This window comes from Lutra lutra, chromosome 9, assembly GCF_902655055.1.
Source record: "Lutra lutra chromosome 9, mLutLut1.2, whole genome shotgun sequence".
NCBI classification, from domain to species: Eukaryota; Metazoa; Chordata; class Mammalia; order Carnivora; family Mustelidae; genus Lutra; species Lutra lutra.
Window position 1 is genome coordinate 132,190,798 of NC_062286.1, and position 118,154 is coordinate 132,308,951.

The 118,154-nt window shown below is 45.5% G+C and overlaps 2 protein-coding genes, 3 long non-coding RNA genes and 3 other non-coding genes across 9 annotated transcripts; 5 read left to right on the forward strand and 3 right to left on the reverse strand.

Annotated features, from left to right (window-relative positions):
* Positions 1 to 1,214: 1,214 nt before the first annotated feature.
* Positions 1,215 to 3,294, reverse strand: LOC125109237 (uncharacterized). The gene is made up of 2 exons (XR_007130160.1): positions 3,247 to 3,294; positions 1,215 to 1,924 (listed from the first exon to the last, which is right to left on the reverse strand). It is a non-coding gene; the product is annotated as an uncharacterized LOC125109237 (long non-coding RNA).
* Positions 3,295 to 3,321: 27 nt separating this feature from the next.
* LOC125109236 (uncharacterized) lies at positions 3,322 to 35,529 on the reverse strand. 2 transcript variants are annotated; one of them, XR_007130158.1, is made up of 4 exons: positions 35,372 to 35,529; positions 30,067 to 30,174; positions 11,753 to 11,935; positions 3,322 to 3,365 (listed from the first exon to the last, which is right to left on the reverse strand). It is a non-coding gene; the product is annotated as an uncharacterized LOC125109236 (long non-coding RNA). The 2 variants fall into 2 exon arrangements; XR_007130159.1 differs by lacking the exon at positions 3,322 to 3,365 and adding an exon at positions 4,403 to 4,413 and having other exon boundaries at positions 35,372 to 35,528.
* Positions 35,530 to 35,620: 91 nt separating this feature from the next.
* On the forward strand, positions 35,621 to 54,794 carry DDX27 (DEAD-box helicase 27). Its single transcript, XM_047746023.1, has 21 exons — positions 35,621 to 35,791; positions 37,918 to 38,064; positions 40,111 to 40,170; positions 40,423 to 40,588; positions 41,119 to 41,162; positions 41,288 to 41,374; positions 42,274 to 42,379; positions 43,811 to 43,984; positions 44,646 to 44,796; positions 46,997 to 47,096; positions 47,252 to 47,393; positions 48,275 to 48,428; positions 49,253 to 49,334; positions 49,447 to 49,624; positions 50,752 to 50,858; positions 51,040 to 51,142; positions 52,658 to 52,752; positions 52,834 to 52,957; positions 53,498 to 53,585; positions 54,150 to 54,224; positions 54,355 to 54,794. The coding sequence occupies exons 1-21, from the start codon at positions 35,699 to 35,701 to the stop codon at positions 54,371 to 54,373; spliced, it is 2,295 nt and encodes a 764-aa protein (XP_047601979.1). The 5' UTR covers positions 35,621 to 35,698; the 3' UTR covers positions 54,374 to 54,794.
* Positions 54,795 to 55,916: 1,122 nt separating this feature from the next.
* ZNFX1 (zinc finger NFX1-type containing 1) lies at positions 55,917 to 80,076 on the reverse strand. The gene is made up of 14 exons (XM_047746017.1): positions 79,579 to 80,076; positions 77,432 to 77,555; positions 72,727 to 74,535; positions 70,870 to 71,001; positions 69,423 to 69,571; positions 68,633 to 68,782; positions 67,478 to 67,592; positions 65,498 to 65,748; positions 63,871 to 64,010; positions 62,685 to 62,839; positions 62,189 to 62,334; positions 61,050 to 61,160; positions 60,515 to 60,610; positions 55,917 to 59,431 (listed from the first exon to the last, which is right to left on the reverse strand). Exons 2-14 carry the CDS (start codon positions 77,499 to 77,501, stop codon positions 56,990 to 56,992), a joined length of 5,766 nt encoding a protein of 1,921 aa, XP_047601973.1. The 5' UTR covers positions 77,502 to 77,555; positions 79,579 to 80,076; the 3' UTR covers positions 55,917 to 56,989.
* Positions 80,077 to 80,199: 123 nt separating this feature from the next.
* On the forward strand, positions 80,200 to 83,202 carry LOC125109235 (uncharacterized). The gene is made up of 5 exons (XR_007130157.1): positions 80,200 to 80,325; positions 80,636 to 80,855; positions 82,137 to 82,187; positions 82,652 to 82,726; positions 82,967 to 83,202. It is a non-coding gene; the product is annotated as an uncharacterized LOC125109235 (long non-coding RNA).
* Positions 80,469 to 80,560, forward strand: LOC125110192 (small nucleolar SNORD12/SNORD106). Its single transcript, XR_007130514.1, has one exon. It is a non-coding gene; the product is annotated as a small nucleolar SNORD12/SNORD106 (small nucleolar RNA).
* On the forward strand, positions 81,971 to 82,061 carry LOC125110193 (small nucleolar SNORD12/SNORD106). Its single transcript, XR_007130515.1, has one exon. It is a non-coding gene; the product is annotated as a small nucleolar SNORD12/SNORD106 (small nucleolar RNA).
* LOC125110194 (small nucleolar SNORD12/SNORD106) lies at positions 82,407 to 82,500 on the forward strand. The gene has a single exon (XR_007130516.1). It is a non-coding gene; the product is annotated as a small nucleolar SNORD12/SNORD106 (small nucleolar RNA).
* Positions 83,203 to 118,154: the final 34,952 nt, after the last annotated feature.

Genomic DNA, 118,154 nt, shown 5'->3' on the forward strand with positions numbered 1-118,154 from the left:
TATTTGAGAGAGAGAGAGAGCATGAAAGGGGAGAGGTCAGGGAGAAGCAGGTTTCCTGCTGAGCAGGGAGACTGATAGGGACTCAATCCCGGGACTTCAGATCATGACCTGAGCTGAAAGCAGTTGCTTAACCAACTGAGCCACCCAGGTGCCCTTCTGTGCTTTTAGTTTTAATTAGTTACTACGATTCTAACATTTACATAATAATCTGGGTTTGGGGGGGCGCCTCGGTGGCTCAGCTGGTTAAGAGTCTGCCTTTGGCTCAGGCCATGATCTCAGGGTCATGGAATCCAGGCCCGCTTCAGGCTCCCTGCTCAGTAGGGAGTCTGCTTCTCCCTCTGCCCTCCCCCCTGCACATGTGTGCACGTGTGCACTCAAAAGCTCTCTCTCTCTCAACCCCAATAAATAAATAAATAAAATCTCTAAAAAATAATAGGGGGTGCCTGGGTGGCTCAGTGGGTTAAGCCTCTGCCTTCGGTTCAGGTCATGATTCCAGGGTCCTGGGATCGGGCCCCGCATCGGGCTCTCTGCTCAGTGGGGAGCCTGCTTCCCCTCTCTCTCTCTGCCTGGCTCTCTGCCTATCTGTGATCTCTGTCAAATAAATAAATAAAATCTTTAAAAAAAATAATAGTAATAATAACATGGCTTTGTAGCTCGCTTTAAAAATTGGGCAGATCTAGCTGCACAGAGCCTGTGGAGTGGCAGCTACACCCTTTAGGTGGGCACATACTTCTCATGTCACTGCAGTCCCCACCATACTCAGGTCTCTCGTTTATGTTATGTCCCCGTTCCTGGTGACGTTCAAGTTTGCCATGCCTGGCCTGCTGCGTAACTGCATGCTTTTCTGTGAAGCTGAAGACTTGTCAGGAAGACAGACCCTGGTCAAAGAATCTCCAGATGCTCCTGTGACGAGTACAGGAAGAAAAGGTACATGGTATTATGAGGGCACTATGAACCCAGGTTTGAAGGTTTAAGGATGGTGCGTGCTAAAGCACTGTAGTAGCTTCGGCAAAGATCTGAAGGGTATGTCCAGGGTAACCAGGCAAAACGGGTGCTGGAAGGGTTCCCAGTAGGAGGAAAAGATGCACAAAACCACATGGCCCAGATGTTAGTTACTATCGCTACAAAACCAATCACTTCCAAATGTAGTGGCTTATTTTATCATCTCTTGTAGATCTATGGGTCAGGAATTTGGAAAGGATTCGGGCAGGCTCTTCTAACTTGGGTTTCTAATGTAGAGCTGGACTACTGGTGAGAGAACACCTGTGGGCTGGCTGGGCCTCTCCCTCTTCACGGAGCCTCAGAGGCTGTCCTCGGGGTCTCTGCATGGCCTGCGATGGGCTTCCTCACAGCATGGCAGCCTCCGGCCTATCGGACTGTTCACACGACAGCTGAAGTCCTCAAGAGGGAGCATCCCAGAGAGCAAGGCAGAGCTGCGTTTGCCTCATGTGACCTAGCCTCAGACAGCATACAGAGTCACATCTGCTGTAGTGTCCTGGCTACAAGTAAGATGTAAGCCTGTCCAAATCCAAAGGGAGCGGGATTAGACTCTACCTCCTGTTGGGCAAGTGCAAATGGCAGGTCTGGAGCTCAGAGGAGAGTCAGAACTGGAGACATAATGTGAGAGTGGGCAGCATGTGAGCAAACTGAAGCCTCAGGGTGAGTGTTAGTGGATGTTAACACCTGACCAATTACCTCTGCTCCACTCTTATGGCTCCTTAGCAGAACTCTGCACTCTTATAAGTATTCGATTATCTGCTGAGTTTGCTCTATTCAGCTGGGACTATGTGATCACCTTCTATGAGGGCAGGGACTCAAGTTGTCTTGATCATGATGGTGTCCCTGGCCCCTAAGACAGTGCCTGGTACACATCCATTTCCATCAGCTACTGAAGAACCACAGCCTCTCATCTCTGCTGGAGTCCCTAAAAAAACAAGGAACACCTGTTGGGTTGATTGGTGTATGTCAAAATCACCCATAGTATATGTTGCAAGGACAAATATGGTTGAGAACTACTTGCTCGTCCAGATGAGTAATTATCAAGATTATTTGAGGTAGACTGCTCCCCTGGGGCTCTTTCAGCATCTTAGAGGGACAGCATTGCATCTTAGAAGATGGAATGACATCATTATATCTTGACATCATGATGACATCTTGGTATCACGACATTTTTGGTCCAAAAAAGATATCATTTACAAATCAACAAGAAAAGAAAATTCCTAGGAATAAATTTTACAAAAACGACACACAATCTATATGAAGAGAAGCCTTAAATTCTACAGAAGGATGCAGAAAAAGATTTGAACACATAGAAATATATGTTCTTGACTAGCAAGACTCTGTATCATTAAGATATCAGACATCTAATGAGATCTTTTTTTTTTAGATTTTATTTATTTATTTGACAGAGAGAGAGAAAGCTAGAGTGAGCACAAGCAGGGGGAGCTACGGGCTCTCTGCTCAGCAGGGAATCGGCTTATCCCCCTCTCTCTGTCTGCCTCTCTGCTTACTTGTGATCTCTCTCTCTGTCAAATAAATAAATAAAATAAAATAAAAAAGAAAGAAAGAAATAACACCATGAGGGGCACTTAGTTGGCTCAATCAGTTGTTCTTTGACCCTTGGTTTTTAGCTCATGCCACGTTTGTGAGATCGAGCCCCTCATCAGGCTCTTCGCTGGGCTCCCTCCCCCTCTACTCCCTACCCAACTCTCTCCCTCTCTTAAAAAAAAGAAGAAAGAAAGACCATAAACTCAAAGATATTAATGGAAATACAGTTTGTAATAGCAAAAGTTTGGAAATAGCATCAACATCTATGGACCTAAGACTAGCTAAATATTATGACAAATTCTTACAATGGAATAATAATCAGCAGTTTAAAAAAAATGAGATGAGACGTTGCCAAGAGAATGAGAAACAAGCTACAGACTTGGGATATAGTATTTGCAAATCATATATCTGAAAAAGGATTTGTATCCAGAATACATAAAGAACCCGGAAGACTCGACAATAAGAAAACAAAAAACCCAAGGGAAAAACGGGCAAAAGAATTGAACAGACACTTCACTAAAGAAGTTTTAGGGATATATGGGTGTCAAATAAACATGTGAAAAGATATCATTCGGGAAATGCAAAGAAAACACACACACATATACACCACAAAGAGATATCATTACATAGCTATTAGAATAGCTAAAAATAATAAAAACAAACCAACAACACCAAATAGAAGAATGAAGAGTGGGACACCTGGGTGGCTCAGTCAGTTAAGTGGCTGCCTTCGGTTCGGGTCATGATCCCAGGGTCCCGGGATCTAGTCCTGCATTAGGCTCCTTGCTTGGCTGAGAGCCTGCTTCTGTCTCTGCCTGCTATAAAATTTAAAAAAAGAAAGAGAGAAAGAAAAAGAAGAATGAAGAGCATTAGGAATGCTTATTCATTGCTGAGAGGAGTGTAAAAGAGTACACCACTTGGGAAGGACTTGACAAGTTCTTATAAAGTTAAGCATGCATTTGCCATACAACCTGGCAACTTATGTTCACATGAAGCCCTCACACTAATATTTACAGTAGCTTTCCTCGTAACAGCCAAACCTGGGAACAACCAAGATGTCTTTCCACAGGGGAACAGATAAACAAACCGTGGTCCATCCATGTAATGGGACCCTACGGAGCGACAAGTATAGAAATATACATGAAACAACATAAATGAATCTTAATTGCATCATTGCAGGTGAGAGAAATGAAACCCAAAAAGCTACAAATTGTTTGCTTCCATTTATACAACATTCTGAAGAAGGCAAAATTAGAGGGATAGAAAACAAATCAGTGGTTGTCAGAGGGGTGGGGGTGGGGGTAGTCATCTAAAATCCTACACCTGATGTTTAGGTATTTAGGTGACTGAACTGTTCTTTATGCTCCCGAGGTAATGGATACATGACTGCATTTTCCCAAACCCTTACAGAGCAAACTTTACTGTATGCAAATGTTTAGGGATCAGTAAAGATGGCCAAGGTTCCCAAGATAGAGTTAAAGACCAGGACAAATGAATTCACTGGCAGGGATGGGAACAAAAGAAGTTGACCCTAATTAACTTTGGAAAAGTGCTTTGACTGGAAACGGTAAAAGCTAAAGGCAAAAAGAACTGCACATTGACACTGTCTTCTAGTTGGTAAGTGTGTTTCTCACAGGGATGATAAATATAAAATACCGTGAACTGAATGAAAATGAAATTACAACATCCAAAAACTTGGGGATGAGGGTATCTTTAGAGTAAAATTTGTATTGCTAAAATGTTTGTATTTGGGGCTCCTGGGTGACTCAGTGAGTTAAAGCCTCCGCCTTCAGCTCGGGTCATGATCCCAGGGTCCTGGGATCAAGCCCTGCATCGGGCTCTCTGTTCAGCAGGGAGCCTGCTTCCCTTCCTCTCTCTCTGCCTGCTTCTCTGCCTACCTGTGATCTCTGTCTGTCAAATAAATTAAAAAAAAAAAAAAAAAAAAGTTTGCATTAGGGGCACCGGGGTGACTCAGTTGGTTGGGTTACTGCCTTTGGCTCAGGTCAAGATGCCAGCATCCTGAGATGGAACCCCATGTCTGGTTCCCTGCTCGGTGGAGAGCCTGCTTCTCCTTTGCCCTCTGCCTACTACTCCACTGGCTTGTGCTCTCTCTCTCTCTCTCTCTCTGTCAAAAAAAATTAAAAAAAAAAAAATTTAAATGTTTGCATTGGAAAAGCAAAAAAAAAGTCTCAAACTAGTAGTAATCTACATCTCTTCCTTAAACTAGAAAAAGAAATTAAATCCCAAGCAAGCAGAATTACAGAAATAATAAAGATACCAATAAATGGAAAGCAGTAATAATAGAGAAAAACTTATGAAAACAGAAGCTCATTCTTCTGAAGAAAAAAAAATTAAACATAATTGATAAACCTCTATCCAGACTCATCAAGAAAAAAGAGCCAGAAAATTTGTGGCAGATACAGAAAACACGTGTGTTTGTTAATGAACAGATCACCTCTAGATTCCAGGGGTCTGAATGAAGATAAAAATATGATAACAGGGGTGCCTGGGTGGCTCAGTGGGTTAAAGCCTCTGCCTTCGGCTCAGGTCACGATCCCAGGGTCCTGGGATAGAGCCCCACATTGGACTCTCTGCTCGGCAGGGAGCCTGCTTCCTCCTCTCTCTCTGCCTGCCTCTCTGCCTACTTGTGATCTCTGTCTGTCCAATAAATAAATAAAATCTTAAAAAAAAAAACAACTTTAGAAAAATATATATGATAACAGTATTTCCTTTGAAGAGAAAGATTAACTGGGGATAAGGTGGGAAAACGACTTTTTGGTGAAATACCTTTCAGTTTCAGTTTTCTTTTGAATGTGTATATGTGCGTATGTAATCACCTATTCAAAAACAGGGGCGCCCTCCTGGCTGGCTTAGTCAGTAGGCCATTCTGCTCTTGTTCTCAGAGTTGTTTAAGTTTGAGCCCCATGCTGGGCCTAGAGATTACTTAAAAATACAAAATCTTTGTTTAAAAAAAAAAAGTAACAAAAATAAAGTGCTTTATATTTCAAAGAAAACATCTTCATTTGAGGGCTGGTAGTTTTTACTTATTGCTTTATAAAGTTCTTAATTTATTTAAGTAATCTCTGCACCCAATGTGGAGCTCAAACTCATAACCCTGAGGTCAAGAGTCACGTGCTCTTCCAACTGGGCCAGCTGGGTGTCCTGAGGGGTTTTTAAAAGCGTATTCATGGGGCGCCTGGGTGGCTCAGTGGGTTAGGCCGCTGCCTTCGGCTCAGGTCATGATCCCAGGTCCTGGGTTCGAGCCCCGCATCGGGCTTTCTGCTCAGCGGGGAGCCTGCTTCCTCCTCTCTCTCTGCCTGCCTCTCTGCCTACTTCTGATTTCTCTCTGTCAAATAAATAAATAAAATCTTTAAAAAAAATAAAAAAATAAAAGCGTATTCATTCATTCATTCATTCATTCATTCTCTTATTCAATATGTGGTGTTTATTATTTCCATGAATTTTTATACTTAACATTGCAATGAAGTCTTCCTAAAACAATATTCCTTTGTGAATTTTAAATTTTTTTTTAAATTTTTTAAAGATTTTATTTATTCATTTGAGAGAGCGTGCGAGTGCACGAGCAGGGAGAGTGGCAGGTGGAGAGGGAGAAGCAGACTCCCCAAGAAGCTAGGAGCCTGATGTGGGGCTCGATCCCCGGACCCCGGGATCATGACCTGAGCCGAAGGCAGCGGCTTAACCCAATGAGCCACCCAGGCGCCCCTCATTTTCACTTCTGTATATACCATCGCATGGGTGTATCCCCTTGTACTTACCCAGTCTTCTGCTGATGGCCATTTAGGGCAGAGGTATGTCCTGCTGTTGTAGGCACTGCCACTATCAGCATTCTTACGTATTTCCTCATGCAATTTGTAGATTTTACATTTCCTATATTTGTAATGGACTGTTTCCCAAAATACCCAGTGAGGCACCCTTTTCTTTCTTGTTTTTTTTTTTTTAAGATTTTTATTTATTTTTATTTGACAGAGAGAGATCACAAGCAGGCAGAGAGGTAGGCAGAGAGACAGGAAGGGAAACAGGCTCCCTGCTGAGCAGAGAGCCCGATGCGGGGCTCGATCCCTGGACCCCGGGATCATGACCTGAGCCGAAGGCAGAGGCTTAAACCACTGAGCCACCCAGGCGCCCCGAGGCACCCTTTTCTTTCTTTTTTTTTTTTTTTTAAAGATTTTATTTATTTATTTGACAGAGAGAGATCACAAGTAGACGGAGAGGCAGGCAGAGAGAGAGGGAAGCAGGCTCCCCGCTGAGCAGAGAGCCCGATGCGGGACTCGATCCCAGGACCCTGAGATCATGACCCGAGCCGAAGGCAGCGGCTTAACCCACTGAGCCACCCAGGCGCCCCCCGAGGCACCCTTTTCTAAGAGCTGTCTCACCTATTGATTTTTTAATATATCTATGAACTATAGATATAAGTAATGATAACTTTATTCTAATGCTCACAGATCTCAGGAAAGTGGGGAGTTACAGTCATTCGATTTATTTATTCAACAGACACTTAGATATCCACCAAGCATTAATTGTGTGTCATACACTGAGAATACTGAAATGAACAAGACAGGTCACATAGAGAACATATATCTGCTTTTCTCTACTGGCCTTTTTCTCTTACTGACTGTCCTACAAATTCTTGATAGGATTTAGTACAGGGATACTACGGGCTCCGGGATGAAGTGAGAAGTATGATTATGAGTTAGTTAGTTCTAGGTCCACAGGGTAGCTCCTATTGGCTTAGCTGACATGGTTCTCGCTCAAATTTAATACCAGCTAAGTTAGTGGGAAAAACAAATTCCTCACAATATGTTTAAATTGATCCTATAGGGGAATCCACTGCTTATCTCAAGGTTACTTGGAAATAGGAGGGTATGTTTTTGTATCATACTGTAGGCAGAAGGCTACAGGAAGTCATTTTCCCTAGAACGTTAGAAAGTTTCTCAGTCATTCAAAATAGCTTTTAGCTTCATGCAAATTATTTCTCATTAAGAGCAAAAGTGCTCTTGTTACCTTCAAGTGCTATCTACTCTCTAGATAATGTCTATGTTTTATTATATAGTTTTAAAAATTAAGTTTCTTGGGGCCCTTCAGTGGCACAGTCAAGTGTCAGGGTCACGGGATTGAGCCCCATGTTGGGGCTCCATGCTCACTGGGGAGTCTGCTTGAGAGTCTCTGTCCCCTCTTCCTCTGCCCAACCCCCCTGCACTCTCGCTCTCTCAAATAAATAAAGCTTTAAAAATATTAAGTTTTTTTTTTTAAGATTTTATTTATTTATTTGAGAGAGGGAGAGAGAGCATGAGAAGGGAGAAGCAGACTCCCCAAGGAGCTGGGAGCCTGATGTGGGACTCGATCCCAGAACTCTAGGATCATGACCTGATCTGAAGGCAGTGGCTTAACCAACTGAGCCACCCAGGCTTCCCAAAAATATTAAGTTTCTTAATGTAATTTGTGCCCATCGTTTAAAAAGACAAATAGTTTTAAGAAGCTTATCATGAAAAAGAACACTCTCATCCACTCACTTTTAACTGTTTTCCCCAGGTATCTTCCTTTATATTTCTCTTTTCTTTTAAAAGATTATATTTATCCATTTGAGAGAGGGAGAGAGGGAGAGCACAGAAGGAGAGAGAGAGAGGGAGAAACAGACTCCCCACTGAACAGAGAACCTGACATGGGGCTTGATCCCAGGACACCCAAGACCATGACCCTAGCCAAAGGCAGACGCTTAACTGACTCAGCCACCAGGTGCCCCTATATTTCTTTTTTTCAATAGTTTATTTATTATTTTTTAGTAATCTCTACACCCAACATGGGGCTCGAACTCACAACCCTGAGATCAAGAGTCTATGTTCTTCTTTTTTTTTTTTTTTTAAATTGTGGTCCCACAAATTTCATATGTGGACATCTTTTTTTTTTTTTTTTAAAGATTTTTATTTATTTTACAGAGATCACAAGTAGTCAGAAAGGCAGGCAGAGAGAGAGAGGGGGAAGCAGGCTCCCTACTGAACAGAGAGCCCGACGCGGGGCTCGATCCCAGGACCCTGAGATCATGACCTGAGCCGAAGTCAGAGGCCCAACCACTGAGCCACCCAGGTGCCCCAAGAGTCTATGTTCTTCTGACTGAGCCAGCCAGGCATTCCTCTTCCTTCATATTCTCTCTCTCTTTTTTTTTTAGGTTTATTTTATTTTATGTATTTGAGAGAGAGAGAGAGAGAGAGAGAGCATGAGAAGGGAGAGGTCAGAGGGTGAAGCAGACTCCCTGCTGAGCAGGGAGCCCGATGTGGGACTCGATCCCGGGACTCCAGGATCACGACCTGAGCCAAAGGCAGTCATTTTACCAACTGAGCCACCCAGGCGCCCCCTTCCTTCATATTCTTTTTTTTTTTTTTTTTTAAAGATTTTATTTATCTGACAGAGAGATCACAAGTGGGCAGACAGGCAAGCAGAGAGAGAGAGAAGAGGAAGCAGGCTCCCCGCAGAGCAGAGAGCCCGATGTGGGACTCGATCCCAGGACCCTGAGATCATGACCTGAGCTGAAGGCAGAGGCTTAACCACTGAGCCACCCAGGTGCCCCCCTTCCTTCATATTCTAAAGGACATGCCTATACTGACATTTCTTGATTTTTCCATTTAGATCTGTTGACTGCCTACCATGGAAGATAAGAATTAGTTCTCTTAATCCTGTTCCCACTCACTCCAACACAATAATTTCCCCTTCTTAGTTGTTCCAATATCTTCCTATCATAATTATTGATTCAACCAGTATTTAATATTTACATTAGTAAGCCTACAGAAGTAGTACTTACCATTAAGCCATGTAAAGTTTTATGATTACATTTCATTTCATCTATAACTTCCCCCGCCCAAAAGTTATTAGTCGCCTTGTTTTCTCATTTTCTTGTGTCACAGGATATAGATAGGGAACTATTTCAGTCTCAGTTTCAGATGATGCTTCCCCATTCCAAAGTAAGTCCCGCCTAGGCGAGACTCGTAAAAGAGGTGATTAAAAACTGGTTATAGCAGCTTTATTCATAATTGCCAAAACCTGCAAGCAACCAAGAGAGCCTTCAGTGGGTGAAGGGTTAAATAAACTGTACTACATCCAGATAGTGGAATATAATTCAGCACTAAAGAGAAATGAGCTATCAAGCCACGAAAACACACGGAGGAAACTAAAAGGCACGTTACTAAGTGACAAAAGCCAATCTGAAAGGCTATATACCATGCCATTCCAGCTCTATGACATTCTACAAAAGGCCAAACGATGGAGACAATTAAAGATCAGTGGTCCCCAGGGGTTTAGGTGGAGGGATGAATGAACAGAACACAGAGACTACTCTACATGATACTACAATGGTGGACACATGTCATTATGCCTTTGTCCAAACCCATAAAATGTACACCGCCCTTTGAGTGATAATGACATGTCTGTGTAGGTTCATGGATGGTAACATACATGCCCAGGTGGAGGATGTTGATAGTGGTATGCATGTGTGGGGGCAGGGGTTTTTGAGAATTCTCTGTACCTTCTGCTCTATTCTAATTTTGCTGTGAACTTAAAGCTGCCTGAAAAATAAAGTCTATTAAGTTAAAAAAAAAAAAACTAAAAATAAATTAAATAAAATGATAAATAAGTAAATAAAATATAAATTAAAAATATAAATAAATTTAAAAATAAATTAAATTTTTAAAAATTAAAAAAAAAAAACTGGTTTTGTTACTTTGGTCCCCTACCCATTCAAGAGCATGAAAGGACTGCTGAAATTTCCCAAGATCAAAGAAAATGTTTGGAGAGCATTGATGAGCTATGAGTAGACTTCCACCCATTTGTGGGAATGAGACAAGGAAGGCACTTCGGTCGGACATCCCAAAGAGCTTGATGTGTCTCCTGAAACTCAGGTGACACGCTAGGTGGTGTCTGACTCGTGCTTAAGAAGTATATGAAAGGGACCGTGGCTGGCTAGCTCCTCTGATAGGGCAGAAGGAAGCAGAGGCACTGTTTCAGGGTGCTAGACAGTATCCTGAGGACCAGACTGGGCCGTGCTAGGCAAACACTAGCTTGGATCTGGTCTAAGAGGTTTTTCCCAAGGAGAGAGGTGACCACAGTCTAAAGAGGCTGCTTGTCTGATGGCTGAGGCCAGAATTAAAAGTGATCATAAAATCAAGTGGTCTTCTGGTTGAACAAGGTCCCTCCCACAGAGCAGATCAGAGCTCAGGGATCAGAGCTGGAGGAATGTCCTGGAAGAATCATACAAGTCAAAAGCACCCCGGAAGAGGAAGAGTCCACTGTGAACTCCTGCCAAGTCAGAGAGTGCCATACTGCCTCTTCTCTCCTGTCTACACAAGGCCTTTCTATCCCAGGAGGAACCAGAGACAGTCTCCTGGTAGAGAATGATGCTGGAAGGGCTTGTGGGAAAGTAAAGAAGCCCACCAGGCCTCCCTTTCTTACCTCAAGTGACCAATCTAAAACAAGTCTATGTGGGTAGAGGGAGAGATTATTTTATTTTAAATAAATTTGGGAGTTTTGACTCTTATTAGAGTGAATCAGATAAAACTGCCAATATTCAACCTTTTTTGACTCACACAAATGGCAACTTCATACGGTTCAGCTTAATGCACGAGAGTGGACTTTTGAATTACTGAACTGAGGTTGTTTGGAGGTTTTATTTATTATTTATTTATTTTTTAAAATTAAAGATGTTTATTTATTTATTTGACAGACAGAGATCACAGGCAGAGAGGCAAGCAGAGAAAGCAGAGAGCCCGATGCAGGGCCCGACCCCAGGACCCTGGGATCATGACCCAAGCCGAAGGCAGAGGCTTTAACCCACTGAGCCAACCAGGAACCCCATGTTTGGAGGTTTTAAATGACAAGAGAATTTTATTACCTGAGAGTGACTAAAAAAGCCACGAGACTTGCCCTAGACTTCACTCAAGGGTATAGGGGAAGAACAATTTGAATATGCAAAGAATAAACTTTGCATCCAAGAATAAACTTCTTTTCTTCCTAGACCCCAGAGTTCCCACCTGTTCAACAAATTGGCTACACTTAGTTTTCTGTGTATTTACCACCAACTCATCCAGAAAGTCTCTGAAAGAAACTGAAGTTTCCTCTCAAGAGATTCAAACACATCAGGTAACCTTTCAATTGATTTTCAATTTTTGTTTCTTGGAGACATTCCACGCCCCTCCCCCACCTTGCAGCTCTCTGTTCTCCTCTTCCGTTTGGGACTGATTCCTCTCCAGGCCTGCTGGGCAGCTGTGGCGGCAACACTTTCTCTTGCATCTTTCCAGGGCTGCGTATCCTGTTTCTTGGATTCCCTGAGGTCCTGGTTCATGGTTTTCTCCTTCATGCTCCACTCACTTCCTGAGAAAGTGGCCTAGAAATTTTCAAGATCTTGCCTATCTGAAATTGTCTTTATTCTGTCTTCATGCTTCATGGATAATTTGGCTGGGTATAGAATTCTAGGTTAGAAATCATTGTCTTTTAGAACACAGTTTTTCTTTCAGATACCAGGGGGAAAATCTGTTTCTTAATACTTTACGCTTAGAGGGAAACCAACTTTTCTATTACTCCCTCACTTCCTCTGTGTCTCCTCCTCCTTTTTAAAAAAAAAATATTGTTTATTTATGGTAATTATTGTAAATATTATTTATTTATTGTTTTCTTTTTTATCTAAGTAATCTCTACATGTAACGTGGGGTTTGAACTCATGACCCCAAGATCAAGAGTCAAATGCTCTTCCAACTGAGCCAGCCAGGTGCTCCACCATCTTCAATCTTCTCTCTCTTCACTTTCTCTTTCTCCTTTTTTTTTTTTTAAAGATTTTATTTATTTATTTGACAGACAGAGATCACAAGTAGGCAGAGAAGCAGGCAGAGAGAGAGGAGGAAGCAGGCTTCCCGCTGAGCAGAGAGCCCGATGCGGGGCTTGATCCCAGGACCCTGAGATCATGACCTGAGCTGAAGGCAGAGGCTTTAACCCACTGAGCCACCCAGGTTCCCCTTCTCTTTCTTCTTGATGGTGGTTGAGAAAAACTCTTTATCATTGGGTTTTCAAACTCCACAACTGTCAAAAAGCACAAAACAGTTTTTCTAACACATGGATGTCTTTACATATAGCAGAAAAGAAATTTGGCAATTACACTTCATGCTGTGTTTGAATTACTATATATAGTGAGAACACACATAATCAGTTAAAAATTTGTTGTATCTTGATAAATGAGTTTTCTATCATTCCTAATACTAAAACTTGGCCACATAATTTTTTCTTTTTATTAAAATTGAGACGAAATTCACATAAAATTAACCATTTAACACTGAACAATTCAGTGGCATTTAGTACTTTCACAGAGTTGAGCTATCACTACCTACCTCTATCTAGTTCCAAAACATTTTCATTATTCCCAAAGGAAACTTTGTATTCATTAAGCAGTTGCTCCCCACTCCCCCTTCTCTCCCAAAACTCTGGCAGCCATCAATCTGCTTTCTGTTTCTATGGATTTCACATATTGTACGGAATCATACAACATGGGACCTTTGACTTCATCCACTTAACATAATTTTTTATGTTAAGGTTCACCCATATTTGGCATGTATTAGTACTTCATTCCTTTTTATAGCCAAATAATGTTCCATTGTATGGCTATGTCACAATTTGTTTATCCACTTATCTGTTTATGGCTGTCTGGGTTGTTTTCACCTTTGGTTATTGCGAACAGGGCTGCTATGAACATTCATGTACGAGGATTTGTTTTGGGGGGCACCGGGTGGCTTAGTCGGTTAAGCGTCTGCCTTTGGCTCAGGTCATGATCCCAGGGTCCTGGGATCGAGCCCCACATTGGGTTCTCTGCTTGGTGGGAAGCCTGCTTCTCCCTCTCCCACTCCCCAAGCTTGTGTTCCCTCTCTCGCTGTCTCTCTCTGTCAAATAAATAAAATCTTAAAAAGAAAAAGAATTTGTTTTTAAATTCTCTCAAAAAACCTATTTTCAGTTCTTTTGGGTATATATTTAGGGGTTGAATTACTCAGTCACATGGTTACTCTATGTTTATCTTTTTTAGGAACTGCCAAGCTATCTTCCACAGCTGAACCGTTTTACATTCCCACTGGTGATGTACAAGTGTTCTAATTTCTCTACATCTTTGCCAACATTGTTATTTTCCTTTTTTAAAATTACAACTACCCTAGTGAGTGTAAAATGGTATCTCATGATTTTTATTTGTATTTCCCTAATAACTATTGGTGTGAAGTGTCTATTCATACAATGACTTTTTGGTCATTTGTATATCTTCTTTGGAGAAATGTCTATTCAAGTCCTTTCCTCACTTTAAAATTGGGTTGTCTTTTAGTTTTGAATTGTAGGAGTTTCTGGATACTCCCCTTATCTTTTGAGGCTATCTGAATTTTCACTTTCATAAAAATCTGGTAATATGAGTGTTACACCATGTGGGAAAGACCATTTGTTGTCTCATGATATCCACTTTCTGATTTTTTTATTGCAATAGAACCCCAACTTTATTTTTAGGCTAATTACGTGACCATAAAAATGACTATTCTAGTCCCCCTGTTTCTCGGTATGACCACATTGTTAAATTGAAGATGTCTGTTACACATCTAAGTGGGGATATTAGTTAGACATCTGGAAAATCAAGAATAGAGCTCAGGAAAGAGGTCATTCAGTCATGACCCTATTGTTCCCTCCCCACTGCCTTTATCCACCACATTTGAGCACCTGGCTCACATATTCTCTTCCACTCATTATCCTCAACATTCATACACACAGCCAATCCAGGATCCTGATCATTCAGCTGTAGGACCTTCTCATTTCTAGCGATCTTCTCTTCTATCCTATTCCAGTCATGCCTCCTTATGACCATATACTAGGTCTCGACATCAAAAATAAATATATCCAAAATATAATTCTATATTCTGGTCACAACCCTTCCAACCTCCATATTTCATGACTCACTAAGACTATTCTTCTAGCTCATCAGGACTCCAGCCTATTTACTCATCTAGTTTCTCCCCTTCCATCAGTTGTCTCCATCTTTCATACCTTTCTATACTCAGCAAACATTATAGTCCATCATTTCAAGAACACTCTTTCCAATACCATAAACTCTGATGACCATTTGCATTTTGATTGTACTTATCGATCAAAATCCCAGCTATCAGGGGCACGTGGGTGGCTCATTGGGTTGAGGCCTCTGCCTTCGGCTCAGGTCATGATCCCAGGATCCTGGGATCCAGCCCCGCATTGGGCTCTCTGCTCAGCAGGGAGCCTGCTTCCTTTCCTCTCTCTCTCCGCCTGCCTCTCTGCCTACTTGTGATCTCTGTCAAGTGAATAAATAAAATCTTAAAAAAAAAAAATTCCAGCTATCTGCTTTGTCAGTGTCTATATTGAAAAACTCAGGCCATCTTCCCAAAACAGAAACAATAACCCACCTATATCTGAACCAATCTTCTTCCTGTTGCCATAGGAGTGGTTGGTGTCTCTCCTATTGAAACCAATCCTTATCTCCTCCTCTCCTTCATATAAACCTTATTCTACCAATGATTCATTTTTTCTTCTGGATATTTAGGTATTAGCTCTCGACTAGATGCCCCCAATCTTTATTTAAACATTCCTAAGTCAGGGTGCCTATGTGGATCAGTTGGTTAAAATGTCTGCCTTTGGCTTAGGTCATGATCCTACCATGCTGGAATCGAGTCCTGCACCAGGCTCCCTGCCTTGGGCTCCCTGCTTGGCAGGAAGTCTGCTTCTCTCTCTGCCCTGCCACCCCCACCACTCATGCTCTCTTTCTCACAAAAATAAATAAAATCTTTAAAAATAAATAAAATAAACAATAAATAGAAATTAAATATTTGTAAGTTTTTCTTATCTAAAAAAAAAACAAAAACAAAACAAACAAATCTCTTAGTCTCATTGTGTCTCCAGCTCCAGCACTGTATTTTCCTTTCCTTCTCATAGCCAAACTTATTGAAAGGTTTGCCAATACTTTATTAAAACATGTTGCTAAATCCAATAAGCATGTTCAGATCTCTTGTTGCTGGATCTTTCACTAGCATTTGACATGGCCCATCACTTCCTTCTAGAAATATTTTCCTTCCTGGGCATCTGGACACTACTCTCTTCTAGTTTCCATCCTGTTTCTCTGATCACTTCTTTCCTTCGTAAGGTCTCAAAATGACACAGAAGGAAGTGTTTTACAAACCTGAGCCCTGTAATTAGTGTAGATCATTAATATTTTCTTGTTAATCTTACAAAGCGGAAGGTATATGGAACAAAATTAGAAGGCAAGCTTGAAAAGGGAAGTGATGGTTTAACTGAAATGGTATGATATACGTGTTATATTTCGTTTTAAATTTTCGCCAGAGTCTAACAGGGTTCTGCATGATATGTTTTTATTTAGGTATAATTAACATGCATTAATAGTGTTTTACCAATAAATATAAATCAAGTGTATTTTTTATGAAAAACAATCATTTTATAATACTTGTTCCGAGAGTGTAAGTGTTGGAGATAGTATGGTTTTTTTTTTTTTAAGATTTTATTTATTTATTTGACAGACAGAGATCACAAGCAGGCAGAGAGGCAGGCAGAGAGAGAGGAGGAAGCAGGCTCCCTGCTGAGCAGAGAGCCCGATGCGGGGCTCGATCCCAGGACTCTGAGATCATGACCTGAGCCGAAGGCAGCGGCCCAACCCACTGAGCCACCCAGGCGCCCCTTGGAGATAGTATGGTAAAGTTGGTGTACCCACAGGAAGAAATGAGGATGAGGCTCTTCTTCAAGAGACTTTATTGTACTCACAGGTCTTACGGGGGGATAACCATGCCATACAAAGCCATAGAGGAAGCACCAAGTATTGATGTCACCTGGTGGCAGAAGAGAGGAGAGGGGAATGCCCGGATTTAGGACTAGCTAGTCTGAATAATGTCAATGGGCTCTGGGCTATAGGGGTGCTCTCTAGTCCCCTGGTGCCTGGCTCTGGGATGATTTTGGGCAGGGGAAGCACTGGCTTGGTGAGTTCCAGTTAGAGGACTATTGGAACTATAAACTAGGAATTGGTTGGCTTGTATATGAAAGATGTGCTCCCAGCTGAGCCCTCTGCTGTCTGTCTCTAAGAACAGAACAGCCCTGGGAGGAGCAGGCTCTCCCCTGACAAGCTTTTTAAGATGTCAAAACATTATAAAACATAGAAAATTTTTAAAAATGATTAATGCAACACCTTTCAGGGAACTGCATTACTCTTTCAGATATGGACCTAATATTTTCATATCAAACATGAGAAGGAAGGGTAATGCTTAGAAACAAGGCAGACAGATTGCATGAGGCAAGCTTGTCACCTCCCAGCTGCAGCTGCTGCATGCCTAGATCAAAGACCATGGACACTATTACTTAGATTAAATGTCCTCTATACTTAAAGGAACAGCATTCCCCAAAGCAAACAAAGTCTACCAGTGAGGCAAAAGCTTTTGCAGGGTGTGAGCCGAAATTGCTTCTCAGAGGGACCAGCCGGCTTGACAAGTTTTTGTTTATAAACCCCAGGAGGATGCGAAAGGAAGTAATTGCTAGTGGGATGGGAGAAGGAACATCCCTTGGGTTTCACCAGCATTTAGGAGAAAAGGGGGAGACTCGCGCTGAGTTAACACTGTGAAAAAGGGTTGTCATGGCAGGAGCTCAGGTTTTGGTTTCAAACGGACTTGGATTCAAATCCTGCACTGGCCACTCATCGGTTTCTTTGGACAAGTAAGTTAATGATAATAAATAACGTTTGCGAAGCACTTACAATGTGTTGCAAGTGTTTTATATGTTTTAATTAATTTAATCCCCACAACAATTTTATGCAGTAGGTACTATAATTTCCTCCATTTTATGGATGCATAAACTGAGGCACAGAGTGGTTGAGCCGGTTGCACAAGATGAACACATTTATTTTTATTTTTTTAAAGATTTTATTTATTTGTCAGAGAGAGAGGGAGAGAGAGCAAGCACAGGCGGACAGAATGGCAGGCAGAGGCAGAGGGAGAAGCAGGCTCCCCGCCAAGCAAGGAGCCCGATGTGGGACTCGATCCCAGGACGCTGGGATCATGACCTGAGCCGAAGGCAGCTGCTTAACCAACTGAGCCACCCAGGCGTCCCTGAACACACATTTATTAAGTGAAGGAGCTGTTTCCAATAGAACAAGCCACATATCTCATGTCCTTCTAGTCAATACTTTTTCCTGAGTTAAGCAGTACTGGTTTCTGAGCTCTAAGTCATACAAACCATGACAAGGTTTTTTATGCATGTTGTCACATGTGCATAAAGGATTTTTTTTGTGTCAAATAAGTGGTATATACCATTCATATTAAATAAATGTAAGGGAGATTGTGAGGTGAAGAAAGTATGGCTAATTGAGAAAGTATGAAACCTCACTGGAAATTGGTATATGAATTTTTTTTTTTAAGATTTTATTTTTAAGGGGCACCTGGGTGGCTCAGTCTTTGAGTGTTTGCCTTCAGCTCAGGTCATAATCCCGGGGTCCTGGGATTGAGCCCCACATCGGGCTCCCTGCTTGGCAGGAGGCCTGCTTCTCCCTCTCCCACCACCCCCACTCGCGTTCCCTCTTTCACTGTGTCTCTCTCTGTTAAACTAATAAAATCTTTAAAAAAGGGCACCGGGTTGCTCAGTTGGTTAAGCAACTGCTTTTGACTCAGACCATGATCCCGGAGTTCCAGGATCGAGTCCCACATCGGGCTCCCAGCTCCACGGGGAGTCTGCTTCTCCCTCTGACCTCCCCTCTCATGCTCTCTCACTCTGTCTCTCTCAAATAAATAAATAACATCTTTTAGAAAAATATAATAAAATCTTTAAAAAAAAAGATTTTATTTTTAAGTAATTTCTACATCCATCGTGGGGCTTGAACTCAAAATTCTGAGATCAAGAGTCACACACTCTACCGACTGAGCTGGGCACCCTTGGAATATGAATTTTTTTTCAGAAGATTTTATTTATTTATTTGACAGAGAGACAGTGAGAGGGAACACAAGCAGGGGGAGTGGGAGAGGGAGAGGGAGAAGGAGGCTCCCTGCTGAGCAGGGAGCTTGATATGGAATTTGATCCCAGGACCCTGAGATCATGACCTGAGCTGAAGGCAGATGCTTAACGACTGAGCCAGCGAGGCGCCCTGGAATATGAATTTTTTAAAACAATCTCAGACTTACATGGTTTGGACAGATTATTATTATTATTTTTTGTCCTGAACCATTTGAGAATAAGTACAACTTGTTACTTCATCATCTACAAATACTTCAGTACGTATTTCCTACAACAAGGCATTTCTTCATAATACAACCATCCAAATAAGAATATTAAAGTGAGGGGCGCCTGGGTGGCTCAGTGGGTTAAAGCCTCTGCCTTCAGCTCAGGTCAAGATCCCAGGATCCTGGGATCGAGCCTCACATCGGGCTCTGCTCAGCGGAGAGCCTGCTTCCTCCTCTCTCTCTCTGCCTGCCTCTCTGATGACTTGTAATCTCTGTCTGTCAAATAAATAAATAAAATCTTAAAAAAAAAGAATATTAATATGATAGAATGCTATCCTCAGACAACATGTCAAGTTTCGCCAACTTGTCCAATAACGTCCTCTGCGGTGAAAGGATCTTTGCATGTAGGGGCGCCTGACTGGCTCAGTCAGGGGAGCGTGTGACTCTTGATCTCAGGGTCGTGAGTTTGAGCCCCACGTGGAGCCTACTTGGGAAAAAAAAAGATCTTTGCATTTAGATCACTCTGTCTCTTTAGTCTCTCTCACGCTGGAACAATTCCTCAGTCTTGCCTCAACTTTCTTGTCCTTGACGTTTTTTTGAAGGTTGCGGGCCAATTATTTTGTGACATGTGCTTCCTTCCGTCTAGGTTTAACCAAAGTTTCCTCACGATTTCTTCAGGTGATGCGTGTGTTCTTCTTCCATCCAATCAGGTGGCACATGACTGTGATGTGTCCCATTCCTAATGGTGTTCACTGGGGTCATCTGATTGAGGTAGCATCTGCCAGTCTCCCCATCTGCATACTCTTTTTTCCTTTTACTTATTAGGTATTTTGTAAAAAGGTACTTTGAAACTAGGTAAATATCCAATTCCCCATCAGATTTTCAGTTATATATATATATATATATAGAGAGAGAGAGAGAGAGAGAGATATCTCTATCTCACATTTTGTTTATTCATTTACCAGGTGATAAACATTTGGGTTGTTTCTATTTTGGGCTGTCATGAATGAGGGTGCTATGAACATTCATGTGTAAGTTTTTGTGTCGATATATGTTTTTAATTCTCTTGGGCATATACCTAGAAGTGGAATTGTTGGGTTATCTGATAACAATGTTTTTTTTTTTTTTTAAGATTTATTTCTTTGACAGAGATCACAAGTAGGCAGAGAGGCAGGCAGAGAGAGAGAAGAAGAAGCAGGCTCCCTGCCAAGCAGAGAGCCTGATGCGGGACTCGATCCCAGGACCCTGAGATCATGACCTGAGCTGAAGGCAGAGGCTTAACCCACTGAGCCACCCAGGCGCCCAACAATGTTTAAAAAAAAAAAAAAAAAAAAAGATTTTATTTACTTATTTGAGAAAGACAAAGTGAGAGAGAATGAGCAAGCATGAGCAGGGTGGCGGGGTACGGGATGGGTGGGACTGAGGGAGAGGGATAAGCAGACTCCCCACTGAGCAGGGAGCCCGATGAGGGTCTTGATACGGGGCTGGATCCCAGGACCCTGGGATCATGATCTGAGCCGAAGACAGACACTTAACAATCTGAGACAACCAGGTGCCCCTGATAATTCTACGTTTTTAACTTTCCTGAGGAACTGCCAAACTGTTTCCAAAGTGGTTGTGCCATTTTACATTCCCACCAACAGCATATGAAGGTTTCAATTTCTCCACACTCTTGCCAAAAGTTGTTATTGTCTGTATCCTTCTTTTTTTTTCATTAGAGTTGACCCTTGAACGACTGAAGAGTTAGAGGCACTGACCCCCTATGCAGCTGAAAACCTGCATCTAGTTCCTGATTCCCCCAGAACTTAACTACTTAAAGCCTACTATTGACTGGAAGCCTGACCGATAACATAGTCAATTAACACATATTCTGTAGTTTATATGTATTATATACAGCATTCTCATAATACAGTAAGCTAGAGAAAATGTTATTAAGAAAATCATAAGAGGGGCACCTGGGTGGCTCAGTGGGTTAAAGCCTCTGCCTTTGGCTCAGGTCATGATCCCAGGGTCCTGGGATCGAGCCCCACATTGGGCTCTCTGCTCAGCAGGGAGCCTGCTTCCCCTCCTCTCTCTCTCTGCCTGCCTCTCTGCCTACTTGTGATCTCTGTCTGTCAGATAAATAAATAAAATCTTAAAAAAAAAAAAAAAGAAAGAAAGAAAGAAAGAAAGGAAGAAAGAAAATCATAAGAAAGAGAAAATAGGGGTGCCTGGCTGGCTCAGTCAGTAAAGTATGTGACTCTTGATAGCAAGGTCATGAATTCAACCCCTATGTTGGGCAATGAGCTAAGGAAGGTAGGAAGGAAGGGAGGGAGAGAGGAAAAGAAAGAAAGAAAGAGAAAAAGAAAAGGAAAGGAAAGAAAGAGAGAGGAAGGAAGGGTGGGAGGGAAGGAGGGAAAAAGAAAGAAGATGAAGGAAGGAAGGAAGAAAGAGAAAATACATTTATGGCACTCTCTCTACTGTATTTGTGGGGAAAAAATCCATATGGGACACCTGGGTGGCTCAGTTGGCTAAGCGTCTGCCTTCGGCTCAGGTCATGAACCCAGATTCCTGGGATCAAGTTCCTCCTCTGTCTCTCTGCTCAGCGGGGAGTCTGCTTCTCCCTGTCCCTCTAACTCCCGCTCATGCTCTCTTTCTCTCTCTTCCTCACATCCTCTCTCTCTACTTCAAGTAAATAATCTTTAAAATTTAAAAAAAAAAAGAAGAAGAAGAAGAAGAAACCCACTGTCCGTGGACTCATGCAGTTCAAACCTGTGTTATTCAAGGGGCGACCGCAGAGTTATCTTGGTGGGTGTGAAGTGATAGTTCCTCCTGGTTTTATTTACATTTCCTTAATGATTAGTGATGTTGAGTATCCCTCTTCCCTCAACATCATCTCAAACAGACTTTTTCTGATCTCCCAAGTCTCCAAGTAAACATCATCCCCTCATAGGGGCTTTTCTACCCAACACTCTCTGCACCGGCTATTAGCACCTTTCTGTAAAAGCTTCTAGTTATTTCCCCTTTCTGCATGTTAGGTAAGACTGTGCTTTCCTGCCCCCTTGACACTGGGTGTGGCTGTCTGACTTAACTTGACCAATAAAAGATGAGCAGAAGTGACATAGTGATATGCATCATTTCTGGGCAAACGATCTGAGAAGCTATTCCCTGTTGCTGTATCCTTTTCTCACTGCTACAGAGAGTAATTACAATAAGCCGACTTCCCAGTCTGATGATCCTAATGTTGTTTTGATGAGTTGGGCAGTTCCTCAAAAATATAAACATACAGTTAACATATGACCTAACAGTTCCACTCGTAGTACCCAAGAAAATTGAAATATGTCCACCTGAAAATTTATTCATGTATGTTTATAGCAATATTATTCTTAATAGCCAAAAAAAAAGGAAAGAAAAAAAGAAACAATCCAAATGCCCATCAGCTGATGAATGAACAAATGGGGCAAATCCGTACAATGGAATATTACTTAGCCATATATAAAAGAATGGAGAACCTCATGTTATAACATGCTACGAGAAAGTAACTAGTCACATATTGTAAAATTCCATTTATGTGAATTGTCCAGAGTAAGCAAATCCAGAGACAAATAGTAGATTAGTGGTTGCCTAGGGCTGGAGTGTGTGTGTGAATATTGGGGATGACAGCTAACGAGTATGGCGTTTCTCTTGGGATTTCATTTGATGAAAATGTTCTAAAATTGATCATGGTGATACTGTTTTATATGAGTGAAAAACGTGGTATGTAAATTATACATGAATAAAGTGGTTTAAAAAATTGGGGTATTGGGGCACCTGAGTGGCTCAGTGGGTTAAAGGCTCTGCCTTTGGCTCAGGTCATGATCCCAGAGTCCTGGGATCGAGCCCTGCATTGGGCTCTCTGCTCAGTGGGGAGCCTGCTTCCCCTTCTCTCTCTCTGCCTACTTGCGATCTCACTCTCTCTCTGTCAAATAAACAAATAAAATCTTAAAAAAAAAAAAAAAAAAAAGAAGGATTTTATGCAAGTGCAGCAAATCTCCAAAGCTCTCGACATCTCTGAGACATCTTTGATCGCCAAGGATCTCACAGAACTTGCTCATTTTTAGGCAAGTTTTTCAGGGCTTCTGTATCTACTCCAATCTTATCAACTGCAAATTGTTTAGGGGAATTAAGATGTGAAGACAGCCTGGATTTGACACCATCTGATGAATATTTGACGGAGCTGCAGCCCGTGCGGCAGCATTCACGGTGCACGGAGATGGCGGCACCCCTGGAATGTAGTCAGGTGATACCAGGACTGAGGCAAGCCTGTGTAAGTCAATGCCAAACACGCCTTGCGTCCTGACAAGTCCAAACAGATCCCTGTGGCATTCTGGAGAGGACAAGCTCTTATCTGTAGGTGGAGAGATCCGCGATTGGGTTGCTAAAAGGAGCTGCATTTCCCGGGAAGTTTTATTTCTCTGGGAATGTTGCCTAAGCCCTCCTGAGAGCAGAGGTATTTCTTTAAAAATTGCATTAGCCCTGGGGGCTCCTGGGTGGCTCAGTGGTTAAAGCCTCTGCCTTCGGCTCAGGTCATGATCTCAGGGTCCTGGGATCGAGTCCCACATCGGGCTCCCTGCTGAGCAGAGAGCCTGCCCCCTCCTCCTGTCTCTCTCTGCCTGCCTCTCTGCCCACTTGTGATCTGTCAAAAAAAAAAAAAAAAAATTGCCTTAGCTTTGGTACATCATTTTACCATTTATTTTATCTCATACTGTGTTTTCCCCTTCAGACTGGGAAGAGTGGCAATGCTTATTTTCCCTCTGATTATAAATATATGGTTAGTTTATTTTTTTTAAATCAAGTATTAGGGAAAACTATAAAGAAGTAGCTGAAAATCATCTGTATTTTCACCTTCCAGATGTAACTGTGGCTAGCATTTTTGTGTATGCGCCTCTTGACTGCGACAGAAATTTCCTTTGCCCTCAGAAGCCATCATCCACTTTTTACTTAGCAGTAAAACGCAACATTTTTAGTTGGGCATATGGCTGTTCCGAATAAAATCTACATTTGGCAGCCTCTCTGCAGGTAGGAGTACCCGCAGACCAAGTGCCGGCCAATGAGAGGGAAGCAAAATTATCTATACGACCTCCTGGAGTGGGATTAAGGGGGGAATATGAGTTCTTCATGCTTGCTGGAACAAGGCCTGATGGCTAGAGCTTCAGCAGCCATTCTGACCACTGTAGTAGAAGCAAGGAATGGTGATGCCTGGAACCAAAGGATGAAAGGAATCTATCTGGTCCCTCTATCTGCTCTTTTATCAAACACGAAATGAACTTCGAATTCCTTTGATTCAGTCTACATTCACCAAGTTTGGCAGTAAATCTAATGTCAACCTTTTTGGGGGGTGCTCTTTCCCATCTCTTGGAATCATGCAAACAAAACAAAATAATAACAACAACCCAGCTTCCCATAATACAAGAAAATTGGGAAAGGGCCTTTAGCTTCTACTCAGTGATCACTGCTGATCTGCTCAGAGACCGAGTACAAGACCATGTCCCCTCTGAGTTAGATGGTTCTTCTCTTAGCAACCACTTCCTTTGCTCCAAGACTGTCCATGCACTGACCCTATCAAGAGACCTGCTGCTCTTGATGTGACAGAAGTGAAAGAGGTCCTGGCACTGAACTCTACATTGGGCTCCCTGCTCAGTGTGGAGTCTCCTTCTCTCTCTCTCCCTTCCCCTGCTCATGATGGCACATGCTCTCTCTCTCTCCCTGAAATATATAAATAAAATCTTAAAAAAAAAAATTATAATCTCTCGTTTTTTAAAGATTTTATTTATTTATTTGAGAGAGAAAGAGTAAGAGAGCATGAGCTGGGGGAGGGGAAGGGGCAGAGGGAGAGGGAGTAGCAGCCTCCCCACTGAGCAGGTAGCCCAGGATGCTGGGATAATGACCTGAGCCAAAGGCAGAGGCTTAAACCCACTGAGCACCCAGATGTCTCATCTTTCTCTCTCTTTTTTTAAATTTTTAATTTTTTTAAAAGATTTTATTTATTTATTTGACAGAGAGAGATCACAAATAGGCAGAGAGGTGGGCAGAGAGGAAGGGAAGCAGGCTCCCCGCTAAGCAGACAGCCCCGATGTGGGGCTCGATCCCAGAATCCTGGGATCATGACCTGAGCTGAAGGCAGAGGCTTTAACCCACTGAGCTACCCAGGCGCCCCCCTCTCTCTTTTTTAAAGATCTTATTTTTAGTAATCTCTGCACCCAATGTGGGGCTTGAACTCACAACCCCAAGATCAAGCGTCACACACTGCACTAGCTGAGCCAGCCACGTGCTCCTGAACGTTAATCACAGCCAAAACCCCCCTCAGAGAAACACCCAAGATAACGTTTGACCAAATATCTGGGCATCTTGTGGCCCAGTCACACCCACGTAAAATTCACCATCACACTGACCAACAAAGAACTCTGGGATTGAGTCAGTTGTCCATCTTCAACTTACATGGCCTCCATCCTCTTCCCCCGTTAGAGAATCTACATCCCTACAGAGACATCAGGCTACATTCTTCTCGTAAACTTGATGAACCAAACCTCGATTGCTTCTGCCTCTGAGTCTCTTCGGGTTCATCCCCCTTGATGGGCCTGAAGTTTAGTTTCCGCCTCTTTTAGTTGGCGAGTCCACAGGAGCAAAAAGCATAAATCTGATTATTTTCTTAATAACTCACCTGTAAGATTCCATCTTACCATATATGCTTTATAACCTTCTTTCTTTTCTTTCCTCTTTTCTCCTCTCCTTTTCCTTCCTTTGTTCCTTCTTTCCTTCCTTCTCTTTTTCTTTCTTTCTCTTTTTAAGTAGGGGCTTGAACTCATGACCCCAGACTAAGACCTGAGCTGAAATTGAGTCAGATGCTTAACTGATTGAGCCATCCAGGTGCCCCACTGTGCATTGTTTTAACAGCAAATTTAATGTAAAGAATTATTAGAGGAGCGCCTGGGTGGCTCAGTGGGTTAAACCTCTGCCTTTGGCTCGGGTCATGATCCCAGGGTCCTGGGATAGAGCCCCGCGTAGGGCTCTCTGCTCAGCAGGGAGCCTGCTTCCCCCCCTCTCTCTTGCTGCCTGCCTCTCTGCCTACTTGTGATCTCTGTCTGTCAAATTAATAAATTAAAAAAAAATCTTTAAAAAAAAAGAATTATTAGAGACACCAAATAGCCAGAGTATTTCTTGAGAAAGAACAAAGCTGGAAGCATCATACATCCTGATTTTAAACTATCTTACAAAGTATGGTGTCACATAAAAACAGACACCTAGGGGCGCCTGGGTGGCTCAGTGGGTTAACCCTTGCCTTCGGCTCAGGTCATGATCCCAGGGTCCTGGGATCGAGCCCCACATCGGGCTCTCTGCTCAGCAGGGAGCCTGCTTCCCCTCTCTTTCTCTGTCTGGCTCTCTGCCTACTTGTGATCTCTGTCTGTCAAATAAATAAATAAAATCTTAAAAAAAAAAAAAAACACAGACACCTAGACCAATGGAACAGAGTAGAGAACCTAGGAAGAAAGAAATGCATATATGACCAATTAATGTATGACAAAGGAGCGAGGGCTATGCAATAGGGAATTAACAGCCTCTTCAATAAACAACGTTGGAACAACCACACGGAAAAGAATGAAACCGGACCACTATCTCATGCCATACACAAAAGTTAACTCATAATGAATTAAAGACTTGAATGTTTAAGATCTGAAACCATAAAACTCCTCAAAGGAAACCCAGGCAGTAAGCTCCTTGACCCTGGTCTTGGGATGATTTTTTGGATCTGACACTAAAAGCAAAGGCAAAAAGGTAAAGATAAGCAGGGGGACCACAGCGATTTAAAAAGTTTCTGCCCAACAAGGGAAAAATGAAGAAGCAACCTACTGAATGGGAAAATATATTTGCAAATTATATGTCCGATAAGCGGTTAATATCCACAATACATAAAGGATTCATACAACTCAATAGTAAAAAACCCCCACACACAATCTGATTTAAAAATGGGCAGAGGATCGGAAGAGACATTTTTCCAAAGAAGACATACAGATGGACAACAGGTGCGTGAAAAGGTGGTCCACATCATTAATCATCAGGGAAATGCAAATAAAAACCACAATGAGGCATCACCTCACACCTGCTGGAATGGCTTTGATCAAAAAGAAAAGAATGAGAGCTGGGGAGGATATGGAGAAAAAGGAACCCTGTGCACTGTTGGTGGGAATGTAAATTGGTATAGCCACTATGGAAAACAGTATGGATGTTTCTCAAAGAATTAAAAGTAGAACTACCGTGTATAATCCAGCAAACCTACTTCTGGGTATTTATCCAAAGGAAGCAAAAATACTAACTTGAAGAGGTATCTGTTTATATTCATAGCAGCATTGTTTTTATTTATTTTTTTATTTTTTCAATTTTTTCAGGTTTTATTTATTTATTTGACAGAGAGACAGAAAGAGATTTCAGGTAGTCAGAGAGGCAGGCAGAGAGAGAGAGAGAGAAGCAGACTCCCCGCTGAGCAGACAGCCCAATGGAGGGCTCCATTCCAGGACCCTGAGATCATGACCTGAGCCAAAGGCAGAGGCTTTAACCTACTGATCATAGCAGCATTGTTAACAATAGCCAAGACCTGGAAGCAACCTAAATGTCCACTGGTGTATAAATGGATAAAAAAAATGTGTATATATATAGACAGTGGACTATTATTCAGCCATAAAAAAGGAAACCTCACCCTTTCCAACAACGTGGATGGACCTTGGGGGTATTATGCTAAGTGAAATGTCAGAGAAAGAAATACTGTGTGATCTCACTTCTTTGTGAAATCTGGGGAAAAAAAACAAAACCCAGGCTGCCTGGGTGGCTTAGTCGTTAAGCATCTGCCTTCAGCTCAGGTAGTGATCCCAGGGTTCTGGGATCGAGCCCCGCATCCAGCTCCCTGCTCAGTGGGGAGTCTGCTTCTTCCTCTCCCACTCCATCTGCTCCTGTTTCCCCTCTCACTGTCTCTCTCTATCAAATAAATAAATAAAATCTTTAAAAAACAACAAACCCCCCCCCCCAGAAACAAAAACAAAACAAAACTGAACCAAACCCTCCCCTCCAAAAAATCAAACTCATAGATACAGTGAACGAATGGGTGGTTGCTAGAGGTGGGGGGGGAGGGGAGGGATGAAAGGGTCAAGTTATAAAATAACTAAATCATGGAGATGTAATGTACAGCATGGCTTTTAGAGTAAATAATATTGTATTTGTATATTTGAAAGCTCCTAGGAAAATAAACTTTAAAGGTTCTCACAAGAAAAACAATTTATAACTATGTGTAGTGATGGATGTTAACTAGACTTTGGGTGGTGATCATTTCACAATGTATACAAATATAAAATCATTACGTTGTACATGAAACTAATATAATGTCGTATGTCAATTATAGCTCAAATTAAAAAAAAAAGAACTGTAAACCAGGTGAATTAGCTACTTATTTCTAAGTAACAAATAACCCCCCAAAACTCTGTGGCTTAAAACTAAGCATCTAGAACCTTGCAGTTTGGAGGGGCGAGGATTTCAGAAGTGGTGTGGTTCAGGGTCTCCCATGAAGTTGCAGTCACAAGGTCAGCAGAGTCTACAATCATCTGAAAGCTTAATTGGGGCTGAATGATCTACTTTCAAGGTATTTTCCTCAGGGTGCCTGGGTGGCTCAGTCGGTTAAGTGTCTGCCTTCAGCTCAGATCATGATCCCAGGGTCCTTGCATCAGGCTCCCTGGTTAGCAGGGAGCCTGCTTCTCCCTCTCCCTCTGCCTGCCACTCTGCCTGCTTGTGCGCTCTTGCTCTCTGTCAAATAAATAAATAAATAGTCTTAAAAAAAAAGGTATCTTCCTCACATGACAGGGGTCTCAGTTTCTTACTGGCTGTTGCCAGGAGGCCTCCTTCCTCATTACATGGGCCTTTGCACAGGCTGCTAGAGCGTCCTCAACACACAGCAGCTAACTTCTCCCAGAGCATGTGATTCAAGAAAGCACTAAGTATAGCCACTAAGTTTTTTTTACAAACTCCAACATTGTTCCCACATTCTGTTGTTTAGAAGCAGGTCACTAAGTACAGCCAACACTCAAGCAGGGCATTCAGCTCTACCTCTTGAAGGGAAGAAATCAGAGATTTTGTGAACCTACATAAAAAGTAAACATACCAGATGTTACCGACAGAAAAGGCAAGAAGGGACACTGAGCAGTAATTTCAGGGAGCAGCCATGAGTTGGGGGGACACGTGGAAGAGGCTGGAAACACCAAAACTAAGGAGTTTAGAGAAGGGGGCCAGGCAGCAAAGAGGCACTAACCCGCCGGTGTCTCTAAACCCAGAGGAAGTTCTCATGGGGCTGGGATTCCAACTGTGGTGGAGGGGGCAGCACCACTCAGCTGTCGCTTGTGTTCTGTTTTTTTGTTGTTTTTTTTTTAAAGATTTTATTTATTTATTTGACAGAGAGAGAGATCACAAGTAGGCAGAGAGGCAGGCAGAGAGAGAGGGGGAAGCAGGCTCCCCGCTGAGCAGAGAGCCCGATGCAGGGCTGGATCCCAGGACCCTGGGATCATGACTGAAGGCAGAGGCTTAATCCACTGAGCCATGCACGCGCCCCCTCGCTTGAGTTCTGAGCAGGCATAGGGAAGCTGGTCTGTGAGTGTTAAAAAAGAACGATCAAAACCTGCAAACCAGGGGCGCCTGGGTGGCTCAGTGGGTTAAGCCGCTGCCTTCGGCTCGGGTCATGATCCCAGAGTCCTGGGATCGAGTCCCGCGTCGGGCTCGCTGCTCAGCGGGAAGCCTGCTTCCCTTCCTCTCTCTCTGCCTGCCTCTCTGCCTACTTGTGATCTCTCTCTGTCAAATAAATAAATAAAAAAATAAAATCTTAAAAAAAAAAAAAAACCTGCAAACCAGAGCCAGGAGGAAACTGGAGTGAACGGTCATTTCCAGAAAGAACTGCTGCCGGAGTGACGCTCGCAGCACTGCTCAGCAAGCAAGGAGCAGCCCCTTCCACCTCCCCCAGCCCTCCAGTCTCACCCACGTGCCCCGGACTGGTGGATCCTCGTAGGGAGGCAGAGTCCACATACAGGTTCCAAAGTAGAGCATTCCCACGTAAGCGGAAAAGTCTTCATATGAAGGAGTGATTACTGTTCATGTATGTGGAAACATTTCTGAGTGTTCCAGACCCTCCAGAAACAACCTTTTAGGTTCTTCTGATACCTTACCACACACCGTGGCAACGGATTCACAAAATAAATTGAGATAAAGTCCGGATACTCACAGACACAATTCAAAGCTCAGGTGGTTTGAGGCTGAGATGCTGAGTGTAGTTCTCAGGAAAGGCGCTTGGTGGCGCCACTGTCTCCAGTGAAGCCTCTGTAACCACGCTCTGCAAAACAGACATTGAGAGCTATTTTTGGGTTTTGCCGTTTTTTGGTTTTTTCCCCCAAAGCAAACATCCTCTTCTGATTTCCTGCCATTAGCACAAACAGGTAGCTAATGCAGGTCTTTCATAAAAGCGAAGTGGTGTAACGTAAACTTTCAAAAAGTGTGGGATACCTGTACTCGTTTATGTAATAAAGATACGTACTCATTTAATAATAACTGACATTATCCAGCGCTTCCTGTATGCCAAGCGGTTTTAAATTACGTAATCTAAAACTCTAAGAGGTAGGTGTTATTCTATTGCCATTTTACAGGTGAGAAAACGGATGCACAGGGAGGGTAATTTGCCAAAGTCACACCTCGTAGTAGGAGTGGAGCCAGGATTTGAACCTAGAGAGCTAGTTCCACAAGCTGTGAGCTCAACCACTCTTGCTAACCTGTCCTGATACCAAACATCATCCCGCCAGGTGGTAAAATAAAATGTTGAGCAAAAACAGACCCAGTTTGGTCCCCACGGAGCTGGTGGTGATCTAGTGGCAAAGACCACTTTATCCACTCACTACAAATGAAAATGAAGTTGAAACCGTGTCTGGTGCTCCAGGGAATTGCACTGATCATGATAGACTTCTATTTGAAAAAAAAAAAAAAAGAAAAGAAAAAAAGACGGAATTTGACGTACATAGGGGTTAGGAGTGGGAATGGGGCCAGACCGAGGAGGGGCTTATAGCCCAGGAGGAGGAGGTTTGTCTTTATCCTAAAAAACAATGATAGTAAAAAAAAAAATATAATAATAATAATAATTAAAAACAAAAGACAACTTTACATAAACTATATCATAATAAACTATTTTTGCATCAAAAAAAAAAACAAAAACAAAAACAAAAGACAATGGAAGTCACTCAAGGACTTTCACCGGGGCTGTGGGGATGGGAAATGGTGTACCAGACTGGACCCAAGGAAGCTGGTTATGAAGCTGCTCTCCTGGTGAGATATGGTGATGGCGGAGATGGGGAGCATTAGAGGGAGCTGTAAGATGGAGGGAATACTGAGAGGATATGAAGAATGGGAGGTTGGAGAGGAGGTATTAAAGGAGAAGGAGAAATCAAGTATGCATGGTCCCTTGAACGGCGTTGTCATCACTGAACTGGGGAATGGGGGAAGGTCTGACCGGACCAACATTTAGGCAGGAGAAAAAGATAGATCTTGGACACTGATAGGATATCAGGTTCTAAAGGAGATGGAGGACTAAGTTTTTAAAATATAACTTGATATAGCTGCACTATTGAAAGTATTTGTGACTAGCCACAAGTGGCTATTTAACCTAATTAAAATAAAAATGGAAAATTCAGGGGCACCTGGGTGGCTCAGTGGGTTAAAGCCTCTGCCTTCGGCTCAGGTCATGATCTCAGGGTCCTGGAATTGATCCCCACATCGGGCTTACTGCTCAATGGGCAGCCTGCTTCCTCCTCTCTGCCTGCTTCTCTGCCTACTTGTGATCTCTGTCTGTGAAATAAATTCTATTAAAAAATTAAAATTAAAAAAATGGAAAATTCAATCCACACGTGGCTAGTGTTTACCTATCAGACAGGACAGATACAAGACGTTTTAATTGCTGCAGGAAGTTCCAATGGACAGCACTGCTCTAACAATTGGCGTTATTTGATGTTTTGTAGTAAACAAAGTCTGTTCATGTCCATCTTTGCCTTTAATCCAGTGTGATGTTGTTGTCTTGGTTTTCTAAGAGTTCGAGGCAATGCTCTAAACATGGACATCTACCATATGTTGTGCTGAGCTCCAAGACAGTTTGACTCAAAATATGGATTGTACCAGGTGCCCGTCTGTAAACTTTTTATGACCTGCTCAGGATAATAAAGTACAGAAATTGAGAATAAGATCTGAGGAAGTTTCCCAGCAAACTGGCATTGCTACAGTATTTCACTGTACTTCACATAAAGTACCAGTCTACAGTGGATTGTTTATTTATAATTTATTTTAATTTACTTTTTAAAGATTTTTAAGTACTCTTTACAACCAAGGTGGGGCTCGAACTCACAACCCCCGAGATTGAGACTCGCACGCTCTACCAACTGAGCCAGTCCGGTGCCCCTGGATTGGAAATTTAAAATGTTGGTCCTTCATTACAGGTGATGAAATGGCAGCACCGCTCGATGGCATGCTTTGGACGTGCTTCCTGCCCTTCAGGGCTCAGCTAATGATGGGAAGGAGCCAGAGCTGACATCAGGTCTACTTGAGTTGAGCAAACATGGGCATATAGACCTGATAAACATCTGATAACAATTCAAAAACATGTAAAGAGGGGCACCTGGGTGGCTCAGTTGGTTAAGCATCTGCCTTTGGCTCAGGCTGGGATTAAGTCACTTATTGGGCTCCCTGCTCAGCCAGGAGCCTGCTTCTCCCTCTCCCTCTGCCTGCTGCTCCTCCCGCTTGTGCACACTCTCTCTGTCAAATAAATAAATAAAATCTTTTAAAAAAAAGATTTTATTTATTTGACAGAGAGAGATCACAAGTAGGCAGAGAGGCAGGCAGAGAGAGAGCGGGGGAAGCAGGCTACTGCTCAGGCGCCCCTAAATAAATAAAATCTTAAAACACACACACACACGGGGCACCTGGGTGGCTCAGTGGGTTAAAGCCTCTGCCTTTGGCTCAGGTCATGATCCCCGGGTCCTGGGATTGAGCCCCGCATTGGGCTCACTGCTCAGCGGGGAGCCTGCTTCCCCCGCTCTCTCTCTCTGCCTGCCTCTCTGCCTACTTGTGATCTCTGCCTGTGAACGAAACAAATAAAATCTTAAAAAAAAACAAACACACATAAGGACACTCATTCACTTGTTTATTCACCTGGAACTTACTGAGTGCCTGCTATGTGCCAAGCACTATACTAACTAAGCACTTGGGATACAGCGGTGAACAAGATAGACAAAGCCTTCACCCTTCTGGAGCTCATATCTAGTAAGAGACTATACACGAGTTCACTAAATTAATAAAACGATCTCAAGGAGTGCTCAATGCTGAGGGAAATAAGAGGGACGGAATACGGAGTGACTGCAAGATGAGTGCTGCTGGTTTATAGGGTGGTCAGGACTCTTTATCGGAGCTGAAATTTGAAGACGGGCATGAGCCAGTAGCACACTGATGGAAGGGAACAGCATTCTGGGTAGTGGGAACAGTCAGCACAAAGGTCCTTAGGTGGGAAGGGGTTGGCTTGTGTAATAGAAAGGCCAGTGCAGCTGCAGTAAAGGAAACAAGGCCAGAGTATAAGAAGCTGATGGGGTAGCCAAGAGCTAGATCACGTTGCTCGGAAGGAGTCGGGATTTTATTCCGAGCGTACTGTAGTGTCCAAGCAGGGGAGTGAGGCTATAGCATCTGAGTTTGTGAAAGATGGCTCAGTTGTGTGGAGAATGGACTGAAGAGAGACAAGAGGAGAATCTGGGGGACCCACGTGCTGCTGAAGATATCCCGTTGAGAGAAGATGGTGACTTCAACGAGGTGGTGGGAGCAGAAGTGAAGTGGACAGAAGATGAAACAGACCAAGTCTCTGGTGTCCATTGCCTGGAGCAAGAAATTTCACTCGGGATGATTGGATGAACTTCAGGGGGCCAATGAGGCCCCTGTAACTGTATAAAAAAACTTTGTGTCTATGTGCTTGAAAAAGGTAGACCTTCCATTAGGATTCATAGGTAAAGAAATAACACTCAAAGTGATAGATATTCTTCATTCACAAGACTCAGTGCCTGAAGCCAGGGTATGAAACCATCAGCACCACCATTAAAAGACACCTGAAGCTACAATAAAATAATAAATTAAAAAAAAAAAAAAGGAGGAAAACGGCAAGTGTTGGCAAGTATGTGGAGAAACTAGAAGATTTATACATTACCGGTGGGAATGTAAAATGGGGTAGCCGCTGTGGAAAATAGTTGGGTGGGTCCCCAAAAGTTAAACATTAGAATTATCATTTTACCGCAATTTCACTCTTAGGTATATACCCCAAAGAACTGAAAACAGAGACTCAAATATATCCTTGTAGGTTACTGTTCATTGTGGCAGTATTCACAATAGCCAAAAGGCAGGAGCAACCCAAGTGCCCCTCAGGTGAGGAATGGATACACCAAATGTATGTATGTTCAACCAGCACATCCTTCAGCCTCGGTGGAGTTCTGACACAGGCTACGGCATGCGTGCACCTTGAAAATACTGCTAAGGGAAATAAGCCAGACAGGAAAGGATAAGTACCATAAAGCTCAACGTGCATGAAATACCTAGGGTAGGCAAATTCATAGAGACAGAAAGTAGATGAGAGGTTACCAGGCCCACCCAGAGGTTGGGGACCTATTGCTTAATGGTTATAGAGTTCCCTTGTGCTCATGGAAAAAATTCTGGAAACATACTGCAGTGACGGTTGCACAACACTGTCAGGGTAATCAATGCCACTGAACTGTAAACCTGAAAATGGTAAAAATCACACGCATCACAGGAGCAAACAGCTGCAAGCACGGGTAGTCTGGGCAAACATGTTTGAGGTGATGTTTAGGGAAAACTACCCACAGATGATCACGAGCTTGCAGTTACGAGCAAGATTTCCACACTCAGGAAGGAGAGGAAAAGCTTCTGGAAAGCTCTGGGACCCACTTCCCAGACTCTGGAGCCAATGCCTGGTTTGGACTCTTGGCTCGGTGGCCTTGGGGACCTTTCTGTGTCTCAGTCTCCCTGGATGTAAAATGTCCGTACTACTGGTACCTTCTGCTAGGGTTGCTTTGAGGATTAAATAAGTTAATCAACAAGATGGGATTGGGAGGGAGACAAACCATAAGTGACTCTTAATCTCACAAAACAAACTGAGGGCTGCTGCGGGAAGGGGAGTTGGGAGAAGGGGGGTGGGGTTATGGATATTGGGGAGGGTATGTGCTATGGTGAGTGCTGTGAAGTGTGTAAACCTGGCGATTCACAGACCTGTACCCCTGGGTATAAAAATATATGTTTATAAAAAATAAAAAATAAATAAATAAGTTAATCAGGTAAAAGTCATCAGTTCTCGGGACCCAGCAACTGCTCTGTGTTAGCTACTCTTATTTTTGTTTAACTTTTTTTTTTTAATGGAAATAAATGTGGATTGTGGGGGTAAAAAAAAATCTAAGAAAAAAATAAAAATCCCCTAATTCTACTACCCAGTAGTAATCCCTGCTAACCGTTTATTGCCATTTCTTCCACAAGTCTCCGTCCGCAAACGCACAGGCTCAGAGCGCCGCCAGCACACCTCCTCCGCAGGGTGCGCGCCGCGGACTGCGCACCAAGACAAAGAAGTTCACCGAAGCACAGCAGGCCACCGACTCCGTCACCCAAAACCACGGCCCCGACTGCCGCATGCGCACTCCACGCTCGGGAAAGGAAGCGTCGCAGGGCCTTCCCCCAAACGGAAGTGATGTCAGCACATGCGCAGTGACGACGAGGAGGCCGACGGAAAGTAAGGGCCGGCCTGCGTGCTAGCTGGTTTCCGGAAGTGGTGCTGCGGCAGCATGCTTGAGGAGCTGGGTTTAATCGGGACCATAGGTGAAGATGACGAGGTGCCGGGGGATCCTGAGTCTGACTCCGGGGACGAGGAGGAGGAGGTATGAACCGAACGGGTTGGGGGCGCGGCGGCGTGCAGTCGGATTTCCGTGACTGCTTCCGTTCTCCGAGATTCCTCGGGCCCCTGCCCCTAGCTGCTCCTCAGCATCCTCCTGCCAAGCCGGCAAATGTCCCTGGAAGGAGAACCCAAGATCTTCCTCGGTTTGGTCGCCACTCGTTTTCAACCCTCACCTCTGCGCCTGTGCCGGCAACGCGCCGTGTTGTCTTGGCGAACCCGGTCCCCCTTCACTGATGTTGAATCCAGGCTCTATGTGATAGAGATCCAGGGGCGAAGCCAGACGTGGTTCCTGATCAGAGGTTTGTTCATTAAGCCAGTATTTATTGACGTGGAGGTATCTGTAGGCTACACCTAGTGGTCAGCGTTCAGGACATAGCAGTGTACAAGATGGGCAAGGACACCACTCTTCTGAAGCTTATGCTGGGTGTGAGGCTTACAGACATTAAGCGGTGTGGCAATTACAAGAGGAACAGTGTCATGAAGAAGGTGCTCACCCTACAAAGATCCAGCCCGGGTGTTTGCCCCACTGTGGCCTCATCTGCCCACACACACCTCCACCCTGGTGTCTCATGGCCTCCACGAATTCAGCTTTACCAAAGCTGAACTCGGATCCCCCTCCCTTCCCAACCTGCTTGGTCTAGAGCCAGAAACCTAAGTGCCATCCTTGACAGCTTCTTTTTCACTCCCCTCCAGTTTCGTTCAGGCTAGCTCAGCTCTTTAACTTCTCCCCCTTTCTCCTAGCCCACCCTAGCCCAGGCCACTGCCACCTTGTGCCTGGACACCCAGCATCCTTTTTTTTTTTTTTTTAAGATTTTATTTTTATTTATTTGACAGAGAGATCACAAGCAGGCAGAGAGGCAGGCAGAGAGAGAGGAGGAAGCAGGCTCCCCGCTGAGCAGAGAGCCCGATGTGGGGCTCGATCCCAGGACTCCGAGATCATGACCTGAGCCGAAGGCAGCAGCCTAACCCACTGAGCCACCCAGGCGCCCCGACACCCAGCATCCTAAGGAACCTGGTCTCCAGCTCTTTTTCTTGCTCCTCCTCCCACCCCACCCCATTCACTACTTAGCAGCTAGACTGATCTTTTCATTTCTTGAATGGAAAACTATCATTAAAAAGGACTGGAGCAGGGCACCTGGGTGGCTCATTTGGTTAAGCGACTGCCTTTGGTTCAGTCATGATCCTGGAGTCTCAGGATCGAGTCCCACATCAGGCTCCCTGCTCAGCGTGGAGTCTGCTTCTCCTGCTGACCCTCTCCCCTCTCATTCCCTTCTCATACTCTCTCTCTCAAATAAATAAATTAAATCTTTTTTTTTAAAGATTTTTATTTATTTATTTATTTGACAGACAGAGATCATAAGTAGGCAGAGAGGCAGGCAGAGAGAGAGGAAGAGAAGCAGGCTCCCCGCCAAGCAGAGAGCCCAGTGTGGGCTCTCTGGGATCATGACGTGGGATCATGACCCGAGCCGAAGGCAGAGGCTTTAACCCACTGAGCCACCCAGGTGCCCCAAATAAGTAAAATCTTTAAAAAAAAGGACTGGAGCAAATATGGCCAACAATAATGCCAAAGTCAAAATATGAAGTGCTGTATGGCTCTCAATAGTTCAACTAAGTACCTGAGAAACAATATATATATGTAATGATTAATAATAATAAACTTCAGGGTGAGAGTTCTTATGAGACTGTTTAACTCAAATGAGGAAAAAAAGGTCAGTGTAGCATTTTCTAGTCTCAGAAGCCATAAAAAAAATCAGCCAGTCTTTCTTCCTTTCCGGTTTTTAGATGTATGGGTTTTTGTCATTGGTTTCTAACTTCATTGAATTGCTGGAAGAGAAGAGAGTCTGTATGATATTGATTCTTTGAAACCATGTGATCAGTTTCAGCACCTACTCCATGTTTGTTCAGAACGCGCGCTCTCTAGGAGCACATGCAGCTCTGTGTGTTCACAGGAATGAAGCTTGTTGATTGTGCTTTTCAGATTTTTTACACGTCTTCTTAATCTGTCAGTTACTGGGAGAGCCGTGTTAAAATCTCCCATGACAATTGTAGATTCCTGTTCTGTGTTCTTTCATCTCAGCTCGTAGTCATCCTGCTTCTCCCTCTTCCCAGGGGCCCATCGTGCTGGGCAGAAAGCAGAAAGCCTTGCAGAAGAACCGCAGCGCCGATTTCAATCCTGACTTCGTTTTCACTGAGAAAGAGGGGGCATACGATGGCAGCTGGGCCATGGCTGAGGTCATGAGCCAGCTCAAGAAGAAGGTGAGATCAGACAGTGATAGGCAGCTCCAGGCCGTGGGCTTAGGGTTGGACAGTAGGTTTCGGGATGTAACTGCACTACCTTTTGCTGTCTGCTTACATTCAGCATATGCCGGAACTCTTGGAAATACGAGGTGTAGGTTTTTTTTTTTTTTTTAAGATTTATTTATTTATTTATTTGACAGACAGAGATCACAAGTAGGCAGAGAGGCAGGCAGAGAGAGAGAGAGAGGAGGAAGCAGGCTCCCTGCAGAGCAGAGAGCCTGGTGCGGGGCTCGATCCCAGGACCCTGGGATCATGACCTGAGCCGAAGGCAGAGGCTTTAACCCACTGAGCCACCCAGGCGCCCCCGAGGTGTAGTTTTGATGGGGTGGGGAGAAGCGGTCGCCAATAACGCCCAGTCTTGATTCAAACCAAAGTGTAAAACGTTGCAGCAGAAATCCATTACAGACCAGTTACAAACACATTAATTGATCTACAGATGATATTTTAAAGTATCAGAAATACCTCATTTCTTCGTTAGAAGAGGTCCGTGATGGCTTTTCCTGAAGGAGGGCATGGCTAACTCAGATTAACTTTAGTATATATATTAAGGGAGACCCTTCCTGATATTAGACACACTAAAATATGGGGGAAAAAAAGGTTTTAGAGGAAATCTGATAATACCAGTCTAATGGTTGAAGAATACCAAATATTACATACAAATTGCTTGACTTAGAAAAAGATGGGCATATTTATGTTAAAATGGTCTCTTTTTTTAGGTGTTTCCTCCTTGTTTTGAATACTAGAGAGAAAACTTTGTTACATGAGTTTGTAACAAAGAGCAGTCTAGCATGTACCCTTTGGTCAGCCCCACAGATACTGTCATTCTGTCACTTGCCAGGTGATGTCACTATTTAGGTCCCTGTTTCCCACCAGAATAGCCAAAGCTGCCACAGATGTTACCATCATCTGCTTATTTGCCAAGATCCCTTGTTTTCCTTTGAGTCTGCTGAGCAAGCTAGAAGATGCATCCACATTATTTTCCATTTCATGGGCCTCAAAGAAAAACACTTTACTCCACTCTGTTAGTGTTCTGATTCAAATAAACTAGCATAGCCTCTTCATGGTCACCTGGACAGGATTTCTTTCTGACTTTTTTCCTTTTCGGTACTTTTTCAGAGAATGCCAGAGAAATTGTTCTTTTTCAAATTAATTATGAGGTGTTTGTTCCTCCGGTCCATGTTCTGAGGAAAGTTCACTCTAGGTTCACTTTACAGATACTATGTTTGTTCCCAGGTCCTGGCATATAGACCCCATGTAATTAAAGACTCAGTCTTATGAAGCTTATAGCCCAGCAGGGTCGAAGATAAGTAAATAAGTAATCACACAGTTAATTGTAGTTGTGGCAAATGCCGTGGCAGTTCAGGGTGCTTCGAGCGTATGTAAAGGAGGCCTGCCGTTGCTTACCCTTTCTAAAAGTTACAGCAGTATCCAGCATTACTGGAGTTTGCTTCGATTTCGGCATTTAATTGCCAGCTAAATTCTGTCTGATTGGCATGGGGAAAGGTTTTTCTAAGTAGCATTCAGATATAAATGGGACATCTCTTGGTAATTCTTTTCTTCTAAATAGTAAACACTTTCTAAAATGTGGATGTTCTTCTTAGCTCCAGGTAAAGATGTTTCGCACTTGACTATTTTTTTTTTCAAGATTTTTATTTATTTATTTGACAGAGAGAGATCACAAGTAGGCAGAGAGGCATGCAGAGAGAGAGGAAGGGAAGCAGGCTCTCTGCTGAGCAGAGAGCCCGATGCAGGGCTCGATCCCAGGACCCTGGGATCATGACCTGAGCCGAAGGCAGAGGCTTAATCCACTGAGCCACCCAGGCGCCCCAGCACTTGACTATTTATTTATGTTGTTCTGTTGTTGTTGTTGTGGATAATCTGCAGATTGATTCACCTGTCCAAGGACAGACTTCTATATTAACACTGGAGACCCAACCCTCACAGAAGATTTGCTCTGTCTCTTTCCCGTGTATATACTTCTTATCCATCTAATCTTTATTGCAGAGGGCAGCCACTACATTAGATGAGAAGATTGAGAAAGTTCGCAAGAAAAGGAAAACAGAGGTGAGAAAGCAAAGCAGGTACTTCTCTGTGTAAAGCCCTGAGCGTGGCCCTCTCCACACGACCCCACCATTTTCCTTTAAGCCAGAGTTGGGAGTGCGGCGGCGCAGACAGGCTTCTCTGTGTGTCTGTCGGTAAGAATCACCGAGTCGGCAGAGCGCTCCGCACAGGCTGGAGGGCATGGTGTTACTCTTCAGAAGTTCTGGATTTCCTGAAGTTTGCGGTCGCCTTACTTTACTGTGATATTTTTTGCAGGATAAAGAAGCCAAGTCTGGGAAGTCAGAGAAGGAGAAAGAAGCAGAGGAGGCCTCGGAACCGGAGGAGCAGGAAGACCCTGAAGGGAAAGATGAGGACGGGCCAGAAGATGAAGACTCGGAGACCGATTACTCATCAGCTGATGAGAACATCCTCACCAAAGCAGGCAGGCGCTCCGGCCGCGCTGTCAGGAACGGGGACAGGAAATGGGAAAGGGTCTGCCTTTCCTCTGTAGGATTCTCTATGTTCTTCTACGCAGTCACATTTAAGAGTTCCCTGTTGAACTCCTCTAGCTTCTCTTTTTTTCTTGGGGTTTTGTTAGGGTTGTTGTCCTTTGCCAACAGACCATTCCCTTTTCCTCCTCCCCAGCCCCACATAGGGGCTGGCACCTCTAAGAGTCAGACTTATTTGGAGTGATAGATCCCCTGTGTCCCACCTCAGATGGGCCCAGCCACACAGTGGGTGCTCCGTAAATATTTCTGGCGGAAATGAGTGTGCAGGCGTGATCATAGAGTGCAGTGGGTTAGCCTGGTCTCTGACGAGCTTGCCGCACTGTCAGATGAGGCTAATGACAGCTCCCTCAGGCTGTCGTGTGGTTTCAGTGAGGCGTCCACAGAAAGCATTTAGGATAGCGGCTAGCAGATTGTAAATGCTCAGTAAGTCCGAGTGCTGATGGCCAGCTGTTTTTCTCCATAGATACACTCAAAGTAAAGGAGCGGAAGAAGAAGAAGAAGGGACAGGTGAGCGTGAGCGTGGACAACAGCGTGCAGCTGAGCTTTGCAGCATGACAGGATTTTAAGGCCAGTTAGTTTCCTTGGGCACATTTTGCTGAATTCTCATTCTGTCTTTTGACTCCCTGGTATAGGAAACAGGAGGATTTTTTGAAGATGCATCTCAATATGATGAAAACCTCTCATTCCAGGACATGAACCTTTCCCGCCCTCTTCTGAAGGTAATGGCTTCTCTTGGCCACCAAGGGATTATTACAGTCACCCCTTAACTAGGCTCTGCCCTAAACTGGGCTCTTTGCCTCCCTAAATTCTGTTGTCCACATACTTGCCAGGCAACCCTCTTAAAAAGCTCCATCTTGGGGTGCCTGGGTGGCTCAGTCATTGAGCGTCTGCCTTCAGTTCAGGTCATGATCCCAGGGTCCTGGGATCGAGCCCCACATCAGGCTCCCTGCTCAGCAGGAAGCCTTGCTTCTCCCTCTCCCACTCCCCCTGCTTGTGTTCCCTCTCTTGCTGTGTCTCTCTCTGTCAAATAAATAAAATCTTTTTTAAAAAAGTTCCATCTTGGCCTGTAAGGCCTTGCCCTTTCTGGTCTCCTCTGGTGATGTCTTCTAACACTCATCCTGCTCTGGCCATCTTGGCCTCCTCCTTGGCCCTCAAACAGGTTAGGCGTTTTCTTCCTCAGGGCCTTTGCACTTACCAGTCCCTCTGCCTGGAAGGTTTTTCCAGTAATCTGGTTGGGGTGCTCCTCACCTCTTTCAGGGTTCTACTCTGTATCCTCTGCTCAGTGAGACTTTCCCTGACCTTCCTGTAAATCATACTTGTCCCCAACCCCCTTGACTGCTGTGGTTTTTCCATATGGCATGTGATGGTTTTTGGTCTTTTTTTCCTTTTTTTCCTATTGTAAGATTACCAAGGGCAGAGTCTTTATTTCTTTGGTTTACTGCTGTATCTCAGTGCCTCAGACAGATGTCCCACGTAGTAGTAGTATCCACTCGATGAACGTTTGTAGAATGAATGACTGGGAGGGACTGAAGCAGCCCCCACCTGTGGAAGCGTGCCTTGTTTGTTTCATGCTGAGACGACTCCTCCCCATCCTGTCTGACCCCGTCTTTTGCTGCAGGCCATTACAGTCATGGGCTTCAAGCAGCCCACCCCAATCCAGAAGGCATGCATACCTGTGGGTCTGTTGGGGAAGGATATCTGTGCCTGTGCAGCCACTGGGACAGGTAAAAAGGACAGTGACTTGGGGGGTAGGGAGAGGAGGAGGCAGGAGGAGGATATTCAACCTACAGCAGGAGTCTAGGTTGATTTACCCAAGGGCCACTTTGCTAAATACTCAAACATAAATTATAATGCAATAACACCATATAATCGTATTAATTTCCCTTAAATCTCAACATATGTTTTCCTATTTCTTTAAGTACTCTTTGTTTTTTAAAAATGGTTGTATAGTATCCTATTATATAACTGTTTCTATCCTGTAATAAACTGCGCTAATATACAATGTTATGATTAACATTCTTTTCATAAAATCTTTACTCCTATGACTGGGGATTATGTATAAATAAAGGTGGCCTTCATGAGATCCCCTGAAATCTGTGACCTGTAACTATCTTAGGGTGTCTCTGTGATATGACCTCTTGTTGCTGCCACGATAAGCATAAAGACTTTTAAAAATTTAAGCAGGGCAGGGGAGAGGGAAAGGGAGAGACAGAATCCTCAAGGAGACTCCCCTCTGAGAGCGGAGACCAATACAAAGCTCTATCCCATGACCCTGAGACCATATCGGATCTGAAATCAAGAGTTAAATGCCCAACCAGCTGAGCCACCAGGTGCTGCCGTAGGAGTAAAGACGTTATGAAACAGACTTTCATCATGGTGTTTTATATCTGTACGGTTAATTATAGAGTAGAACTAGTCCCATGAAAGAATATTATACAACCATTTAAACGTAAAGAGTATTTAAAGAAGCAGGAAATGCGGTTTTTGTTGTTGTTTTTTAAGTGATCTCTACACCCAGCGTGGAGCTCAAACTCATAACCCCAAGATCGAGAGCTGGATGCTTTACCGCCTGAGCCAGCCAGGTGCCCCTGTTAACGCTTTTTTTGAAAAGGGATTATTGGGGCTCCTGGGTGGCTCAGTGGATTAAAGCTTCTGCCTTTGGCTCAGGTCATGATCTCAGGGTCCTGGGATCGAGCCCCACGTCGGGCTTCTGCTCAGCGGGGAGCCTGCCTCCCTTCCTCTCTCTCTGCCTGCCTCTCTGCCTACTTGTGATCTCTCTCTCTGTCAAATAAATAAGTAAAATCTATTAAAAAGGGGGGGGATTACTGAACAGAATATATAATGTTACTGCATTAAGTTTTCAATTTTTATATTTCTGTCCATTAAGAAAAATGCTGATAATCTAGATTCCATTAGGTTAATGTTTATCTTTAGCTGGCTGGACTGTGGGTGATTTTTATTATTTTTATATTTTCTTATACTTCTCGGATTTTTTTGCATGGACCCTGTAATCTTAAAACCAGAAAAAAAGCTTTGTGAAAACATAGCTTTATTTTCCCCTGAGCGGATACGTAGGTCTTCTGGGCTCAGGTGAAAACCTTAACCTTGAAGGGAATGAAGCTTGTCTCTCTGTGTTCTGCTGCCTTCTCCTCCAGGTAAGACTGCTGCTTTCGCCCTGCCTGTCTTGGAACGGCTGATCTACAAGCCCCGCCAGGCTCCTGTCACGCGCGTGCTCATTCTGGTTCCCACCCGTGAGCTGGGCATCCAGGTGCACTCGGTCACCAAGCAGCTGGCTCAGTTCTGCAGCGTCACCACCTGCCTGGCCGTGGGTGAGTGTCCGGCGGTCCCCGAGAGCCTGTGAGGCGGCGGACGGTGGGTGTGCCCCGCCGTCGGAGGACGATGGGTACCAGGAAGGCCTTCCTGTGATTAAACCCGCTTGAAAAACCAGATGAGGTGTTTTCAGAGTACAGAGTTTGGGGGAGGGGAGAGGGTTTCACTGACATTTAACCAACCTTAAAAAAATGAAGCTGCAAAATACAGGGCAAAAAAACTTTCTTGGTATTGAACACATTTAGGACGTAATTTCTGCTTTGTATGAATAAAGAATCAAACACTTGGGGCAGAATCTTTCTGATGATGTTCTGTGGTACCGTTCTCCAACCTTCATGGAGCCCTCGCTATGCAGTGGGAAGGCGAAGGTGATGGAGAAATGATTGGCTTTCGCAGCTGCTTCTGTCAGTCCTTGGGTGTTTGAATCCTTCTGCTCCGAGGTGCCTTCTTGCCTTCACCTTTCTTCACACTTAGCACAATTGTATTGAGATAATTTGTCTCTCCCAACATCTCGTAAAATCCACCCAGGCGGGGCCTTGGTCAGTCTTGTTTTCAGCTGTTTCCCCTGCATCTGGATGGGACGTGGCAGGTGGCAGGGCCCGGTCCGTACTGCTGAACCGCAGACTGACTCGGCCACCCGGCGGGGCTCTTCCTCTGCAGGAGGCCTGGACGTGAAGTCTCAGGAAGCAGCTCTGAGGGCGGCGCCTGACATCCTCATCGCCACCCCAGGCCGGCTCATCGACCACCTGCACAACTGCCCTTCCTTCCACCTGAGCAGTATTGAGGTGCTCATCCTGGATGAGGCTGACAGGTACACCTGAACTGGTGGGGCCCCAAGTGCTTCGGGGTCCCGGGGGCCACACCCACAAGAGAACCTGCCTGTGCGCTGTTTTTCATGGATCTTGCCAGGGCTGTGTGTGTGACGCCGGTTCCGCCGCTCACATTTGGACATCTGTTCATCACTAGTCTGGATTATCCTGCTTTCTCTTTCTCTGTGATGTGATGGTTAAGAGGGAGGGTAGATCAAATTCTGGCTCAGCCATTTCCTGAGATTTGGAAATATTATTTAGATTTTTTTTTTTTTTTTGGAGATTTTTAAACTAATCCCCATACTCAACATGGGACTCGAACTCACAGCCCTGGCATCAAGAGTAGCATGCTCCACTGGCTGAGCCAGGCAGGTGCCCCTGTTACTGAGGTTCTAGAGCAAATCTCTTCTTGTTTGTAAGTGAGCCATAAGAACAATCCTCCCCGCTCCTGGTGTTGAGGATTCCAGGAGCAGCACAGTAGAGTGCCAGTGCACGGTGAGGACTCGCCAGATGGCCTCTGTCACTGTGGGAGGGGACTCCCTCAATCCCTCTTCTCTCATGCGGGTCCCATCTGCTCACCCCTTTCCTTCTTGACCAAACAGAATGAACCTCAGTGAACCGGACTCGTGATCAAAGTGGGGGCAGGGGGAGGAGGCCACAAGCCCAAAGCGCATTCAGGTTTACTCTCCAGTTGAAGCATCTCCGAGCTAAAGAGGTCTGGTCTTCTGACCCCATAGGCCCATCTCTGTGCGTGGCAGCTCCGTCCTCCCAGTGGTTTGGGCCAGAATTCTTCACCTTATGCTTGTGTCCTCATCTCCCATCCACGGAGAATGCATGGGGAAGTCCTATGAGCACAGCCCCACGTAGGGACTTCTGCTCTTGCTGTCTTCTCAGCTCAGAATGACCTGTACCTTCTTCTCATTTCTGTTCCAGTTGTCACTTACCCAAAGGGCCTTTGCTGGCTACTGTCTACAACAGTTCCTGCTTTCCATTCTCTGAGGTGCTATGCCTCTCCAACCTCCTACATTGTCACCCGAATGCCCATATGGTGCTTGTGACCCTCCTGTCCCTGGGACCCATTTGTGAAGGGCTGGCTTTGTGCTGCTTGCTCTTCTGTGCCCAGGGTTGTGTCTAGTATCTAGCAGATGCTCAGTAAGGGTTTGTTGAATAACTGATTCCCCCAAAGCAAATGAACCATTCTCGAGTCATGAGGGAAGTCAAGGAGATATTTCTGAGCAAAGGGAACGTGATCGGGGATTGAGGTGTTAAATGGGAAGGGAACTGTAGTCTTAAAAAAGTGTTAAGATCTCGGAAGACCAAGAAAGGCTGTGGGTGTTTCCTGTTAGGGAGATCAAGGACCATGACAGCTGAATGCGGTACGGGATGCTTGCTTGGAGCCTGAACTGGGGGAAGAAATATTGTGAAGGACTAAGTCATCTGAACAAGTCGGAGTCAGTAATCCCACTGAGTAGTATTATCTACACAGAGAAGAAGGGTCCTTTACAGAAAAGAGAACTGGCCGATACCACTTCAGTCATGTGGTCAAACTCACCTCAGCGGTACTGGGACAAACAGACAGTCTGTGTCTCCCGGTGGAGAGGGTAGTGCACAGCCGCACCCCTGCACATTCTTGGCGCGATGAGTTACCTAATCCAGTCACTGGGAAATGAACAGACAAAGACAGAATGTGAAAAAGCTTGGGGAGACTTCTGTAGATTAAGGGAGACTAAGGAAACAGGATAACCAGTGTAAAATAGAAACTTTGGTTTCCTGGATTTAAATAAATGAAAAGATAGCTATAAAATGACATTTCTGGGACAGTTAAGGATATCTGAATTTGGACTGTTTCAGGTATTATTCAAACACTCAAATGTTTGGGGTGTGATAATGACATGATGGTCATATTGGCGAGGGTCCTTTCTTAGGGAATGTGTGCCGAGATGGGGTAAGGTATAGTGATGTCTGCTACTTATTTATGTATATTTCAGCAAAAAGAAAAAATAAGAAAGATAAAGCAGATGTGGCCAGATGCTAGTGCTTGATGAATCTTGGTGAAAGGGTAAACTAACAATATTAATACATAAGTAAATACATGTAACCAGTTACAATATCGGAATAGCAGCTTGGCTGATGTTTTCTGTCCGTCGCTGGGACAGATGTGAGCTCGTCCCTTCCTCTTGATTCCTTGTCCCTGCTCTTCAGGATGCTGGATGAGTACTTTGAGGAACAGATGAAGGAAATTATCCGGATGTGTTCCCACCACCGCCAGACCATGCTCTTCTCGGCCACCATGACGGACGAGGTGGGCCCCAGGAATTCTGCTTGGTGGGGTGAATGCAGGGGACCCAGGTTGGGCTGCAGGGGTTTGGCTGGGGCAAGCATGGCTTGCCTCCACCCCTACTACCTACCCCCACCTCCTGGCAGGCAAGTGAGCATCCCTGTGTTTGTGCTGGGCAGGTAAAAGATCTGGCTTCTGTTTCCTTGAAGAATCCTGTCCGAATATTTGTAAATAGCAACACGGATGTGGCCCCCTTCCTGCGGCAGGAGTTCATCCGGATCCGGCCGAATCGGGAAGGGGACCGGGAAGCCATCGTGGCAGGTGAAAGCCCAGGGAGGGACTGGGCAGGGGGAGCTGGACTCCCTTATCTGCTGGGGTGGCACCCTGAAGTGTCCAAGTATTGCCTGGCACCTCCTCTGATGGGCTCCCCTGACCCCTTGTGTGCTCTGCCACTTTGGCCATGGGTCCTTCCTCCCTTTCTTCTGTCACCTCACCTCCCTCCCACTGTCCAGTCCTCCTTAGGTCCTACAGAACACCCAGCCACTTCCCTCACAACTGCCTCTCTGGCTCTTGGTTCAAGCTGCTGCTTTTCTTGCCTGAATTATTGCAGTGGCCTTGGATTTGGCTCCTACTCCCAGTCTTGTCCCTTGGTGATGCGTTCTCCACCCTGCAGATCATTGAAAATGATCATTTACAAGTGAACATTCACTCATGTTACCTCCCTGTTTACAACCGTCGGGTGTCTCCCATTGCTCTCAGACTCTCAGACCACAGTCCACACTCCCTCGTGAGTGCTCTACTGCCCTCTGGGACCCCGCCCCTGCCTGCCCGGAGTGCTCAGCCTGGGTGTCCAGCCATACTCTCCTGCCTCCGTTCTCTCAAACCCACCAAGCTTGTCCCGCCTCGGGGCCGTCACATTTGCTCCTTGTCCTGCCTGGAATCTCCCCCCCCCCCAAATCTCAGGAAGGAGGCTGCCCTGTCATTCAGCCTAACATCACCTCTTTAGAGAGGCCAGCCTTAAAGCTGGGTCCCCATCTTCCCTTCACTATCCCACACCCGTTGTCACCCTTGGGAGCTGGGAATTGGCTTCTCTTCTGTGCCCTGGAATGTGAGCCTCATGAGGCAGGGAGCTTGCCTGTCTCCCCCTGTGCCAGCCAAGCAGCCACTTTACAGGCACTCTGCTCTCCTCCCCGCCCCCCCAGCTCTGCTGACAAGGACCTTCACTGACCACGTGATGCTCTTCACCCAGACCAAGAAGCAGGCCCACCGCATGCACATCCTTCTGGGGCTCATGGGGCTGCAGGTGGGCGAGCTCCACGGCAACCTATCACAGACGCAGCGGCTGGAGGCCCTCCGGTAAAGTTCGGGGGGCTGAGGCTCTCCTCACTGAGAGAGGGAAATACCACCCGGAGGTTATGTTAGAGCGCTTGCAGGGGTTGCAGATGGCACGGTCCCCCACTTTAAAGATACTTGTCCAGCTGCTGTAAGGTTATGTCTTAGGTAACATTGAGAATTCCTTGCACCCTCGCAGAAACCGACACTGATGCCCCAGGGCTCGAATGTTGGAGCTGCTGAGTGGGGCCACAGCAGGAAATTCCGACTTGGGAAACAGCACATGTCCTGTTCTCTATAGCTTTTCCAGAGCAGCGGGTCATACCTGGGTCTGTTAGGATGAGATTTGTTATCAAAGCCAGCCACCATTTCTTGAGCAAGTACTTTGCCATGTCCTGTGTTTTCCATGTGTTTGATTTTGTTTAATTCTCAGAGAATGGAGTCATGCTCGTAGGCCCAGAGAGACCCTTTAGAATTCTTATCTGCATTTATCATAGGCAGCTGAAAGGTATTTTTTTTAAAGAAAGGCTGCTTTGAAGCCTGAGACATGTGCATATGCTCCTTCCTACAGTCTAGCTCTGTGGTTCCGGCACTTTTAAATTTGTAAGAGTTGGGGCTTAAGGTGGTATAAACCAAACTATGTTTGTTCTGCGTTACAAGATGTTTAAGGTGTTGTGTGAGTATCAGATGGTCTGACATTTAGGATCTCGTTTAGATTATCACTGTGACGATCTGTACTCTCCTGCTTGAATCCAAAAGGATTTGTGTTCTTTCTGCTGGCTCAGCCTCTTGTGGAGCTTTTCTGGGGTTGAGTATCCAGGTGAACATCTGCTTGTGGCTATTTCTAGGCGCTTTAAGGACGAACAGATTGACATCCTTGTGGCCACAGATGTGGCAGCCCGTGGACTTGACATCGAGGGGGTTAAAACGGTGAGCAGCCCGTCTTCCTTGAACCTTTGGTGGGAGTCTTTATGCCTCCTTGTGTCCTGTCTCTCTCCAATTTCCAGGTCTGACTTTGACCTGACTTGGACCTACTTTGCAGGTAATTAATTTCACAATGCCCAACACCATCAAGCATTACGTCCACCGGGTAGGGCGAACAGCGCGGGCTGGCCGGGCTGGGCGCTCAGTGTCTCTGGTGGGAGAAGAGGAGCGGAAGATGCTGAAGGAGATTGTAAAAGCCGCCAAGGCCCCCGTGAAGGCGCGGATACTTCCTCAAGGTGAGGCACCACTGCAGCAGCTCAGGGTGGTTGGGGTGGGCAGGGCAGGTCCTGGATCAGACTCTGGGACAGAGCCAGAGCAGAGAGTAAGAGGTGAGAGTAGTCAGGAGCCGGATTTGAACTCCAGTCCTGCTACTTCCTTGCTGAGTGCCCCTGTGCCCGTCTCCCCTTGCCCCTCTGTGTCTCTCTCTGTGTGAAAGGGAATGATGACAGACTTAGGCCTCGAGTGCCCCACTCATAGTTTATTTTCCAATCTTTGGGAAGAGAAGGCTTCTTGGGGCAAAAGCCCAGTCAGCACCTACTTGTTCTAGATGTCTTTCATTCGTTTCCTTCTCATCAGTAGGGTCCCATTCTTTTTTTCAATTTATAAAAATAATATATATTCCGTATTAGAAATTAGTAAATAAAAGCCAAAAGGTAATTGCTTGTGGAAGAGCTCACCACTGTTACATTTAGGCACATATCCTTTGAGACCTTTCTTCCATTCATACCTGTCTTTTTTCTTCTATTCTTTCCATTTTCACTTAATTCATTCCATCAGCTAGCAATTATTGAGTACTACCAAGTGCCCGGTGCTGTTTATTCTATCCTAGGTATTAGGAATATAGTAGGAAGCAAAACAGCTGATACTCTGTGGGAAAAAAAACAATAAATAATGAGAGTAGATGTGATCCAGAATGACAGAGGAGGAGAGATACTGCTTTCAAAAGCTGTTTAGGAAAGGCCTCTGAACAGATGGCATTTAAGCTGAGTCCCAGATAAGAGTGAGGCAGCCGTGAGTGGTCTGCGGACAGTGTGCCAAGCAGAGAAAACCAGGGCAAAGCCTCGGAGGCAGGAGCAGACGTGATGTGCGAGTCAGTGAAGGAAGAGCCAGAGGGCCCAGGGCACGGTGAGCAAGGGTGGAGATTGAAACTCCGAGACGTAGGCAAGGGACACGTGTAGGAGTTTGAAATTTATTCCAAGAGCAGTAGGCTCTTTGGGGACTGGATGGGGGCTTGTTGTGAAGCAGATAAGTCACCCATAAAACCCCCAATTTTCTGTTGTCACTAAATACACATCAATCTTATTTGCATCAGTTACATAGTATTTATGCTTATTTAGAATTTTTTGTTGTTCTCTCCCTTGAGATGTCATCCTCAAATTCCGGGACAAGATTGAGAAGATGGAGAAGGACGTGTATGCAGTTCTACAGCTCGAGGCCGAGGAGAAAGAGCTACAGCAGTCGGAAGCCCAGGTGGGGCTGCCTGCAGGGTGGGGGCCCGCAGGGCCTGGGCGGGAAGTGGGCTGCGGCAGCCTCTGCCCATCATGCCCTGCCGAAACACGGGGTCGGCCACACGAGTGCCCCCCTGCAGCTACCAAGTCACATCTTACCAGATGGCGCTGTCGTGGCAGCCATCCTTGTGCTGTCTCCACAGATCAACACAGCAAAGCGGCTCCTGGAGAAGGGGAAGGAGGCACCAAACCATGAGCCTGAGAGGAGCTGGTTCCAGACCAAGGAAGAGAGGAAGAAGGAAAAAAGTATGTTGGAGAGGTCCCTCACAAAAGCTGACCACAGAATTCTAGAACTCAGCAAGGCCACTGCTAGGTCTGTTGCCAGAAGAACTGAGAACAGGGACTCCGAGGCACACTGTGTGCTGGGGTCCACAGCAGCATTAGTCACAGGAGCCACGGGTAGAAGCGACCTATGTGTGTTGGCAGACCGACAGTCACACGGATGTGCACCCATCCCATGGAGTGTGGTGTAGCCGTCATGGAGTGGGTGCACGTCGCAAGGTGAACCGAAGTGAGATGATCCAGACGCAGAAGGACAGATAGTTATGGTTCCTCCTCATAGGAGGTAAATCCGGAGATGCAGAAAGTAGAATAGCGACTACCAGGGCTTGTGGGGAGGGAGTCATGAGTGGTTACAGATGTATTGGTAATGAAGAAAAAGTCACAGAAACAGGTCACAGTGATGGCTGTGCAATACTGTGCACTTGATGAACGCCACTGAATTGTGTACTTAAGAATGGGTAAGGGCTCTCGCGCGGCACAGTCAGGTTGTGTCCAACTTTCAGTTTCAGCTCAGGTCATGATCTCAGGGTTGTGAGTTCGAGCTCCGCACAGGGCTCCGTGCTCAGCAGAATCTGCTTAATGCTTAAGACTCTCTCCCTCTGCCCCTCTCACTGCTCTCCCTCTCTCTCAAATAAATAAATATTTAAAAAAAAAAGAAGAATGGATAAAATGGCAAATTTTATGTTGTATCTATTTTGCCACAATTTTTAAAAAGTAGGTCAGGAAGATATTTATATGTATTCCCTGCCCTCCTCAACCCCCTTTTTATCACACAGATTCACATTTTTCTACACCTTTTTTCAAGTTAATTTTTAGCTTACATTTTATACAAGCACATACGTAGCTGCTTTTTTTTTTTTTTTCTTGCTTTTTTTTTTAATGGCTGCTTGGTCTTCCATCATGTGGGTAGATTATAAGTTATTTAATTAATCCCCTCTTGAGGGACATCGAAATTGTTTGTAATCTTTTGCTATCTAACCGTGTAGTGAGTTAACTGTACAAACGCCCTTTCACAACTAAGCATGTGCATTTGATTTGCAAGATAAATTCCCAAAAGTGAAATTATAGGCCGGAAGATATGTGCATTTATTGTTTTGTTAGGGATTGCAAAGTTACCCTCCAAAGAGATTGTACCAGCAGTTTAAGAAATACTGCCTATATCTGATGGGACAAAAAGTTAGGGTACATGCATGTTAAATTTCTGTGTTAAACATAGTCACAACAGCCATATGGCGGGAAGGTGTGGGAGTATAAATGAACCATACCATCTTTCACAACATGCTAACGAATGCCTCAAGTGGATTAATGGAGAGAGAACAGAACAAGCATCGTAGTGAGATGGAGAGGTAACCACCAGCAGAGGATGTGACTGGCTATTTCTCATTTTGAACTCTTACGTACCAATTTAAAATACGTGTACTGCTTTGAAAAAATGATGTAAAACGGTACCTAGAATCTCGTACTCTCTCCTCATCCTAGTTGCCAAGGCTCTGCAGGAGTTTGACTTGGCCTTAAGAGGAAAGAAGAAGAGGAAGAAGTTTATGAAGGATGCCAAGAAAAAGGGGGAGATGACAGTAAGTGGCTGGGTGCCTGTCCGGGGGCATGGGTCAGTCAGCACTTCGTGGTCTGTTCTGTAATCACGTCCTTCTTTCTAGGCAGAGGAAAGGTCCCAGTTTGAAATCCTCAAGGCGCAGATGTTTGCTGAGCGGCTGGCCAAGAGGAATCGCAGAGCCAAGAGGGCCCGAGCAATGCCTGAGGAGGAGCCAGCAAGAGGCCCTGGTAGGCAGATGGGGAGGAGGGCCCACAGGAGCTGGCAGGAACGTTCTCCCTGAAACTTGTGCTTCTGGTCAGGGAGAAAATTGGAGGGATAATAAGAGCCCATATTTTTTGAGTAGTGTGTGTACCAGTATGTACAGTTACTTTTGGGTTCCCAAGTGGTGAAGTGACCCCATGGTCAGTGGGGAGAGCTAGGACCTGAACCCAGGCCTTTCTGACTTGAGCCTAAGTCCTTACATCCTGCTCCTTAGAGAAGCAGGTCAGGGAAAAAAATTAGTGAAGTCAATCTTCAGCTCATTTCACATTTCAATGGTTCTTTTCACTTTGGGAGTCTGCAGTCATCCTTTGGAGTGGTTTGTCTCACCTGCCACTTCTCAGTTCCTCATCTGTTTTCTGCTGGGATCCAGTGTGTCTTATTGCCATGTCAGTAAATCATCTGGCCGGAACATCCACTGAACTCGGAACTGTTACCCTGGGCTTAAGGATAGGATTTAGGAGCTTGGGCCAAAGAGCGCAATTCTAACCCATTCTTCCTGTGCACAGCCAAGAAACACAAGCAGGTGAAGAAATCTGTATTTGATGAAGAACTTACCAACACGAGCAAGAAGGCCCTGAAACAGTATCGAGCTGGGTAGGGTTTTAAGTCACCATGGGGCTCTTTGTATTTTGAGCAGTTATATCCCTTCTTCCTCCTCCTGTACTCCCCAATTCCCATATACTTGTAGCTTTAGAATATATAGTTTTAAGGGTTCCTGTCTGAACCACCCCTACCCATCCTCCACCCCCAGCTAAGATCATCTCAGGATCCCAGGGTAAGAACAGGAGAAAAGTATTAAGGCCCTCCTGTCTTGGAGGTGAACATTTCTGGTTCAGAAATAGACCTTTCTCTCAGGAGAGCTAGAAAGGCAGTGGATCCTGGTTTGCTCTTAGGAATGTGTTACCCCACCCCCGCCGCCCAGTATCCCTTGGGCTGGGGTTGGGTTGGGGATAGATGAAGCTTCCACTCTTGCTTTAAAGCTGGGCCCTGACTTCCACAATCCCATATTGTCGGGTCAAAGCACCAGGCTTAGAACCTCACACCCTGAAAATGGTGTCTCGGTGATGCTGCTGCTTCCTGTGGGAGCTGGGTGGGGGCGACAGTGAGACATGTCTGTCTGTCCAGCTTCATTTCAGCCTCTCATCTTCTTACTTGCAGCCCCTCCTTTGAAGAAAGGAAACAGTTGGGCTTGCCCCACCAGAGACGAGGAGGAAACTTCAAGTCTAAATCCAGGTAACGTTTGCCATTTTGGAGGGCCGGAGGCTGTGCCTGTCTGGGATTGGACCTCACTTGGGAAAGCACCTCCTTCCTCTTTCTGGTTTTGAGAGTTGGTCTTTCTTTACTCTGCGGATTTTCTTCGTAGGTACAAGCGGAGGAAGTAGCTGTGTTGGCCTGAAGTTTGTGGGGGCAGCCCTTACCTTCCTTGTGGAAGTCATCCTGGTTTGGTCTCTTCTCCCCATTTGTAAAAAAAAAAAATTTTTTTTTAAATGTAAAGTCTGTGTCATTCGTACATTAAAAAAAGAACGTAAGGTAAGGGGGTGGGGGTGGTATGGGGAGTTATTTCCTAAGCATCCCCGTGAATCAGCCAAGGCTCTTCTTGCTGATTAACTTTCACATAAATAAGATACCAAATGGGAGGTGCCTGGCTGGCTAGGGGGAATGTACGACTCTTGATCTTGGGGTTGTGAGTTTGAGCCCCGTGTAGGGTGTAGAGAGAACTTTCAGTAACACTTAAGAAAAAAAAAAACCCAACCACAAATGGAAGTATATTTTGGGAGGGAGAATAAACCAATCTGAATTGTGTATTTTATTCCTCTGTTCATCCCTTAATAATAGCGTAGTCTATCCCATCTACTTCTAACACATCTTTATACTTGTAGAGGAGCTGGATGTGGAGGAAATTCTTCCTAGAAGTTCTTTTGATGTCTGTCTGTCCTAGAACCAAAAAGCTCTCATCCACTGAGCATTAGCCACATGCCAGACATTGTGTACTGAGCGCTGTCTCATTAAATTCACTACACCCTGTGGGACAGGTAGTCATCCCCCTTTTGCACATAAAGAGACAGAAGCTCGGAGAAAGATGGAGTAACTTTCCAAAGTTACGCGGGGAGTTCAGGTTTTTGAAACCAGGGTCTGAACCCGTATCTAACTGTGCTATAGAAGTGCTACTGGAGAGATGGAAGCTCAAAGGGGACAGAAGGGATCCCAGATAAATTAGCTCCTTGTTGCAAAAAACAGCCTTTACCCTTTAGAGTGGTGGTTCTCATCCTTTCTGAATCATAGGTTCCTTTGACAACTAGATGAAAGGGAGAGGCTTCCCCTTGAGAAAATTGTATGTTTGTAGTCTGTCCTATGTAATTTCAAGGAGTACATACACCTCCCCCCACCAGCTCAAACATAATAGTTATCCAGTGGCACATACCCTTGACATTAAAAGAATGTATTCAAAGCTGTTCTTTTAGGTTGCACCTAAGTCGTCAACAGAAGGTTCCATTTCAGTAACGGGCACAGCTGCATGATGGGAATATGGTTCAGACTCACCGTGTGTATTCGCTTAGAGAAATCTAATTCTAATCTAATGTAAACCAAATCTCCAGGATAAGGTTGTTAGGTTACAAAAGCCAAGTGCAGAACGATATACCGTGTTTTTTTTTTTTTTAAGGGTTATACATTGCAGTGCATAGCTTACCTGTTGGAAGGACTCAGGAAGCTGTTGACAGCTACCTCTGGGGAAGAAAACTTCAAGTTAAACCTTTTTATACAAAAAACCCTTTTTACCTTGAGTAAAAATGACTCACCTAAATAAATAAAAACCCCATACCACAGAAACAGGACTGGCCTCATTGTAGGCAGAGCCTCCATTCCCATCCTGTCTCAAGCCGGCCGAGCTGCTTCTAACAGTTGACAACAAATGTGGACCAATGATTTTCTCAGTCATCGTTTTTATTAATTGGCTTTATAGGCTAAAGTGCATAGTAAAGACAAAAAAGGATATGCATACATAGGAAAAGGACATTTTTCTCACCAACATTAGAAAGACCTGAGATGCCTAAGTGTCTGTTCTAGGAACAATGGACTGAGGGAAAATGTATGCAGGCAGCAGGCCTGGGGGCTGGCTTCTGGCATGGGTCTGGGGCCTGCAGAAGCTGCTGGCATGCTAACCCTGCCCAGGCAAAAGCTGTAATAGTGTTGGGACAAAGGGTTGCACTTTTGATAGCTGCTGCTGGTACCAAATATAAGTTTCATTCCATTCAGGGCCTTGGGGAACCAGCACTGCTACGGAATGTCTCCTGCAGACAAAGAAACCTCCACCATCTCAAAGTGCCAGTCACAGGAGAGGGTATAGGGGGAATCACTCCTTAAGTTAGCCTGGGCCCACTGCATAAGCCCCAGCTGTGGGTAGCCACGCCTTTCCCACTCTCAGTGAATATGTAACTGGGTCAGGGTTAGTCACTGAAGTCTTTGTCTTATCACATGCCTCCGTCTCCGGGAGTGAGGGTGCCCAAGGAGGAGGGTGGTAGGGATTTTTGTGCTCCTTGAAAGGATAAGCAGTTCATAAACAACTCCTCTGGACCTCTGTTTATTAGAATTAAAGTTAGTCTACAAGTTAGGGCCTGGCCATTAGAATTGAGTCTGCTTCACTGAGTTTGTACTCTGCCCCCGGAGCACTCAGAAAAAACATCTGACTGAGTCAGGACCCAGAGATACCGGTAGGCAGCCCAAGGTGGAAGCCCCAAACGTGCTCCAGGGAGCCCTTCCACTAACTTGCAGGAGAAAAAGAGAAGAAATCTGTTAACTTCGCTCTCAGTTCTGGAGGTAAAGTGCTTATTCTAGCGCAGGGAAAATCTAGAAACAAATGTGGGCAACCCCTAAAAGTGGATCCTTAAATAGGTGCTAAGACTAAAGGACAATAATAAAAAACAAACTTCGGTTCCTTCATGAGGGAGCCGATCCCAGCCCGGAGGTGGCTAGGCACAAGGCAGCAGTGTGCCATCTTCCTACATCATCCTCTGGATCTCCTCAAAGTTCATCAGGTTGTTGGCCGTGTCCGACCAGGCTGCGTGCTGGGCTCCGTCCATCTCAGAAGCAAGCTGATTGCTCCTTTCCAGGGTATGATTTATGCCCCCAATCACCTCCTTACAGTCAGGACACATGCCCCTCTGCATGGCTCCCCCACAATCGCTAATCACGTAGATGTGGCCATTGGGGCACTTGAACCAGTGGCCACGAGGAAAACCCATAGCACTGACTATCTGCACTCGTTCTTCCTCTGAGATGCCCAGGCCAGAGCAAGGAAGGATGTTTTTCAGAGCTTCCATCTTTTTCTGCACAAGCTCTTCATCCTCTTGGGTGAACTTACTTGTTTTCTCAAGGATCTTCCGGACACTGTAGACCTCTTCCGCTGTGCTACCTTTCATCTTCCCCTCTGCTATCTTGCAGCGGGACAGGAGGCTGACCAGGTATGTGAGCCTCTGGATTTCACTTTGGAGGTCATCCAGTTCCTGCCTGGTAAAGCTCAAACGCTTCTTGGCTAGCCACTTATGGACCTGTTCTAGTCGAATCCCCACTCTCTCCTGCTCTGAGACCTTTACCTTTTTCAGAGAATCCCATAAGCCAGCCAAGTGGTCATAGAAGCTGATGTAATTCTCGACAAGGCCCAGGTCCTTCACAGACAGATTTTTCTGGTCCAGCTTCTCCTTCAACATCACAAAATCTTCAGGAAGCAGCTGATGGAGGAGGCTCTTGCTTTCCAGTAGAGCCTTAAGTCGTTCCTGGCTGGTTGCAATTTCCCCTGCTGAGCCCTGAATCTTCTCCTTGACAATTTCAATCTCTTCCAGCCGCTGTTTGATGCTGGTTCCGTACCGCAGGTTTTTACGGATGGGCACCTGGCAGACAGGGCACACCTTCAACCTGATGGCAACTTCGTCATCCTTCTGCTCATTCATGTAGCGGTCCAGGGCTTGCACCTCAAAGATGTGGCTGCAGTCTTCTAGCTGCACAAAGCGGGCGTCAGGCTCATCCTCAAAGCCAAAGAAGATCTGGGTGACTTCTTCCTGGTGGCAGACCCGGCACTTCTTGGGGCACGGCTCCCCACACAAGCCAATGCAGGGGTGGCCACAAGCCAGCAGCTTAGTACAAGGCACGTAGCACGGGGGTCGGTTGCAGGGTTCAGAGCAGAGTTTGGTGCACTGGTAGTGCTGGCAGCGCCAGACACAGGGTTCAACGCAGGGGCTGCACAGTTCCCCACACTTCTTCTTGCACTGACTGTGGACACAGCGGTTCTGGCAGGTCCGCTGGCAGGGTGGGCACTCGCCAATGCATGGCTCCTGGCACTTGTGTGAGCAGATGAGCAGGCGCTGGCAGGGCTGCTGACAGCGCTCGTGAAAGCGCCCTTCGAAGCAGCTGTGGCAGGAGCCAGGGCAAGGATGCCCGCAGTCCAAGACAGTGCCACACTTGGTGGTGCATTTGACTGGCAGGTCATACATGAGGTCCTGCACATTACCACATTTCACCTGCTGGCTGTGCCCACACTTGAGTTTCACGGTGACCATTTCCGAACATAACCGCACACAGTCTTCACCACAGGGGTGGCTGCACCTGTGCCCGCATTTCAGAACCTTGGGGCAAGGCTCTTGGCAGCAAAAATCTGACTCAGGCATGGAACAAGGAACCATCTGTTCGTGGCCGCACCGAAGAATGATTTTGCGCACCTTCACCTGACAAGGCTGACACTCCTGGAAGCAAACCAGAGGGCACCGGTGCCCGTCCTGGCAGATGACCTTCTGGCATGGCTTCATACACTGGAACTCCTTGTGTGAGGAATCATAGGGGTGGCAGGCACGGGTGCAGACGTGTCCACAGCCCAGCCGGAACTCACAGGGTAGGCTGCAGCCTCCTTCGGGCACCTTTTGGAAATCAGAAGCTTTGGATACCAGGGTGTGGGTGTCGGGATGGTTCTGGCAGCACAGTCGGAGCGTGCGGCCTATCTGATTGTTCTCTCGAAGAGTATGGATGATCTTGCTCCACAAGGGGACCTTGGCCAGCATCTGCATGTTTCCAATACAGTACATCCCCTTCTTGGCACGGGACAAGGCCACACAGATGCGGTTGGATATCTGGAGAAAACCCACCTTGCCTTCCTCGTTGCTCCGCACTAATGAGAGGAGGATGATGTCATTCTCTTCTCCCTGGTATTTGTCAACCACATGGACCTTGACCCCAGCAAATGTCTTGGCTGGCATGAGTTTGCGCAGGCAGAAGAGCTGCCCAGTATAGGTGGTGAGGATGGTGATCTGGGAGGGCAGGTACTCCTGGCACAGGAAGTACTTGCACAGTTCTACCACAAAGCGAGCCTCATGCTGGTTCTGGTGGCTTTTGCCTTCTTGGATTTCCTGTTCAGGAAAGTTGTGTTCCACAAAGAAAAGGTTGGAAGAGACCCCCTAGAAAGTACAATACATGATATGTTAGGAGGCTCACTCGTGCAGTTTCTTCTATCTTCACATGTACTGGCCATTGACCCTATTCCAGGGAGAGAACCGTGCAAGGCTTTCTGTATATTTTGTACCACAACCTTTAATTTTGGAGTAATTCAGCACGTGCTTTTGGGACCATGGTAAGTCGGGAAATGGATAATGAACTTGCCTATTTTAGTTTTCAATACATTTGTTTGATAGAAATATTTAAAACACCCATCCACCATCCAACTATTATAGTCCAGGAAACAAGCAGCAGCTATGATGATGAAGATGGTGAGAGGAGGTAACTTACATCACTCCACTGTGCTGACCGCTTTACACACATTATCTCCCTCAAAACAATAATGAGAGGAGGCAGCAACCGTTATTCTCACTATACAGAAGACCCTGACATTCGGAAATGGTATTACTTGCTGAAAAGTTACAAAGCTACTAAGTGGCAGAGCTGGGATTCAAACACCCACGTCTGTCTCAACTTCTGTATTATCTCTCCCCTTAATCACAAGCTTTTAAGAAAGGTGTCTCTAGGGGAGCCTGGGTGACTCAGTGGGTAGAGCCTCTGCCTTCGGCTCGGGTCATGATCTCAGGGTCCTGGGACCAAGCCCTGCATCAGGCTCTCTGCTTGGCGGGCAGCCTGCTTCCCCCTCTCTCTCTCTCTGCCTCTCTGCCTACCTGTGATCTCTGTCTGTCAAATAAAATAAAATCTTAAAAAAAATTTTTTTTTTTAATTTTTTAAAAAGGTGCCTCTAGGGGTGCCTGGGTGGCTCAGTCAGTTAAGTGTCTGCCTTGGCTTGGGTCATAATCCCAGCTCCTGGGATCAAGTCCCGAATTAGGCTCCCTGCTCAGCAGAGAGCCTGCTTCTCCCTCCTCCTCTCCCCCTGCTCGTGCTCATGCTCTCGCTCTCTCAAATAAAATCTTAAGAAAAAAAAAGAAACAAACAAAAAAAACGGACTCTAGTCCCTTCTGAAAACCCTTTTCCATCCTAAGGAAATACAGCCCTCTAGGTTGCTGACAGCATCACAAAAACATCAGGTAGGGCAGACTCACCTTTATCTTCTCATATTTGAGAACAGAGGGATGATTCTCCAGATCTTGGTAAATGTAAGGGGTCAAAAGCCGGGCAATTTCCGGGCGCATGCGGTGCTGAAACAAGAATGCGTGTCATTAGAAACGCGGCCAGAGAACAGTTTTCCAAAGACCAGGCTGCTGGTGGAAAATCTGGAGGTAACGTGAAAATAGAGAGAAAAAAAAGAGAACGCTTTAAAAAAAAAAGAAAGAAAAGAAAAGAGAGAATGCAATCAGCTCCTTTGTCCAACACAAACTCAACGCTGGTGATCTCGTGGTATTTTGGAACAGAAAAGAAAAGAAGTCTGACAGTCACCACATTACTAAACCGGTTTTACTTACTTACTTATTTACTTACTTACTTACTTATTTAGTTTTTAAACCAGTTTTATTTTATTTCATTTATTTTTTTAAACTAGTTTTATTTTTATGAGACCTTCCTTACTGGCAGTTGGCAGGCTCCCAGGAGACTTCTCCTGGACATTTGGTAGATAATAATAGAAGTCCAGCTTCTCACCTGGTAATTCAGACGGACAAAGGGAATGTTTACTTTCACCAGCCGTTCAAAGAGGGAAACCTCAAGGTTGAAATTCTTGGCTAGATCATACACATTGGCACTGGGGCGCAGCTGAGAAAAGAAACAAGTCTGAGAACTCTGTATTGACATATTTTGTCCATCCATCTACCCACCAACCCACTCACCCATCAAAATGCTTTTTAAGGGGCAGATGGGTGGCTCAATTATTAAGTGTCTACCTTTGGCTTAGGTCACAATCCCAGGGTCCTGGGACTGAGCCCCAAGTTGGGCTCCCTGCTCTGTGGGAAGCCTACTTCTACCTCTCACAAACCCCCTGCTTGTGTTCTCTCTCTCACTGTCTCTCTGTCAAATAAATAAAATCTTTAAAAAAAAAAAAAAGTTTTTTAAGTGCCTTACATGCGCCACGCACTGCTCTAAGTACTGACAAGCTAAGGATAAAGAGCCACAAGGGCCAAAAAGGCAAGAAATAAGGGTGATGTGACAGAGTGTCCAGGGGTGGGAGTTCCTTTAAATAGGCCTCTCTGAAGAGTGACCTCTGAGATGATGCCAGCATGGAGGAAGCTGCCTTTCATGTGAAAAGCCAGCCATGAGAGGAAGCGGGAAGGAGGGCAGGAGTGGGAACACGGTGGGCAAATGAGATGGTGACAGGAGAAGTCAGAGAAGCAGGCTGAACCTGAGAATATTTGCTTCTGCAGAGGCCACTTTAAGAAGCCTGATTTTTACATGAAGTTCATGCAAATCACTGGAGGGTCTTAAGGTGTAGAGTGACGTGATCTGATTAACTTTTTTTTTTTTAATTTGGTGGCTCTTTTATAAAGAATGGATTAGAGGAAGATAAAAATGGAAGTAGGGGAATAAGGAGCATACTGTTTGAAGAGTCCACTTAAAAGACCACTGTAGATTACAGAAGTAGCAAAGGGAACAGTTAAATGAACGACCCTGCCTCTGAAATACATCCAAATCCAAGAGCACCTGCTATTACACTGAGTGCGGAAGGTGAGAGGAGCAATCACACAAAGCTACAAAGCTTGCGGACTGGTGAAGCAAAGAGGCCAGCATCTTCCATCTGAGTGCACCCCCAGTCCTCTCTTTCCACCTCCTAGGGGCTCCTGACCTACCTGCTGGTGGTCCCCAATCAGGATGAGGTGCTGGCAAGCCTTGCTCAGCGTGGCAATGGTGTGGGCCTCAAGGACTTCAGCAGCCTCTTCCACAATGACAATCCGAGGCTCCACCTTCTGCAGAATCTGACGGTATTTGGCAGCACCTGGGGTGGAGAGAAAGGCGGCCCCTGAGCTCGGGCACTGTGCCCTGTGGCGACTGAGCCCTCCCACCTACCCAGGGCTGTGCTGACCACTGAATGAGAGAACAAGGGCTGCTGGCTGGTCTCCAGAGCATCACACCCACGTGGGTCACTGCTGGGGTTCCGAATGCAGGAGCCAAGCGGGAACACATCCCCATCGGTCGCCTACACGCAGCTTGCTTTAGGAGCTTCTCGTGGCCTTTTCCCTCTAACCTGCTACAGAAGCTCCTCTTTACCTGTCCTAGATAGTCCGACAGGAGCCTGGCGCTAGGAGTGAATGGCTGGGTCAGGTTGAGCTCCTCACACCTTCTCACCTGTGGTTGTCATTCCCACAACCTGGGCATCTTTCAGGATGTGCAGGTCTTCCTGGAGCCTCAGCTCCGCCATCCTCTCTGCTGACGTGCGGTACTGGCGCTCATAGTTGAGGATCTTTCGGCGGGTGTCGGCCTGGTACATCTGTAGCCACAGCCTGGAGAATGTGAAGAAGGGGAGAGAGGAAGATGTGTGCTCTTTGAGAAGGTGGAGGAACCCCCTTCAGTGTGTATGAAGTGGAACTTAGACTGTTGAGGAGCTTACAGACCACAGAGAGAGAGAGGAAGGAGAGACCCAGGTTTACAGGGACCCAAGAGTCCAACATGCCCGACAGAAAGACGTGCAGAGACATGTACATAGGTGACCAGGAGCTAAGGAGGGGAGTAGGATAAAGAACAGACGTTACCTACTGAGAAGAGAGTAAGGGACTTCAAAAAGCTTCCAAGAATTTCTCTCAAATTCTCCCTGCCCCATTCTTGAGTCCCTTCCCCTAATTCTTCAGTCTTGGTTTACAAGTAAAACAGATTGCGTCACTAACTCACTAACTATTCTGCTGTAAAATGTTCCAACGGCTTTTCAATACACTTCGAAAAGTGGCTTCTGATAATTCAGGCTCCTCATCTTTGCCCCATGAGGCCCTGTGGTCAGGCCCCTGCCCACCTCTCTGACCTCACTTTCCATTTCTCTGAGCCACAGCCATGCTGGCTGCCTTCTTTCCATTTCTCAAATGGTCATATTCCTTCCCAGGTCAACGCCTTATGCATATGGTCTCCATGACTTCATCTGCTCCCCATTTCTTGCTGACCTTGCTAATGTCTACTAATCCCTCAGATCTTGCCTCCAATGTCACTTTCCTAGACACCTCAGACCAGCTCAGACCCCATGTTAATATTCTTAGTACTCCTTGCTTCTTTCTTTCTTAGTGTTCATGACTACTTGTAACTATTTGTGCAACTAATTTGTTTCCCTGGACAACTTTAAGTTCCATAAGGGTAGAGCTGAATGTATGTTTTATCCCATGGCTGTGACCCTAGCACTCAGCTCAGTGGGGCATGCAACCAATCATCAGTTAACACTATTGAAAGTCGTGGTGAAGCAATGGGGGGTCATGTTCCAGAACAGCAAAAGAACCCTGTGGGGAAATCACATGAGCTGGCTGGGGGAGGGCATGGGGAGCAGGCAACATACCTATAGAGCTGCCACCGAGAATTCAGGTCCAGCTGCCAAACATCCTGGATCTCACTGGCCTCAGCCTCAGTCATGGTGTTCAGTTTGCGAAGTTCAACCTTCACTTTCTTCTTCATTTTCTTTTTCTGGCTGCGCTGGGTCTATGGACATCAATACCAGCCAGGGTTACCATCTGAGCAGAGGTGGGCCCAATTCTAAGACCAAGGTGGGGGCCAGAGCACATTAAAAAAGGAGGTGCCCCCTCGGAAGAACTTTGAATGTCTCTCACTCTCCCAACTCCAGTGAAAAGTGGCTAAACGAGGGCTCTGGAGATAGTCTGCCTGGGTTCAAAGCCCCATCTACCTTTTACTACGTTGTGGGCCTCTGTGTACCTCAGCATCCCCTTCTATAAAATGAGAAGAATAATGGTACATCTTCATAGGGCTGCTGAACTGACTGAAGAAATAAATACATGGAAAGCACTTTGGAACGCTGCTGACGATAGGTACCACTGACTGTCTGTTGACCACATTCTATTTCTCATTCCTATAACACTCGTCCTGAAAGTAGCAGACATGAATCTTTCTTGTCAAATGCTGTACAAGGGCCTGCTAAGATGGTCTTAACGCCATCAAAGTACCATCAACAAGTAGGTGAAAGGCACCATTTAGTAGAAAGTGCTCTCCCCGGCTCTGTACTAAGACTGAGGCCATGAGCCTTTAGAAGGACTGGCATGAAAGATGACTGTCACAGTGTTCTGTATCTCCCCCCACTTCAAAACCAAACAAATCAACTCCTCCTAAGGCCATGTGGCAGAGAGACGCCCAATCCGTAATTCCACGTACCGGGATCAGACTTCATCCAGCATGTACAGTGATGCTGACCTGAACTAGAAGATCAGGTTCAAAGCTAGCAGACCAGTGATAACTACATCCAAAGTTGCCTTTGAAGGTCCCTTAAATCATCAGTGGAGGTCTGAAAATGTCATTTTGAGTATCCAGTCCTCTACTGTCATAGCAAAGCATGGTAAATTCTGAGGACGAATTGGGTTCTACCAAAGGAAGTACCAGAAGAAAAGTCTAGGTGTTCACACACCATTCTGGCTTAAAGAGAAACATCAAATTCCAGGGTGAATGAAGGATGAGATTCCATCCAGCCTGTATAGCTTGCTTCATTCTGCTTTACTTGAATTCTCTGAAGTCTTAATGTATTGTTCATAGGCTTATCTGTACTTGAGAAGATAATGTCCACAAAAGCACCAAGCACTGAGATCCTAAGTGACTGATCTGACCCACACGTGAAGGATTTTTCCCGAAGTTCAAGAGAACTATTGGCTTCCTGTTTTTCTAAGTTGGAATTTCTTGACAAGGACCCTCTGAAACACCAGAATTTTTATACTCTTGGGAACTGGACCCACCTTATACTATGGCTAGGCTGTAAAAGGGGGAAATTAAGTTAACTGTGAGGACAAAGTGAATACAATGCTGTAACAGAAGTAGGTGAAAATGAGAGGCTGCAGTTCTAACCAGAACAGACGTTCTCAGACCTGTTTCAGAGGAGTTTAACCCCCGCCCACCTGGCAGGAGTAAGTGAACTCCCATTCCCCATTCTGTTAGGGATTCCAGAGGACACGAGCAAGTGAGTTTACCTCCCACTCTCCTGCAGCTTGCTCCTGCCCAGCTGTTGTTCCGGGGCCATAGTTGTCTAGCCTCATGGCCAGAAGCACTTTAGCCAACTCGTGGACTGCCCCACTCTCTTCCTTCTTCCGCCGCCGGGGCCTCACCACCTCTTCCTCCTCAATCACCCGGTCTGCTTGAATTAGGTCAGCCTCCTCTGCAATCTCTATCAATGAACCCTCCTCTTCCCCTTCTTCTTCTTCCTCTTCCCCTTCTGCCTGGGCTAGGAGGAAAGCAGGCAGGACAGTGGTGAAACGCTTCAAGCCAAAAAATAGCAGAAGGCACTAAGAAGAGCTCAGATGCATGAAGACATTCTCAAGGGGGTTAAGCGGTTACCTCTAGCTGGCCAAACTGGGAGAAATCAGGGAGGGAGACTTAGGTACTTTTTCATGGTATTTGTAAATACCGTATAAATGTATCCCCCCACTTTTTTAAGATTTTATTTACTTACTTAAGAGTGAGTGAGAGAGAGAAGGAGCAGGGGTAGGGACAGAAGGAGAGGGAGAAGCAGATTCCCTATTGAGCAAGAAGCTGGACACGGGGCTTGATCCCAGGACTCTGGGATCATGATCTGAGCTGAAGGCAGAGGCTTAACTGACTAAGCCACCCAGGTACCCCGAAATGTATCCCTTTTTAAGAAAGATTTTACTTATGTCAAATATACAAAAGAGAGGTATGCAATGTAAATGGACAATTTAAAAGATAATAAAATTTGATAAAATGAGCATCCAGGTACCTCATACCCAATTTAAGAGGAAAAATCAGCCATTTCTTGAAGACCCTTGTGGGCCTGTCTAATCTGAATTTTACTGCTCCTATCTTGCCCCCTACCTTTCTTTTTTAAAATAACTTTACTACATTTATAATGTATACACACCTCTAAATAATACATCCTCTAGTTTTGGCTTTGTTTTCTCTCTCTCTCTCTCTCTTTTTTTTTTTTTTACTTTTTTGAGCTCTATACCAAAGGAGTAATATCGTATATATTTTCCTACAGCTTGCTCTTTCCATTCAGCCTATTTTTGAGAGACTCATACGTTGCCATATACACTGTGACTCACTCCTTTTCACTGTTGTACAGTATTTTATGATCTGAATGGATAGTATTTCATCCATCCATTGTATAAATGTTGATGAACATTTGAGTTCCTTCTATTTGAGTTTTTCTATTATTATGAAGTGGTTTCGCCAATTAATATCCCCATTAGCAGAGTTCCTACTGCTCTATATTCTCATCAGTGTGGGGTTACAGCAAACTTAAATTTTTGCCAATCTGGTGTATAACAGCATCTCATTGTGGTTTTAGTTCCTCTTATTTCTAATGAGCATTCTTTGTTTACTGACCATCAGAATTTCCTATTTTGTAAAAACAAAATCTTGCCATTTCCAACGATGTGGATGGAACTAGAGGGTATTATGCTAAACGAAATAAGTCAATCAGAGAAAGACAATTATCCTATGATCTCTCTGATATGATTTGAGAGGCAGGCTGGGGGGTCGTGGGGAGTAGGGAGGGAAAAAAATTAAACAAGATGGGTTCAGGAGGGAGATAAACCGTAAGAGACTCTTAATCTCAGGAAACAAACTGAGGGTTGCTGGGGGGTAGGGGGGAGGGATAGGGTGGCTGGGTGATGGACACTGGGGATGGTATGTGCTAAGGTGAGTGCTATGAACTGTGTAAGACTGATGATTCACAGACCTGTACCCCTGAAGCAAATACATTATATGTTAATTTTAAAAAATTAAAAAAAAAAAAAAAAAAAAAAAGAATGTCCTATTTTGTGATGTGTGAGTAAAATATGTTTTATCTATTTTCCTATCAAGCTATTACTTGCCCCTCTCTGACCGATTATAGCTCTTTATACATCCTAGGTATTACTTTTGAGTTTTACTCTCTGGTCTTTACCATATTGCACCTTGAGATGTGGTTCTAGGTAGATATGCACTCTTACCTGTATTTTCAGGTCCCACTGGAGCAACATTTTGGGTGAAGGAACCAACACCCAGGCCCAGCCACTCCAGCATCATGGATTGCTTCCAGACCTGGAAGCAAATCCACTCGCTATCCTGAGGAAGGAATAATTATCAGTCATGAGAATTCTATGACAGAGTAAAGGAAAGGTTTCTGTGAAGGACCAAAAGTAGTTCCCTTAAAATTTAGAGGCGATAGTTTGGAAAGCCTTGGGCAACCGGATCATTAAACATGTCTTGCCTAAAATTTAAAAATAAAAATTTCCTCTCTAGATAAAATCAGGACCTATGGCAATGAGCCTGCATTCGAAAAAGGCAACAAATGGCTGGAAGTGGACTGCCACCACTTCTTTTCCAGTCTGTCAAGCCCTCTCTTCCCAGTGTCTCATATTTAGCCTGCTTTAGTCATTTATGGATCCTGACTGACCCCTTCAGGCTTCTGGGTTTGTAACCCTAGAAGTCACCAACTCATTGATAAGAGAGTTACCATTTCACTGGGTTCCTGACCAGCCAATTTACAGAAATCACGTCAGTTAGTTCTTAGAATATCCCTTGAACGCAGGCGTTATTATTACCCATTTAACTGCTGGGAGACCTGAGGGTCACACTGGCCAAGGCACACAGTCAATTTGTATGACTTAGGTTTGCTGACTTCAAGGCTCTCTAGATGTACTATGTTGCCTTGTTACGATTTTGTTTTACTTAACAATCACTTAGAGCACACTAATTATGTTAAGTGGTTTACAAATATTAACTTGCTTATCCAAATAATGTTCCCGTAAGAATTACATTGATCTCTAAGAAACCGCCATTTTTGCAAGTCAAATTTACAAATATTAGCAATTTCATATGGCTCAACTTAATGTTATCATCATCCCCACTCTATAAAAGAGGAAATGGGCACAGAAAATTTAAGTAACCTGCCTAGAGCAAAACGAGAATTCATATCCAGCAAGCCGGCTCTCAAGTCTTGCTCCTGACTACCATACTCAGCCACCTCTCCTCATGAAAAAGTACTTCTCACATTATGGCAGCATCAGATCAAAACAGCTAAAGCTCTGGATGGCTGCTTCTGCTGGAGACTCGCTCCAAGTCCTGAGGCAAGAGAGATGCTTAGAACCCACAGGATGACCTACCTGTGCTGGTCCATTCATCAGGCTTTTCCAATGCTGGGGAGAGATGTATTTCTCCAGGTGCTGTTCCCGTAATACACCGCGCATGGTGCACTCCAGGGTCTGGGCCCCTTCGTGCAGCTCTTGCTCTGACTCTTTCATTTGTGTCACAATCTGCCAAGAACAGGGAGAAAGAAATGAGGAAGAAGTACCATCATCTCCTAAACTCAGTTCCTTTAGTGAGAGAAAACAAAGCTAAGACAGGAACAGCAAGAAGAGAGAATAAATAAATAGACCAGTCAACAAACCAACTCCCAACAACATTATTGTGGTCTCAAAACCAAAGGATTACAATCTAAAATGTCTAAAAGACTCTTAACTATCAGTAAGAAAAGGAAATAATACAGCAGAAAAACAGGCCAAGGATACTGTTGCAGACACTTCTTTTTCTTGGTAATAGGAACTGAGAGGCTTTTTTTTTTTTTGGAACTGAGAGTTTTGTTGGGCTACACTGCTGTCCAGCTAGAAGATGGGCTGTAAGCAAGGGCAGCTGGTGGTTTGGGGAAGTGGCCTTAAAAGGTCCTGGCAGGGGCTGTTGGGGGGGTTGGGGGGCTTTCTGTCCTTTTTCCACCTTGACTATGAGGGCAAAGGTCACACCACGGGACCAGCAGAGTAGACTGTTGGAAGGAATCTTTGTCCTTCGCCACTCTGCGGAGTGCCTCCCTGTCATCTCTGGACTGCGTACCCGGGCAGACACTGCTCTCTAGCACATTTCCACCTTGAACTATTTCAGATAGCCCAAGCCAGAACTCACACTCATGTAGGCCCTCCGGAGGTGCATGGGGAGGCTACGGCGGAACTCCCGCTTATTCCTCAGCTCCCTCAGCGTGAACTGCTTCAGGATTTCACTGTTGCTCCTTCCACCTACCCGTACGATGCTGGTCTTCTGACACTTGTAGATGCCTGTGGGGCAGGGCAGAACACAGCAGAGGTGAGACAAGCTATGCTGGATTCTCTCAGGAGAGACCTCTGTGTGTTTGGGATGCTGTCACAGATGCTCCCTTAGGGAACAAACTGGGGCCTACAGGACTCTACCCCAGAGATGAAATGACCTGCAGAGCAGTAGTGTGATGCTTAAGAACACAGGGTTTAGAATCAGACAACTGGGGACCCAAAGTTTGATTTCACCACTGTGGCTATATAAACTAGGGTAAGTTTCTTGCACTCCAGTCCTTCATCTGTGACTTGAAGACAAGAAATACTTTCCTTACAGGGTATGGTCTGAACAAATGAGAGTGCAGCTGTATAGCTCCCAGGCAGGTCCTGGCACAAGGTAAGCACTTAGCAAATGTTCTCTATTATTCACTCTACAGGCTGTTGCTGATCGGTCACCATGTGCCATGCATGTGCTAGGTTCTCAAGATACAGCAGGTAAAACACAGACTCAGTTCTTAATTTGTTCTCATGTCTCACGGTCTGGCAGAGAAGATTACACATTACACAGTTTATCATAATAGCAGTAAGTACAGTACAGACTATAAGCCCACGATGCTGTAAGTATCTAACAGGGTACATTACCTAGTTCAGGTGGGGTAGTGATCTAATTCTTGAGGATCTAATATTTAAACAGATCCCAAGACTAAAAAAGATTTACTCTAGGTTAAAGGAAGATATAGATTAGAAAATAATATTATAAGCAAAATGAAAAACATGTACTTATTCATTAACACAATTAGTATTTTTTTGAGTACCGAGTATGTGCCAGAATCTGTGAATATATCAAGAAACGGGAACAATCTCATAGTGTTTAAAGCCTAGGGTAAAAACATAGACAATAAATTGTTACATACATAATAAGTTTCTGAAGAAAAAAATACAAAAGGAGACTTAACCTTGTCTGGGGGCCACTGGGAAAGTCTACCTAGAGAGATATTTAAGGTGACACCTGAAGAATGAGTTGGAGCCAACCAAGCTAGATGAGGTCACCATGGCGAGAGAGGAAAAGAGAAAAAGTGAGGGGGGAATAGCATGGTCCAAGGGAGAAGCTGGAGGAATTGAAGACAACTGGTGTTGCTGGACTAAGGGAGAACAAGGGAAGAGGTAGGAGATAATGTTCAGAGTTAGGCTACAGCAGACCACACACAGCACTGCAGGTCATGGAAAGGACTATGGACTCAGTTCAAAGACAATAAAAAGCTACTGAAGTTGCCAACAGTTCAATGATAAATGTCTTGATAGAGGACAATTTTGCCTAGACTTACCTTCCAGAAACTGGTCCAAAGCATGATTAGTATAACACACAACTAAGATGGGGAATTTCTGGACACTAATTTGCCAGACAGGCTCATTGGTTAGAAGCGCCTGAACAATTTTTAGACCCACGTAGGTTTTGCCTAAAAAAACAGGGAAAAAGGAGAGTTAAAAAAAAAATTAAAAGACTTCCTAGAAGGAACAGTTAATTATTTACAGCAAATCATTATTTAAAAAAATTTGAGGGGCGCCTGGGTGGCTCAGTGGGTTAAGCCACTGCCTTCGGCTCAGGTCATGATCCCAGGGTCCTGGGATCGAGTCCCGCGTCAGGCTCGCTGCTCAGCAGGAAGCCTGCTTCCCTTCCTCTCTCTCTGCCTGCCTCTCTGCCTACTTGTGATCTCTCTCTGTCAAATAAATAAATAAAATCTTTAAAAAAATTTGAAGTCCTACAGTGAGATGGTTTAAAATCCAAGGAGCACAAATGGGTATATTACAAAAAGCTCCCACACTCTTCTGCCCCCAGCCACCCAGTTTCTCTCGGAAGCAGCCAATATTACCAGTTTCTCATGTCACTTTCTAGAATTAGTCATTCTATGGAAATGCAAACAAATAAGAATATAGTCTTTCTCTAGCCTTCCCTTTTTTTTTAAATGGAAACAGTTGCAGACTATTTTCACTATTCCACATCTGGCTTTTTTCACTTAATGTACCTTGGAGATAGTTCTCTATCAGCACATAAAAAGAATCCCCCTCCCCTCTCTCTTTTTTCACAGCTCTAAGATATTTTTTCACAATTGTAAGGTATTTTTTTAGCCAGTACCCTCATGCAACAAATTATTTAGAAATGCTTTCTATATATCACAGTAGACTTGCCTTTGTGATAGGAGGAGAAAACTCACAGAAATCAACATTGAAGTTAGAGTTAGGGACTCATTAGTAAATGGCCAATAATTAAGTCTATAAACAGATAAATTCTTACTCTCTGTCAGGCTGAGAAGGTAGCTACTGTCTTCAAAAAACTCAGAGTAAGTGAGGATGCAATATAAGATAATTAAAGACTTCAGTAGAGCAGGATAAATAACAATTTCTTCCTTCTGTTTTTCCTTAAATAGTAAGTATTAACTACCTAATATGCATCAGGCACTGGGATAGGTGCAAGAAATAAATAGTGAGCAAAAACCACCACAGTTCTTGGGGTGCCTGGGTGGCTCAGTCAGTTAAGTGTCTGCTTTCGTTCAGCTCAGGTCATGATCCCAGGGTTCTGGGATTGAGCCCTACATCAGGCTCCCTGCTCAGTGGGGAGCCTTCTTCTCCCTCTCCCCCTGCTGTTCTCCTGGCTTGTGCTCTCTTTCTCTGTCAAATAAATAAATAAAATCTTAAAAAAAAAAAAAAAGGTAACATAAAATCAGGGGCACCTTGATGGCTCAGTAAATTGGGCATCTGACTCGGTTTTGGCTTGGGTTCTGATCTCAGGGTTGTGGGACTGAGCCCCGAGTTGGGCTCTGTGCTTGGGTGGAGTCTGCTTGTCCCTCTCCCTCTGCTTGTTCTCTCTCTCTCTAAAATAAGTAAGTTTTAAAAATTAAAAAAATATCAAATACAAATTAATATAGCCTTTAATGAAGCAAAGGTCATGCATCTTCCTGAGTCTGACCCCATGGTGTCTTCTCTAACCTTGTGATTTTTATTACTATGCATACCAACGGATGTCCACCGGAAGGAAGGTCACCATGAACAGCTACTTCATAGGTAAGTCTAATGCCCATTTTAGGAGAATGTCTCTAATCAAGATACTCTAGAAACCTACAGTCAAGCAAGCCTCTCTTGCCTATCTCATAGGGCAGATGTCATATGCTCTGAAAAACTCTTACCTGTTCCAGGAGGTCCTTGAATAATAGCCAGTTCCCTCGTGAGAGCAAATTGCAAGGCTTCCATTTGGGAGTCATCCAGCTTCAAGGCTTCTTTTGAGGGCCACTGACTGGGGTCTAAGACGTTCACTCGTTGATGTCTCAAGCCCTCAGCATTCCTCAGAGATTCTCCAGTGGCCGAGGGATTCTTTATTAGGGGAGTGAAATCATATCTGCCCCCCATTAGCAAGTACCGTGGCTCCTTCACATAAGAGTCACACTCCACAATGTTCCTCTGGAAGGGAACGTCTTCCTCCTGGACCTCCTGGAGTCCTTCCAGGACATGCCTATAGGCCTCAAAGTATGCAGTTGTCTCCACCATGAGGAAAGAGTCCGAGGGCTGGACCTCTGCTAGCAACTGTTGGCTCTGCTCATTGAAGGACAGCTGGACAATACCTCGGCACAGATCTTCCTGCTCCCGGTTAGACACAGTGGCAAAAAGAAATGTTTCAAAGTTGTCCTTGGACATGCACACCAAAGATCCATAGAGCAATCGCTTGGAATTCTGCCAGCGGACAAATTTGAGCGGTTTTGTGTCAAATTGCACCTTATAGACAATGCCTGATGATGAGCACACGGGGGTGATAATCCTGGTATCAAAGTAGATTCGGATGTCATCAAACTTTCTCTTCCTCAGGCCTTGGTCTTCAAAGCTTTGGAGAAGTTCCAAAATGCCTTCTCGTAGGGGTCTAACAAAATCTTCTCTTAAGAGTCGGAAATGGGTATCCAGATAGATAGCAGTACTATCATACTTTCCAGTAATGATGTTGGGACGCAGGAATGGCCTCTCATCCAAGTGCACTTCATTGTAAGTAGGGTAAATGGGCATGGTCCTGTAGCTCTCAATATGGTCTTCTGCCTCAGGCTGCACCAACGTGTAGGTGTCCACTCGTAAAGTGCCCTCTCGCCTCTTTTCCTGCAGATGTTCAATGATGGTCTGCACCTTTTCCAGGTTCTTCTCTGTCTCTTCTTCTATGTCAACCCCAGAGGCTCTCAAGGCATTCAGAGAAGCTGGCAGGAGGGAAATGAGCATGGAAGTTTCCTGCACAGAGCTGGCAGGGAAGACACTTACAAGATCCTGGAGGAGGGAGATGATGTTGCTTATGTGTTCTGGATACTGGTTTCGAATATCAGAGATGGGTTCGGTGATCATCCCTACCACGTAATTTGGCAGGCAGACTTTGAGGAATTTGGAGTTCTTCAATATGCCCAGGACATGGAGAACGCTCTGGCGGTCCATTTTAGAACTGCAAGCCTTCCGAAGAACCTGGCAGATGAGCTCAAGGAAATTGGATTTCATAACAGAATGAGACAGGAGCTCTTTCAGCCCTACACTTGTGGCAAGAGTGATGACCACTTCAGAAGGGTCTTTCTGCAGAAGATTTTCTAGGAACTTGTAGCCGAGTTTCTTCACCTGCTGTGGCTGTTCTGAAGGCTTTTGGTGGGGGGTCCACCACTGTTGGAAGTTTTCATCAGACCATGGTGGTCTGTGATTCCTTCCCTCCTGGTTGCCATTTCTCCGCCTAGCATCATTTTCCTGACCACGTCTTTGGCCTCGAGGTTCATCACTGGTATGCCCCTCATGGTTTCTCCTTCCCTGGTGTGGGTTCCTGCCCATAGCCCCAAACCTTTCTTCTCTTTGCCGTACAGGAACAGCATGGTTGGTCGCCCTCGGCTGCCTTCCCGGCTGGTTGGCTCCTCCTCTGAGAGCACTGGCTGGTGGGTTATTAGCCTGATTTCTAGCTCTTGGTGGTAATTCTCCATCCACAGGCCCTAAAGACAATGAGAATATTGGATAAGCACAAAAATGAAGGTGCAAGGAAATCTAATAGGACAATAATGGAAGACCTTCATTTTCGAAAATAACTAAGGAACTTATTTTCTTTGCAAAGAAAGTTTCCTATGAAGTCATGTAATAAGTGTAAAACAGATTACTATGGTTGCTATATATATCATGAAAACATTGTTTTTCAGAAGGTGCAAAATGGAAAAAGAATAAACATTGGTTGGGGCACCTGACTGGCTTAGGTGAAAAGCATACAACTCTTGATCTTGGGGTCCTGAGTTCAAGCCTCATGCTGGACGTAGAGATTATTTAAATAAATAAAACTTACAAACATGTAGCCTAATACATGCTAGAAAACAAATACTTGCAGTATCTCATCTAGTCCTCACAAGCTATGATTATTTTAGAGGGTCAAAAAGATTAGCTCATTGCTTCTAGTTTTTTGCAATACCAAATGACTGCCAAAGCCTGAGTTCCAAAGCCAAACAGATCTGGTCCAAATCTTGTCCTCGATACTTCCTCACTATATAACCTTGGCCAAGTGGCATAATTTTTCTAAGCCTAAGTATCTACGTGGGTGTAAAGATTAAATATTTATAAGATGCTTAGTAGAGTACCTAACACATAAAAAGTTCTCATTAATGTTATTACTAGCAGCACTAGTAATACTTTTCTATTGGGAATACCCTCCTAACTTCTAGAGTCACTGGTTCTACCACTAAACAATTATGTCACAGGCGACAGAGGCATCAAGTGGGATAAAAGGACAAGAGAAATGCTTCTTGAAATTTGTCCAGCATCAGACGGCAAAGTGGATGATGGGGCTTCCTTTAGCAAAATGTTTTTGAGCTAATTAGTATGTTGGAAAGGAAACTGAAAAATGAAACTGAACTTTTGTTTTAGGAAACTCAAAAACGAAACTTAAGTTTTTCCTCCCTTTTGAAGCACAAGTTCATCCACATAGCATTATCTACTACCAATCCCAGACAAGAAGTTGTTGGGGGAGGGAGGAGATACACCCAATCCACACATGAAAGTTAACAACACCCTGTGGATGAAGCTGAACTTGTTTTCCTTAATCTGCCACATATTTCTTAAGTAACTTGGGCAACGTACCCAAGCCCAGTTTTTTTTCACTTCCATTTCCTATAAAATTGATGGAGCTGACCCAACTTAAGAGAATTACTTGGAGATTTTATTTTTTATTTATTTTTTAGAAAATATTTTATTTATTCATTTGACAGAAAGAGACATCAAGAGAGGGAGCACAAGCAGGGGGAGTGTGAAAGGGAGAACCAAGCTTCCTGCTGATCAGGGAGCCCGATGTGGGGCTCGTTCCCAGGACCTTGAGGTCATGACCTGAGCCAGAGGCAGACGCTTAATGACTGAGCCACCCAGGCGCCCCATACTTGGAGATTTTAAAAACAAATAAGATTGTATACAATGATATGAAGATAAAAATGTTATGAACGCACATCACAGTCAAGATGATCATACCATTTCATGACATCAGATGCTAAATCCATTTTTGTACACTTTTTGTTTTGTACTTTGTAGAGAAAATCTTATTGTGACAACACAAAGGACAGGGCCGAAGGCAGCAGCTTTAACCCACTGAGCCACCGAGGCGCCCCACAAAGGAACATTTGATAAAATATAAATACTGTATTACTGAAACCTAAATTCTATAAGTGTTACTTTCTTATTTACTTTTCAAAGTCAAAATATCAGAAAAAAGTCCTCCTTCTACTATTTTGATCTGAAAGACCTGATGTTTTAAAGAATGAAAAATTGTGCTGTTTCTCATTCTTTCAACATTCATGCAGCTAATAAAATAAAATTCAACAATTCTTTCTCATTTGTTTCACAGCTAAACTCGGTGACATACTATAAACTTAGGGAAAAGCAAGAATCCATTTGGTTTTGTTTTAGAAAGTTCTAAAGAAACAATCATCATAACAGTAGTGATGCTTTCAGAACTAACTGCTTTGGTGACTAGGGTTCTAGACACATGCTATCACATACATATCCACTAACATGTATGGATGTTAAGAATCTTACATGTGGCTGGTCTGATTAAAATGTGTAAAGCAACATGCAGCACCTGGGTGGCTCAGTGGGTTAAGTCTCTGCTTTCGGCTCAGGTTATGATCTCAGGGTCCTGGGATCAAGCCCCGAATCGGGCTCTCTGCTCAGCAAGGAGCCTGCTTCCCTCTCTCTTTCTGCCTGCTGCTCTGCCTACTTGTGATCTCTCTGTCAAATAAACAAATAAAATCTTTAAAAAAAAAAAAAAAAGATGTGTAAAACAACATACGTAACTTTGAAGACTTGATACCAAAAATAGGGTAAATATCTCATTTCTTTATACTGATACCACCTTAAGATGATACTATTTAAGTATTTGGGGGAATAGGTAAAAATACTGAAATTAATAAAGTTCTATAATAATAAAATACATGTATTCAATTATTACAATAAAATGACATTATTTGGATATACTCATTTAAATAGGTATTAAATTTTATTACATTAGTGTTAAATTTCAAAAACGCATTTCATCTGTTTCTTTTTGCTTTTTTTTAATGATGCTACTAGAAAATTAAAAACTACATTTTTGGCTTGATTATGTTTTTTTTCTATTGGGTGGTATTGCTCTAAATCAGCGTTATTTCCAATTCAGACACCTTACACTACCTTTGTTAAAGTGAACTGTACCCATTCATCAGCTCCCTTAGGGAAAGGAGAGGCTATTTTTTTGAGTCATTCATGCTATGGCTAAGGAATAAGCCATTCTTTACTGGAGAGATGCTGTCAGTCTTAGGTGGGCCTACTCATTCATACAGAACTCAATTTCCTTCCCATTAGGTAGAAAATCTTGCTCACCTCTGTGATTAGTATAGGGATTCCTGGGATTCCTTGGCCTGGCCTCCAAGCAAGGTCTTCTGTCCTCCATGTCTGAATTACATGAATTCCTTCACGTTCCCGTTACTTTCAGTTATCTGTAAATCTGCACAGATTGAGAGAGATCAGAGCCCTTGAAATACCGTATCTAGCAGAAAAAAACCCAAAATAGCATCAAGCCAGTCCTTCTGCCTCTACATCTTAATGATCTATTAACTAAGAGTTAAATACGGATTTAATCATGGGTGTGAGTGTTCAACTCTGTGAATGCCCAAATATGATATAAAATGTTAAATTCACAATTTAGATGATTTCAAACTCCCCTTTCCCTTTATCCCTGCACTTCACTGGGGCAGGAGTTCATCAATTCCCATTTAAAACTACTGTTTGGTTTATGCCTTTGGCCAAGTACTTAACCAGTTGCTAGGTTTCACTTTCCTCTCCCATAAAGCAGACAAATATTGTTTCCAGGACAGAAAACAGTACGTTTTTGTTAATCCAAAAACCATGTATTCACCACCCCACCCAGCATTTATATTACACAGTACTCTGTAGCTTACCGAATTCTATAGTTTGTAAATAATTAGTGAGCAGTTATCCCTTATCCTATTCTTTGGAATGCAGCCAAACTGATTAAGCCCTCTATTCTACTGAATCAAGAGAAGGAAATTACATGTTTCAATAACCAGAGGCTTAGCCTCTACAGGACGCTGTTTCCCCCAGACCAGCTAGAAATCTTTAGTTCTTTCCCTCTCCTCTTTCTTCTACCTTAAAGGTTTTTGACAGTGATCCTATAAGAGGACGAGGAAGCCCCTTTAAGGGAACTTCTCAGTGCAACTCACACACATCACATGAGCTGGGGCTAGGGAAAGAGTGGGTGACTCAGAGCCCTCAGCAAAGGGATTTTTGAGACTGTCCCTCTCACTGAGTTTTAAAATATTCATAGTTGGAAACTGTGAATAGATTTGGCAATATATGAGGAATAGCTTTTATCCCCATCAGAAAAGGAGTCCGTTTCCTTCCTGCTGGGAATATTGTGGGTGAATCTCTTTCCCCATCACATCAAACCTAGCTAGCTCTCAAGTGCAGATTCAGTATTTCGGGTCTTCTCCCGCCGCCCTTAATTTAAAAAAAAAAAAAAAAAAATTCTGAGGAGAAAATGCCTTCTTTCTCTTGCTGAAAACACTGAAACAGAAACTCAGAAATTTTCTGGGGTAAAAGAAATGGGAAAAAAAAAACAAAAAAGAAAGCAAAGGGAGGAGCAAAGAGAACAGGAAATGCCATGAAATAAAGCAGACTAAAGTGGGTTTCTTTGGGAGTCAAGGCCTAAAAGGGTAGGAAGAAGAAAATCAGTGATGGTCAAGCTAGTAGACGGGTCAAATCAGAGGAGAATGGTAATTACCAAGGGGGGGTGTGTGTGGAAGAGACTGAAATGCGAGGCCAGGGGTCCGTATGGCGGTGGGGCGGGGGGCGGGGGGGGGGGTTCTGCAGGGTCCCAAGAAGGTACTAGAAAGAAGGATGGAGGAATCACGGGCACCCAGGAGCCCAGGGGGTCCTGATGGACGTATTAGGGGGTCCAGGAGGAGTCAGGGTCGTGCGGTGGCACGAAAAAGGTGCTATGGCTAGGCTGGGCCGGGAATGGCAGAGGAGGTAGGGGGGCCTCCAGAAGAAGAGGGTCGGGGTGAGCTCAGCTAGGGGGGTCCTGAAAGGGATGGGGAACGCAGGTACTGAGGGTTAAAGCTGGGGGTGAAGGAGGCGATGGCAGGTAAGGACCGAGGAAGATGAAGGGGGCGGATGGGGCAGAAAGTGAGGGCAGAGATGGGGGTAGAGGGCAGAACTAACTGAGGGAGTCGGAGGCAGAGGCGGCGATGGGGGGGCGCCAAGAGGATAACGCGGCTGTGAGGGGGGCACCCGGGACTCTGAGGTGGATGATGGGGAGACGGGGCAACGAGGGGGTGGCGGGGTACTGAGGCGGCGGCGGGGATGCTGAGGCGGGTACGGGGCGCGGGGGACTGAAGAGGACGCCGGGGAGAAGCGGCGGCAGAGGCAGTGGCGGGCGGCGCAGGCGCCGGGGGTCGCGGCGGGCAGAAGCAGGTGCGGGGCTAGGGCGCGGGTCGGGGGTCACTCACCCGGCTCCCACAAATCTTCTCGCGGCCGCCTCCGCCGCCGCGAATGAGGCTCGGGTTCGGGCCCAGGGAGGTCCGCGGCCCCACCCGGCGCAGCGCACTTTCGGTTTCCTTTCCCCGCAGACACTGGGCGGGGCGAGGGGCCGGGCGGGCGGCCGGGAGGCGGAGGAGGGAGGTGGGGGAGGAGGAGGGGACCTCGGGGCTGCTAGCGAGGGGGCCGGGCTCTGTGGCACTGCCCGCGCGGCTGATCGGCCGGCTGGCGTCACCTAGCTCCCCCCGGCGGCGGGACCGGCGGGCTCGGGTGGACGCGGCTGAGGGGAGGGGCTTTCGGGGGGAGGGTTAACAGTGCCCAAGGCCGTCGCAGGCCTCAGTCCGCCCCGGAGGAGGGGGAACCCGGCAGGCGGCTTAGTGCGTGCGAAGCGCGACATGGCGGCGAGGCCGACGAGCCCCGGTGGCCCCGAGTGTACGGCGAAGGGGGCGGGGCTAGAGCGGCCTTGACAACCATTAGATCGCCTGGGGCCGGGCGGCTCGGAAACTACATTTCCCAGAGGGCCCCCGCGTGCCGCGGGACGGAAGGGGAAGCTCCTCGAGTGCAGTGCGCAGGCGCGAGAGCTTCCCCTGGTTATATAAGAGAAGTCTGGGGTTCTTTTCTTTCTTTTGCGTCTTCGGCTCGCTCGCTTTTACGTCCTCTCGGCTGCGCTTCATCCGTTGTGGTGCGGGCCCGGCAACCCGCGTTTGCTGCTGTATGTGGTGAGTGGAGACACTGCTGTTCGTCTTTCAAGATCTCTGTTCCTCCTTTTCCCTCTGGCTCCCTCTGCTCTGACCCTAAATAGGCGTCGGGGAAACCAGTTAGAACTGGAAAAATCCGCGCCTCCGTGCGGACCTGGTCCTTGGCCGGTGTAAATGATGATTTCGCTTTTTTCCCCATCAGATCGACAATGCTGATGTCTTTGAACATTGGCCAGTTAGTTCTGATCACACCGGCCTCAGGAGGCCCCGCCATGTTCCGATCCCAACCGTGAGAAGATGGCGATGGGTACCTTTCTTTGTTGGTTCGCAGGTCGGCGCGATCGGAGGGTACAGAATGGATCCCAGAGGAGGGGGTCGCTGCTGGGCCTTCAAGAGAGCCCCCCGTAGAGCTCTGCAGCCTTTCGTCTCCTGATCTCCGGCGTAAGCATTTGTATCCTGGCCTGTCGTAGGAAACGCGTGGTCTGGGAGCCTCTTCGTGTGCTGGGCAAACTTGGAAAAGAATGGAGATTCAGCCTTAGCTAATTTTACTTGTAAGTAAGGTGCGCAGGACACTTCATTTTATCACGGTTCTAACGTATCTTTTAGACTAAGGTGAAAACAGATTTAGGAAAAAGAATTCCTCAAGGTGGGAAAATCTCTTTAAAGTGAATAGATATTGATTCTTTAAAGGTCTCTTGAATGCTCCTGAAAACACATTTTTGGATCCCGTTTCTTCCCATGTGAGGCCTTTTTTTGATAGACCGTTTTCTTGAGCATACTGTACGTTTCCAAGCAGAGGCTGGCGGCGCGGGCAGGTGGAGGAAAGAATTTGCTAGAGGCAGAACAAGAGATGTTCTTTGGTTAAACTGCCAGGAGGCATAGCTGGGGGCTGTAGTGAAGGGGGAAGGCGAGAAGGGATGGGAATGAATGGAATTTTCCTTTTTTGGTACCTGTGCTCAGTTTTAAGTAGCTCATATCCGTCATCTAGGGCTTACAGGTATTTTGAGGTGGGTCACCGAAAGGGCTTGTTTGCCTTCAACCAGGTGGTTACTGTGGGCCCAGGTAAGTTCATTCCGGTTTCCATTGCTTGAACCTACTGCTTAAAAGTGGCCTCTACAAAGGAGAATATATATATATTTTTTTTAAGATTTTATTTATTTGACAGAGATCACAAGTAGGCAGAGAGGCAGGCAGAGAGCGAGGAGGAAGCAGGCTCCCTGCCGAGCAGAGAGCCCCATATGGGGCTCCATCCCAGAACCCTGAGATCACGACCTGAGCTGAAGGCAGAGGCTTAACCCAGTGAGCCACCCAGGCGCCCAAGGAGAATATTTTAGCTAAAAATTTTTAAAGTACTCTACACCCAATCTGGGGCTCAAACTCCCAACCTAGAGATCAAGAGTCACATGCTCTACCGACCCAGCCATCCAGGCACCCCACATGAGGATTTTTTTTTTTTTTTTAAATTTGTGTTTTTGGTTGACCCAACCACCAATTCTCAGCTGTGTACCATTTTAATTTGCTTGAGTCCAGGAATGGCACCTTAAGGGCAGGACTTATTGGGGGACAGATTTGTCATCAAACTGGTGTCAGAGTGTTCCTGTAAGTCGGGTTTTTGGTGATGGCATTTTGCGTTAAAATCTAACACCTGAGAACAGGAGCTTTTCCTACTGGCATATATGATGACTGAACTTTTTTCCCCAACAGATCGACCATGTTGATCTAACTTTCCTAAGCCAGTTTCTGTCTGATATGCCAACTTGAGTAGCTCCTTCGTCCCTCACTTCCCTTGAGCATCTAGCTGATGGGAGCTCATGTTTGTTTTTTCATTTTAGAGTTACTGTTGGCGGAAAGCAGACTTCGAGTAGACCAGGAATGAGATGTTGGTAAGTGATGTCCATGTGGCTGAATAGACGGGATCTGGAAAATAGGAGAGATAACAACTCCTATTTTGAAGTTTATTTAAGTAATCTCTACAGCCAGCGTGAAGCTCGAATTCCTGTCCCCAAGATCAAGAATCACATGCTCTTCGGAGCCAGCCAGGCAGCATCCTATTTTAAATACGGGACTGTCTGTGCCCGGTGTTCTGCTCTAACTCAAATTTGGCCATCGCAATTGATGACATAACTTTTTTCCCCATCAGATCGACCATGTTGATCGAACTGAACCTTTAGCCAGTGTTTTGTCTGATGCATTGGCCCCAGAGATAACTTCTCTGTTTTCTGCTTACCGCTAACTTGTGCTGTGTGTGTGTGTTTTAAGTGTTTTTAAGTGGCGTTTGGGCTTGGTTGGTTTTCTCCCCACCAGGAATCAGGTTCCTTACCTTGTTGGACCTGCTAACTTTCTACAGGTCAGGAGCCCTGTGAGCCACAGGACAGTACGTAGATGCAGCCTGATGAGCTTGGTTCATTCTGACCTGTAGCAGGTGAGGTTTCTGCAAATGGCATTATCTAAGTATCCACCCTCTTTAAAGGTGATTAAACGTTCCCCCATAGAGGTACTGAGTTTGCCTGCTGGGGAGTAACCTGGGAACCCACTTCTCAAGTGGTGGTAAAACAGGAGGGGAAAATTAAGACAAAGAGTAGGATGTATCGGTACCACCCATATCCCAAACAAGTAGCTTTTTACATAAGAATTAAATACTGATTATAATTTTTTTTTAAAGGAATTTCTCAACTATGGAGCTGGACTCCAAGTCTTGGAAAAGATTGATCCTGTGCTTCCCTGAGAAAGAGTGATAGTTCTGGTTGAATCTGTCTCAAAAAGGTTTTGTGTAACCTGAGGATTGTCTAGAGGCCTGTGCCCATTTTGGAGAATCCGGGATTATGGTTAAACTTGGTAAAAATTTTTAGCTTTTATCATTCCTATCTGGATGAGAAAATAAAATTCTTAAAACAAAAATGCTCTTGTGTTTGATTAATGGAGGTAAACATTGAACCATGGATAATCAGTAGCAATCGTGTCTACAGGGGTCAAACTCCAGGGGCAGAGAAAAAGGAGGGCTGATCGCACACTTGTACATTCTGCAGGCATTTCTAAACAGGTACACTAAAGCACAGGTCCAGTGATTTGTGAGATCCGTGTATATGATTAGGGCTATACTTGATTTACATGTTTTTACTATTTAACCATGGGAAATTCTAGATTGGTCTAAGATACATGGCCAATCTAGTTTCATCTAACTCTTACCACTCCCCTGCCTCAATTTAATATATGTTGTCTTAAGATTGTCTCACTCAGGAAAGATGGGATTTCACACTGGGCCATTTATATTGTGCCTTCTAAGCTAGAGCTTGCTATTGACTCCACATGTGATCTCCCTCCCTTTGAGTGTGTTGGACTTAGTGCTTCAAATGAACAGAAAACATGAAAGAGGGTAAGTCACTGGAGAATTGACCCCCAAATTTGTTCTCTTGCTAGTTCCATTCATACCTGTTTTATTCCTTGGCTGGCTTTGATGAAGCAAGCTATCAATGGGAAACGTCCACGTAGCAAGGTGGGATCCAGGCAAGCATGTGCATAGAACCCAGGCCTGCCAAGGACTGCAGATCCTTCCCCACTGGCATCTTCATACATTCAAGAGACCCTGAAACTGGACCCATTCAAGCAGTGCCTGGTTTAGTGACCTACAGAAAATAAGATGAAATGTTTAAGTAACTAGTTTTGGGGGTAATTGATCCAGCAATAAATCCAGAGCTCTGTAATCCAAAACTCTACTATAATGGTCTCTCCGTAATCCAAAGCTCTACTATAATGGTCTTGACGTGAATATCACCAACTTGGATCAGCCCACTGACCTTCCTGAATCTGTCAGGGCATTCAAAACTGGGGGCCCAGCCTACATTTCCAAGTTTGTGTTCCCCTTCATGCATTCAATTGAAACCAAAAACTAGGGGTGCTTGGCTGGCTCAGTTGGTTAAGCATCTGGGCTCAGGTCATAATTTCAGGGTCCTGTTTGAGCCTCCTCCCTGCTCATGCTCGCTCTCAAATAATCTTAAAAAAAAAAGCCAAATTTGGAAAAACTGAACTTCTCCCCTTCTCCCATCAAAGCTGCCTCTCCCATAGCCATTTCTTTTTGTATTGACACCTTTGGTGTAGTTGCTCAGGTAGAACATTTGGGGAATTCTTCACGTTTTGCTCTTGTTGCACGTGTGAAACGATCAGCAAATCCCATTGGTTCTGCCTTCAAGACCTGAAATTTGTTCCAACATTGCTACCACTTTGCTGATCCAAACCATCCTCCAAGCTCTGATTACTGGTCTTGCTACTACCACTCCCCTCTATGATCTATTATGCAGCTAGAGTGATGCTGGAAAACAAAGATCATGCCACCATCCTCAAAACCCTCCAGCACGTCCACACCTCACTCAGAGTAAAAGCCGGAGTCTGGCCTTCCCTATTTCCTCTGTCTTAATCTCTGACCTATCCCTTTCTCTTTCCGTCTCTTTCAGCCACCAAACTCTTCCTCCATCACTTGACAATCACTTCTACGTCAGAATCTTTGCACTTGCTACTTCCCCTCCTTGGATCAACCAATCAATCCTAGACTCTTCAGATCTTTGCATGGTTTCCCTCCTTGGCTCAATCAAGTGTGTTTATTCAAATGTCACCTCTCCAGGGGACCTATCTAAAATAATATTCCCTTCTCTTTCTGTTCCCTCACCTTGTATTTTTTTCAAAGTATTTATCTCTGCTTAAGTGACACATACGCACATACTGTAGGTATATTTATATAGTATATTTGTTTATCGTTGGTACCCCCCCTCACTCCCCCACCCCCATTAAACCTGGACTCCATGTATGTAGCAACTTTCCCTTCTTTGTCTATGGCCCCTCCACAAGTGGCACAGTGCCTGGTATGTGGGAGGCCACTCAATATTTGCTAAATGAAAGAATGAATCACACACTTGCCTTGAGGCTGGACTGTGTTAAGACACTTGACATGCACACTTCGTTACTCATCATGACAGCCCAATGAGGAGAGAACATGATTCTTATCCCAACTGCACAGATGAAGGAGTGAGGTTCAGAGAGGTATGGTTTCCCCAGTTCTGTGTGAGACAATTGGGTCACAAACTCTGACGTGTTCGACTCCAAAGTCCCTTCTTTTCCCTTCCCAACTTAACTCCCTTCTGCTAGGACAAGGAGTATTTTCTGTTCTCTGCATCCTCTGGAGTTTCCAGAGCTATTCCTTGCATACAGTAGGTGCTCAATAAAGCAAAAATGACCAAATGATTCCTTGAACTAGTACTCATGAACTGGTAGCATGAAGACACAACCCATTCCATAAATATTTATTGAGTACCTACCATGTGCCAGACTCCATTCTAGGTGCCGAGAATACAATAGTGGGGAAAAAAAATACTGCCAGTGTAGAAGATTAACTTGCCAGTGGAGGGAAGAACAATAATAGTATAAAACAATAATAGTATAATAATACTATTATAGCATATAATAGTATAGTATAATTATACTATTACAGTATAAAACAATAATAGGATAATAGTATAAAACAATAATAGTATGTTATTAAGTGATAAATACAGGGGCGCCTGGGTGGCGCAGTGGGTTAAAGCCTCTGCCCTTGGCTCAGGTCATGATCCCAGGGTTCTGGGATCAAGGCCCGCATTGGGCTCTCTGCTTGGCGGGGAGCCTGTTTCCTCCTCTCTCTCTGCCTGCCTCTCTGCCTACTTGTGATCTCTGTCTGTCAAATAAATAAATAAAAATCTTTTAAAAAAATAAATGATAAATACAATGTGGAAAACTCAGTACAGTAGGAAAAAGGAATAGAATTGGAAATGTATAGGTGAGCAGTTGAGCGCAGAGCTGAAATAGATCAGGGAGTGAATGGTGTGAGTATCAGTGAAATTCCAGGCCAGTATAAAGGCCCTGAGGCAGAATATGCCTGCTGGATGCTGTGTTTAGAGCAGAAAGAAGGCCAGTGTGGCTTTGAGTGGAGAACTGGAAGGTCTGGCCCCAATGGAACCATTTTCCTGCCTCATAACAATGACTATGGCTGAGTAACAACCATCCCTTTTGGCAGGTCATGTGCTTTCCAGGTCCTACCATGATCTACTTCTCTCTTTTATGTACTTGCCCTTGCAGGAATAATCAGATAATAATCAGAATAATCAGGAATAAAAACAAGGGCTAATATTTATCAAGCCCTTACTATGTGTTAATTGCAGTCCTTGTAATCAAACATTCTTCTGACAACCCTGTGAGGTAGTTTGTATTATTAATCTCATTTGACAATTGAAGCAACAGTCTCAGAGAGGTCAAACAACTCGCCTAAGGTCAACAGAGCTGGGAAGCGTAGCAGAGCTAGGACTTGAACCCTGTCAGCTTCGCCCTTGACTTTGTAACTTTGGCTTGATGGCGGTCAGTCACGGATATGCTGTCTAGTGGACATAGGAAGGACTCAATTTCTGGCTCTTAAAAGTTTAAATGAAAAGTTCCCACACTTTCGCTGGGCTTCCTTGTCAGTGAGATACTTCTGAGTTCAGAAGTGGCCCCAAATGCCCACCAGCTGGGGGCCCCCAATCTAGTCCTTTCTTGGCTTTTTGCTGTTGCTGCTTCCCTGAGCTCCAGGGCCAATGATAGGTCTTGAATGCTCAAACTCTGCATCCTGTCTTAGCTTCAGTCCCACCAAACATTTTTAAAAAGATTGTATTTATTTATTTGACAGACAGAGATCACAAGTAGGCAGAGAGGCAGGCTGAGCAGAGAGCCCGATGCGGAGCTCGATCCCAGGACCCTGAGATCATGACCTGAGCTGAAGGCAGAGGCTTTAACCCACTGAGCCACCCAGGCGCCCCCCCCGCAAACATTTGATGCTTCAGTGTCACTTTAATTCTTTGTCCTCCAAGCTGAGGGATCTGGCAAATAACTTCGCCTCTATAAGCCTCAGTTTCCCTATCTGTGAAATGGGGATCATAACAATATCTACTTCAGAGAATTGTAAGGTTCAATAAACTCATGTCTGCAAAGCATTTAGCCTAAGACCTAGCAAATAGTAAGGACACAGTTCCTATCTAGTGAATAAACAAATCTTCCTGTCATGTTGAGATGGGAAGAGGTCTCTGTTGGGGAACTGTAAGAAGAATAAATGTGTTCATTGTGTGTTTACCGTGTGTAATATTCTGTTATTTATTATCTCTTTTAATCTATACCTCAACCCTGCTTGTTACTATCCCATTTTAAAAAATTAATTAATTTTAAATATTTTACTTATTTATTTGACAAAGAGAGAAAGAGGGAGAGCAGGAGAGCACAAGCAGGAGGACCTCCAAAGGGAGAGGGAAAAGCAGACTCCTCGCTGAGCAGGGAGCCAAATGTAGGTCCTGATCGCAGGACCCTGGGATCACAACCTGAGCCGAACGCAGAAACTTAACCGACTGAGCCACACAAATGCCCCTTACTAACCCATTTTAAAGACTGGACAACTGAGACTCAGGGAGGCTTAGCAACTTACTTGAGGTCACACACCTTGGAAGTGAGAGCTGGGATATGAACTTCATCCTGGGCTCCTAATTTCTGTGCTCTATTGTCTTGCAAGAGCTTTTGCTTCAGACCCTCCCCAGCTGCGTAAATGGAATCACAAGCATTTCTGGAAAGCTGTGGAGAAAGAGAAGGGATTCACAGATCATCTTCCAGAATTCGAGCAGGAGGCAGTATTGTCTCCCCTGTACCTCACTCTTTGTTGGCTGGGAACAGAGCAATTTTATAAATGGTTCTGAGTCTCGGATTAGTCCTGGCTCCAGGCATACAGCCAGCTCTTAGCTCCAGATCTCCCATCTATAAAATGGGTATAATATTACCTTCCTCTTGGGAATCTGTGAGGATCAAATGAGATATGTCAAAATGCTTAGTGTAGCACTTGGGGGGGTTAAGTGTTCAATAAGGTATAACCATCTCCCCCCTCCCCGTCCCAGGCCAAAAGGGATGAACCAGTAATGCAGGCAATAATTTGGATGAAACCCAAGACATATGCCAAGAGAGGGAAGCCAGTCTCAAATGGTTACACACCATGTGATTCTATTTATTTGACATTCTTGAAAAGGAAAAACTACCATGATGGGAAACAGATGACTGGCGGTTGCCAGTTAGGATGGGCAGGAGGTGTGAATATAAAGGAATAGCACAAGGAAGTGAGGGGTGTCCTTATTGTGGCGATGGTTACATGAATTTATACCTTTATTAAAGCCTGTGGAACTGTACACCAGAAGAAAAACTAAAGTCAACCTTATTGTATGATAATATAAAAAATATTAACAACAAACGTGGGCTCTGGAATTGGATTTCCTGGGTTTGAATCCTAGCTCTGCCCTTTATTAACCATGCAGTCTTTAAGCAAGTGATTCACATCTCTTTCTACTTCAAAAGCCAGTATTGCACTGTATGTTAACTAAAATTAAATTTTAAAATAAGCGATTCACATTTCTGAACCTCACTTTGTCTGAAAAATCAGGACATTAACGGGACCCACCGTTTGGGGATATTTTGAGGAGTAAAGGAACATTTGTAACTCTGCTTGGAACATGAAAAGAGCTTCTCAAACGCTTATTTTTTAGTTTCTTTTTTTTTAATTTTTTCATTTTTTATTAACATATAATGTATCATTAGCCCCAGGGTTTTTTGTTTCTTTCTTTTCTTTTTTTAAGATTTTATTTATTTATTTGACAGAGATCACAAGTAGGCAGAGAGGCAGGCAGAGAGAGGAGAAAGCAGGCTCCGCGCCGAGCAGAGAGTCCGATGTGGGGCCCGATCCTAGGAGCCTGGGATCATGACCCGAGCTGAAGGCAGAGACTTTAACCCACTGAGCCACCCAGGCGCCCCAGTTTTTAGTTTCTTTTAATCTTCTTCTTTTCCTTTTTCCTCCTAGATTTTGCAAGCCTCAGTCCTCATTGTGGCGCAAGAGTTAAGAAGGAAGGAGCGTGGGGTCCCATCCAGGACTTGCAGCTCCAGCCTGTGTCTGCAGGGGGCGCTGGGGGCACACATTTCTCCAACGGGTGGGCGCAAAGCCTCCACCTTTGGGCTGGGAAGGGGGAAAAGGGGTTGGTGGTGGCCTAGTGTAAGGGTGAGCTTTTCAGATATGCTGTAAGTGCAGCTAGCACTTCTGGGGTTGACTGCAGCAGCAAAGCCCGAGAAAGGGAAAGTTCCCCAGGCCTGAAATGTGCTAAGGGTGCTAAGGGTGCTTCCCCTAAACCAACCAGAAACAAATTTACCCATGATCCCTTCAATCTAATGCCTTAGTGATCAGATTTTCACTTTCCCACATTCCCTTCTGTCCCCATAATGTTATCATAGTAGGGTGGCTACTCCCAGCATGGTTGGAGCTTCCCATTTTTAAAGGAAGCTAGAAAGCCTTAAACTGTAAGCAACAGATTCCAATTTTATAAACTGTGAAGACTTAGAAAATGTGTGGGCCTCAGAGGGCCTGGAGGCTGCCAACTTGAGACCTCTGCAATTTGAGCTGTATCCTTTTCAGCTTCCGTCCATCCATCATTCCTGAGCCAGATAGAACACATGATGTCCAGTTCTATGTAAATCTCAGATAAATCACAAATAATTTTTTAGCATAAGTACATCCCTTGCAATATGTGGGACACAGTTAAAATTATTTGTTGTTTATCTGAAATTCACATGTAACTGGGTGTTGCGTGTTTCTATTTGCTAAATCTGGCAACCTCCTTCCTGGGAGCACCTGGCTTGGGACAATGGCATCTGCTCTTGAATAGGATGCCTTGAGGGGCTTTATACGTTCTGAGTAACTTCCATACTCTCTGTCAACTTGGATTTTATTCCTCCAAGATTATCTGGGGGGGGGGAAATTGCATTTATAGATTCTAAACTGGCTTCAAAGTCTGGGTGATGGGATTGGCAGGCCCCTGATCAATTCCTCCCAAGGTCCCAATGTTCATTAATTGCAGGTCTTTTTAGAAGGTGACTGTTTTTTCTTTTCTTTTCTTTTTTTTTTAAATCTGTTAGTCATGGCAGAAACAGACCATCTTGGGCTTATTTATATCCGCAGCTTTTTTAAAAAGAAAAGGAAAAATCTGGATCCTCTCCCTTGGCAGGCTCATTTAAACAAATGGTCCTTTTGCTAAAACAGACCTGCGGGAAGGGCCACAGTCTGCAGGTGGGAAGGCTTGGGTGGGGGGCTGTCCTGGAAGGTGAGAGCTTTTTATTATTATTTTTTAAGATTTTATTTATTTATTTGACAGACACAGCAAGAGAGGGAGCACAAACAGGGAGAGCGGGAGAGGGAGAAACAGACCTCCCGCCGAGCAGGGAGCCTGATGTGGGGCTCAATCCCAGGACCCTGGGATCATGACCTGAGCTGAAGGTAGACACTTAATGACCTTGCTACTGAGGCACCTTGCTTTTTTTTTTTTTTCCCCTCTCTCCTGTGTTAAAATGGCATTGGGGCAGTCTGGAAATCTGATGTCACTTTTGGTTCTGCCCAGGTTGACCTGCTGTTTTTATAGCCAGAGCAGCTACCTAGGGAGTGTGGTGGTATTTATTATAGTGCCACTTGGCAGGCTGCCGCCAATGTTTCTCTGTCCCACCATTCGGTCAAGTCCAAGCAGACCTCTCTCTACGCCCCATTTCCCCCTACTCGAGTTGTCCTTGTCAGGATCGTCGTCTGTAATTGCCATTTGTTGCAATGTTCTACCAGGCTCCACACAAGGTACTTGATGTGTTATAATTTACTCCTTACCTCAAATCTCCAAGGGAGCTAATATTATTATTCCAGCCTTATAGATGAGGAAACTGAATAAATGGCTCTGCCAATGTCTTCCATTGCCTCCTCACCCTTGTCTACCTTGCTCAGTGCTCCTGGAGCCTGGAGGGCTTGAGCCCTGTGCCGCAGGCTTCAGCAGCAGGTTGGAAGGGAGAAGGGCAATTGAGGCTGAGCTAGCCATTCCTCTGGCTTCTCCCTGCAGGGTGCTTCTTCAGGAGCTCCTCCACCTAACCCTCCTTCCGGGCTATGGTAGTGGGCTCCTTCTTCCCTGGCACCTTCAAGTGCAGGGGTGCCCCCTTCTGTTTCCAGCACCAGGGTTCCTTGCCAGCCCTGTGGTTTGCTTATGTTCTGTGCGTAAGCTTGTGGTATTCTCTGATCAGAGTCTTCTGGAATTGTTCTATGTCCAGTAGGCTAGGACTGGCACAGAGGGAGAGCTGGGATTCGAACCCAGGGACTCCAAAATAACCTTTTTGCAAGTGGCCTCCCAGAGCTGCGCTCAGATTGCTCCTGCCAGGCACAGGGTCTGCCTCTGACATAGACCATGATCTGCTCTCATTTCTAGCATTTTCCCACAACAACTGCAGGGAATGTTAAATATATTTTCTGTGCCTGCCAGTATTATGACCCTATTAACAACACACACACGTGCGCGCGCATGCACACACACGCACACGCACACAAACACACACACACACACACTGCTGGCTAGCTTTACATGACTTGTTCTTTGGAACAAGATTCTTGTGAATACTTATACCCCATACCCCAAGTGTTTAATTAGAATCATTTCAGGGACAAATCATAGAGCTGAGCCAAAAAGGAGATAAGAAGGATAATTATCCCTCAGTCTCTGCCCTAAAATAGTTCATAGCCAAGTTACCAACTCCCTGATTAATTTTTCAGGCTAGAATATCATGGGGGATGAAACCAAGCTTATGTACATGTGGTTTCCAAACTCTATCCTCACATTTGGAGATAGGGATATATATAACCCTATGTGGATATATGGATATCCATAGATATATAGATATATATAGATAGGGATATATATATAGATAGATAGGGATATATATATATATCTATATATGGAACCATATATATGTGATTCAAAACATACATATCAATCCACATATATATTCGTATATATATAAAAACATATGTCAATATATTCATATGTATATCCATATATATATCAATATATTTATCAAACAGCATATATGGAACCATATACATATGGTTCAAAACATATATATCAATCAGCATCCAGAAAGCAAGTAATCCAATTTAAAAATGGGCAAAAGACATGAACAGACATTGCTCCAAAGAAGACATCCAAATGACCAACGGGCACATGAAAAGATGTTCAATATCATTCATCATCAGGGAAATGCAAATTGAAACTACAATGAGACATCACTTAATACGAGTCAGAAAGGCTAAAATCAACCACATGAGAAATAACAGGTGTTGGCAAGGGTGAGGAGAAAGGGGAGCCCTCTTGCACTGTAGGTGGGAATGCAAGCTGGTGCAGCCACTGTGGAAAACAGTGTGGAGTTTCCTCAAAAAGTTGAAAATGGAACGTACCCTATGATTCAGTCATCACACTACTGGGTATTTATCCCCCCAAATACAAAAACACTAAATTCAAAGGGATACATGCTCCCCTGTGTTTTATTGCAGCATTATTTATAATACCCAAATTATGGAAGCAGGCCAAGTGCTCACAGATAGATGAATGGGTAAAGAAGGTATGGTACATATACATAGTATATACATAATGGGATAGTATTCAGCCATAAAAAAGAATGAAATCTTGCCATTTGCGAAAACACAGATGGAGCTAGAGAGTATAATTCTAAGCAAAGTAAGTCTGTCAGAGAAAGACAGATATCACACGATTTCATTCATATGTGGAATTTAAGGAACAAAACAAATGAGTAAGAGAGAGACAAAGAAACAGGCTCAACTATAGTGAGCAAACCGATGGTCATCGAAGGGGAGGTAGATGGGAGTTGGGTGAGATAGGTGATGGGGATTAAAGAGTCTGCTTATCACGATGAGCACTAGATCTGGTATAGAACTGTTGAAATCAGGGGCTCCTGGCTCGCTCGGTCACTGGAGCACATAACTCTAGATTTCAGGGTTGCGGTTTCAAGCCCCATACTAAGTGTAGAGATTACTTAAAAATAACAACAATAATGATAATTTAGGGCATCTGGCTGGCTCAGTCCGTAGAGTGTGTGGACTCTTGATCTCAGGGTTGTGAGTTCAAGCCCCATGTTGGGTGTGGAGCCTACTTAAAGAAAAAAAGAATTATTGGGGCGCCTGGGTGGCTCAGTCGGTTAATCGGCTACTTTCAGTTCAGGTCGTGATCCCAGGGTCCTGGGATGAAGTGCCGCATTGGCTTCTTGCTCAGTGGAGAGGCTGCTTCTCTCTCTGCCTCTGTCTGCCACTCAGCCTGGTTCTGTATTTGCGCTCTCTCTCTCTCTGACAAATAATTAATTAATTAAAAAAAAAAGAATTATCGAATCGCTGTGTTATACCCATGAATCTAATGTAACACTGTATGTTAACTACACTAGAATTTAAAAATGTAAGAAAAATATATATTAAAATTCAGATAGGATATATACTTAAATATACTATTAAAAATAACTTTTTATTATGGAGAATGAACCAGGACAACATGCAACAGCCTAGACTGATCTCAAGGGCCTTATGGTTATTGACAAAAGCCAATTTCAAAAGGTTCCATATGTATGATCATTTATATTACACCCTTGAAATGAATGAACTGTAGAGGTAGAGAACAGGCTAGTGGTTGCCTGGGTGTAGGGATAGGAAGATGAGTGTAATCCTAAGTGGTTACCGCAAGGGAATTCCTTTGTGTCTTGTTTGTGGTGGTAACACGAGTACAGGAATCTATTTATTAATGAATAAAAATGTTTAGAATTATATGTATGTGCGCACACACACATATAAGTGTGAAAAAACACGATGACAACAGAATGAGATCTGTGGTCTAGTTAAATATATTGCACCAAAGTCTATTCCCCGGTTTATATATGGTATGATAGCTATATAGGATGACACTGCTGGGGGAAGTTAGGTGAAGGGTACATGATATTCCATGTACTAATTTGCGGCTTCCTGTGAGTCTATAATTACTTCAAAATAAAAAGTTAAAAAAAACCTTCATTACCAAAGCAGAATAAGTACATTGTAGAAAGCCAGAAACATGGAATAAAAATAAAAAGACCCTATTACATAATTCAGAAACTCCACTGCCAAACCTTATTGTATATCTTTCTAGATCTTTCGTATGTTTATATATATTGTATGTATTCTGGGGGGCTATTTTTTATTCTATTTTTTAAAGATTTTATTTGTTTATTTGTCAGAGAGAGAGAGAAAGATAGACGCAGCAGGGGGAGTGGCAGGCAGAGGAAGAAGCAGGCTCCCCGCTGAGCAGAGAGCCCCATGCGGGACTCGATTCCAGGACCCTGGGATCACCAGCCGAACTGAAGGCAGACGCTCAACTGACTGAGCCACCCAGGTATCCTAGGGCTATTTTTTTTTAAAGATAATATTTTAGAGCAGTTTTAGGTTTACAACAAAATTTATTTTTTTTAAGTTTTTTTTTTTTTTTTTTTTTTTTTTTGACAGAGAGATCACAAGCAGGCAGAGAGGCAGGCAGAGAGAGAGGAGGAAGCAGGCTCCCCGAGAGAGCAGAGAGCCCGATGCGGGGCTCGATCCCAGGACTCCGAGATCATGACCTGAGCCGAAGGCAGCGGCTTAACCCACTGAGCCACCCAGGCGCCCAGGTTTACAACAAAATTTAAAGGAAAATGCAGAGATATCCCATATGCCCTCTGCCCCCTTGCACGGAGCCTCTCCCATTATCACCTTCACTCACTGGGATGGTATATTTTTGTTTTTCATCAAAGGTGAACCTACATTGGGGCGCCAAATAAATAAATAAATAAATAAAATCTTAAAAAAAAATAAAAGGTGAACCTACATTGACACATCATAATCACCCAAAGTCTACAGTTCACCATAGAATTCTCTCTTGTTGCTGTACTTTCTATGGGTTGGTACAAAAATATAATGACATACAGTTGACCCTTGAACAACATGGGTTTAAACTGTGTGGGTCCTCTTATACATGAATTTTTTACAGTATAGTACTGTAAATGTATTTTCTCTTCCTTATGCTTTTTTTTAAAAGATTTTATTTACTTATTTGTCAGATAGAGAGAGAGAGAGAGACAAGCTGGCAGAGTGGCAGGCAGAGGCAGAGAGAGAAGCAGGCTCCCCACCAAGCAAGGAACCCGACTCGGGGTTCGATTCCAGGACCCTGGGATCATGATCCAAGCTGAAGGCAACGGCCCAACCAACTTAGCCACCCAGGTGTCCCATGATTTTCTTTTTTTTTTTTTTTTGTTAATTTATTTTTAAGTGATCGCTATACCCAACATGGCTCTCGAACTTACAACCCTCAGGTCAAGAGTAGTAAGTGCCATATGTTAAAAAAAAAAAAAAGAAATATGTTTGTTTTTAGTTATTTGTTAGATTTAAGTTATATATTGATGCAGAATAAAATGTCCCTCTGTCAAAAAAAAAAAAAAAAAAAAGAGTAATAAATGCCACTGACTGAGCTAACCAGGCCCCCTCCATTATGATTTTTTATTTAAAAAAAAAAAAGATTTTATTTGGGCGCCTGGGTGGCTCAGTGGGTTAAGCCGCTGCCTTCGGCTCAGGTCATGATCTCAGAGTCCTGGGATCGAGTCCCGCATCGGGCTCTCTGCTCCGCAGGGAGCCTGCTTCCCTCTCTCTCTCTCTCTGCCTGCCTCTCCGTCTACTTGTGTTCTCTCTCTGTCAAATAAAAAAATAAAATCTTAAAAAGAAAAGATTTTATTTATTTATTTGACACAGAGAGAGAGAGAGAGATCACAAGCAGGCAGAGAGAGAGGGGGGAAGCAGGCTCCCCACCAAGTGGAGAGCCCGATGTGGGGCTCGATCCCAGGACCCCAAGATCACAACCAGAGCCGAAGGCAGAGGCTTAACCCACTGAGCCACCTGGGCGCCCCTCGATTTTCTATTTAATAACATTTTTTTTTCACTAGCTTACTTTATTGTAAAAATCCAGTATAAAATACATATAACATATACAATTATGTGTCAATCAACTCTTTTATTAGTAAGGTTTCTAGTTAACATAAGCTATTAGTAGTTAAGTTTTGGTGGAGCCAAAAGTTATACACAGGTTTACGACTGGGCAGGGGTCAGTGTCCTTAACCCCTGGATTGTTCAAGGGTCGATTGTATATCTACCATTGCTGTTTCATACAGAGCATTTTCACTAAAAATCCTCTGTGCTCTGCCTGTTCATCCCTCTTCTCACCCTGTCTCTGGCAACCACTGATTTTTAAAAATATTTTATTTATTTATTTGTCAGAGAGAGAAGGAGAGTGAGAGAGCGCACAAGAAGGGGGAGAAGGAAGTCCTGCAGAGGCAGAGGGAGAAGCAGTCTCTCCGCCAAGCAGGGAGCCCAATGAGGGACTTGATCCCAGGATGCTGGGATCATGACCTGAGCTGAAGGCAGAGGCTTCACCGACTGAGCCACCCAGATGTCCCAGCCACTGATCTTTATGTTGTGTCCATGTTTTTACCTTTTCCAGAACGTGATATAATTAGAATGATACAGTATGTTACATGCACATAGTTACTATCATACAGTAACCTTTCCAGAGGGGCTTCTTTGGCTTAGTAATATACATTTAAAGTTCCTTCATGTCTTTTCATGACTTGAAAGCTCATTTCTTTTCAGCAGTGGAAAATATTGTCCACAGTTGGGTCTCCTGCAGCTTATCCATTCATCAACTGAAAGACGTCTTGGTTGCTCTCAAATTTTGGCAATTATGAATAAAACTTCTACAAACACCCTTGTGCAGGTTTTTGTGGAGACATAAGTTTTCACCTCCTTTGGGTCCTTGTGGGCAGAGCCCGTCTCCCACAAGAGAGGCAGACGGAACCAGACACTCGCCTTCCCAGCCTCATGGGAGGCTAAGGCACGTGACCTAGTTCTGACCAATGAGACACAAAGGAAACATGCCTAGAGAATGCAGCATTTCCTCTCATATGATTATTATCAATAACATGATTTCATGCAGCGATCAGTTGGGGGAGGTGACCCACAGAACGGTGCAGAAAATCCAAAAGCCTGGGTGCTGCTCTGTACTTAGAGGAGTGCTTCTCAGACCGTAATGGAGGCATCTTATTAAAATGCAGACTCTGGTTCAGTATGTCTGTGGTGGGGCACGAGATTCTGCTTTTCTTTTTCTTCCTCTCTCCCTCCATCTCTTCTTTCCTTCCTTCCTTCCTCCCTCCCTGCCTCCCTATCTCCCTTCCTTCCTTCCTTCTTTCAGATTTATTCATTTATTAGAGAGAGAAGAGGAGCAGCAGGAGAGGGACAAGCAGACTCCACGCTGAGCACGGAGCCCCCCACAGGGCTCGATCTCATGACCCTAAGATGATGACCTGAACCAAAATCGAGAGTCAGCTGCTTAACCAACTGAGCTGCCCTGATGCCCGAGATTCTGCATTACTTTTTTTTTTTTTGAAAATTAGTGAATGTTTTATTTTTTTAAAAGATTTTATTTATTTATTTGACAGAGAGAGAGAGAGAGAGATCATAAGTAGGCAGAGAGGTAGGCAGAGAGAGAGGCAGAAGCAGGCTCCCCGATGAGCAGAAAGCCCGATGTGAGGCTCGATCCCAGAACCCTGAGATCATGACCTGAGCTGAAGGCCGAGGTTTAACCCACTGAGCCACCCAGGGACCCCGGATTCTGCATTTCTTGAGATGAGGTTAATTTGTATATCAGGACCCCCCACAAAAAAGTGGAGGCTGCCCTCGTGGCCCAGCCCAGGTCCCAAGCATAATCCTAAATCAGCCTGCGCTTACAGGAAACACCTGTCAAGGAAACGTAACACACCAGCTACAATCTTCCAACTCCACTTTAGCCAGCTTACCATACCCTGTGAATGCCCTCCTAGCCCATTTCGAGGTGCCTTTGCCCCCTTTAAGCTTTGTAATAGTCTTGCCCCAAATCCCTTGGAAGCAGCGCTCCACTCTGTCTTGTAACAAGCAGGATTGTTACTAAATTGTTTTAGTTTATCATTTGACACTAACAAGCTCCCAGGGGATGCCAATGCTGCTGGTTCTTGGGCCATAATTTGAATGGCGGGGTATTCCATGCTTTTGAACACAAACAGGAGAAAACCCAACTATATGTGATTTAAACCGAAAGGAAAGACATTCCCGAGACGGTAGTGAGTTTGATCCAGCAGTTCTGCAACCTCTTCAAGGACTCGGGCTCTCTTCCGCTTTCCTCTCCGCTACCCTGGGGGGTTCATGGTCAGTCCTCAGGCTGGTTGCCTCAGGGTCATGAGAACCCCAAGGGCCACGCCCAGAACAACCAAACTTTCAAGAAAGAGGACAGCAGCCCTTCCCATGCATCTATCAGTGAGAAAAATCTGTTCCAGGAGCCTCCTACACCCACCCAGGGCTGCTGATGTGCACAACCATTTTTTTTTAAAGATTTTATTTATTTATATGACAGAGAGAGAGAGAGAGAGATCACAAGTAGGCAGAGAGGCAGGCAGAGAGAGAGGGGGAAGCAGGCTCCCCGCTGAGCAGAGAACCGGATGCAGGGCCTGATCCCAGGACCCTGAGATCTTGACCTGAGCCAAGGCAGAGGCTTAAACCACTGAGCCACCCAGATCCCCCGTGCACAACCATTTTAACAGACTACCTGAAGGCTGTCCGAGAAGTGCTGGGAAGTCCTCTCCTCGTGCCCCTCGGCCAGAAGTGTGTCACGTGTCCGAGCCTAATCCTCCATTGGCCAGGGGAGAATTCCTGTGATTGGCTCAGACCTGTAGTTCTCAGAGGAAGCTACCTGGAACAGTAGCATCAGCATCACCTGTGAAACTTGTTAGAAAGGCAAATTCTTGGCTTTGCCCCAAACCTACTGAATTAGCATGTGTAGGGGTGAGGCACAGCAATGATTTCACAGGGCCTCCAGGTGTTTCTGGAGGACCTGGGTCAGCCCTGGTTGCACATTAAAGTCATCTGGGGGGAAGCTTAAAATTTTCTGCTCGATAAAAATCAGGAGAATGGCACCCTCTGGAGGTAGGCTAGGGTATAGACCTGGAAGTAGTGTTAGCAACTAACTTGTCCTCGTCCCTGACCCCCATCCCCCAAGTCTGGGTTTTAGTACTGACAGTCCCATGTCCTGAAAAAAAAAAAAAAAAAACACTCAGTCCTGGACAAACAGGGATGGTTCTTCACCCTACCTCGAAGGGACAATACGGAATTATTGGGGGTGCTTTTCGAAACCTTCTATGCCATTATCTGAGTGGTGGCTACATGGGTGCACACGTGTGTAAAAAATGCTAAGCGATTCATTTAAGGTAAGTGCATTTTACTAAAATTATGTTTTACTGTAAAAAAATACAGATGTCCAGGTCGTATTCCAAATCAAATGAATCAAAATCTCGGCAAAAGATCCCAGGTATAGCAGACATAAGAAAACTTTTCCGGGGCTTCTAATGTCCAGCCAGGGTTGCGAACTAATGTGTTCAAATCACCAGAGAGTTTGTGAAAAGGAAGATTCTGGCTCAGTACATCTGGGATGGACCCTGAGACTCTGCATTTCCAACAAGTTCCCAGGTGATGCTAATGTTGGACCGTGCTCTGGGTAGTGAGGGCCAAGTTGAACCAAAATTTACCTTTTTAGGGAGTCGGCCTGGCTCAGAAGAGTGAGTGACTCTTGATCTCAGGATTCTGAGTTTGAGCCCCACATTGGGTGTAGCGATACTAAAAATAAATAAAAACTTTTAAAAATTTGCCTTCTTGATTTGGGGGCAGAGAAGGGGGGCATTTCCCTGCAATATCTTGGTGCTAGTTATGGAGGAGGAAAGAAAGTTGGTGAGACAGACGGACTAGCTGTAGGGTGGAGAACTCTTGTGGTATTAAAGGAATTAATGTCCAGGGTGAAGTTAGGAAGAATAGGAGGGCACACATGGGCAACCACACAAACATAAGCTCAGACAGCTGTTCCCACCCCCCTGACATGCCAAGAGGTCCATGTTTGCCTCGGTTCTGGACTTAGCCAAGTTGGGGCTGAGAACCCCAACCTGGGCTCATCTTGCTGGTCCTAAAGTCACCTAGGAACTCATCCTTCTGGAGAAGCTGAGTGCGGCAGCTAGAGGTGCCCTGTCCTCTGTCCCACAAATGCCACCGAGACCAATACAGGCCTGCCAGTTTGTTTAATTACCCAGATGGGAAGTTGGCAAGGGGAGCCCAGTCTTGGGTAGAGAGAAATGACTCCATTATCTTCCTGGGCAACCATCCTGTCCAGGCCCCAGTCCGGAACATAGATATAAAATGTAAATAAAGTCCCTGTTCCGAGGAGCACGTTTTTCATTGTCTCTAGTTGGAAATTGGCCCCTAGAAACCCTTGGCTCAAATCTAGGAGGTGACTTTGTTTGGCAGCACGACCTAGTGACCTGGTCCATTTGGGGACAAGTGACCGGCCTCCTGAGACCTGAGCTGAGGCTTGGAGTCAAAAGATGTGTTTTCTTCTTTTTCTTAAACTCAGAAGTCATGTATGCTTGTTGCAAACAAGATCAGAAAGCTTCATGGAATGTAACGAGTGATGGTTCCTGTCCACCCCCCTCCCTGAAAGTAAAGGTAGTTAAATTGGTTGCTGTTCTTACAAACATGTCTTTTGTTGCTGGTTTTTCTTTTGAGTCAATTTTTTTTTTCTCAGCTTGCTTGGGGTATAATTGAAGTACACTATATTGCACATATTTAAAGTATATAATTTGATTAGTTTTGACCTCTGCAAACACCCATGAGATCTTCACAATTAAGATAGTGAATGTATCCATCACCCTTCATATCTGTCATCTACCCTTGTGTCTTTCTGCAGTCCCCACTCTCTCCCGCCCCTACCACTGACCTACTTCTGTCACTAGAAATTAGTTTGCATTTTCTAGAATTTATGTAAGTGGAACCATACAACACATAGTCATCTTGGGGGCAGTGGGGGCTGTCTTCTTTATTCAGCATAAGAATAATCATGTTCAGTGATTTTAAGATCCATCCATTTGCTCCTTTTTTACTGCCGAGTTGTACGAATGTACAACAATTTCTTTCTCCATTTGTCTGTGGATGGACTTTTTAGATTGTTTCCAGTTTGTAGCCATTACAAATAAAGCTACTCTGAGCCTTTGTGGACAGGTCTCAGTGGGATCGAATGTTTTCGTTGCTCTTGGGTAAATGCCTAGGAGTGGAATGACTGGGTATCATGTATCCTACAGCAGGTGCATGTTTAGCTTCTCAGGAAATTACCAAACTGTTTTCTAAAGTGGTTTACCGAATTTTACATCCCCCCAGCAGTATAGGCGAGTTCTGTGTGCTCCACATCCTGGCCAGGACCTGTTAGGACCAGTCTTTCTCATTTTAGACATTCTCACGGAGGGGTAGTGGTATCTCCTAGTGATCGTAACTTGCCTTTGCCGAATGGTGATATTGAGGCTCTCTTTACGCGCAATTATTGGCTAGTCCTCTAGGGTGACTAGTGAAGGGAGTGGGAAAGTGGCTTTAGAGCTGCCGACATTGACTTCCCTGTAAGACACCCACGCAGAGACGTCAGCGGGGCAGCTGGGGACCGGAGTTTCGACTTCAGAGGAGAGGTCGAGGCTGGAGGTGTTAATTCAGAAGTTGTCAGCTTGTAAGTATTTAGAGCCATGAGACGGAATGAGATCACTAAAGGAAGAGCATAGATAGAGAAGTGGCCCAGGTCTGAGTCTGGGGGCACGCGATCACTTTGAAGCCCCAAGATGAGGAAGAACCGCTCAGAGACTAAGGGAAGAAAGGTCCCCATGGCGGGCGACGTCGCAGGGGCTGACCTCCAGTGCCCGCCCATCAAGGACCACACCTGACTTGTCACTCTCTCCGTGCAGCCCCGCCCACTTCCACATCTGGCCGGTTTTTTGCAACCAATAGGACGCAGCAGAAGTGATGGGCCTCACCTCCGAGGCTTACGTCCTAAGAAGCCCTGCAACTGCCACTTCTCTTTTGGAACAGTGCTCTGGGATAAGCCAGTTGCCGCTGAAGAAGTTAGACCACTCCGGGACTGCCAGGAGGTGAAGGAGCCACAGGGAAAGACTCTACGGAGAGATAACGAGAGCCAGCCGGTCCCTGGGACGTCCAGCCCAATCTAGCTTTGAGAGGATGGCAGAAGCAGCTGCTTTCTGGCTGCACCTGCACGGAGGACCCCAAGTGCGAACCACCCGCCTGAGCCCAGCCCATCAGCAGGACGATGAGGGATAATAACAGATTGTTACTTTAAGCCTGCAAGCTCTGGGTGGTTCCTTCTGCAGCAGGAGATAACCCAGGCAGGGGTGGAGGGAGATGGGACAGCGCTCCCGTCCTCACCCGGAGGAAGGTGCCCTGCCGCCCAGACCCCCGGGGGGAGAGGGGTGCTACACCTCAGCCCACAAACTCACTCTGTTCTGACGGGCCCCCTTCTCCCGGCTAAGAGGAGAATAAGCTTCTCTTTGTGCGCACAGATGTGGCATCTGCCAAGAGTCCCACAGGCCCCAGGACCCTCACAAAAGGACAGCAGGGGAGATTTCCTGGGAACTGGGTCACCAGTTACTTGGATGCTTCAAACCTGGCAGGACAGAGAATAGCCAGATAAAGGGGACTGAAAACTACAGGAAGCTGCTGGTCTTTGTCATGGGGCAGGCTCAGGGACATGCCATGGTCAGGAGTGGCTCCCTGCCTCCCCTTGACGCTGATCAAAAGAGACTGCCCCTCTTTCTCTCTGTTTCTGTCTCTCTCCCTTTCTTCTTTCTTGGTGGTTAAAACATTTGTAAATCAATACTTTATATATATATAATGTATCTTTTATTACATATGTGATTAAAACCCACCACCCCTTTCCATCCCCATTCAGTTGTCTAGAGGCAATCATTTCACTTCTTTCTCACGTTTATTTGAGTAGGTAATGTGGGGATGAAGTAAAATTCCCAAAGGTACCACCTCACTCCTCTCCCCAAAGGCAACCTCTCTTACCAAGAGATTACATCTCTTCCCAGAGATATGCTTTGTATATGTCAGCATATAATATAAACATACTTAAAAAACAGAAATGGTGCACACTACAAACACTGTTATGCACCTTGCTTTTTCATCTAACAATGTGTCTTGAAGAACCTGCAGGTAAGTACATCAACAATTGCTGAATTATTTTGGGAGACCGCACAATATCCTACTGATGGGATGGGTCATAATAGATGTAACCAGGGGGGGCCTGGGTGACTCAGTGGGTTAAAGCCTCTGCCTTCAGGTCAGGTCATGATCTCAGGGTCTTGGGATCGAGCCCCGAATTGGGCTTTCTGCTCAGCGGGGAGTCTGCTTCCCCCTCTCTCTCTCTGCCTGCCTCTCTGCCTACTTGTGACCTCTCTCTGTCAAATAAATAAATAAAATCTTTAAAAAAATAGATGTAACCAGCCCCTACTGAGGGACATTGAGACTGATGCCAACTTTTTGCCATTACAATGAAGTAGCAAAGAATCTTCTCATGTTTTCGTGTACACGTGTGCCTGCAATGACTCCTGAGTCAAAAAGGACATGCTTTTATGATTTCAGTGGATATTGACGAATTGCCCTCCAAAGAGATCGTACTGATGTACTTGTCCACCACTTTCATACTCAAGCGTCCCTTTCTTCTCACCCTCTCCAGTTCTATTGAAATAAAAGCCAAGCTTTCTGATCTTTGCTATCTAAATGCTAAGGAATGTTGTCTCTGTACTTTCGGCGTTGGCGATGTCTTACTAGAAGGGTATCTTTATGCTTAGTTGGTATGACAGCCACTTCTAACCTTTGTAGCTATTTCTCCTAGTTCTTCTTTCTATAGAGCTAAATTCTGTACTTACGTGGACGTTTGTTGTCCAATCGACTGAGCCACCCAGGTGGCCCCAAAGTCCATAGTTTGTATTACAGTTCAGTCTTGATGTTAACCGTACATGCTATGGGTTTTGACAGGGACCGATGACATGCGTCCATTGTTAGAGTATCATACAGAAGAGTTTTCCTGCTCCTCATCCCTCCTTTTCCCCAACACTGCCAACCCCTGATATTTTTAGTGTCTCCATGGTCTTGACTTTTCTAGAAAGTCATATAGTTAGAACAATACAGTATGTAGCCTTTTCAGATTGGTTTCTTTTACTTAGTAACACACCTTTAAGTTTCCTCCATGTCTTTTCATGGCCTGATAGCTCATTTCTTTTTGGTGTCGAATAACATTCCATTGGGACGCCTGGGTGGCTCAGTGGGTTAAGCCGCTGCCTTCGGCTCAGGTCATGATCCCAGCGTCCTGGGATCGAGTCCCACATCGGGCTCCTTGCTCAGCGGGAGCCTGCTTCTCCATCTGCCTCTGCCTGCCGCTCTGTCTGCCTGTGCTCACTCTGACAAATAAATAAATAAAATCTTAAAAAAAAAAAAAAGACTAACATTCCCTTGTCTGGATCTACCACAGCTTATTTAACCCTTTCCCCGCTGAAGGACATCTTGGTTGCTTCCGGTTTTGGCAATCATGAATAAAGGTGCTATGAACATCCATGTGAAGGTTTTTTTTTTTTTTAAAGATTTTATTTATTTATTTGACAGAGAGAGATCACAAGTAGACAGAGAGGCAGGCAGAGAGAGAGAGGGAAGCAGGCTACCTGCAGAGCAGAGAGACCAATGCGGGACTTGATCCCAGGACCCTGAGATCATGACCTGAGCCGAAGGCAGCGGCTTAACCCACTGAGCCACCCAGGCGCCCCCTATGTGAAGGTTTTTGAATGGGCATATGCTTTCAATTCACTTGGGTAAATAACTCATTTGGGCAAATACCAGGGAGCACAATTACTAGATCATGTGCTAAGACTATATAAGAAACTGCTAACCTGTCTTCCAAAGTGGCTGTGCCATTTTGCCTTCCTACCAGCAATGGTGAGTGTTCCCGTGGTTCCGCATCCTTGTCAGCATTTGGTGGTGTCAATGTTTTGAATTTTAGCCACTCTATTAGGTGCATAATGATATCTCATTGTTGTTTTAAATTGCAATTTCCTTTATGGATATTTGGGAAGGTATGTGCTATGGTGAGTGCTGTGAAGTGTGTAAACCTGGCAATTCACAGACTTGTACCCCTGGGGCTAATAATAGGTTATAAACTAATAAAAATGTAAAAAAAAAAAAAGTAAAAATCACAAAGAAAGGGGCACCTGGGTGGCTCAGTGGGTTAAAGCCTCTGCCTTTGGCTCAGGTCGTGATCCCGGGGTCCTGGGATCGAGCCCCGCATCGGGTTCTCTGCTCGGCAGGGAACCTGCTTCCTCCTCTCTCTCTGCCTGCCTCTCCACCTACTTGTGATCTCTGTCTGTCAAATGAATAAATAAAAAATCTTTTAAAAAAAATCACAAAGAAAAAAATAATTTGCAATTTCCTAATGTAATTTGCATTTTTCCCACATAATGTTGAGCATTTTTTCATATGCTTATTTGCAATCCAAATATCTTCTTCTATGGGGGTGTCTGTTTCAATCTTTTGACCATTTTTTTAAAAGATTTTATTTTTATTCATTTGACAGAGAGAGAGAGAGATCACAAGTAGGCAGAGAGGCAGGCAGAGAGAGGGGGAAGCAGGCTCACCGCTGAGCAGAGAGCCCGATGCGGGGCTCCATCCCAGGACCCTGAGATCATGACCGGAGCTGAAGGCAGAGGCTTAACCCACTGAGACACCCAGGCGCCCCTCTTTTGACCATTTTTGTTCTTTTTTTTCCCCCAGTTTATTCATTTTAAGTAACCTCTACAATCAACTTGGGGCTCCAACTCACGACCCTTAGATCAAGGGTCACTTGCTCTCCCAACTGAGCCAGCCAGCTGCCCCTTGCCCATTTTCAAATCAAGGTTTTTATTTCTGGCGTTGAGTTTTAAGAATTCTTTGTTAATTTCAGATATCAGATGTGTCTTTTGCAATTTTCTTCTCTTAGTCTATGGCTTGTCTTCTCATTTTCTTGAGTGATACAGTTTTTTTCTTTGTTTTGTTTTGTTTTTAGCAAATTACTCTAAGTTTTAAAAATGAGTCTATTCAGGGGCGCCTGGGTGGCTCAGTCGTTAATTGTCTGCCTTTGGCTCAGGTCCTGATCCCAAGGTCCTGGGATCGAGCCCTACATCGGGCTCCCTGCTCAGTGGAGAGCCTGCTTCTCCCTCTCACACTCCCCCTGCTTGTGTTCCCTCTCTCACTGTGTCTCTCTCTGTCAACTAAATAAATAAAATCTTTAAAAAAAAAAAAATGAGGGCGCCTGGGTGGCTCAGTGGGTTAAGCCGCTGCCTTCGGCTCAGGTCATGATCTCGGAGTCCTGGGATCGAGCCCCGCATCGGGCTCTCTGCTCAGCAGGGAGCCTGCTTCCTCCTGTCTCTCTGCCTCCCTCTCTGCCTGCTTGTGATCTCTCTCTGTCAAATAAATAAATAAAATCTTTAAAAAAAAATGAGCCTATTCAAAGAAAAATATTGAGGAAATAATGATCAAGGTGTTAGGGATATAGCAAAGAATTAAGGTATATCCAAGGTACTCAAGATGCACCTAGAGCCTTGTACACATCTTGGCTCCCAGGATCCTTTCCTGGCCATTATTCTGGCTACTACTATTTTAATAATATTGGTAACTCTTGTTGGTATTGTTGCTATTATGATTATGGCCAGTGGCTATTCCTGTTATTACTATAACAACATGCAGTCCTATTGTTATCTATTATAGTACAGTGCTTTGATGAACCTCCGTATTTCCTCCATCTCCCTGGAACCTGGGGGCAGTTGAGCACCCTGCAAAGTTGTTGCGGTCATTATTACCGTTGTCTTGGTTCCTCTAGAGGTGCAAAGTGGACGAATGGGGGGCGGTGGACAGCAACTCCGTGACAGGTAGGAGGTGGGTCTGGGGAGGGTCTGCCCGGTAGCCTCCGCCCCAGTGTGGGGCGGGACAGGTAGGGTCGGTCCCATCGGCGTCCATCCGGTCCCCGGCCTGAGCCCGGCCATGGCCTTGCGCAGCGCGGCGCGGATCCTGCCCCTGGCGCTCGCCCTGGCGGTGGTGGCCGAGGCGTCCTGGGCCCGGAGACCGTCGGGCGCGCTATGGCCTGGGCAGGGCTGCGGGGCGCTGGGTCGCTGCTGTCTGGGCCGTGATCCGACCTGCGTCGCCCACGGGCCGCCGCGCTGCTTCTGCCACCAGGCGTGTGGCGCGGCGCGGGACTGCTGCCGGGACTACGCGCGGGTCTGCCCAGGTGCGTCCCCGGGGCAGGAGGAGCGGGGGGGGGGGGGGGGCGGGAGGGGGAACTCTGGGCACCGGTGGCTCGGGAGTCTGGGGGCGCAGCGGATGAAGGAAGGAAGCCGCCCACCGAGGGGGTTCTGGGCGTGCAGGGGCTCGAGCAAGGGGGGTCCTGTACGCACAGGACACAACGCATAAGAGTGGGCTGTGGAGGTGCCGGCGGACAAGGATGCGTGTGGGTCGTGGACAGGGGTGCGCGAGTCTCGGGGGGCAGAATGGAGAAGCACGCGTGGAGACTTGAGGGGTGTTTGGGAGGGGGCACGAGAACTGCGCTCAGGTCTAGGAGGGCGGCACGAGGGTGGGGGCTCGTGGAAGAAGGGAGCTTGCCAAGCACCGGTGCGGGATGCAGGGCACTGTACGGAAATGGGAGCGTGGGGGCACAGAGGGGTGCTGGGGGGGCGCACCCTGTAAGGAGGGCGCCTGGGGCGCGAAGGAGTATAAGGGAGGAGGGCCGTCCGAGGGGCTGGGGAAGCGTTAAGGGGTACGAGGGAGGCGAGGGCGCTTGGGTGGGACTGGGGTGGCCAGATTTAGCAAATAAAAATACAGTTTGCCCAGTTAGACTCAAATTTTAGGTAAGTAGTATTTTTTAGTCAAATATATCCTAAATATTGCATGGGCCATTCTTATGTTAAAAATTGGGGGCGCCTGGGTGGCTCAGGGGGTTAAAGCCTCTGTCTTCAGCTCGGGTCATGATCCCAGGGTGCTGGGATTGAGCCCCACACTGGGCTCTCTGCTCAGCGGGGAGCCTCCCTCTCCCTCTTGCTCTGTCCTCACCCAGCCTGAGTTCTCTTTTTCTCTCAGTCTCAAATAAATAAATAAAATATTTTTTAAAATTTTAAAAAATTGATTGCTTTCCTGAAATTCCAATCTAACTGGGCATCCTGTATTTTACCTGGCAAGCCCGACTGGGGCAAGGATGGAGGGGGTGCTGGAGGGGCGCTCCACTGACAGAGCCAGCCAGATGTCCAAGAGGCTGCTTTTTTTTTTTTTTAAGATTTTATTTATTTATTTGACAGAGATCACAAGTAGGCAGAAAGGCAGGCGGGTGGGGGGAGCAGAGAAGCAGGCTCCCTGCTGAGCAGAGAGCCTGATGCGGGTCTCCATCGAACGCAGGACCCTGGGACCATAACTTGAGCCGAAGGCAGAGTCTTTAACCCACTGAGCCACCCAGGCAACCCCCAAGAGGCTGCTTTTGAGTCTGTAAGTGGGAGGACTCTACCCTTTTTATATTCCAGAAGTAAATTTTCAGGTCCACTGGGGACAAAAATCTAAATCATGACACCCTGTGATCCAGCTTCCCTTTGTCAGGGAGAAAAGTCAATGAACTCTTCTGCCCTGAGACATCAGTGGGGCTTCCTCCAGGAATTTGCATTTCAGAGAGAGGACAATTTTTTTAAAAATTCAAAATTGGGGGCGACTGGGTGGCTCAGTGGGTTAAAGCCTCTGCCTTCGGCTCAGGTCATGATCTCAGGGTGCTGGAATCAAGCCCCGCATCGGGCTCTCTGCTCAGCGGGGAGCCTGCTTCCTCCTCTCTCTCTGCCTGCTTCTCTGCCTACTTGTGATCTCTGTCAAATAAATAAATAAAATCTTAAAAAAAAATTCAAAATTGAAGGGACCTAATGTGTATTGATCACCTACCCACCTACTCTGTGCCCATGGGCTGCACTAGGTGTCTCATCAAATCTGACTTTCTTCCAGCATGCTGGGGTTCAGCAGGGGAGAAAAGCCTAGCGCAGAGGAGAAGATTTTGGCCAGCCAAGGTGATCCAGCAGGTTTTGGATCTGGATCTGGTCCTGTGTCTTCTAGCTCCCAGTGCTAGCTTCCCACAAGGCTGAATGGCAAACGATAGACGTTCAGGCAACAGAGAGGGGAAAAAGTATTTTGGGGTTCAGTGTGTTCCTAAATCACAGCAAATGAGGCTCCCCTAGATTAAATTTGCTAAAGGACTGTTGGGGACAGCTTTTGTCCTCATCTGCTTTCTTTGCAGAAACCGTGTGCAGCCATGGGGTCATTCAGAGTTTGGGTCTGACATCCCTGGTTTCCCTATACCTAGGGGCTCCCCTGCCACAGCCCAGGAGTGGGGGGCCCCAGGAAAAGGACCAGGCAGAGGGATCGGTCCACCTTCCCACAGTCTGACCCACACCCACAGAATCACATGATGTTATCAGTTCTCCGTAGTTTTCCTTTGCATAAAGGGTTTGGGCTCATGGGACCAGGAGCCTCAAAACTTTGGCTTTCTCTTTGTTTTGCTCCTTTGGGAAGGCAACAAAAAGACAGCAGGCCTGGGATCTGTCCTTCCATCTGGGCTGGGTGGAGGAGAGGTTCACTTTCCCACCACCCAGAGGAACAGGGCAGGAGGGGACATGGGGACCAGTCAGGAGGCAAAAGATGAGAAGGAGAAAAGAGTGTGTGTTTCTTCTTTTTGAAGAAGGATTTTTCTTTCTTTCTTTCTTTCTTTGAGAGAGAGAGAGCGAGAGAAAGGTGGGAGAAACAGAGGGAAAGGGACAAGCAGACTCCGTGCTGAACATGGCCCAACACGGGGCTGGATCCCATGACCCCGAGATCATGACCTGAGCGAAATTGGGAGTCAGACACTTAACCGACTGAGCCACCCAGGTGCCCTGAGTGTATGTTTATTCATGAAACAGGAGTTAGAATTTACTAACTTCAGTAATTGATTATGGCAGGCAGAAATGTTGAGGATGACTAAGATCCCCCGAAAAATTACTGAGTAAATAAACACCAAGTGCCAGGGAGGTACTGTCGTAAGCGCTTTAAATAAATTATCTCCTTTAAGCCTCAAAACTGTCCTATAGAAGAGATGGTGTTGTCACATCCATCTTGCAGATGAAGAACAGAGACCCAGAGAGGGAGCGCCCTGCTCTGAGTTGCACAGCTATGAAGCAGTGAATCAGGGATTGGGACCCAGCAGTCTATTATATGGTTGCTCGGGAGGGACTTTGGCATTTTGGCAGAGGGAGGCTTGGCCGTACAGGTGAAAGAGGAGCCCTTGACATTTCCCACATCCAGTTCAGGGCCCTAGGGGGCCACCTGCTGTGTGCCCAGCCCAGCTAGAAGCAGCCGGGGCTAGAAAGATGGAGCTCTGGTTCCCTTCCAGCTTACAGTCTATTTCTTTTGGAAGACAGGGTAGCTATGAAAGAAATAAGGAATTTCAGTCAGAGCAAGATGAGCCTTAGCAGTGATTGGTGAGGATGGGGGGAAGGCAGGGAGGGGGCGGGGGCTGAAGCTATTAGTAAGGCCTTGAAGGATAGAAACCGGCTTCACATTTTCCATGTTCTTTACCAAATATGTTCATGTATTTTATACTCTTTAATTCTCCCTCCAACCCTGTAAGGATCAATGTCCTCCATGCATTAGTGTCTTCATTGTACTAATCAATGCTCTTAGGGTTGTGGTACCGTTCATACTGATATAAATGAGCAAGGGGGCTTCTTGGCTCCGGTAACTGGGAAACACTTGACGGGTTTTGGCTTCAAGCATAGCTGGATCCAAGGACTCCAAGGATGTCATCAGGATTCTGTCCTTTCCCCTTTTCAGCTCTGCTTGTGTTAGCTTCACTTTCAGGCATACTGTCACCAAGTGGTGGCAAAGAGAGTACCTCGCTCCAAACTGGTGTACCTAGTGAAATGAAAACATCCTTGTCCCAGTTGTTCCAGCCAAAATCCGAGGGATGGTTCTGTTAGGGCCCCATTGAGTCACATGCTCATCCCTGATCCAATCAATCTCTGTGCCTAGAGAGAAGGAATACGCAGTTGGCCGTGTCTGGGTCACATACTGCATCGTAGGAAAGAGAGTGAGGTCAGCCCTATCCAGATCATGTAGATGGAGAGTGGGGAGGGTTGGTTTCTCAAAAGAAAACTTGAGATGGTTAGACCAGAAGTTGAGGGTAGGGAGGCAGGGACGGGCAGAAATGATCGCTGGCCAAAGTTGAGCTGTGGGAGACAGTGCATTTCAAGGAATTCAAGTGAAAGCGTACTGAGATAGTAAATGGGAGGAGGAGGGAGAGAGTGACTGCGGATATGTTGCAGGAACACTTAAGACTTTCAGCTACTAGGCTTGGGGATCTCTCTGATCCACTATCAAAAAAGACCTTTTGTGAACCACCTCAACAGGAGACAGGAAACACCAAAGGATTTTAGGCAACAGGCAGGAGCTAGAACTGCATTCCAGAAAAGTCTTTTTGGTGGGCAGTGAGAAGGATGGACAGTCAGGGGGCTGGGCAATGAAGTTCAGAGAAGAAGGTGGGGTTTGAATCATCCAGAAACCCTTTTCCCCAGAAGCTTGGGGCTGTGCGAGTAAGGGCAGGGGGTCTAAGGGGACCGTGGGGAGTTCGGTCTGGCTCCAGCAGGCTCAGATGGCACAATGTTATCCGGATCTCCAGGGCTGGGTGAGCAACCTTAAACCATCCCCACCCCTCTTTTTAAGCTACACTGATAAGCTAGAATTTCTCCTTTACTCGGAGAGTGGGGTGGCCTTTGTTTTGAGAAACACTGCCATCTTGTGGTGCCTTTTTGCAATGCCAACCCGCGGTCACATTTCTTTCGTCACTAAGGCAAGACTTGCTCTGCTCATTTGTCACTCACCGAGTCCCTGTGTGTCAGGAACTGTGCTTGGCGCTGGGATTCACAGGGAACAAGGACCTTGCTTCCATGGAGCTGACATTCTACTGGGGGAGATTGATGAGATACAAATAATCACATGAGTGTATTAAGGTCATGACCCCAGGCCTAGGTGAAGTGTGATGACATTTCCCTAGGAGTGTCATGTGCGCATCCTCCATGGTGACTTCACAGATGCCAGCAACATGGAAAGAATATTTGTAAGGTGGCGTCTGCTTAATTTTCTGCAAAATCTCTCGCCTGCTTGGCGGGCCTGGCAGGGCAGGGCAGGGGCTCATGGTGGGATGTTGGTGCTTCGCCTGGGTCCAGCTGCCAAGCCAGGGCCCGAGTGTGATCTGCAGTCTCCCCGCCAGGTTGTCCAGAAACCCTGCGAACACTTCCAGCGACACAGAACTCACTGCCTCTAGCAGCTCCTTCTACGGTAGACGATCCTCTCCCTTCTGCACACCTGCATTAGTGTTCTGGCGGGTCCCCTGTTTCTGCCCTCAACCCCCTCGAGCAGCCAGAGATATCCCGTTCCAACCTGAAATGTGATGACATCGTCACTCCTCTGCTCAGAGACTGGCAATGACTGTTCTTCATGATTAGAATAAAATCCAGATTCCTTCCCGTAGTCCTCAGAGCCCTGGAAGCTGTCACTGTTCCCCCCTCTCTGACACCCCCTCCTACCTTGCTCCTTCTGCAAGTTTGGCTCCTGCCACGCTGTATTCCTCACTGTCCCTTTGGCGTGTAAGCTTGAGCTGCCGCAGGACCTTTGCACTGCCGGTTCCTTCTGCCTGGAACACTTTCCTCCCAGATGCCTCCCCAGCCCCCTCCCTCACCTCCTCCGATGTCCTCTGTCATGGGAGCCATCTGTGGCTCCTCCATCTATACGTGTCTAATCACCCCACCACTGTCCCTCTTATTTCACTTTGCTGTCAGGACGTCAATCACTGTAATGAAATAATGTACTGTTTATTGTCTGTTTCCCCCACGGAGTGTCAGCTGTTTGAGGGCAGGGCTTTTTCTGCTTTGCTACTCTGTGTTCCCAGCACCAGCCCAGTGCTTAGCACACAGTAGGTCCTAAAGAGTTGTTGAATAAATGCATCAAGACCCCTGTTGTATCGAGCATTTGCGATCTGCTCAGTGCTTCTCGTTTCTCCCTGCACCTGTGAGACTGCAGTTGGAATCCAAGTTTGTCTGACGCCAACGCCTTGCCTCGACTGACATTCCACCCCCTTAAGCCCCACTTGCCTTCCCAGTGAGATGGATTTGACAATAGTGCAAATACATTTGGAGCCAGGGTCCTGGCAAGCGACAGATGGTACGCCCAAAACAGTTGAATGAAAGAGAATTTGATGAGGGCTCTATTCACAAAGGTGAGGGCGGGGGAGAGGGAAGAAATGGTCTTCAGGAGCCTGGTGAGAGCAGGATCCATGGCTGAGGCTCCTCCCATCCAGAAGCAAGGCTGAGGCAGGAGTGGGGGTCTAGGGGTCTGGGCTGCACTCTTCTCCCTGCTGGTGTGCCCCCTCCCCTGTTGCCTGAACCCAACTGGCAGCTACAGGCTAGGGAGCCTCTGTGATGCTCAGGTTTCCCAAGGGCAGAGGACAGAGAAGGATCTGGGAGAGCACAACCTTCTAAGATTGTCGTGAGGATCACGGGAGGTCAATATGTGGTTTGCCTGGTCCAGCAGCAGTGACATAATTCATGCCATTATTAGGTGGGTGGTGAAAGTAATCAATGATTATGAGCTCAGCATACTTTATTCCCCCCTCCCTCCCTCCCTCCCTCCCTCTTTCCCTCCTTCCTTTCTCTGAGCATTTCAACTCTGCTAAGAGCTGAGATCCATGCAGGAAGTCTGTGGCTTCCTGAGGTGTCAGAAGCAAGGCTGTCTGTTTTTGTAACACAATAACCTCATTCCATCAGTTCAAGGATGCACACTTTTTTTCCTCCCCACATTTTCATGTTGCTGAACTGGGCCATGATCATAGCTGATCAGTGCTTTTCAGAGGACAGACTTTATCTTTCTTTCTGTGTTTCCAGCACCCAGGACAGTGCCTGGCTCACAGCAGACCCTTGGTAAATAATTGTGGAGCGAGTGAATGAATTCTGACTACAGTAGCTGCCTTGATGTTGTGAGCGTGTGTGAGCGTGTGTGTGTGCGTGTGTGTGTGTGAGACCCTTGGCTTCCTGGCACATCTGTAGAAATTCTCTTCCCGGTAAAGTCCTCAGATCCTGTGTTTTGGTTTGACGGCCTTCTCTGGCTCGGTCCAGTCCTGATCTGGGACTGTGGACGTGGATGAAGATGCTGGAGGTCCCAGGGGCTCCATCATCAGAAAATACCTCCCCACTAGGCCATCAACTGTGGTAGGCACATGAGCATCTCAAGGGCATGGACACCCAGCATCTCCCTTCTTCCAGTGCGAGGGCTATTTCAGACAGACTCCGGTGTAGAGAGAATAATACGGAAAGCTCACAAGCAAACCTTGATGAATGCCCCTGGTCCTTCTGCGTTTCTCTCCCCCCACCCCAGTAGCCCTCCTTCCTTCTCTCAGAGGTAACTACTCTGCTGAATTTGGTATTTACAATTCCCATGCATATGTATGCATGTGTTTACATACATAAATATATACAATTGATGTGTGTGTATACATATATATATATATATAGAGAGAGAGAGAGAGAGATGGAGAGAGACAGAGAGAGAGAGAGAGAGAGAGAGCCTGTCCTCATGATTCACAGTAGTTACGTTCCATGAAATCACAGCAAACACTGATTTAAGGAATTCAGAGCCATCGCTCCTAAGGGAAATGAGTACGCCCAGATGTCACATATGTCATAATCTTAAATCCTAAAACAACTCATTTTGGTAGATTTTATTTTCTTTGTTTCACAAAAGAGAAAAATAAGGTTTGGAAGTGTGAAGTGGCTGGCCCGAAGCCGCCCCACTACCAGGGGCTGGAGCTGGGGTTCAGACCCGGGTGAACTTGGCCGTGGAGCTCGGTCTTCTGGTGTTTGACCTGCCGCCTGCAGCCTCCGTCCAAGGAGGCAGGTCGGGCCTGTTCGACCAAAGCTGGGAACGTGCATGCCGGGTGACTTAAAAGTTTTTGCTACTCTGCACATGTCCGTGAATGACTGCCAGATCACCTCGGGTATTGATTTGGGGGTTACAAATCAATTTTTAACTAGAGGTGAATGGGCAAGTGCAGAATCTGTGAACCAGGAGCACCGACCGTACATTTTCTCCTACATATGAGAACTGTATGAATTCTTAAACACCGTACGGCACTGTTTTGCGGGTTCTTTTTCTTTCTTTTTTTTTTTTTTTTTTGAAGATTTTATTTATTTATTTGTCAGAGAGAGAGCACAAGCAGAGGGAACAGCAGGCAGAGGGAGAAGCAGGCTCCCCGCTGATCAAGGAGCTGGACTCAGGACTTGATTCCAGGAGCCTGGGATCATGACCTGAGTAAGGCAGACGCTCAACTGACTGAGCCACTCAGGTGTCCCTGTTTTGCAGGTTCTAAGACTGTATGTGATACTGTCACACCAGAAACAGCTTCTGCAAGGGCCTTCTCTCCACTCCGTGCTGCTGGTCGTGCCCCTGTGGTTCATTTCACCACTGTAGAAGCTAGTTTGCTGAGCACTTGCTGTGTGCCAGAAGCAAATGCTTTACGCTCATAGCTCTCTGAATCCTTGAGGCCACCCTATCCGATGAATACTGTTCTTATTCCTGTGTGACGAAGGAAGAAACTGAGGCACGGAGAGTTGAGATCAGGTGCTGCTAGGAGCTCAGGAAATGGGTGCTCATGGATGGCTCAGTCATTAAGCATCTGCCTTCAGCTCAGGTCATGATCCCAGGGTCCTGGGATCGAACCCCGCATCAGGCTCCCTGCTCAGGGGGACGCCTGCTTCTCCCTCTTCCACTCCCCTTGCTTGTGTTCCCTCTCTTGCTGTGTTTTTGTCAAATAAATAAAATCTTAAAAAAAAAAAAAGAGCTCGGGAGATGTTCGTTGGAGGAATGAGTGACGGAAACAACCCAAATGGTCGGCAGTGGGATCATGGGTAAATAAAACATGGAATTCGAGGTTTCCATTAGACGTATAAACCGGTGTCATAGAGAAAATTTCAAGCAAGGCATGAACTCATGCGGTATTTAGGCAGGCGGTGGGGGGTGTCTGGCTTGTGGGGAAGGTGAAGACCTGGCTGCTGGCCTGCCTAATTCCATGACCTTGGAGACCACACACCCCTCCCCCACACCGCCTTCTCTTCCAGTGGTCTCCTGTGTTGTGGCAGAGTGGAGTAGCTGGAGTTGCTGTGTCAAACCCTGCCAGATCTCCTATCGCGTCCGCCGGAGGCGTGTCCTGCAGGAGCCGAGGAACGGGGGTGCTCCCTGCCCCCCTGCTGGAAGAGCGGGCTGGGTGTGTGGATTACCGGAGCCGCCAGGGAGTGGAGTGCCAACAGTCTTTAAGTGAGTTGGAGTGGCCACTGGGGGTAGGTCAGCTGTCATTGGGAACTCCCTGGCTGGACTTGAGAGCCCTCAAGTGTGGGGTCTGATTTTAGGGTAGAACTTTATCTTCCTTTACCTTGATTTACCCTCCTAACCTTATGAATGAGGGAAGAAACTCTGACTTCCTCTGGGCATCTCCTATCTTTTTTCTACTCATCTTCTGGTGTAAATCAGTCAGGACTTGGTTTGTATACGGATGATAGGAAACCCAGGTTAAACTGACCTAAGCAAGAATGTGTGGCTCAGGGAACTAAAACTCTAGGGGCTACATTCAGGCATGGCTAGATCCAGGGACTCAAACAACAGTTCCAGGAATCTCTTTCCATCTCTCAGCTCTGTTTTCCCCCAGTTGACCTCATTCTCAGGCAGCATCTCCCCCTCTTATGGTCTTTGGTAGTACCGGTCTTTTCTCCAACTAGTCCAGTGGCAAAAGAAAAGGTCCTTTCCCATAGTTTTAGCCAATGTCCTAGGACAAAGTCTCATCGGCTTGACCTGGGCATGTATCTACTGCTAAGCCAATCAGTAAGGCTAGAGCGATGGACTCTCCTAATGGGCCAGGCCAGGACGCGTGCTCCCTTTGCAGCTGGGGGTGTGGTCAGCCCCACCTGAATGAGGATAGGGAGAGGCATTTTTCAAAGGATAACTGGGGAGAATGGAGGTAAGGCAGGCAGAACTGTAGATGTGGGCTACATGCATACCCTGACGAAGGGCTTCTATATAGCACTACAAAAAACAGGCGATGCCCATTATACAGAAGAAATTGACAAGGCCAGATGCCTGGGTGGCTCAGTCGGTTAAGCCTCTGCCTTCACCTCAGGTCATGATCCCACAGTCCTGGGATCGAGTTCCGCATCAGGCTCCTTGCTCATCGGGGAGCCAGCTTCCCCCTCTGCCTGCTGCTCCCCCTGCTTGTGCTCTCTCTCTCTCTGACAAATAAATAAAATAAAGTAAAAAAAGAAAAAGAAAAAGAAATTGACCAACACAGTGCAAGTGGTTTTCCCGAGGGGCTAGAAGAACAAGCAGAAGGGCTGAATGGTCCCCTTCCAATCTCTCCCCAAACTGTAGCCTGGTGGGAGGGGAGGTCGTTCTACAGCAAATCTTACCATGGTGTCACCCTCCTGCTTTCAATTTCCCAGCAGCTACCCAGCGCCCTGAGGGTGAAACCCAAGCTCCTCATCATGTCCTTAAGCTCAGTGCTCTTAGCTCCTGGGCCCCTCATCTCCTTCCTCCCCCTGCCTAAGTTGTTGTTTTCTGTTTTTTTCCCCCTCTGCCCAAGTTTTATTTTATTTATTTACTTATTTTAAAGATTTTATTTGTTTATTTGACAGAGAGAGAGAGAGAGATCACAAGTAGGCAGAGAGGCAGGCAGAGAGAGAGAGGAGGAAGCAGACTCCCGCTGAGCAGAGAGCCCAATGCGGGGCTCGATCACAGGACCCTGAGATCATGATCTGAGCCAAAGGCAGAGGCTTAACCCATGAGCCACCCAGGCGCCCTCTGCCTAAGTTTTAAAAGATAATTTGACTGTTGTGAGGGCAGCTGCCTG

Excerpts from the sequence above, each read along its gene's own strand:
- DDX27 (XM_047746023.1), top strand. The coding sequence starts at position 35,699 with ATGCTTGAGGAGCTGGGTTTAATCGGGACCATAGGTGAAGATGACGAG. Across the intron at positions 47,394-48,274 it reads CCGGGAAGCCATCGTGGCAG|CTCTGCTGACAAGGACCTTC; the intron begins GTGAAAGCCCAG and ends CCGCCCCCCCAG. Across the intron at positions 52,958-53,497 it reads GGAGCCAGCAAGAGGCCCTG|CCAAGAAACACAAGCAGGTG; the intron begins GTAGGCAGATGG and ends TCCTGTGCACAG.
- ZNFX1 (XM_047746017.1), bottom strand. The coding sequence starts at position 77,501 with ATGGAGGACAGAAGACCTTGCTTGGAGGCCAGGCCAAGGAATCCCAGG. Across the intron at positions 69,572-70,869 it reads TTTGGACCAGTTTCTGGAAG|GCATCTACAAGTGTCAGAAG; the intron begins GTAAGTCTAGGC and ends CCTGCCCCACAG. Across the intron at positions 65,749-67,477 it reads AGTGGGACCTGAAAATACAG|CCCAGGCAGAAGGGGAAGAG; the intron begins GTAAGAGTGCAT and ends CTTTCCTCCTAG.